General features: G+C 43.7%; 3 protein-coding genes across 7 annotated transcripts; 2 read left to right on the forward strand and 1 right to left on the reverse strand.

The window, feature by feature from the left end:
* The first annotated feature begins 2,983 nt into the window (after positions 1 to 2,983).
* On the forward strand, positions 2,984 to 95,284 carry OXSR1 (oxidative stress responsive kinase 1). Of its 2 annotated transcripts, none has more exons than XM_074830840.1 (18): positions 2,984 to 3,182; positions 22,599 to 22,711; positions 32,931 to 33,039; positions 45,124 to 45,265; positions 60,310 to 60,365; positions 69,317 to 69,426; positions 72,949 to 73,050; positions 75,647 to 75,780; positions 77,894 to 77,942; positions 80,248 to 80,313; positions 80,553 to 80,675; positions 84,847 to 84,882; positions 86,541 to 86,696; positions 89,239 to 89,312; positions 90,272 to 90,324; positions 90,742 to 90,810; positions 91,705 to 91,769; positions 92,637 to 95,284. In XM_074830840.1, exons 1-18 carry the CDS (start codon positions 3,113 to 3,115, stop codon positions 92,709 to 92,711), a joined length of 1,602 nt encoding a protein of 533 aa, XP_074686941.1. In that variant the 5' UTR covers positions 2,984 to 3,112; the 3' UTR covers positions 92,712 to 95,284. The 2 variants fall into 2 exon arrangements, with proteins under 2 accessions (XP_074686941.1, XP_074686949.1); XM_074830848.1 differs by lacking the exon at positions 2,984 to 3,182 and adding an exon at positions 18,215 to 18,301.
* A 2,041-nt stretch (positions 95,285 to 97,325) lies between these two features.
* LOC141933721 (solute carrier family 22 member 13-like) lies at positions 97,326 to 107,683 on the forward strand. Its single transcript, XM_074848677.1, has 11 exons — positions 97,326 to 97,368; positions 99,737 to 100,120; positions 101,153 to 101,256; positions 101,584 to 101,738; positions 102,473 to 102,641; positions 103,013 to 103,133; positions 103,740 to 103,834; positions 104,153 to 104,367; positions 104,857 to 104,965; positions 105,120 to 105,330; positions 105,853 to 107,683. The coding sequence occupies exons 2-11, from the start codon at positions 99,749 to 99,751 to the stop codon at positions 105,946 to 105,948; spliced, it is 1,647 nt and encodes a 548-aa protein (XP_074704778.1). The 5' UTR covers positions 97,326 to 97,368; positions 99,737 to 99,748; the 3' UTR covers positions 105,949 to 107,683.
* Positions 107,684 to 109,330: 1,647 nt separating this feature from the next.
* Positions 109,331 to 116,196, reverse strand: LOC141933726 (solute carrier family 22 member 13-like). Of its 4 annotated transcripts, none has more exons than XM_074848697.1 (10): positions 115,821 to 116,196; positions 114,521 to 114,624; positions 113,581 to 113,735; positions 113,295 to 113,463; positions 112,803 to 112,923; positions 112,099 to 112,193; positions 111,383 to 111,597; positions 110,472 to 110,580; positions 110,108 to 110,317; positions 109,331 to 109,978 (listed from the first exon to the last, which is right to left on the reverse strand). In XM_074848697.1, the coding sequence occupies exons 1-10, from the start codon at positions 116,190 to 116,192 to the stop codon at positions 109,888 to 109,890; spliced, it is 1,641 nt and encodes a 546-aa protein (XP_074704798.1). In that variant the 5' UTR covers positions 116,193 to 116,196; the 3' UTR covers positions 109,331 to 109,887. The 4 variants fall into 4 exon arrangements, with proteins under 4 accessions (XP_074704798.1, XP_074704791.1, XP_074704813.1 ...); XM_074848690.1 differs by having other exon boundaries at positions 109,331 to 109,981; XM_074848712.1 differs by having other exon boundaries at positions 109,331 to 109,981; positions 115,750 to 115,955.
* Between the last annotated feature and the right edge of the window lie 13,421 nt (positions 116,197 to 129,617).

Here is a 129,617-nt window from a genome sequence, read left to right on the forward strand (position 1 = left end):
CGAATGCACGTGTTGTGTGCCAGTTGTGCAAAGGTTCCCAGCCAGTCGCTGGGGAACATGAGTGAAATGCAGGTGTCAGAAGAAAGCCTTGTCTGCAGCAGAATCAATGGGAGGAGGGCACCGCCTGCTCTCATCATCATGGTGTTTTACTGGAAGTCAAAAGATACAGGAAACCTAGCTCTGAGACTTTTTCTGACTGCAGCCTTCCTACCTGAAAGATATCTGGAGTTCTTCCACTTCTCAGTCTCCCCTAAAGCCTGGTCCAGAGCGGAGGTGGCTACACCAGGAAACTACTTTTCCACTTCAGATTTCTACTAAAATTTCTTGTTATTACAACAAACCACTTGATTCAGCAGCACCACTTCACAGGCTCTTTTATAAATAGAGGCATTGCCTCTGCCCTGAAGAGCTTACAACCTGCACGAGACAGACTAAAGCAAATCAGGAAAAATAGGATGAGCAGAATACTAACAATGAAACAGGAGGAGGTGCTGCTTGGAGAGCTGAAATGGCTATGGGTTAAGGTCTTCGTGGAAGCCAGGTCCATATTTTCATCCCTCATCAGACTCAGGTTGAAACAACCCACTGAATAAATGAATGCAAGAGCAATGCCTGACTTTTGAGGTACCCAAAATGCAGAGTTCATTTAAAAAATAATACAAAATGTGTGGGACCCAGACTCTATGTGAATGAGAGATTTTGGTCTAAAAATGCAGAAATGCATTTTTCACTCCAAAGCTGTAAAACTAAAATGCAGCATTCATCTGTGTGTGCTCACGTGGCCACTGGTGGTCTTGTCAGTGCACATTTTAAATTTTAATTTCGATCAAAGTCTGTGCTAATTCTTAAAGAACAAGACTCATTGTGAACCTAATCCTGCCCCACTGACCTAAATCAATAGGGTTTTAGCATTGCCTTCAGGGGAAGGATTTTTGGCCCCAAATAAGAGAATTCAAAATACGGTTCTGACTTTAAAAACATTGTGGTAAAATTAAGCATATATAAGTCTCTTTTTGTTGTTGATGCCTGGCTCAAATCCATTTTTAACATGCTGTTAGCTATCAGAAATACGACACTGGCTACTCGAGTGCATGCTCTGGGGTAAAACCTGTTTTTAATTGCTATATAAACTCCTTTTATAACATGGTTAAAAGATCAGAGACAGTTCTGAACAGTAATTAAAGCATATTTAGCAAATATTAAAAATCGCTCAGCAGAGGAATGTTTAACACAAATAGGAAAAACAAACAGCTTTTAAGTTGGAAGCTCTGCCTTATGACAGAGACCATCATAGTTGAGTGCCTGCACAGCAGGGGACGAGATGGGACTGTGGGCCTCTTGATTCTGCAGTACAAAGAAAGAGTAGAGGGAAGGAGTTAGTGTCCTGTGTTAGGTAGCACAAGTATATACTGGAGTCAGACCATGCATTTGGCAGGATACAGTGGCCCTCTACAAAGCCTGGTTCATCAGAGGCATCTCAGGAATTTGTCCTAATAAGCTAAAAATATGTATAACTGATGGTTCTTTGACTCACAGTAGTGCCTGACATCAAGTTGCAAGAACAGTGACCGGCAAAGAAGAATGAAACCTGATACAGAAATTCCCAACCAGTTCTTCTGAAGGTTACTATCGTGCTTGGTGATAGCAAGAGATGCACTGTTTTATCTATTTTGTGTCAGAAAAATAATAGATCTCCAAACTGCAAACATTTTAAACCTAAATATGTAGACAGCAGCCTTCGTGGTACCAGTTAGTCTCATATTCCTCGCTCTTTTAATCTGATTTTTTTTTCTTTTTCCCCACTGACCAGCAGATGTACTTCTGAATGCATCCAGATCAACAAAGCTCCAGCTCCAGACTTGTGGGACTTGAACCACAGGATATGGGTGTTGGACATATCCATGAATTTTTAAATTGCAGTGTGGAGCAAGCAGAAGCATCCAGCAGCTGGGAAACTGGAAAATTGCTCATCCTTGGAGGCGACGAGGAGAAAACCAGACCTCCTGATCCCTCCATACCCATTGTAACCCTGGGACCTATTTTTAAACGTGGAATGCGGATCCCCGAAGCGCCTGGGCTGGGCTCCACACCTGCTCACCGCACGGCCGCGGCCGGTGGGGAAATGGGAGATGGGAGATAGTGGGTTGGCCCTCTTTGCCTCGGGATTAAAACGTCCCTCCCGGACTAAATCTGGGCAAGGCCACACCATCGCTTTCCACCCTTCCGTCCGGTGGGTTGCAATGTGTCCAGCACACCAGGGAGACACCACAGGGCTGCCGCACCGGCCAGCTCCTACCACGTTTGGGAGGAGGGCTGCTAGCACGCTGCGTCCGGGACCGCCTCCCCCTCGCCGGGCTCTGAATCCCCCTCACGGCACCCCCTGGCACAGCCGCCCCTTCGCGCCGCTCCCCCGCCTTCGCTCCCAGCCCCGACCAGAGGCCCGCAGGCAAGGGGACCCTGGAGCAGGACAAGACGCGACTGACAGCCTCTCCTCCAATAGGAGCTGCCGACTAGGCCGCTAGCAGCCAATAGCAACCCGCGGTGGGTCTTAAACCAGCAGCCCCTCCCGCCTCGTGCTAGAGGGCGGGGACGATGTGGGCAGCCGCCATTTTGTGTGTGGCATCCCCGCCCTTCCCTTTCTCTTCCTTAAGGACTCCCCCCTCCGCCGCCCGCTGTCGGCAGCCCGCCGTCCCGTCCCGTCCAGTCCCCCGAGGCTGTGGTGGTGGCAGCCGAGTAAAGCGTGGTGGAGTGGGGTGGCGGCGGCGGCCGAGGGGCGCCACGCTCAAGATGGCGGCGGGCGGCGCCCCGCTGTGGCGGGCGGGGCGTGCTCGCGGCGGCGTGCTCGGGTGACGTCAGGGCGCTCTGGGCATGGGCAGGTGGAGGGAGCAGGCAAAGTTTGGCCGGTGGTAGCGGCAGGCGGCGGCGGCGGCGGCGGAGGAGGAGGAGGAGGCGGCGGCGGCGGCGGCGGGCTTGGGGGTGCTGCTGCTGCCGCCGGGGGTCGGGGCGGCCGGGCCGCGCGGGGCAGCGCAGCGCCTCTCCGCTCTCTCGCTCCTGCGTGGCGCTCCCCCTCGCGGCGCGGAGGCAGGGGAGGGAGGGCGGGCGCGGTGCGGCCATGGCCGAGGACCCCAGCGCGCTGCCCTGGTCCATCAACAAGGATGACTACGAGCTGCAGGAGGTCATCGGTGAGCGGCGGCGGGATGGGGCGGGGACGCTGGGCCCCCGCCCGGCGTCTGCGCCCACAGCGGAGGGGGTGTGGGGTGTGGGGCGCCCTCTCTCTGAGGGGGGTGTGAGTGTCTCTGCTGAGGGAAGTGGGGGGTGGGTCTGTCCCCCCCTCAGCTGAGGGTGGGTCCTGTCACACACCCCCCGTCAAGGAGTGAGAGTGTGTGCCCCCTCGCCCCAGCGATGTGTGTGTGGGGAGGGTGTGAGGGGAGTTTGCCCCCCCCCCCCCCCCCGCCCCGAGGAGTGTGGGGGTCTGGGAGACCCCTTTACTGAGGGGGGGGGAGGGGGGGTCTGCCCCTTCTCGCGAGGCAGATGTGTGGTGTGAGGGTCTGCCCTCTCGCCCACTCCAAGGAGGTTGTCTGTGGGTCCGGGTCCCCCCTCCGTGGGATGTGTTTGCTCAGGGAAGGGCTGAGTGGGTGCGGGCCTGGAGCTCCACTTCTGCAGCCTCTCCGTGGGCGCGGGGGGGGGCTGCGACCCTTCCTCACGCGTGTGCAGGACCCACAGGGCGGTGTGTGAGTCTGCCCCACTCCCAGCAGAGGCTTGGGGTAGACATGGTGGGGTACCCTCCTGGCAGGGGGGTCATCTCCAGCCTCTGCCTCCCCCTTATGCACGGGGGTGTGTATTCTGGTCTGGGGTGAGCAGGCACAGAGCAGGACGGGGTCCACGCTGTGGAGGCTCTTCCATCTGCCCGTCACCGTGTGAATTTGGATGTGCTGGGCACGAGGTGGTCTGCAGGAACAAGCTCCAGAGCTTATGCGGACTCACTCCTTCTAGGGCACCCCCATTCATTTTGGGGGAACGATTCCTCTCTTAGCAGTTCTGAAGCCCTGTGTTGCTTCAGTCTGTGCAGAGGATGGAGGGTTTTGTAGTGTCACCAAACGAGCCTTTTATCCAGGGTTTTTGCTGCTGCTGTGAGTTTTCATTCATTGTCCTCACAGCTCGAGGCCCTAACCCTTGCTCTTTCCATTAAATGATAATTTTTTTCTTCCTCACTCTCTCTTGACTTTAAATTGCACAGTTACCAAAGGCCTCCTGCTGTACTGATTTATTGGCTGTCTCAACCATTTTGTTGGGAGTGTGTGTTTGAGGAATATATTGCTGTAGGGCGAGTATGTGACACATCTGAGGTGGTGCCACAGGTGACTTTAAGGTCAGTGCCTCTCCTCTCACTCTCCCGAGGCAGGAAATAAAGCAGGAGGTGGCAGGGCAGGCTCCTGGCCAAAGGCTTTTAGGAAGGAGGTTAATTTTTAGAGTAATCTTTGTGGAGTGCTTTTATTTGAAGTTTACAAATGATGTAGTGCTATCATTCCCAGGCCTTCCATCTCTGCTTCACGGGGAGACTTGTTTTCTGTTAAGGAGGGTGGGAGAGTTCGTGAAATGCTGTTTTAAGAGATTAAATTCTTGGCATTGTTTAAAAGTAGGAAGGAACTAAAGCTGTGGAGGGGGGGAAATCCTTCTGGAAATCCCTGTTGCTCTGTGGGATCAGGCTTTGTCCTCTCCCTTTGCTCAGTGGGAGCAGCAGTGCTTTATGAAGGAGACAAACTCCCTGTCAAGACAGGGAAGGCTTAATCTTACAGATCAGCGCTTTAAACCTCCTTTGGAAAATGCGCCCCAGGGAGGATGATGTTCAGCCTCTTTGAGGAGCAAGAGATAAAGGTGTGGGGAGGAAGGGGGAGAACGTGCCACTTATTTCCCAGGGAAGGTGAACTGGATTTGTGTGTGTAGAAAACACTTTTTTTTTCTTTGGGGAGCCTGCAAAGGGGTGCAAAGCAAGGATCTGAGCTTGAGCATCCAACGATAGGAGTGGACAATCTGCCTCTTTGTAGCTGGGGAGCAGGGTGGGATGGGAACAAAAGGGAATGTAAATGCACTTCTCTTAAGAGAACTTGCTGCTGCAGACACACATCCTACAGCCTCAAAGTATCAGGAGCGCAGAGATGTGTCGTCGTCTCGCGTTAACTGACAGAACTTGGGCAGAAATCGGGAAAGAAGTATTTCATTTCTTCCGTATCTTTCCCTGTCCCTCTGTAAACCGAGTTTCAGGATGTCGCCTGCTCACTGAATGGTTGTGCTGTCATTCTGGCCTGTGATGGAGTGTACACTGAAATGTGTATATTGCAAACATATGGTTTCTCTTTTTAACTTTCCCATCCCCCGCCCCCTTTACTCATTTTAAACATTGGTGTGTCTGCCAGCGTCCTGGATGGAGATGTGACGCAAGTTTCCTAGCACGTATATGATTTGTGGGACAAAATGTCACTGTGTTAACTGAGCTGGACTGCCTTGCCTCCTGCTTCATGTAGTCTGTAAGCCTCAAGGGTGGTTTATTGGTTGGGTTTTTTTTTTTTGATCTCCGTCTACTTCTGTAGACCTGTAAAAGTCTTTCAGCAGGGAACAAAGAGATGCCCTGGTGTGGAAAGAGATGAACCTTGTGCTGGTGCTTTTAAAAGATTTAACTTGTTTTCTGGTGAAAAACGTTGCTCTTTAAATTTAGAGTCCAGCATTCAGTAGATTACCAGCTCAGCTATTTTTACACAAGGAAATCCATGTGTAGTCCAACTCCTTAATTTGTGTTGGTTTTGCGTGAAAATAGCCATGTGTGGCTTTCATTTGACATGGATGGCTCCATACCATTTCAGTGCAGGAATTGAAAGACCAAGTTTTCTACCTGCAAAGAGATCCTCTGTAAAACTGCCCTCCTGATTCTGGCTAATGCTAAAAAAACTGATTACTCAGCACTGGGGATGACTCATGCAATTATAAAGGTATGGATTAATGCCTGTGCTTATTATGCCTGGTTAGTGTTGGTAACTGCTGAGTAGTCTCTTTAGGCTTAAATAACTTCTAGTACACTGAATCAAGGAACCTTGCTCAGGAGCAGAACTTGACTTTCATTTCAAAAAAGAATAAAATGGAGGTGGGGTGGAGGAAGCATTTTATAAAGCACTTTTATGAAATGTACACCCAGAGTAGTGATAGTCTTTGCAGGTGAATGTCACCTCTGGAGACATCTAAATCTTCATCAAAAAAGAAAAATGTAGTCTGTGCTGATGGTTGTGAAGATGGTCTTCCAAGCGTGGACTGTGTATAAATTGTGGCAGTCGTCGTCTTGAAGCCTGGAGAAAAAAAAAAAAAAAAATTCGACCTCATGCTGCTTGTGCTGATCAGATACTTGCACACGTGAATTCCTTTGGATTTTGTAATTCCTGTTGGAAATGCTGGTAGTGGTGGTGAAGTTGATTGGAACTGGGTCATTCTCATTTTGCTACTTTTTTGGAAAGATGAGAGCCGTGCTGGCTGTGGCTGTTTGATTTAGGAGCATCCTCTTTGCTGTGAAGTCTGTGCCAGAAACAGAAGATAAATTAGCAGTGGGAGTGTTCCCTTGCTCTATTCCTGTGCCCTTTCTCCCCTGACAGATTCCTTCATAGCGATGAGGACATTGCAGGCTGCATCAACAGATGCAGTGGGAGTTTCTTCTCCCCTCAGAAATCAAGCTTAAATTGAAGTCGCCATTTACTGAATTATTACGTTTTTTTTAATGACTACAGTTCATATAGCTTTTGAGTTGGGCTTTGTCTCTGTTGGTCTTTTGGAGTTGAATATTTAGATTTTTAGCCACATTTTCCCAAGCTCTACGTGTGAGTGAACGTATGCCAGCATGGGAGAAACTTTCTTTTGCAGGTGTAGAGGAACTTCTTCAAATTAAGATTTCTGCTTCCCCAGACTTTATCAAAATGTCTGTGGACACCCATCCTCTGCTTGGTAGTAGTCTCATGTACTGAAAAAGCATGGCCACTGAAAAAGAGCAGCCTGCAGGTACTTACCAGGTATGATCGAAGTCTTGGGACATAAAAACAGGCTGGAATGCAAGGCTGTTGTCCAATGATAACTTTTTAGGTTTATTTTTTGAAATATGGTGTGGATTTTTACCTGTGAGTCTTATGTGCTAGCTGCAGCCAGTTTCATATGCCGAACTATTTAAAACCCATTCAAGAAAAATGTTACACTCTATAAAATATAACTGCTTGAGAACTAAATTGAGCGTTTAGACTTCAGTCTTCGTGCCATATGTTTTGTTTTAGCATTTCCTCACGGATTCCCACTCCTCTCCCCCAGCCTAGCTAAGCAAAATTCATTCCTACAGCGTATTCCCAGTATTCAGGCTGGTTAATTAATTTGAAAACTTTCTTTGTGTGCTCATTTGTAAACTTTTTCCACTTCAAGTTGGTAGAAAAGCCTTTTTGTTGTTTTATATTATGTTGAAGCTTATATAAAATTAACTGTGGGCAAATGTATATCTGTTAAAAATAATGTTAGCGGTCATTCACAGTCTGCTTGAGCACTGAAGTGAGTGATGCTCAGTACTGCAGTTTCTCAGCTGCTTGGACATAGACAAATATATCTTGTGAATTCCTGAGTGGGACTGAATAGCCAGGTTACTCCTGCATCCAGGCTGCCTTTCCTTTGAATACTTGACACATCTCATTTCTTTAAGACCTTTGATACCATTGCTCTACTAGAATAGGGCTATATTGTGTCGATCTTCACCTCTTGGGAAGTGAAAGCAAAAGGTGTTTAGTTGTGCATGTGTCTTTGTTTAGTGTTTCTGTTGTTTGCTTGCTGATAGGAAGGAGGATAAAATGCACAAGGAAGCAGAGTGAAGTTATACAGAGCCAAGTGGTGGTGAAAGAGGCTGGCTGGGAAGAATACATCGTTGTTACCAAAGCGGCGTGGCTGCTTTTCCTGCTGATTTGAGGGGAGGGCAGAGATGGTTCCTGCTGCTTTCAGCTATTCTGGAGTATTAAAATAAAACATACGGGGTGTTTCATGTGGAAGTAGTTCACGCTTTCCTGTGGTTGGTTTCTACGTGGCAGTTGTTTCCAGGACTGCTGGGTTCCCGGACTGATAAATGTTTAACACTCATTTCTCAAGAATACCATTAAAAAAAGTTTCAATTTAGTGCAAATATCTTGGTTAGTGCTGGGAAACTTGGATGTGCTGTGCTCCTGAGCACACCTGAGGGGTGTATATGCTGACTGACAAATGCATGCCTGGGAGGCTTCTTCCTTCTTCAACTGATGAAATCTTGGAGAGAATCAACTCTTCCCCAGAACATTTGTCTATTTAAATTTGGCAGCATCTATTTTTATTTCTGCGTGTTAGCAGCTTGCCCACCAAGTCACTGTCTAGAGATGTAATCTTTTAATAAAAGTTCGAGCTATTTAAAATGATGGGCAATAACACTGGTTCTTATTGCTAATTGCGTTAGTGAGTTGTGCAAAACTGCATTTTGGTCAAATTTTCTTGGAAGACTTCCCCTAAAATGCACGGTATCCATCGTAAATCTAGTAAATTTAGCTGTGGACATGCTAATGGAGTGCTTGTAAACTTGCTGTTATTAAACTTTTTTAATAGGAAGAGACAGACTTGAGAGCTTTGTGGGTGTAGAAGAATAGCTGTTGGAGCAGTGGAATTTGACATTGCAAAATCTTTGAAATATCAGGATCCTGGGACTTTCCAGATGAGTTTAGCCAATTACCCTGCGCTCCCTTTAGAATCAAACAACAGAGATGCAGATACAAAGAACTTGGCTCTCTAAGTTGCTGCAGTTTCCTGTGACTTCACCTAAGGGAGTTCAGCCTTGACATTTCTCAAAAAACATGAAACTCCGTCTCTAGCTTTATGGCAGTCATGCAGGAAAGTCTTGGAGGCAGGCTTAGTTCCCTGGCAGACAGGCGGTCCAGGCTCTTTACCAGAAGGTCATTGCTCCTGGTGTGTGAGAGGTGATGTCGTACCTCTTATGTGCAAAATAATGGATATGCTAACGAAGGGTGCCATACTAAGAATAAAATCAAACTTGTGTGACTTGAGTAAGACAAGATAACTGTAACAAATGGTGTGAAGACAGCTAAATGACAACAGGGATAGAAGTACCTGGCTAGATCCATGATACCGCTTCAGTATTGTGTTCCTCTCATGCACGAGTACAAATGAAGAGATGGATCTTAGTGTGGGATTCTATCAAGTGTAAGTTTTATTCCTTAGGTTATCTGCGTGCATTGTGTGCCGTGAAACCTTGCTCGTGCGTGGAGTTCTCATGTTAATCATCACAGCCTGCATATTCCTTGTTTTTAATCAGATTATGTGGACCTGTCACATAGTACGAGCACGTAGGGATTTGTGGTGATTCAAGTGCAAAAAGGAAAAATCCAGTATTTCTCTCATCCTTATTCAGTAGCTACAACATCCAGCAACTTTTTTTTCCCCAAGTCCTTTCTTTCACCAGTCCCCAAGGTTCTGGAAGATTGTTGTTTCCTGATGTGCATCACTGCATGCAGAATTTTTGCTTAACACAGATTTTCTTGCAATTAAGAGAAATTACACCCTGGGAAAAAAAACCCTAGATATGTGTCAACCTCCACCAAACTAGAATCTTAACACACCTTGCAAGAATTTCTTAGACCTCTTTGGTTTTGCACACTGTGAAATCTGCAGGGGACAGATGTCTTCAAGTCTTCACAAATCCCATCTGTGAATGAAGTAGAGAGTAAATTCAGAGCACTGATTCACTTTCTCACCAAATCGCCAAATTAGCCGAATCTTCCTTCTACCTCCCATCCGTTAAAGTTTTATACAGCTTGTACTTCATGCTTATGAAACAACACTTTCAAACTCATGTAACTCAGTCAAATTAAAATGCACTTTTGAGAGAATACAGAAAAGCTCTTCTGAATGAGGTTTTAATTTTTTGCCAAGATTCAATTTTCTGTTCCATCCATTTTGTCTTGAGAGCTATTGAGTTGGGGGCAGGGGAGAGAAAAAATTCTTGTTTTGTTTCATTTCACTGTTCCATGCTAAACTGACTTTATAGCATTCTCCCAAATGGTTATTTCCTTCAGGCAGGAAACGAGCCTATGTAAATTCATCCTGGAGAGAAAAGGTATGAGCAGCTGTTAAAAGAAGAATAGTGCGAGTTGAAATACTTCAGTGATCATCTCTTACTGTAGTAAATTCTCCTTGAGTTTTGCCAAAATTTTACTGCTTTATAGTCATGAATGGTAATTTAAGCACAAACATTACTCTTTTTGCTGCTAGCACCTTGCTATTAATAAAGCTGTGTGGGAGGATACTCTGTTTCCTTTTCATCCATCCACAGAATTGTTAATTAAGTTAAAACTGCAGACTGAAATTTTGACCTTGAGTACCCCACCTCACTTCTGGTGAGATCTGACTGAGCATGTGGTTTGTCCTGTGTTATCCTCTGCTAGCTTATTGTGGGGAAGAATTTAAGTTGCCCTTTGTCTTAGAGTAGAGTTAATTGACAAATTTTGCAGTTCATTGGGGGGAGGGTGTTGTCAAGTATGAAAATGTTCTAAAAAAATTAGTTGTGAACGTGGAATTGTATTGATGTGCTTGTGGTCAGGGTGTGAGATTATTGAATCTTGTGGCAATTCAACATATGTTTTGTGAAACTGAAGTTTTCCTAAACATTGGATGAAAGCTCTGTACTTACTGTTGGGCAGGTTGTGCATTTTTGATTTTGTCTGTTAGGCTTTTGCTCATTTTTGGTCTTCAGGGGATTTTAAGTCCATTTTCTTGGGTTACAGGGTTTGTTCGAGCTCTTCTGGAAAGGAAGCTTTGAAAACAGTGCAGAGAGTAGTGGAAAATGATGGCATGTGAAAAGTGAGAGAGCAAGTTAATGGCTGTGGGATGAGAGCATTTATAGAATATTTTTCTTAAGAAAATTAGGTGGCTGTGCTCAGGGCTGATACCTGTTGAGGTAAGTGGGGCAGCTGAAACAGCAGTCAGACATTTCAGGCCATCTCCGGCTTCAGGCAGGCAACACAATATTAGGTTATCTTGATGGCTTAAAAACTCATAAATTAAAGATGATGCTTCTTGTCATGGGGTAAGCACCTTTCCTGCAAATTCCCCAGGGATGGATTTCATTATGTCAATTTTAAGAACAAAACTGGAAAGCTACTGTCACTTATTTTGCCGAGACACAGAGCTAGAAAGGACTCCCAGGGTCGTGGAGCTCAATTCCCTGCTATAGCTGGTGCCAAATTGTATAATCCCTATACCAAATTAATGAATGCTTGTGTTTGAAATGGCGCATGGGGGAATTACAGGCACACGTTCTATTAAACACTCAAACCTCCGTGTGACCCTGTCATCGTTGTATGAAACAGCTGCTTAATGGATTCCCTACGACAGTGGGAAGTAACAATGCCTTCTCTTTTATAGCATGTGTCTATAGCTCAGTGTTTTTCTTACACTGCTTGCTTTACATTCAGGCTGTATCTGCAAGGACACTTTCCAGTGAAGGCATGGGAGAGCTTTAACTTGGCATTTATGCTGTCTCCAAACCTTAAGTGCGTTTACTACAAACGTTTCTGATTTGTGATTCCTTAAGATCTGCCAGTGGAAATTAAGTCCTTTGGAAACTTGAGGTGTTATATGTCCTCACCTGTAAGAACTTCACCTCCTAGGCCACTTCTTTGTGAAGCTCTTTCTGTCTCTTACCTTGTGAGGTAGTGCACCAAGCAAGGTGAAAGCTGAGGCTCTAAGTTCCATCCCTTCACTAAAGTAAAAATTGTCATTGAGGATGCTAGATGCTGTCTAATAAGTAACTTGATATTAATAGCTAAGAAATACCTTGGTGTTGACTTCCAGCGGACTGTACTTCACTGGAAAAAGCGTCTTGAGCGTGAACTCTTTTCCTGTTGAACAACTCACCGATGCAAATCTTTGTTTGAACAGCTGAGAGGCTGATGGACTAGCAGCCTGAGCATAGTTATTTGTCCAGATCCTAAGGCTCAGGGTGGTTCTCATTATTCTTGGTTAAAGAATGTAATTTTTAACCAGTTGGCTAATCTTGTGTGCTGAACACGCTAATAGACGCAGAAAAGACTTACTAGATCAAGCTATTCCCTGAAAAGAAAGGATAATAGCCTTCCAGAGAGGGCATATCAGATACTTAAAAGCTTATTTACCTAAAATAACCACTGTACTATCAAACATCTGCACTGTATGCAGACAGATTTTTCTGTTTAGTGGAATGCTGGCCAAATAAAATATCCTCTACAGTTAACAATTGTAGTTGAGACAGAGTTCAGAGATTAAGGTTGAGGGGGAATAAAGGAGAACACTGGCTTGGCTACTGTACCAGGGCTGTCTTTTGAGGCTTGTTAATACCTGATGACAGCCAGCATGATATTTACATTGCTGCATATACCATAAAGACAACTGACAGTGATTAAAAGGGAAGGATAAACCTTCTCCAATAATATTGCTGTGTTTGGAAATGAGATGTTTGAGCCTGCTTTCCATAGTGTAGAATTAACACTGCATAGCTGCAGTGCCCTTTAAATTAGCTAGAGATGTTGGCACAAAATCAAATAAATATAATTGGTTTCAAACTGAAAATCTAATTTAGGCATGCTAATAGCATCTTAAGTAAATGTGGCAGGTCACGCAGGACTTGTGTAACTGGCCCTTGGAGCTTACTGTAGTTACTGCCGTGGGGAAAGTGGTCTCAAAGGTGTTCCCCGAATCACCCAGGCACCTTGTGCAACTGGAGGGTGTTTATATTTTCTGGTGAGATTCTGATCTGTTCCCTGCAGACTGTCAGTGTGTCAGTAGCGTTTCTGTCCTTTTCTTGAGGAGGGCTTCAGGTTAAATCATACCTGCTTAAAAGTATGATGGGGATGGTTGAACTAATTTGGGATATCCAAAGGGCTGCAGCAGGTTAGGCATACAGTCAACAGACAGCAGCACTTTTTGGCACCCTCTCTTCCTTGCTTTGGTGTTTGCAATAGAAAAGTTGGGGAGGATATCGGATGGGCTGATACTTGTCCCTTCTCTCTATTGATACCATCTGTGACCAGTGGCTTTTTCTCTTTTTTTTTTTTTCCCTCGCATCTCTTGTTCTAGCATAGAGGCCGATGGCTGGGCAGCTGCAGCTCTTTGCTGTGTTCAGCACTGCTTGGTGGTAGGGAGGCAGCCAAAACTGGTGACTGTAGGTAAAGCAGTTCATTGGTGACATCAGACAGCAAAGTGACCTGGTGACAGTTTTGTCAGAGATCTTGCTGGCATGCTTTGCGTGGCCAACCCTATCCTTGCCCTCTGTTCCAGCCCTGGCCTGTGTTACATTGTCAGGCTGACTGTTTTCTCCCCAAACCTCACTTCTGTGCTTAGTCTGTAAGGATTCCCAACTTGAATGTTTACTGAAGGTGGGAAAACAGATGACATTTTTCTGTGTTCAGGGCCGAAGAGGTATTGAAAGAGTTTTGAGAGAACAATGCAGCGTGGGGTGGGGTGAAAATTTCCGTAAGACTCCCCTTCCTTTCTGCAGAAACTTTGGCTTTGAGTTATGCAGTTTACAGTAGCTAGATCTATCTATGGCTTAGAAATCGGAGTCACTTATTTATAATGCTGAGTTTAGTGGGGCCATGGGGAAATGGACCCAGCTGAGGCAATTGCCCATCAGTTGCTGATGGCTCCAAAAATGATACTGACTTCTTACAAGTGACTAGATATGGGTTTGCATTCCTCCTTCTCAATTTCGGAACTGAATTAAAGGTCTGGGCAATAGGTCTGCAGCGTCGAGTGTCTCTGTGTTGATGGACCGCTGGAGGGGAAATATGTCTAAACAAGTGCTGGAAGCAGTGTATGGTCTTTACTGGCTTATCATTGCTCTCCACCACACACAGCATTAGGACTCATGAGAAAGACATTGTCTTACATGGGCAGAAACCTCTGAGCTCTGAACACAATGCGTAGTTTTCAGTGGTATTGTCAACAGCAAGAGCTCTCATCAAGATGGTGAATAATTCACTGTCAGCAAGTTTATGTACAGTTCAAATATTCTGTCTGTATTTCTAATTTGATAGTTGAGTTTCAGGAATCTGCTTATTTTCTGAAATTCTTTGAACTGCTGGATTAATGTTGGAGTATTAGTTATATGTTGGACACTGCAGGTACTAACATGAAATGTTTGAGCAAAGATTCTCAGGCTTTGGGGAGAACATGTAATTGAGTCTTAATAATCTGAATCCCTCGTGTGTGAGCACCGTTTGAAATAAATGGCAGAATTGCAACCTACTTGAGTTCTGGCTGTACTAGAATAAATGACCAGAGGTTGTTACAAACAGATACACCTGCAATTTAAATGAAACAGACTCAGGATTTCACAAATAATAACTGTGCTTTTTCCCATTCCTTTTTCCAATTCTTTCATTTAAAAGTCTAGACTGTAGTTATCAGACATGCTGGTGCAAAGTAGCAGTCATTTGTATTAAGTCTTAATTCTGTGCCTGGACATATTACCTCCCAATTATTATTTTTTCTCAATGTGTTGTCCAGAACATGCCCTGTGTCTTAATGTACATGCAGTCACCTTTGGCTTGAACGCAGCTAAGTGTTTGCAGCACTTGCCTGTGGTCAAGGTAAGCCTGAAAGAGGAATGAACGTGCTGCATTCAGTGATGTGAGTTACGCCATATTGAAGGGCGGGGTGACTTTTTGATATTGACCACATGGAAATGCAAAGTTTTAGAATAATTTATTTAAAACAGGGTTGAACTACTCTTTTTTTTTTTTTTTTTTTAAGACTCTTCCTCAGAATTACAAGGGCAGCTACTTCCTTGTAAATGTGAGAGTCCAGCTATTAGGCCTGCCTGGAGGACTGCTGTACACGCGTGGTGCAGGTGTCTTCATGTATAGTGTGTACTATGCATAGCGTATCTACTCTGTAGTGTATGCTGAGATATATAGTCAGTGGGGATTGCTGGTTTTCCTCCACCCTCTCATATAGCATTTCCTCACAACCGTTCAGTTAATCTGCTTTTGCTTTCTGGCTGTGCTTATGAGTCTTTGTTATAATAGATGATTTATTTCTTCACTGTATTAGCAAACATTTCTTTCCATCTTCTCTACTCAGTATCTTTCTGCCTCTGCTGTAGATCAAATGCTGCATGACTGAAGTTGAGAGAGGGTGCACCAAGTTAAACCTGGCCTCTTAATACCTCTACCAGGGATTTAAATAGGGTATTGTCATCTCATGCTGTGGATGTCATCCTTCAGCTTGTAGAGAAATAAATGTGAAGCCCTGGTTCTTCTCTCTATGGGAAATACTATTCATAGTAAATCCATATCGGGAACGAGTGGTGGAAAGGTGTATGGGAGTGAGTGTGGCAGTGCTGGTGCAGCTCTGGGAGCTTCCTGAGGGTAGGTGCATGTCTGCACTCCCTGTATTACTGTAGGAGGGAGCTCCGCTCACTCTTGTGATTTTGTAACTTTTTTGTTGTCTTGGCCATGGATTGCTCTACTGCTGCTTTAGTTTTCCGCAGGTTTTCCAATCAGGCACAGAACAAAATCAACTGAGTTCTCCCTTACAGTTTTGCCGTTGCTTGGTTTTGAACAACAGCATCACAGTCGGGTTGCTGCTTGGATTTGCTCTGAGCAGTGCTAGAAGCACCCAGGTGATCTTCCTGCTGATTCAGGGATGTAACTTCACTTCTGGCATCGTTAACATTTGCAACACTCTTCCTGCAGTACTGGGCTGAGTAGATGATGCTTTCCTGTGAGAGCTTTCTCCTCACTGTGGTTGAGCAGATTTTTTTGTCCCCTCTGTGACAGTACTAGGAATATCTGAGTCCCATTATGAATTCCCTTTGTGCTATTTGTAACTGTCAGCATGGATTGCATCTTCCATTTTGTAGTAGGAATTTGACATGTAGTGGGGAGATGGCTTGAAGAACTATGACTGTATTCAGACTGTATTAAGGTTGTATTACTTCACTCTTTCTGAATTGTGGAGCCTGTGCCAGGAAGACTTTTGACATCCAGTGGTCTCTTCTTACCAAGTTCTGCTTGGGGAAGGGAGTATTCCCACCCCGTACTGAGCTGGCTACAAAATTAAGGGTAGGCTTTTTTGCTAGCTTGTTTTTAGAAGAGGCTCATTCTTTGCAAAAGGACTCTCTTCTCACCAGAAACCTCAAATGAGTTGGGGAAAATAGAGGCATAACTTTGTCTTCATAGCAAATAGACCAAACAATGCAGGATCAGTCTGAGTTTGCAATCTGGTATTTAATTTCTGGTTTAATTAGATCTGCATTTGCCCTGCGCTCTGTAAGAATGCTTAAGAAATTGTATCCCCAGTCTTGTAGCTTCTTGTTTTATTATTGTATTGTCCTTGGAACGAGTCAGCACAGAGCAGGGCTTCCACAGCTCTTCGGCATGAGGCTGTGAAAGCGTTGAAGCATCTGGGGATGGAGGTTGCTGTCCCCATGCCTGCAGTGGCAGGCATGAATATTGAGTCATGTTGTAAAGCATTAAAGGTCTCCTGGGCTTTGGGTGTCCTGTCGGTGTGACCTGGAGTGAGGACTGTTAATGTCACATCCTTGACCAAGAGATCTTAGTATGTGTGTGATTCCACAGCTGGATCTTCTGCTTGTTGTTACAGATGTGTAATCCCGTAAAAAGATGTGAGGTGAAGCAAACTGCCTACTTCTCTCGCTGTTTCTGCAGCTGATCACAACAGGGTGATTTCTTTGGTTGGTGTAACCAGCATGGTGTAAGACAGACCCTTTGAGAGATCATGTCAGAGCCCGCAGGACATGGTTCTGAATTTTTATCTTTTCTTACCTGAAACTGGATACCTGGAGCCTGAAAGCCATTGCTTGGTCCAGAGCAGCCTTGCAGGGAGTTATATGCATTGTTCATAAGAGGAAAACCCAGGGGCACAATTATAAACAGAGCCTGCGTCACGAGCGGCTTGCTGGCACTGCACTCCAGATAGTGGAGGATGGATTCCAGATCTTGCTTAAAAATAGAGAGCTTGTGTGTGTGCTGGGGAATGGTAAAAGGAGAGGGCAGGGTTGTGCAGGGGTGTTCAGCTGAGCATGGTCTAATGCTGAAGGAGGCTTGGGAACATCACTTACAGGGTCAGGCTGGGAGAGGTGGATTTCATTAGCCTTAGAGTGAGCTAAAGGGGGATGTTGTTGGTGTCCTCAGCTATCTAGTGGGAAGTTATGGAAGAGATGAAGCTGGACTCTAGAGAGGTGCATGGTGAAAGGCCATAGTTGTGAGTAGTGTTGGGAAATCTGATTAGATGGGTGAAAAAAAGCTTTACCATGTGGCTGGTTGAACACAGGAACAGCCAAAAAGGTTGTAGAAATACCTATTGTTAAAGATACTCAAAATTAGACTGAATTTCATGCTGAGGAACCAGATCTAACTTGAGATTTGGCCCTGCTTTCAGGGGGGAAGTGGACTAGAGGCCTCCAGAGGTTCCTTCCAACCTAAATTGCTTGTAACGTTCATTTGACCCTGGAAGAGTGTATTTCCTCTAGGAGGGGATTTGATACCACATTAAGGTAAAGACTGATGCTCCAAGATTGTTATGGAAGATGTCCCCTGTTGATTGAAACAGCTTTGTGAGCAACTGAGTTACCTTGAAGGGAAATTTTCACATCTCCCAGGGTACCTAAAAGTCAGTTTCCGGCAGTGGGATGGATTTAAAGCTTGGGCAACACTGTTTTGTGGACACTCTTTCTATGTAACTACTTGAAATTGCCATTGCACATGGTGGGAGGAATACTGTTATAGAGCCAGGATTTGATGTTTGTCTTGTGACCATTTGGCATGACTGTTCCCATTGCTTAAGCAGATATCTCTGCCAAAAGGACCTCTGGCTTCAATTGCGTTCGCCTGGGAGGAGACATCAGTGCAATTCAACCCAGTCTTACTGGGAGAGCTGCGATGTCCTTATGTGGTTGCAAAGATTCACTTATCTTTGGAAACAAAGTGTGTATGAACATGCTGTGTCCTCAGGTCAGTCCCCTGCCTTTCTGCTCCTCCAAATAGCTTTGAAATCATTGGTTTCCATTAACTTTAACAGATATCTCAGAGGGTTTGTTTTTCTTTTTTTTTCTAAAAAAAGCAAGCTTTGTATGTTATGTGACAGCAAGTGACTGCAGAAAAGGCATTCAACCTCCCTTGAAGGTTGTCAGTGGACTTCTGTGGGGAGTTTGTCTCAGTTTAGGGAGAAGTTCAGGCTGGAGCTCTGGATGCTGAAGGTACAGGGAGCTTGGATCCAGGGAATATAGGAGGAGATAACCTGGAAAATCAGTCTTCAGTAACTGAGTGCTTGGGGAGTTTTTGGTTTGGGTTGTTTTCATCCTTTCAGAGGTTGGTTTTATTTCAGAAAGAGCTATTTAATCATAGAAATGTGCAAGCAGCAAGGGTTAGAAAGGGTATGTTTTCCTCCTTAGGCACTGTTTCCTAAAGCAGGTTGTGACCCTCTTATGCAGGAATTTTGCAGCTGCTATCCTGAGGGTTGGAACTGCATCTGAGAGCCTACAGAGGCGAAAGCAGGGGGTATTAAACAGATCCTAATACCCAGTTGGGGTCTCTTTCCTCCCCCCAGTCCTCAACAAAATGATCTCCTGCTTTTCAGGAATAAAGCAGCAAGCCTTTGGCTGTGCCCAGTTTTCATTGTTTTGCTAAGCTGTTATGCTGGAAGAGATTAACTAGGGAGTGAATTTTCTCCGAAAGCTGATTTTGAGGGAGGCGGAGGGAAGAGCCTCAGCACTGACCTTGATCAGAGAGTCTTGAGGTGGGGAGCAAGCATGAACTGAGCACAAGAACATTAACCCAGTACTGCCCACAGCATTGCAGCTGAGCAGCACGTGGGAGTGCAGTTGGCTCTGATAACAGCAGATTTGTGTCTGCTGGGAGAGTTGATTTGTCTAAGTTGTGCTACCCTAGCACAAACTGCCATTGTGTTGTTTTTTTTTCCTTATTGAAGGTGGTTCATAGCAGCCAGGGAAATCACTTTTCTCCCCACCTTTCCCTTGCCTGCTCCTAAACTTTAAAAAAACTTCCTTTCTAGGCTTTTTCTTTTTCTCTCTGTTGGTGTCATCATCTCTATCTATGCCTGTTTTTACTTAGCAACGTGTTTAGTATCCTTGCTCCACTTCTCTCCTTTCCTTCTCTCGCCACCCTGGAATTTCATCAGCTAATTGTATGGCTGCAAAGCCTGAAGTGGCCGTGTTGCTATGTTTCCTGTACTCTTCAAAGAAGCATGGAAACCAGTCTTTGTTTGGTCCCAGAAGCATGGCACACTGCTGCTGCTACCAAAGAGCAGCTTGCTTGTGGCACATCGTGCTGCAGCTTGGCTTAATCCTTGCTTGATACGCTTTTGAGATTTCATTGTTTCTCTATAATTAAGTGCTACAGAGGAGCTGAAAGAAATGACGAATTAGTGGGAGAGGGGGGAGTGGGGAGAGCAGGTGGTAATCGAACTGAAGAGAGCTGCCAGAAAAGTAGGAGCAGCAGGGAATTAAATGGGAGGAGTCTTGAGTTCGGATGATTCCCTGCCATGTGCCCAGAAGGATTTAGTTTGGGATTTTATTAATGTTCAAATAATGCCATACACTCATAACACTTCAGGTCCCTGTAGGCTGGGGCATTGTCCAAACATTTAGTGAAAAGCAGTTTTTGCCCTGAAGTCCTAATGAGCATTGATCAGTCAAGCTCAAGGAGTGGGAAGGAGCTGTAACATGCATGGTCCTGCTTTTAATTAGTATGTTTCTATTGTTTCTGGTAGTAACATCTTAAAAAACATAAAACACAAAGCCATTCTTTGTGTAGTCGCTTCTATAAAACCCTGGACTGTTGTGTGAAAGATTTGGTCTACAGTAGTGGTATCATGTCTCAATTGTAAGAAGTGTCCCTGCCAGTCATGCTTACACCAACTGGGTTTAACTGGCACAGAAATCCCAGTACGTCATGTTGTGGGGGGGAAGCAGGTGTGGGCTGAAGCCATTGAGCGTCCAAGATACCCAAAAAGAGTCTTTGAGCACTGATACTCTTGTGTTGATGAGGACTGTGCCAGTAGCTTTAGAGATGGAAATATGCACTGCAAAACTAACTAAAGAAGGAAGAGCGTTGTGTCTATTACTACGCACCAAGACATCCAAAGAAAGAAATCATAATACTGGTGCTTTGAATGTGTCAGCAGCAGTGTTTCTTCTGGGATCTTACTCTTTCCAAAGGAATGATACAGGCACAAGTGTTTGGGTTGGGTTTTTTTGGTTCTGACTTCCAAAAGGCTATTGCTGTAGGGAGACCAGCAATGCTAGGAAATGCAAACTCACTTCTCCTGCCTTTTGTCACCACTTCTGTACACTCTGCTGTCTTTATCTTGAGTCACTTTGTGTGTTTTGTGTGTTTTCACCTTTTTTTCCCCCCAAAGAAACAGCAGAAAAGTTTAGGGAAGCAGGTGCTGGGTGGAGAGGAGCTGGTCAGTGCAACCCAGGCTTCCCAGTGAGTGGGAATGCGTCTGTGCTGGAGCTGCTGCTTTCGTGTTGGAGTCCTACAACTGCTACCTGCTGGGCAAAGTGACTGCAGAGAGTGTATGTGGAGGATGCCTTTTGGGATGTTTGTCCCTTGCTTACTGTTGCGTATTTCAGCCTTGCTCCTGGCGGTCCAGCCAATCTCAGATGTCAGAACTTCCTCTCCTTGCTTTTTCTGAGTGCTTTTTGTTAAATGTCTGCCTAGACTCTTCCATCCTCTCTATCTTTTGCTCGGGACCCTGCTTATGGCTCCCAAACTTTGTTTTCAGAGTCCCTTGTAAATATTCTTGCCCCTATTGCTATCCTTTTCTTCCACCTAAGCTTCTGGTAACTTTGTTTTGCCTTATGCTATGAATAGTCTCTGAAGAGTACTATGCGTGCAAATAATAAATGGCCTCAGTCTTGAACTTCTTAAAAACTCACTTGCTTCATGAAATAGTACAGCTTTAGCAACTTTGCTGTTTTGTATTCCACACATTGCTGCCTTCTGCTGTTAAAATGTAAACTCTTCAGTGCAGGGAATCAACTGGTAAGCTGATGCTGTTGTCCAGGGTACATTTGCAATGCCATATAAAGTGAAGTGAAACTCCTGTAGGTCCACTGTAGCGGGTACTGGCTGAAGATGAGAGGAGCAGAGTCCCACAGTTTAGGGCTTTGTAACTTATTTCAGTGTGACTTTGGATGGAGCAGTTTTTCCTGTATCTTTCAGGGCTGGATTTCAAGGTCTTTCCCCCACCTGGCACTTTATTCCAGTTGACTGACTTGGCGCAACTTGCTGCAAGAAGGCTCTGGATGGTGGTTGTAGGGAGATTCAGTAGCCTTTGTTTGAAGATGAGATTGAACACTTTTGCCCCCAGTTATCCGAACGTACTAGAAAAAAAAATAGTTTGCAAAAATGTGCTTGACCTGTATTGCAGAATCTGGAAGTCGTTTCTATAGCGTTAAGAATAGGAGAATCTTGTAAAATAGGTGTGTTATTCCTAAATACGGAATAGCTGTTCTCGTCTCCCTCATCAGCCCAAACGGGCTCAAGAGTCATGCCTGGGATAATGAACAAAATAGCTGTGGGTTTATTTTTAATAGCATTTTTTTAGATATTGGCAATAGGAAGTTCTTGAGCTATTTTCCACCTCTCCTACCTCCTTTTTTGTTAGTTGGAATTTATTCCTTTCTAGCAAAGAGTATAAGTGTGGGGAACCAAGATGAAGGTAGAAAGTAAAGTAAAAAGGTGTCCGACTGATGAGATCTGAATGTTGCAACTATTTCTGGAGGCCAACAAACACGAGCTTAACATCAACTAGATTTTAAGTCTCACCGTTGCAAACTCTTTTTGATATCAAAGGATATGATATTGTTGAGCAGTTTAAATCCAGAACTTTTAGCCCTACTTCTAGAAGTTTGAGCAACTGTACATTAAAATGTGATATTTTTTCCCTATTGGAATTTAAACATTCTCTGGCTGTGGTTTTCAACCCAGACACTGAGGAGGTGTGCTACTACATGAGAACTGGAGCTGAACAGGCTTGAATGAAGCCTATGTCGTGTCTTTGCATAAAATGAGGAGAGACAAGAACAGCAATTAGTACGCAAAAATATTTGAAAAATCTCATTAGTGTTGGTAGTAGAGAGTGTGGCTTGTTTTGACACTTTGGGTGAACACATCAGGTTAAAAGTCTCTTTGACCTTGGTGGCCTTTCTTTTAAAAGCACAGGTGAAGAATGACTGCTCTAAGTAAGCTGCAGTCTGGAGGTGGTTTTTTTTGTCTGCAGAGCTGTAATGATCCCTGCAAGGGATCATAAAGATCCACTTGTTTTTGTTCAGTTAGCACAGCACTTCAATGTTGCAGCTGAGCTGACCCACTGAGTTGCACAGGCCTGGAACAGGGAGGGCCTGTGCAGTTGCCTTCACTGGGTTTTCACCTGGCACTGCTGCCTTTACTAACTGGCACTCGTAATTTTGTTGTCTGATGTCCCTTCCTTTCCTGTAAGATGTTGCTAACTATCTTTTTCACCCACAGGGAGCGGAGCGACTGCAGTGGTGCAGGCAGCCTTCTGCGCTCCAAAGAAGGAGAAGGTGGCAATTAAACGGATCAATCTTGAGAAGTGTCAGACGAGCATGGATGAACTCCTGGTATGAATCAAAATTGTCTGGAGCGTTTTATTTCAGTTGGCATAATCTCTGTGTTTAAGTGCCTTAAACAACCTTTCTTGAGGTGGTGAGGGGACTTGACTAATTTCACTAGAGGCAGTTCAGTTGTCCTGGTTGTGGTATGCTACTTAAAATGTTAAAAAGAACAACTGTTGGAGAACTTCAGACTATTTGCTTAGAGATAAGCACTTTGTTCAAAATGAGGGATTATACAGAGTTACTGTGCAAGTGTGAAGCTCAGCTGTACCTATAAGAGCTTTGCAGTTTGAAGGGGATCCAGAACTATGTGCTTCCAGAATCTTTAAAATTTAAGGAAATGGTTTTGCTTTCCTTTCCTCCTTTCCTTTCCTGCAGTTCTTTACCTTTTTTTTGGGGGGGGGGGGTTTGGTTTGTTTTTTTTTCCCCTTCACCTGTAAAGAGAAAAACTGAATGAATTAGCTCTTGTTCCTAATGTCTTTCTGGTACTGATGCCAGCTAAGGGATCACTCTGATGTATTGCAGGCTGCCATATGGAAGCCCCCACTAATTCTGAGTTCAGGACAGGAGGTAGAGTCCGTTGGAGCTGTAGCTCTATAACTTTCATCTGCTGTGTGCCTCTTCTCAAGGTTTTCTCAATGGAAAACAACAGCAGGTAGCTGTGGTAACTAAAACTTCCTTTTTCTCATACGGCTTGTATGTTCATGGGCTTCTTCATTTTCTCCTTTCCGTGTGTGTGAGCTGGTGCTTCTGTAGTGCAGCAGCTGTCACGTTCACCTCACATGTGGAAGGTCCCTGGATTTAAGCCAGACAGAAATAGGCAGTCCTGTGAACACTGAGGTGTCTCCACTAAAGGTGAGAAAGCTCTCTTGGGTAAAACTTTTCCATGGTAAATATTGGCTGGCAGGGTTTGAAGAAAAGTGGGGAGATAAGGCCTTGTACCACCTTTCTTTTTAAAGCAACTCTAGGATTTTTTTAATCCTACCTGTCTGTCTTTCCACTTGCATTTTGACAGCTTCCGTAGTGTTACCTCAGGCACTTGTTTGATTGCAATTAGGAAATAGAACAGAGACAGAATTCAGGAGTCCTGGCTACACTTGTTCAATCTTCAAGTCACTTGGACCACAGTTCCAGTTTCCATCTAGTGACTAACGATATTTTATCATTATAGATATCTACAAATCTGCTCTTGTAAAGAGGAAAGCTCCATCCAAGCTGTCATATTTTAGTGCACCTGTGAAGGGTTTTGTGTAGGTCTCTTAAGATGTCTTGTGTTCAAATCCTCTGTGGCTCATGCTACTGTAGGAGTTTGGGATCTCTTCTGTTTTCACAGTCGGTCTTTTTGTCCTGATACCAATCCTTGGAATTCTTTTAAAGTCTTTTATGTGGCTTGTCCATACTACTCTGCTTCAGTTGTATTCCTAACTGTATTGTCATGATGTAGTAACTGAGATTGTTAGTCTTTGAGTAATTGCCAATTCCAGCTAAAAGGGTTAGGTTCGGAAAGATCTGTTGCAGAGGCTTGGCATGTAATTTTAGATAAGTACTTCTAATTGCATATTTTAAATCTCTGGCAGACCTATTCTTCACAATGATTTTTCTTGTTGTGGGTAGGCCTGCAATGAATTGCTGTTGTCAGCTCTCCTAAGCTTCCAGTTTTGTGACTGAATCTAGTGTGAGTCCATCTGTAGGCTTGCAACTATAGATATTCATTTTAAAATCATGGGGAGGTGAAGGAGGGAAAATGATGGTTCTGAGCTGTAGCAACTTCCTGGGGCAGTGGTCACCCAGGTAGATCTGTTGTGTGAATAAGTGTTTTCCCTGGATTTGTTCTGAATTTGTCAGTTTATCAGATGTTGTTTCCCAGTGTGAGAGCCGAAAGTATGGAAGTTCCTGATTTCCCTGCTCTGTGCCTCTTACCTTCCCTACTTTTTATCTTGTTCTCCATGTTTGCTTCTTCACCAAAGTAAATATTCTCAAGTTTTTCAGTCTTGTAGTCTCCCTTCATGGCAGTTTCCCTGATCAGTTTAATTACCTTTTTTGAGCAACTACTTGTTATTGCATGATTGCTTTGGTTTTTTTTCTTTCAAAAAACATAAATGTAAGTCCTTGCAGCTTACAGTAGTTTTTAGAAGCAAGTGCAAAGACAAATATGATGAGTTCATACTGGGGTATGTTATGCCCCCTCCTTGCTTACTCCTCTCCCCCAATGCAGTTAAAAGCATGAGCTTGGGCTTTTAATAGATCCATTATCCTATTGTGCTGAAGGTGTCTGAGCACAAAAGTCAGCTTATGGTAAACTTTGATGTATCGCCTGGGGTCAGGACAATGCTCTCATGTTACAGCACTGCCCAGTCATCAGGCAGTGGGATAGAAAAGGGAAAATTGTGCTTAAATTATTTTTTCATTTTTTTTTCTACAGTGCTTCAGCCCCATAGACTTCTCTACTGAGGCAAGGTTGTTTATTCCTAGAATCTGCCTACCAAAGAGGGAAAAACCCTGTCATGTTGCTTGGGAAGAGGGTGGGGAGAGAGCAAACAGTTCTGCCATCGATAAGCATGACTTATTTCTTCTAAGGCTCTTTCAGTGTCCATGTCACTTGGTGGCTGGTGCTTCTTCTGTTTCTTGGGATGGAGAAGAGGAAGGTTAGTTTGGAGTGGGGTTAGGAAATGCACAGTAAGTAGCTCTATCACTAGCTGAATGGAGTCTTTAGCTTGCTTTAAGCTTCTATAGCAGCAGGTACCCAGAGGCCAATGAGCCTGGGACCACCTCCTAGCTTGTGGAGATGCCATGCTTAGAGTGATTAAGAGGTATGACTTGGCTTGTTGAAGGTATTGATCTTCATCCTTGTATCTCAACATGCACTTGAGCTGTGTGGGTGATCAGAGATAACCTGCATCCTTTGCAAACACTGCATGACATTCTAGGTTAATGCAATGGATTAATTGCTGCTACAGGGTATGGAAATGTAGGAAGGACCAGTTTTGTTGCATTACAAGCAAACCAAGTCTAGGGCATTCAGCTCTTCAGCAGAAAAGCGAATTGCTGTAAAAAATGTAGACATGCAGGAGTAATGCAGTGCAGAGATGTGGCTTTTTCTAGCCCAGCTACTGAATTATGTGATGTCAGGAATTTATTTCAGTGCTTGATCTTTATCTTTCTCCCTGCACATTTTTGAATGCTCCCAGCTCTTTCCTAGACTGCATGTGGGGTTCAGCTGGAAGGGAAGTACAGTATAGTTTATAATGATTCTTGCTCGCTTGTGTGGCTGGAAGTGGAATATAGGGATAGATCATCAAATACAGAGCTGTCTACAATTGGTCTTGGACTTTTTGATTTGTTACTGAAGTTCCACTCCTTACTTGTCTTGCAACCCACAGTAGTTAACAAACTTATACAGCATTTGGTGTGTGCTTGAAAACAGTCGGCTCATGCGGTGTATTTCACAGCTGGACACTGTTCATTGCCGTGTTTTTGCTCTTACCTCTCCTTTCCTTTGTGGGATGCTGGTTGTGTTGCTGCTGTTGCCAATCCTTGAAACACAGTGGTATAACATCTGCCTCAAAATAACCATGCCTCAAGCTTTTTTCTTGTTTTAAAGAATTACTGTTCTAAAAGGCTTTAAATCTCCCATCTGTCCAGCAAACTCTGCTTCATTTTCATGCAATTAAAGCTGAGTTAGCTTGCTTTCATCCACATGGATTTTCTTCCCTCCATGCTTTGAGTAGCAGTTGGTGTGGGTTGTCTGTTTAGCAGTTAGTAGGAATGTTGAATGACAGAGAGGGGAACATAAGCTATGGGGTGTTTCACATTGGGCTTTTCCAGCTGGAGGGAACTGCTGCTTCTTTAGTTCCTAAGGTGATCCAACAGGAGATGGGCTCAGGAAGGAGTATGGGAGATGTGGTGTTGCTGCTCCTAGGAGACTCCAAACTCTTCCTAGTCTACAGACTGATAGGACTGGGCCTGACAGGTCTACACAATAAAGGAGTGAAATGAAGGTGGTATTCTTCCACTGCTATGGTCAGAGAGCAGTTAAGGAAGCTGAGGGAACAAGTTTGACTGCAATAAAAATAAACGTCCTTTTGAATTTCATGGAATTAACCTGGGGAACTTGCTGCCAATAATATGGAGATCAAACATTGTGTGAGATTAAATAAATCAACCTGTAGTTGAGAAGGTTAAATTAGATAGGATTTAAAAAAAGGATTATGAACTCCCCTGGCCTAAAGCATAAGCCAACTGTTAACTGCCCAGGCTTAGTCAGAAGTCTTCCCTCTGGGCAGATGATTGTTTAACTGCTTGTTACAGGGTTATACACTTTCTTTTGAAGACTTAGACAGGATACTGAACTGACTTTGATCTGACAGAGTAGTTCCTACAAGTGAATTAACCAGACTATAAGGTAGTTGGGAACAAGGCAGCAGACTGCTGTAGAAGTGGTATAGATGTTTCATCCATGCTTGTCACCTATGGGAATTGCCATTATAATTCCATTTTCAGTCCTGAGGATCTTTACACTTGCTCCAGGGGCAAAAGTCCCCAAGTGTCAATCCCAGAGAGTCTGATGTATAATATGTGGCTTCTGCACGGTTATCTGATATGCCATGTTATGTGTTTTGTTGCATGATGGGATTGCAGCTTTGCAGAAGACTTAAACCTAAACTGTGTACAGCTTGGTTGTATTGTTTCTCAAAGCAGCAACAACAGAAATCTTAATTACTGTGCTGGTTGAAGGTGGTGGGGGTGTTTTTTGGTAAAGTTCATAATGAACATCAAGATTAAGGTAGGTGAAATCCTTAGTGTAGAATGTCTTCCTTCACTTGGATTGGATGAGCATGAGAGTGCATGTAAATAATTTTACAGAGTTTGCAACTGACTGTATGAATCACAAATTTAAGGTATTGCCGAACTGTAAACACTGAGTATTGATCTGAACAAGCGTAAAGGTCAGTGATATGTTAGTTAGCAAAGTGGGTAAAGCCGGTTTTGCTTGTATCTGCTAGATGAGTCAGTCACTTGACCATTCACTTTATGGCTGAAACCAATTAAAAATGGGCACATGTGAATTGCTACACCATAAGTTTTAAACGTCTGCTTCCTTCAGTACGTTGTCACTAATACTGCAGACCTTGAAAGAGGGAAAGACCACTGATGGATGCTGAGGAATAACCATTGAAATGGGCAACTGCCGAGAGACTTGGCACGGGGGTGGTTTGTTCCTGTCACCTAAGATTAATTTATGCATGAAAACTTTTTATCCCTTTCAGAGTTGTTTCTTTTCCGCTGTTGCTCTAGATGGGCTAATCTAACCCCTTCTTAATTCTGCCAGTCTATCTCCTGTATCCACATCTTGAGCTAAGGAGTTGAACTGGATAATCTGGACATGGAAGTTGGATCAGAATGGCTGATTGAGCTCTGTGCTCTTCCCCATCTTCAGAAAAAGCCTCAAGTTGGTTGTGGTAGGGGAACATAAGGGTTTTTTTATGCTGATGTTTAAAAAGGGGAATGAATTAATAGTATCAGTTTTACACTCTTTTTGTTAAACTGTTAGAATTCCACTTGGAACAAAATTTGAACAGTTACAGCTGCCTGTAGGACTAGAACTCCTAATTCTGCTTTCAAAGGGTGAGGAGGAGCTAAGCCTTACACCTTGAGATTTCAGCTGAGAGTTAAGTTCTTTGCCAGCCACAGTTGGAGCGTTGGTATATTCAAAGGGGAGATCCCATCTGACCTGCTTTTATTTTCCCCCCAGGGTGTGCTTTCCCTCCCCAGTTCTGTTATGGTTCTGATTGCCTTTTAATAGGGTAGCCAAGTTAACAGCTTTCTGGATTCCTCTGAAGTTGCAGGTAGCCACATAAAAGCAGACTGCTGCTGTGTTGTATCTCTTGAGTTCATGTCAATATGTAGGAAGTAAAACTAAACAAAGCACGGTTTTCATCCTTGTATTTGAGAGCAAGTGTCTTTGAAACATGCCTCAGGGGCAGATAAACTCAGAGTAAAAGGTGATGATGTGAACAGAAAATACCAGTAAGAAAATTCAGCTAGTAGCTGAAATACAAAACAGGTAAGGTTGTATCTCGGCTCCTATTAACTCAACTTCAGTTGTATGTCAGTGGGCAAATAAATGCACTTCCAAAATAGCAGATCTCCAGAAGTGTGTCTGACTTACAGGAGACTAATATGTTTCTTATGATTCTAAATTATACTTCACAGCAGTTTTATTAGCATTTCAGAAGCCTTGAAATGCTTCTTTTATTGCCCACAGAAGTACTGAAAACATTCATCAGAACCCTTAATGGAAGACACGGAGGCCTTTATAGCTAATCTCAGTCTGTTTGCTTTTGGTATTTGACAGTGCAGATATTTTTAATATTTAGCCCAGGGTGAGCATGTAACCATCTCCAAGCCATTGCCTGTGTCTAGACACGTTTTTATCGGTAATTCATTCTCCATAGCTGAGCAGAAGGCAGTGTAATTTATGGATCCTGAAATGGGGACTTGGCAGTAAGGCTTGTAACTGAAGCCATCTACTGTGAGGGGTGTCGGTGCGTAAGCAACTGGATGCAAGAGCTGTCTACCATCCACTGGATCTGCGGATGGTTTGAGGGGTCTGTATCAAGTGACCCATGCCTGTTGGCAGAGTGGGAATAAAGCAACATTTTCAGCTTGAAACTTGCATGTAGCAGCCCAAATAAATTCTGATGTTTAGCACTGACATTGTTACAGAGGTGTAGAAATCACAGAGATTTTTATAAGGAGCCTTCCAATATAGTTTCAATGCTAGCAACAATGAGGGGAGCACAGTTGTAACTCGGTTACTTCTTTGTGTAATTTGGGGACAGCAGTCTTTTTAGGGAGGAGGTAGGGAGAGGAAGTCTTTGCCTGCTATGACTTTGTCGTGTTTGAAGAGTGGCAGACTCTGAAAAACTTTGGAAATAGTATTAAAGCTGTGCTTACTGCACACAGAAGGGCTGTTGCTGCATTTTATCTGCTCCTGCTCCCTTTTTCTCTAAGTATGCTTTTGAGCAGAGCTCCCCAGTGATCCTTGACTGAGATTCCTGCCTTAACTACAGCTCTTCAGCCCTTGTACTTCAGCATTTGTACTGCTGTAGCACAGACTGTTGTATGTATGACAACTGGCTTGGTTTTAATTGTGTGAGGAAGCATTTTAACTGCAAAGCCCACTGTGATTTGCCACAATCAGTTAAAACAGTTGTATGCATTGAGCCTCTAGGATGTTAGTACCTTCTGTGCGGGTGAAGAGGAACACAACTTTGATGTAACCGGTGTGAGATTAGCCTAGAAAACTATTAAAAATGAGGTTGGGGGTCTGTGGGTGAGAGGGAAAGTTTGCCTGACTGTTGTTCTTTCTTACTGGTAATAATGTAAAAACACTGGAAACCATGGGCTGTGATGCAATTAATTATTCAGAGCTGTGCTACACTCTGAGAAATGGTTTAATCTGCCTGTGTTACGCATCCACTAGCTGATGGAGGTGTTTAATTGAATAGATCAGCTTTGTGATTATTTATTTTCCCTCTTTGTGCACCAAAGCATATGACAGACTTGAGCTATTTTGTTTTTTTTTTTTTTTTTTTTTTTTACAATGTGCTTCCCAGCCTGGGGAGCAGACTGTGGTAATGAACAAGAGAGGAAGTTCTTGGAAAATAATAAAATCATAACTAAGTGTCACAGAATGCCTGCAAAATGCTGTAGTACAGAGCTGCTTGAATGGCAAAGATCTGATCCAGGTCTAGGCTCTTAAGTAAACTTCATCCAGGCTTTGTCTCACTGTCTCCTGAATTCCAGTGGGATACACTAATATATATAAAATATGCAATGTTTTGTGTATATTTCTTGTACTCTCTCTTGATCTCCAAGGGAGCTGGTTCAAAATATTTTAAGTGTTCTAGCTAAGAAAAGATAAAAGCAGCTCCTCTAGATCATCTCTGAGACTGGTGGACTTGGGGCAAGTCTGGCTGATGGGATGATTAACCAGTCAGCATCCTGCTTGCTTCTTTCCACCTTTGTTTCCTCTCATGCCACTTCTGCATGTGTGGTTTTTTTAATTGTCAGGGAGAGAAGTTAGGCACCTGTCTTTGCTTGCATGTTTAAAAGAAAAAAAAAATCTTTAAAATTAATTTAAAGCTTTAGGCTGAATGCTAATTTCATGCTCAGGGACCAAGATTGTCAGGTTTATGGATCTCTTAACTAGGGGCTCAGTCCAGTGCTCTGAGGAAGTCTAAAACGATCCTAGGGTAAGCAAATGAGTTCAAAACTCTGAGCTCAACCGGTTTTGGAAAGATTTCATGGATCAGAAGTGTTGCACATAGTTTACAGACAGCAGCTCAGAGCTTTCCAACCAGCTGGGCTTTGTGCAAGGAATATGACAGGGCACAAACTAGTCAGTGAGTCTAACCTGTGTTATCCAGGACCCCAATTCCCATCCGTCCCCTGTAGAAATTTGAGGCAGGGAAGTAAAAAGAACATTTTTGTTGCCAGCTTTGCCTGAGGGGTTTTCCTGCATTGTGAAGAAACCTAACTAGAAGGTATTAAGAAAACTCCAAAGGTTCTGATTTATTTCCTTTTTGAAAAATAGCTTGATACAAGTGAGTGTTTGCAAGGAAGGGAGCTGCAGCTGTCAGAGTAAGCAGAGGATATTGTTTCAGGCTGTATTTATTTTCACAGAGTGGTTTTTAGTCAATGAGTAGGCTATACTGAGATGAATAGCCTACTCCTCACTCTTCAAATATCCTTTCCTGTTTAGAAGGATTCTTTTTTAATCTGTTTATTGGAGCTTCCTGGAAAGTTGGTGCCTCTTCTGGGGAAGCAGAAAGGGAGCCAGTTGTGTTTAATTCCTCAAATGCACCTACTCCCTGAAAAGCAGTATTAAAGTGGATAAATCAACATTAGCATGTTTCTTTGTAGCTCTGATTGCCAACTAAACCCTTGCCAAAGGGGAAGCAGCATGCCTTTACGCTATACTCAGTCACAAGCAGAGCTTTGTACATGAGCAAGAGAAGAACATGCTGCATCCGTGGGGCATCCTAGACACGGGTGAATGCTTCTCAGAGCTTTCTCTTGTACTTTGGTACCAGGGAGGTCTTGTGCTTAGAGGGAGGAGAGGGTCAGGGTGTGAAGAGCCCTTGCTCTCCTCCTTCCTTGTATGTTTGGGATTGTGGTGCTCAGCTGAGTTAGCGTCATGGGGAGGGGGCTGACAGCAAGCAGTAATTAAACATTTGAAAAGTAAGCGGCATCACATGTTCACTGAAGGAAATGTCTTAGCTGAGAGCAGAAGTTGAGTATATTAGGGGATGAGCAGTGTGGATGATGCTGGAGGGTACAACTTGACAGGTGGGGGACTTGTCTGAAGCACAAAGCCCCAGCTGGGTGTAGTGCAGGGTGCCAAGCTTGGCTTAATGGATGGCTTTTGTCTATGGACAGTCAAGAAACTGTGGCCTTCTGTCCAAACTGGTGATTTGTGCTTGCATAATGAAAAATCAGTTGATGTTTTCTGTGTTGGTGTTTCCCCCATAACCTGGAAAACCTCAAGCCTTAACCCATAACCAAATCTAAGAATAAGCACAGCAAAACTAAACCAATTTAATATCTGAGCATATTTCATATTGTATTCCATCTATAGTAGCTAACCACTGTCTGATCTCAAACTGGTTTCCCCCTTCTTCCAGTATGACAAAAGATATAACTGTCCTTTGTGCCTTCAACCTCATTGAGCTAAGCTATCTGCTTTCCTGGTGGGAAGAAATATTAGGAATAAGAGTCCATTTCTTCCACAGAGGCAAATATGTCCCTTTCTCATCCAAATTATAGTCTTCAACTGATTAAGTATCTGTTGTGTAATGTTTCACTGGAAGGAGGTGTCAGCATGAACTTCTTGGGTAACAAACTGGTGTGAATTTTCAGGAATATTCTGTTGTAGCTGCACGCAGGTGTTTTGGTTACAACTGCTGTATTGCCCTTGCCAAGGGGTTTTTGGTTAACTTTTTTCTTTCTTCTAGATAGACGAAGAACACCCTAAAATAACTTTGGGCCCTAGCATGATGCAGGTTGAGTGTTAATATTTCTGGATTTTTCGATGTTTAGCTTCTAGGTATCCTTTTTCTTTGCACCTTCTTTCAACATTGTGTCTTGAGGAATATAACTTCTGTGCCCAAGGAATAATAATCACTGGGTCCAACTGCTAATGCTTTGTTTTTCTCTACAGAAAGAAATTCAAGCCATGAGTCAGTGCCATCACCCCAACATTGTATCTTACTACACATCGTTCGTGGTGAAAGATGAGCTTTGGCTGGTGATGAAGTTACTTAGTGGAGGTGAGCGGGCCAATTTCCTTACCCTAAAAGGCAACATAAAAACTTTCTGTAATACCCTTTCTCTTGTTTACCTCCTAAGCTTCCCACTTGTGAATCGAGATATTTGAATAACAGTATTTAACTGCGATTCATTCAGCTCAGAAATAGCTTCTCGTGTTATGTACATCAGTAGTAACACCTAACTGCATGACTGTGCTACCTTCTTTTCCCTCTCCTATTTTGTATTTTTGACAGTATTTCATAGAGTTATTTTGTATGTGTTTGCTGAATGACTCACTTGAGTATTTGAAAACTGGAGCACATGACTTCAGACATTAACGAAAGACAAAAGTGCAGATGTAGTAGTTGAAACCATCCTAAACTTCTGGGAAAGAAATTTCACTGTCATCTTGTCAAATCATATCATATAGAATGGTTTGGGTTGGAAGGGACCTTAAAGATCACTAGTTCCAACCCCCCTGCCATGGGCAGGGACATCTTCCACTAGACCAGGTTGCACAAAGCCCCGTCCAGCCTGGCCTTGGACGCTTCCAGGAAGGAGGCACCCACAGCTTCTCTGGGCAACCTGTTCCAGTGTTTCATCTCCCTTGTGTTAAAGAGTTTCTTCCTTGTATCTAATCTAAATCTACCCTCTTTCAGTTTAAAACCATTACCACCGTTACCCCTCATCCTATCACTACACTCCCTGATAAAGAGTCCCTCCACATCTTTCCTGTAGCCCCCTTTAAGTACTGGAAGGCCACTATAAGGTCTCCCCGCAGCCTTCTCTTCTCCAGGCTGAACAACCCCAACTCTCTCAGCCTGTCCTCCCAGGGGAGGTGCTCCAGCCCCCTGATCATCTTCGTGGCCTCCTCTGGACCTGCTCGAGCAGGTCCATGTCCTTCTGATGTTGGGGGCCCCAGAGCTGGACGCAGCACTGCAGGTGGGGTCTCAGGAGAGCGGAGTAGAGGGGGAGAATCACCTCCCTCAACCTGCTGGCCACACTTCTATTGAGGCAGCCCAGGACATGGTTGGCTTTCTCAGCTGCGAGTGCACACTGCTGGCTCAGTCAGGTTTCCATCCACTAGCCCCCAAGTCCTCCTCCGCAGGGCTGCTCTCAGTGCACTCTTTGTCCAGCCAGTATTTTTGCATGGGATTGCCTCAACCCATATGCAAGACATTGCACTTGGCCTTGCTGAATTTCATGAGGTTCGTACCGGCCCACCTCTCAAGCCTGTCCAGGTGCCTCTGGATGGCCCATCCCTTCCCTCCAATGTGTCGATTGCACCACACAGCTTGGTGTTCATCGGCAGACTTGCAGAGGGTGCAGCAAGATGATGGATCTGAAAAGATGCTTCTCAGGTCATGTTAACAAATGTTTCTTCATCTTGTTCTGTAATCCTAGGATAAGCTTTGAGCTAGAGAAGTCCCCTGAGCCCAATCATTTCCACTAGCTTTGTCGTGAGAATTGCAACTTCACTCTCAAGTCTGGTTCCTTGACCTTTTTCTCACTTGCAGCTTGGAGGCCTTCGTGGTGCTGATGGCTTGTTGGTAACCAGCCAATCTATTGATATTTTAACTTATTTACATGTTGGCTGCACTTGTGAGAAACTTTAAATCACTTCTATTTTGGACAGAGCTACTCCTATAATGTCCGTGTACGGCTTCGAAAAGGGAAGAGTGGGTGCAGCTTGATTTGTACAGTGTCATTGCTCAGAGCTGAATTACATTACTCACTTGTTCTAGTTGACAAAATAACTGGGAATATTCAGAGCGCTTTCAAATTACCGCATAGTTAACACAGAGCCAGGCAAACTTTCCTATTTCTGGATTTATTCTCTCAGACACTGGAGAAACAGCTTTTCTTTTGGTTTTTTTTTTTTTGGAGAGACAGTTTGAAAACTTCTTATCACTAATGCTTAATTTGATGTCATAATATTTTCCAGGATCCCTGTTTAAATTAGTTGAGACAGGAAAGAGAATCAAGTTCTGGATGATAACACAGAGGACTGTTGCTACATCTTAGGCCTGTCTTTAGGAAGACTTGATTTTCCTGGCACCCTAATGAAAAGGAATTCAAAGCCGAAAAAAACCCAAGTGTTTTCTTGCTTTTTAAAAAAAATTTTGGCTTCTCTGTTCTTGGCTTAATACCAAGGACTGTAAAATGCCAGAAGATGATGTGGAAAAATCTGGCTAAAACTGTTGCTTTTTCCACAAGAGCTTGACAATGACCATAAAACATGTGTCTTTGAAGATCTTCTTTAGCGAATTGTAGTAGTTCTCTTGGGGGCAATCAAATTTCATGCCAACTCAAGTCTGTCTTAAAGGGTTTTAATGGCTCATGTGCTCATGTGTCACTAAGCAATACCCTTTGTTTTCTTGAAGGGACACATAACAGGTCATTAAAGATATGATGGCTGTTTGTGTGTAGAAAAGAATCCCCTGCCAGCTTAGTGGAAGTAGTTTCACTTTGTATCTATGGGAAGGTTTCCACAGCATGAGGAAATGGCATTTCAGGGGTGCAGGAGAGGCAGCAGCAATGCTCTTGGCCTTTTTCAGGAGAGTATACAGCTGCCTTAACTAGTATTTTCACAGAGGTTTTCCGTCAGAACCAAGTCAGGATTAGGCTCATCCTTGAACTTCCAAATGTTGTTTCTGTTTATCCTCATTTTTGTGTGGATTTTTTTTTGTGTGTAAAGCTGGAAAAAAACGTCAGATTCTTTATGGACCATCTTTTCGTTATCAAGGCACCATAAATGTAAAGACCACACTGGAACATTTCTGGAAAAATAATCATTGCTTTAGAACCAGCCTCTTGGTGGTGTGAATAATGACTTGTTTGTCATTTAATATTCCCTTTGAATAGCTTCGACGTTCTGCTGGCTGATAATTGACCCTTGTGCAGCTCTGGCATTAAGTGGGGTACTTTCAGTAAAGTAGTGCTGTGAAATCTCACTGCTTCTTACTTTGTGGCATATGTTGAAGATGAGGGTTGTACTATAAAAGATGGACTAGTAGCAGTGTAACACCTGTCCCCCAACATTTCAGTGAGCCAGTGTTAAATTTTCTCACTTAAAATGAATCCTTTGGGGGTTGGGGGAGTTGTTTAAATATATGGAAAGACTTTGAGAATGACCCGTCACTACTTACTATGCAGGAGGGTACCTTGAGAGGTATTTTTCAGCTGTTTTGATTTTGTACTTTTTTTCATGATGTACTTCAGAAATCTCATTTTAGATCTCCTAGGGAAATTCTACAGGACGATCTTGAGGATGGGCGAAGAAACTTGTGTATCAGAGCTTTCTGACTGAAGAGCTTTTTCATTCATTTTTAGTGAGACTATTTCCAGTTGTTTTTAGGCTGATTTATGTAACAAGGCACAGTTTTAAAACTGCTTCTCATTTCTTTCAGCCTACTTCTTATCAGTAATAAAATGGCTAGTTTTGTGGTCATCGGTCATCCAGTGGGAAAAATAATGATCTGAGTTTCTCAACAGGAAAAACCTTTGAGCTGTTTTTATAAACCAGAAAGGGGAAAAAAAACCCACCAGGGTGCAGCCTATTTCATTCCATGTAACTATTCAGAGAGCATGGGCTGAGATTTGTATATCCCAGTAAGCACATATAAAATTTGTTTTGATGTCCATTCTGTATCTTCATTATGGCTTTTGTACTTGAGAATTTCTTTTGGCTACAAGTTCAGAATCTTATTGCTTCTCTTCCATCGGTTTCAGTCTATGCTGGCATGGGTTTTCAGGCTGAAACCAGTTTTAATTTCAGCCTACTTACACTGACTTTACACTGATAAACAGCCCACAAGACAGACCAGTCTGTAATGCAAGCCTTTTTTTTTGTTGTTGTAAGTGCAATTTAATTTATTTTCTAGCTGCAGTCATTTTGTTGAAATCTTAACCTAGTCATATATGCAAGTATTTTAGAAATGTCTCTAAGGGAAAATACTCTAAATCCATGAAGCGTTATTGTTTGGTAACAGTGCCTTGCTCCTCTGAGCAGCCAGCCAGTGTACTCAAAGGTAGCTTAATTGCCTGACTGGCATTGTCGCTGAAACTCAACTAGATGTCTCTGCTTTTCAAGTATTGTGATGGTGGAAGATACAGTTTTCCATCTTTTAAAAGTTGTCAGCAGTGAGGAAGTAACGTACTGGTGAGCTCTTAGGAAGTAACATGTAAAACTGCTAATCTGCATCGGAGCCAAGTCACACAGGCTGGCTGAAGTTACTGCTGAAAGCAGTTTGAACTGGCAGATCTGACACCAAAGCAGATGTAGAGCATAGTTGTTGCTGATGGCAGAAATGTGGCTGTGATGATATCCAGCTGGTAGTGACAAGAGGTGCTGGTGTGTCCAGTTACTCTGACACCCTCTCAGATCTGTTGATGTGTGCCTGAGTCAGGTTAGTGAAGTATCTGCTGTTTTGGTTCCCTTCAGTAGAAATTTCAGACCCTTTACTCCAGTGATGAAGCTGTTCTGTAGGCATCTAAGCTTAGCAGTGTCAGCTTGGCACCCTGGCCTTTTGGTCCAATGTTACTCCAAACTAAACTCCAATGGCTATTTCTAGACAACTGCTGACCTGCTCTTTGCCTCACTGGCATTCCCCTGCTGTGAATTCTACTCATGCCTTTTTAAAGCCATCTGAAGCCCAGTCCTGCTCTTTAACTCCTGCGGCTTTTCAGTAGGAAGAGAAGCAGCTGTCCTTTTGTTCTTGTGCTTTTTCTGATTGTGACCTGTTTGCTCCTCTAAATTCTTGCTGGTTTTAACAACAGCTCTCATTTCACAGGTGACCCAAGGCCATGGCTAACTCTACAAAACAGTTGCTCGTTTGCAACAGCCATCTGTGGTGGCTTGCTACATCACACAACAATTTTTACTGTCTTAACCTACAGCAGATGAGACCTCTAAAATATTTTTAAACGGTAAATGCTTTAAATATTGAAACATTTCCAGATAGGACTCTCGGATCTTCTTCCTTCTTGAAGGCTCCTAATTAAATCTGCTATAAATCTGCTAAGGAGATTACTGTATTGAAATAGTTAAACTTTTTATTTTCCAAAAGTTTTTAAGATTCAACATCTTCAACTTTTGATCTTGATTTGTGTGATGAAGTGCTTGGCCAGCAGTTCAGCAAGCCAGACCAAAAGGGAAATATGGCAAGTCTTAGGTCTCCGCCAGGGAGATAAAACATCTTGTTCTACTTCTGCTGTGTTAATCTCTGATCTGGCCACTCCTAATTCCAGCAGTGAGTTATGATCAAAGTGTAAGCCACAGGTTCTTAGAAACTCTCATGTTTATGTTGAATTACTTTGTTAGGAGAGCGCTATGCTTTTTGAGTCCTGAAGTTTTTAACTTTATTTGTAGACACACAATTTCAAACAATTAAGGATGGGGTAAGTCAGAAGCAGAAGATGGTAGGGTCTGTACACGATTGCAGAATGCAGTGTGTAGATACATTGCCACTCCTAGCTATAATAGGAAAAGCATGAAAAAAGTTTGTCTTCAGATTTTCTCCTATAAATGTCTGTGTCAACTGCAATAGGCTGTTTTGCCCCCTTTATTATATTATCTTGGATCTTGCCTTAATCTTGTATTTCTTACACATCCATGCAAGTGCTCGAGAGGGAAGAAGTGGAAATTTCCTTAACTCTCCCTCTGTGCTGAGGTGGTTTCACCTGGGTTAAGAAGAAACTTCAAAACCAGAAACCCCAGCAATCTACTTAGATGTCTTTTCCTTTGTTTTGTATAACTTGTTCTTTCCTTTTACTTTTTTGCTGTATCTGTATTCCTCAGTCCCAGAAGTAATAAATCCAGGCAGCTGTTCCTTCTTTTGCGTTTTCTGCTTCCGTTTGTCAGAGACTGACAAGATGCAGATTTAATTCTTGGCTCTGATGACAATCAGGCTCACCGAAACCGCTGGCTTCTGCTGAGATGTCTTAAAAGAAGCAGCAATGAATCCTGCCAACTCCCACTTCTCAAAGATGAAGCATGTTCAGCATCAGTGTCCATCAGGTTTGGGGCAGATCTTGGTTCTCACAAAACTGTGTAGTGATCCCCAGCACTGTTTTCCAGCCTAATTATGCCAGGCCTCTAAATGGCAAATCAATGCAGGTACTGTAACCTGCTTTTTGTTGTTGTTGTTGTTGTTGTTGTAAATTAAGTTAGTGTTAAATTTTCTTGTTCTGCTTGCCAGACAAATTTAAAGGGGGAGTTTTCTTTTCATTTACCTCATCCTGTATCTTGGTCCTGTCACTTAAGTTATAGTATAACATGCAAGATGTGGTTCCCACAGCAACTAGCTCTGCTGTACATTTCTTTTGCCTCTGGGGGCATGTAAAATTCCAGTTGTAATACTCGTGCATGTATCTGTAATCTTGTTCTAAACAAGCTTTCCTTTCTGCTCAGGTTTTTGTACCCCATGTGCTGAAGCACTAAGCAGCATGGCTGATGACTGTCACTTAAATACTTTCTTCCTCTCCTGAGGAAGAACATCAGAAGTATCTGCCTAAGTGCCATTACATGTGCTTACTGATGTAGGTGAGGTCAAAGAAATGCGCTCTGGGTTTGGAACCGGAAGCCTTGATGTTTGCGGTGGCTTGCTGTTGAAGGTGAATCAGTGGAACAATTTGGGCTTCTTGCCCCGAGGGTGCAATTACACAAAAGTTTTCTCCAGCAGGGAAGCTGGTTTAAGAAGTTCCTGACTGCTTGGTCTCCACCCTGCCTGGAAAACTGGATTAGCAATTATTGCAGTGATCTCATTTACAGTATGGCTTCATAAGCATTGGCACAACAGGGAGGTGGTGAACCGTGGAACTCTTTAATCTCATTTTGCTGAAGGAAACACCAAGGAGCACATGGTACAGGGTGTTGAAGGAGACAGTTTTACTGGGTACATGCATGGGGTGCAAGACAAGACTGCATTTACAAGGTTTCAAGACAGTCCATCGCCAATGCTCTGCCTGATGTTAATGCGCAAAACCTGAAGATCCCTCTCTTACCAATTCAGGATATTGGTCTGCTCATGGGTTCTTGTGTCTTCATTCCTCAGATACCACTGTCATGGGTGGAAATCAACCCCTTGCTTCTGGAAACTTGGAACTGGCTTCTGTGGATTGAGTCAGGCCTAATTAGATAGTCTCCAGCCATGCCAAAATGGGAAAGCTGACCTGTGGGGCTTCCTGCTCTTCACTCCTGGAGGGCAGTAGAGGGTGCAATGGGGTATCTGTTCCATTTGTGCAGCTGGACAGACATTAGTCTGCTGCAGAACTGGTGTGACCAGGAAAAGTTGCTCGCTGCATGTTTGTCTTTGACCCACAGTGGTTACAGGTTGGATTTTATCAGGTGAGGGTAGGCCTATGTACAGCTAGCTCCTGCTGACTTCTGCTGTTGGTAGGAGCTATTGCATTAGCAGATTTCAGAGCTTGTGAGTTTGAGCAGAAAACCACTTAACTTTCAATTGCTGTACAGTTTGCACTGAGAGATCGTGCTTTACTAAGGAGATGTAATACGGTTTGTGATTAGCGTCAGAATATACTGAGACAGTTTAAGGATGAGTGATAAATAATGCAGAATGCTTTATCAGATTGCACAGTATCTTGTAGGCATCCTGTTGGTGTGCTGCACAGTGTATATTTGATGGACAGGAATTTGTTTATAGCTGCATTTTTTCCACATCAATCTCTAAATGTTCTCTCCTTTCTTTTGTCTTCTGTTGGGCTTTGAGATCAGTTGCTCATTACCAGACTTCTTTAAACATCCGTATTAATGACAGCATTATTTATATTTACTTTTAGGATCCAGTTCTGGCTCTTCTTTGTCTTGTTTTGTCTTTTCCTGATGTGCTTTCCAGTTAGCCTCAGCCAAACTTAATTTCTTTTTCTCTCCACTGAAGGCTGACCCTCCTGTTCTGTGAATCTGTAGCTTCTACTTGTGCGTTTCTAATGAGAAAAATCAGGAGGTAACTTGTAACCAAATCTAGTACCATGTATAATACACACCAGAGTACTTCACTTATCTAAAAGAGAAGTCAAATAGGGAGGAGTCAAAGGTTTTTATTTTCTTTTAAAAAGATTTTTTTCCACTTCAAGATCTTGTAAGTGTTCTCTGATACAGAGTTGGGTGCCTTACTTCCTGTGTGAACCTCATCTTCTGGCCGCTAGATTATGGGAGACTTTTGTCTTGCGCAGTGAGATTGAACAATTTGCACATGGAGTACAAATCCATACTGAAACTGCATTTAAGCAGAGGTCCAAGCAGAGATGTTCAGGTGTACTCTCGCTTCCCCAGTTACTCTTAAACTGGTTTGGAAGGTGGCTCAGGAACTGGCAGTATCTGGAATCATGGTGGTATTTTGAAACAATTTGATTGATTTGTAAAGCACGTGCTTTTGTGTAGATCGGATCTTGGTTCCAGTTCAGCTGAATTAGTTTCCAGTTAATTTCTAGCAGTCAATGTATTGCTGGACCAGGAACAGGCCGCTCTGTGCGAAGCAGTTGTTTTTCCCCTTAGGCTAAGGACAGGGCTCTGAGCTACTAATCTGTTGTTTGAGTGTAATGTAGTTGATGTAAGTGAGAAAATTTGTCTATATCCTAAGGCAGTGGATACCCTAGTAAGTGTGTCACATGCTTAACTGAGATCCTGGGGAGCAACTTTGCATTGAATTGATCAGGCTGACGCTGAAATCCAATCTCTCTCTTCTAGCAGAAAGCATTTTCCTCAATACTGAAATTCCCATGACTTCTGCTTTTGAAGTAGCTTTGTGCTTAGCTATGGGTTTCTGTTTGGGGATCTGGGTTTTTTGTTGCTCCACATAAGGCTTCCTGAGCCAGAATGCCAGAAAATTTGAAATGTGGCACAAAGCAGTGCATGGAAATGCAGCTTGGCTTCGTTCTTTGTGTTCCTGTGGTGCTGTGCCTTATGAAGTTGCAATGGAGTTGGGAGTCAGTACCAACTCCCAAATTTACTGATCTGAGGTGGAAAAATCACAACTTTATTGTGTTGTGCCAGTAGCAAAGCTTCCCCCCCCCCCCCCCCCCCCCTCCGTGCAAACAAAGTGGGGGTGATCAAGTAACACTTTCTTCAACAGGAAAGTGGCTCTTGGGTCGCTTTTCTGCTGTTTCCTGAACTAAGCGTTTTGCTGATAGCCTTTTTGCTGGTCTCCTTTCTGTAGAAAACTGGCAAATTCCTCCACTACTTTGAACATCTCAATGTGAAAGTGGTTTTTAAAAAATGTGCTTAAAAAGTGGCAGGCTGGACTGGGAGCAGATACAGCATGGGTGTGAATCAGCCCTTTCACAACGAAGTCTGGCTCTGTGCGTGCCCTCTTGTCTGTCTAACCCCCACCCCCTTTGCTGGGCTAAATACAACTTCTAACTTGGCTAAATACAGGATTTTTTGACCAAATGAATTTGAGCACCATATGATCTGCCTCCTCATGTTCCCTGAGCCCTTTGCAGGAGAAGGGAAATGTTTATGAACAAAGTCTGCTAACAGGGTTGTGGGTGGAAAGAGGACAAAACGAGTTCGTGAAGAACCACATATTTTCACTGGACTTCTAAAACAAGTGACAGTTTGTTCTCCAGATAATGGCACATTTGAGAGGAAAAACCTGAACTGTGAAAGTCGAGGGTTTTTTTGGTGGGTTTTTTCTTAGGTGTCACAAAAATTCTTGTCCAAAATAAGAAGCATTGCAGCTTGTAAGCATGTATTTTTTAGATATGAAAATGTGACAGGCTGAATCCCAGGTGAGTCCTCATAACACAACTGAGGATCTTTTTCTCAGACACCAGAACCTAAAGGTGAGATTTTTGGTGAAGGGGAGGATGCTCTGACATCTGGGGTTTTACAGTTTCCTTTGGTAGCGATAATCTTTCTCCCATGCAGGAAATCCAATGTATGTCAAAACAACCTGAGTTACGGTTGGGTGAAACCTTTGGCTAAGACCCATGTCAAAGCTCACTAAAGATGAGCATGTTTCTGTGCTCGGATAGGGTAAAGAAAGGCTGAACACTGCTAGGAGTATTCTTGCATAAAATGTTGGGGGGATGTTATGCAACTTCATTGCTATACTTTTTCATTTTCCTTGTTATTTTCTGTTTTGTTAGTGTCTGATGTGTTAAGATCGTGTCTTCTGCAAATACCTTGAACCAAGCAAAGGTTTTGTGGAAAGAGAAAGCTGGAGGTGCCATTCAGGGCAGCCAGGGAGCTGGTCTAATTGCTTGCTGCTGACAAAAGGGGTTTCCTCCCGCATTCACAAATGTGTTGTCCCTCCTGCTTACCCTGCTGCTTCTCTTCATTGGCTGTGAAACTCATCTGTTCAGAGGTTATGCTCACTACCAACTTTCCCCCTCCCCCTGTTTATTTTTTGGTGGATTTGGTGTGGTGGCTTGGTGTACAGCGTGAGGACTGGTGCTGGTGGGCCAGAGAAGATAAAAGTGCGCAGCTTGGCAGAGTGGGGAATAGTGGCTTTTCTGACTGCAGCAAGCTGTTAGATGAACTCCGCACGTACCGTTGCCCACAAACTAAGGGACAGCATGCACCCATGTAATTGTTTCCTGTGCAGTTTGAATTGTGCAAAACAAGCTTTTCCTCATGGTGTTCAACCTTGCAGCCTTTTTGCTTTCATGTGAGAATCCAAAAGTAAAATATGCAAAAATCTATCTGCATGATTGTTTTAACCTAGAAATTCAAATAGGATAGTTAATAAAATAAGTTTTAAAGGGAGAAGGGGTTTTTGTCTACCTGAACCTGAAGGATGAAAAGAAAAAAAAAAAAAAACAAAAAAAAAAACCAAAATCTCTATTGTATTTTTCTGCTTTCTTCAAGAATTTACAAGGTGGAACTTGTACTTTCCCCACTGACTAAATTAATGAGAGTAAGTTTCTCAGCTTTTGCTGTTCTTCAGATAGAAAAAATGTTTTCTCTTATGATTTTTTTGATTGCACGTTAGGAAGAATGAACTCTTCTAAACTTTTCTAAAACTTTTAACTTAGCTTTTCTAAACTAGCTGAGTTAATACTGAGATGTTATTTTCCTATAAACTTACTGTTCAGAGACAAAGCTGGGATTTGTGCTTCGCAGTGGTGTCTGCTTTTCTCATTCTTTAGGAACTTCCCAGTATTGTTGACATTGCTTTGTGCCCATAGCTGTAAAAATCCTACTAGCTGACTATCCAGTCATTAAACCATAGAAACCCAAGTTTGAAGGGGCTAAATAGTAGAGGCCTGGAAAACAGGCTTAGATGTCCCACACTGGAGCAATAAAAACATAGTTCTGAGAAGACTGTCTTCGGTCCAGATGCAAATACAAAGAATACAGTACCCAATATATCATGAAAACAGGACCTTGTACAAGAGGCATGTTACTAGTTGTTGATTCTGTTTATTCCTGGGTGCAATTCAAAGAGGTGCTTTGCTCTATAAAGCATGGTTTGTCATGCAAGATGATGTAATTCACACCATGGTTGGGAGAAAGACTAAGCATGATGTTTCTAGGGAAGGATCCAAGTTATTCCAGTTTAGTACACAGTGAAAAAGTGGCTTATTGTCCAAATCCAGCCTCATTTGCTCTCTATTTAATTATTTCCACTTTTTTTCTGTTAGGCCAGTGTCATCCCTTCAAGGATTATATCTTTCCTGCTATTCCTCTGCATAGAGCTTGTAAGAGCTGAAAAAGAGAGTCTAATTTTATCAAGCTTGTTGCCTTCGGCTTGTGAGTCCTGGCAGCACCCTGCTTTTTCCATTTCCCCCTCCTGCTTCTCCAGTACTCAATACTATAACAGCTGTAGCATTGGTATCAACTTAAAAAACTTCCAAGAATCCTTTGTATATACACTTTACATTTTGGCTTCTTCAAATAACTTCAGTTACTTGTGATCACAGGAATTTTACAGCCCACCTTGAAGATCTGCACCCCTGTAAGGCTCATTGTGCCTCTGCTTTCCTGCAGCAAAGGCTTCAGTTACTGGATTTGATCCTGCCCATCACCGCTTCCCCTCCCAATGAATTCCTTCAACTTGTATATTAAGTGATTATAAAGTATGTTTAGCTGTGAATCAGTTCTTCTAGTTTAAATTCATGTGTTTAACTCTTTTCTCTAGGCTCTGTTTTGGACATTATAAAGCACATTGTGGCCAAAGGAGAACACAAGACTGGTGTCCTGGATGAACCCTGTATAGCCACAATCCTTAAGGAGGTGCTGGAGGGGCTGGACTACCTGCATAAAAATGGACAAATTCACAGGTATCTTTCATTTTTCTCATCTTTGTCCTGAAATGCGTGTCACTGAAACAGAGTAGCTGAGCATGTGCAGTCTCATCCCACAACGGGCTATGAGAGCATGGAAAGAGGAAAGTAAAGGTGGGAGCTTAATCAAAACTCAAAATTCAAATGTCTGTATAGCTTCTGCTGCTTTAGGAAATGCTATGACTAGGCCAAGTTTGGGTAAACTTCGGGGTATTGAAAGTTCTGATATAGAGAATCTCTTTCCAAATTTTAACTACCTTCTGTAAAATGTAGTTGTTGGAGCTTAAGAACTTCATCTGGTTTTGTTTCTTGCAGAGCTGCAAATCACCAAGAACACTGTTTAAGAAGTGTTGAGCAATTTAATAAGCCCTTCAAGCCCTGTTCTTTTTTTTTTTTTAGGGCTAGCTGCAAGATCAACATAATAAAATTTCAATTTGGGTCATTTCATTAAAAAAAAAGGCGGAAACAAAATTAGTGGAAAAACTTCTTCTGTTTAACTAATGGCCTGTGGTTTGATGGATCACTGAAATGCGTGGGTTTCTGTGCCGCTCTATCATTTGGGAGATATTTTTAAATCATGTTTTCTTCTCCGCTGGTGTCAAGGTGTGGTGTATCCTTCAGGAAGAGAGGATACTATGTTCTGCCACGTAAAAAGAATGAGATTTGCAATCCTAAATATATGCTGAAAATAGGATATACTGCTTGTGGGTAATATACATCATCCCAGCCACAGACTGCTGCTGGGAACAACAGCCTCTTCTTTCTTGGGAATTTTGTGAGCTTGGCTGTCTTCTGGTACAATGCCATTGTAAGCATTGCTGCTGCTGTGCTGGAGTAAGTTTCTGTCGTCTTATGATGGCTACACAAGAGGAGGTACCTTTTTGCCAAAATGTTATTTTAATTAGAAAATCCGAGAAATACTTGTTTCATATTTTTAGTCAAACCAACTGGCTTTTGTATGTTGTTTTAGGTTAAAAAGAAATGGTTGGAAACAGTTCTCGTGGAATTCTTTTCCCTGAAAGAAATCTCAAATTTCGGTTTCCAGTCTCCATTAAAATTATCATTTAACAAGAATGTTTGTCTTCACTGAAGACAGTTTTGATTTTGTATCTGGTTGCTTAACTTTATTTTTTAGAGATAAGACTTGAGGCAGCTCTGGAAATTTAGAGTGAAGTAATAGACCACCTTACTTGCTGAGTACATGGTAATTTTTCACCCTTGCCATAAGTAATTGACAAAACCATGTTCATCTGTGATTTGCAGTTGACTGACTTGACTGATTTAATTCATCTTCTGGTCTAATGAAATTGAACTGTATATGTTAAAGCAGCAGTAACCTGTTAAATTTTTTTCTGAAGATGTCACATAGTGATTTCTGCATTGAAAGAGGAGTGGTTCTCCATTTGACTTGCTGTAGTGAAACAGAAAAACTAGTAATTGTGGTAAAGATTATAGAGGATAGATTCATTTGTGTGGTTTGTATTTTTTTTTTTTACTGCACTCAGCAGAAATATGTTCACAGAAAGTTCCAACTGCTTGGTCTGAAGAAAGTGTGATTCATATTGAATCATTCGGAAGTGGACTGAACCAAACCTGCTGTGACCATTCTCATCCTGCTTGTTGAAGCATTTTGCCCATATTTAGGGAACTTCAGCACAGAAATCAAAGTTGTGTCCTTGCAGCAGCTTACGCTTGTGGTTGTGCATCAGCTACTTTGCATGTGTTGCATTCCTATATTTTGGAGCTGCTCCAACAATTGCATAATGTTTTATCAGAAAAAAACATTTGGATAACCTCATTGTACTGGAGCATGGCAGTTTTGGAAATTTGGAGAAGTGGTAATAGTCATGATACAGAAGGAAAGTTGTGTAGTTTCCTACCTGTGATGCAAAGGATGGATTTTTAACTGTTGCCAGAAAGCAAGCTTAGATGCCTTTGAGGGGTGAAACATGTTTCCTTAATGGAGTTAATCATGATGTCTTGCATTTTATCCAGATGTGTATACACTGCTGAGAAAAACATAGTTTAAAGTTGTAGTGAAGATGGGAGCTTTCCTCATACATAGGAATATCTGTATGGTTTTCCCATTTTACTTTACGCTAGGGGTCATAATATTGGTCATGCCTGATGGGAAAGGCAGGTGGAAATCTTGCAGTTGTGCCAGAGATGCTCTGAGAGGAAGTGTTTAAAATAACTAAACTTTGGTCCCCTGGGTCAGCTTAAAGTATCTGACTCTAAAGGAAACTGCATCAGCTGATGACTGAACTGTTGAATATAGTGTCCGCAATGTTGTTGGGGTGAACTTGAGGCCAAAGCAAGGTCAGCTGTGAAGGGTTTAAATTGAAGGGCTTTGGTTAGACCTGGAACAACCAACCCAAAACAAGCAGCCACCCAGCAGAGCAAAGTGTTCAGCTGGTTACACTAAAATATCCCAACTCTATTGCATGAGGAGAAAACTACTTGATAAAGTTAGAGACACAGTATGGGTGAAATGAATGTAATTAGCACATCTGAAGTTGGAGAACCAGGCTGGTGACAAAGCCTGAAGGATGACTCTCTGGACCTAAAGGTAATTTTGTGGGCACTGTTGACCTGAAGCGGGGGAGAGCTTGTTACTGCTGTAAATCATCAGTGAGATCAGAGAATATATGTCTGACAGTGGAGCTGCTCGATACTTTTCAATTATGCATAATCTTAAATGGGTAAATTAAGTTAACACATGGAAGACTGGCTTAATGAAATTCAGCTGCTGGTGAATCTTACTCTGCATAAGCCTGCCTTGAACTTAATGCCACTTCCAATTAAGGTTTGGGGAGCTGGCTTCATGTGGAAGTGTAAATCCCTGCTTTGGACAGGAGAGTCGTTTGACAGTATTCTCAAGAGGAGATTAGAAAGCCAAATATCTAGTGAAGGCTTAAATTATATTTTTTTTTTGTTTACTTTCCTAATTAGCAAGGCTGAGACTTAAATAGATGCCATTGTTCAGCAACAAATGCTTGAGTCTCCCACATTGTCCAAAGTGATATTTTTTTTGCATTTATCTTGCAAAGGCTGTTGGGAACAGTCTGAGGCCTTCTGGAAAAGATAAAGGAGCAGGCAGAATCAGTTTTATTTTCATGAAACACTCTATACCAAGGTAACAGTTACAAATGATTCCTGTCTTTCTCCAGAATCACCACTGCCTTCTGTATCTTGGGGTTGGCAGCGCTGTGCCTTCATTGCCATGTGCCTGTCCCTGGCCGTGCCTCCAGCCAGCTGCTGCCGTCCTTGTTGCATTTTTCTGTGTAGCACGGTGATCCCAATGACAATTTGAAATCCCAGTGATCCGGCTCATGTTAAATGAGTTAAATACCTGGGCAGCAGCCAGCATGTTGAGGGTGGAGGGCCAAACTCAGAAACCTTCGGGTGAAGCTGTCCTGCAGGCATCTGCTTGGACACATTTTTTTATGGAAGACAAGCCAGACCGACATGCTGTGAGGGTTGCTCCCAGGCTAATGTTGTCTGGGTGACACAGAGGGTATGCTTGCACCTCTTCCCCATTTAGACTCTGATTCCTCTGTGTATTTGGGGATTAGTAGGAGTTTGATGAATGACTTGGAAATAAAACTAAAGCAAACCCAACCCAAGAGGTTTTATTGCTTAAAAAGACTTGTTGGATGGAAGTTCAAGTCTTTTCAGGTGGTGCTCTTTATGGCAGTCTGACAAATGAATCATGCTGATTAACTGTTACAAGGTCTCTCTGTCTTTCTCCCTATTTTTATCTCTGAGCTTATCTTCTGTTCATGATTAGCTGTTGTGTAACTGAATATTTCAGTTAGTCCAGGTGAAATGATATGCTGCTCAAATATAATCAGATTCTCCTATTGCAGCATAATAAATGTGATACATGCTTTTTTGTACAAACAAAAAAGCGTAGGAAGTGGTTTAGGGTTGCATGCATGGCATGGCAGTAATCCAGCTATTACTTTGCTGCTCTACTTCTTAGGGGGTTAGAGGTGCAATAGCACACTTGATATGCTGAGTTAGATCAGCTTGTGCCCCCAAACAGAATGTTTTGGGGTTTTTTGATGTCTCTTCAAAATCAGTTTTCTGAGTGTGGGGCAGCTGTTTAAATGTTGCTTTGAAGAGACCCTGGAACCAATATTCTTGCTGTGTTTTTATGCCAAATATATTAGATTATTTTTAGGACCTTAGGATGGTTTTGCTACAGGATAAAAGTTTAATTGTTTGCCTCTTCTACCTATATTAAGAGAAAATAATTTCTGCAAAAAAGGGTGTCTGTATATGAGCACATACACATCACCAACACTGGTGTGTGGGTTTTGTCGGAGCGCTCCTCCAGTAGCAGGTTTTGGATCTAAGATGAAGGAGCTGATGGATATATTTTGGCAGAACTCAGCTGTCCTACAGGATTCAAGCATAATTCACATGTAGATGATTAATGCATTGATAGCTGTGCTGGCAGGTATTGTGGTTAAACTGGATTCCAGTATGCCTCTGATTATTTTGATGACGGAAATACTGTAATTTTTTGTTTCTGTAGCAATACTGTAGGAGAACTTCACAGCCCTACTCTCCACAGTGCTATAATCTTGTTTTGGGGAGTGTGTATTGGAACTGAAGTTTGGTAGGGGAGGACTGAGGAATGGATAACGGGATGTGGAGCATTTCACCTCTAATTGCCAGTTTGATTTTTAAGTCAGGACACTAGTAATTTGAAAGCTAGCTATTGCTCAGCTGTGGGAAGTGGAATTTTATATTTAGTGTACTTTGGTCTCCTTTATAGTAAGGGATGGGCAGAAATAACCTTTAGAGGTAGTTGTTAATATAAATTTTAAAGCTTTAATTTGTAAACAGTTCGGTAGCCAGAACAATTGAAATGTTACTCTTGGGTGTCTTGATTGTACTGGGTGATTTGTTCCCCCAAATAAACACTTTGCTGTGCAGCGTCAAGAACACAAGGACCACCGAATGTCCACTCTCTGTACACGGCAGTCATACTGTCACGTATTGTGGTGGTTTGGCAAACCAGCATGTTCTCCTAGTGGCTGTTTCTTCCACTGCATCATCCAGAAATTCATTGTTTTTTTAAAAAAATAGTTTCCCTGTGGTTGCAGAGAGAAAATACAAACCAGATGTAAATCCCAAATCTGCAGACAGCCAGAAACAATAGCTCCTGTGGAGACAGTTTTCCTCGAAGTGGATAAAGACAGTCTCTGCTCTGAAGCCTAAAAGCCTGGCAATTAAAACTCTGATGGTAAATATCACTGTTGATGAAAGCACAAGAGTGCTGGGGGCCCTGCAGTGACTCCAGGCTAATGTCAGTGCCCCAACCTTCAGGGGCCCTGCGTGTTACGAGGGTCCATGTAGCGGCTTGCAGGATGATGCCTAAAGCTGAGTGCTTGCTGTATGACTGTTGTGTTCAGGTGTCTGTCCCCGCATCATTCCCCTCAGACCCAGATGCTGCCTCTGGACTGTGACACAGGGTGTCCTGCAGTTACAGTAACTTGGATTTAGTCCAAGGGAAAAACAGCTTCTTGGTACAACTACTATGCACTGCATTAAAAGGGAGGTGAGTTTTTAGGTTTTTCTCCCCTCTTTGTTACATGGGGATGAGATGCAGGAAATATATCAGAAAAGAGCAGGAGAATAGAGGTCGGGGTGATCTCCAAAAGGTTCAACAGCAGTTGACAGGTTTTGGTCAGTGATCCATGACTGAGTTGCACACTCAACTAATACGGTTTCTAGCAACTCCGGAGTTGTCAGGAGTATTTGGATTTGATGTGTTTCCAGGGGGAGTAATCTTCATTCACTGTCTGCAGCATTAATTTTAACAGTTGAAAACGTAACAGACTCTCTTACCTTTCGACTTTGAAGAAACCAAGTGCCATTCACACGTACGTACAACCACTCTGTTTGTGACATCCTTCTCATGTCACTGCTTTTATCTGGTATAGATTACTGGAACTAGATCACCCAGTATATAGGCTCTTGCCACATCTCTCCAGCAGTAATTGTTTAAAATCACTGTGTTCATCCTGTTCATTGTTTCTACTGTGATGCATGCAGTGAATAACCCCCTTCAAAAAAGATGGTTTTGAATATTGTCCCCTGTTGTAATGCAGCAGATTTTCTGGCCTTCATAGGTCCTAAGAGCTGCATATGTGGAGATGCTTTAAACATTTATTCAGGCCACTGCAGTCTCTTCATTCATGTCTTATGCTAAAGCATGAGAAAAAGGTCACTTGCTAAATTTGTGTGGTAACATATTAAGCACACTTGAAAATTTTGTGAGGCTGCATCAGAAATTACTTTTGCATGTTTATTAAATCAAATTATATCCTGTCTTGCAGAGTTCTTACAAAACTTTAACATTAAAAAGTAAATCTTAATAGTTTCAAGAACAAAAGTGAGACAAAACCCACGTGCGTTTAGGACAACAAATAGGGAACTACCACAGAGAAATCTATCATTTCATGGCGGCCTGGAAAGCATCACCAAGTTAGGCTGGGTATGCCAGGAGGACTGTTTCCACTGTCCAGATACCCAATTTTATAACTGCTTTCTCCATTTTTATAGGAATAGCTGGATGAAATAAGGAGATCTTCTCTCTTCTTCCTATGCTGGCCATGCTTAAAACTGTCGTCTTCTAGATTTTGGAGAAGGAAGTCGAGCTGGCAAGTCTCTTATGAGCCCTGGTTGTCTTGAATTTCTCCTTCTGTATCATGTTGCAAACATTGCTGAGCAAGAGCTGTGGGTGGCTTTGTAGATATGGCCAGCTCTTGCCTTGGAATGGGGAATGCCTTGGACCTTGTGTGTGTATAGATATACATACTGCTTCTTCAGAACAGGGGTGCTTGAGCCTTTTGGAAATTAAGACCTTTTTGAGCTCTCCTATATCAAAATTTTTGGTCCTTATTTAATCCAAGTTGATTATGTGTTTACTGGAATGAATTTTCATCTCTCCATCATAGCAGGGTCAAGGCAAGGAGGTGTGTGAATCACTGGCTTTCCTGTTTCTTTTGCTACCTGATCCATCTTGTACTCAAACTGGGATGATCTGCATGTGGTAGTTTTGGGGAAATTCCTATTTCTGAGCACAATAGGAACATGTGTTAGCATGCAGGAGATAACTGTAGCACGGTGGCGTGCTTCACTAGTATTGCCACATGAAGCATGCCGACCTCCTTGCATGTTAAATAATTTGACATGAAAGATTGAAATAAGGCCATGTTATAACTTGACTATTTTCCTCTGTTACCAATGACTAAGGCAGGGCCTCCCAAAAATATCTGGGCCTCCAGGGGTAGGAGGCAGACCTTGTGACTCCCCAACTTGCTGTGTGTGTTGCTTTTCATGCAGCAGCTGTTAAAGGAGCTTTGTGCCTTGTCCCCACTGCAGTCCTTAGGAAGTAGGATCAGGAAATGGAAGGGCTGAATAGATGAATTTGTGGAAGAAATCATGATGCATTTTTAGCTGCTGTTCAATGGTACAAAAACTTGATTTTAAAGCCTGCTGGGCTCCATCCTTTACGGAGGATACAAGAAGAAACTGAAGTTCTGACTGAATAGGGGAAACTTTAAGAAGTGGTGTATAAAGTCGGAGACGTAGCTTCTCTCCTGCATTGACTGCTGAATGGCTGAAGCTTGTCAGAAGCCTTAGCTGCTTGGCAAATCCTCCTTGCCATAGGCTGAAATTACAACAGTGATGAGCATTGGGGTGAATCTGTGAAGCAACAACCTGTTTTATAGGAGGAAGAAGTGGGGCTGTGAGGGTTGGTACGATTAGACCGTCTTCATATTGGGAGATAGGGCTAGGTCTAATATTCGTAGCACTTTATTATCTGGCTGAAGGAGCTCAACTGTCTGAAAACTGGTTTTTAAGGTTTTGGCTTTAGCTGGAGCAACTTCCTGCACACTGATACGCAGTTGAGGTTTACTTGAGCACTGATACTGGTCTGGAGGCGTGGTGATGAATGAGATGTAAAGTGCAAGGCAGACAGGATCTGTCACTGAATTGCACCTCCCTTTAACCATTGTCAGGCTTGTAAACACTTGGGAAGAGAAGGAATTAATGAGAGTGCAAAACCATCAAAGATGAAGTTGGCAGAGGAACAAAAAGCATAAGCTGGACACAATTTGCAGAGATAAAGGAAAGTTGCAGGTGCTGTGGTAACAGTGACTCTGTGACAGGAACGCAGTAAGTGATGTGACACACCGCTTGCTGTCTTGCACTGAGTTAGCCCGAGGTCTGCAACTCTTTCTTCACTGCCTCAGCATCTTACCAGCCCCTGGAGCTATTCGGATAACTAAGATGACTGAATTTCAGGAGGATCTCCTGCAGCTTTCTTTAGTGAACCCTCCGCTGTCTGAGCTGACATACTGACTTATTCTAAAATGAATCAGATTTGGACCCCAAACCCTGTACTTAAAGCAGCAGTCCACTTCTGCAGCATTGGAGGGCAAAAAATCAGGAAGAATTGTACCTAGTAAGTGCATCGTGGATACTCTGAAAGGTGTTTAATGCTTTAGCTAAAATAAAGTACAATGGGAGATTCATTTGTCACGGAGCCCTTACTCAGGTTTCTGTTTACCTGTGCCAGGAGAGTGGATGCAGTTATCTCTCCCAAGAGGTCTCTTCACTGCACTGAGTGTGATCTGCCTGGATGTTAAGGGTAGCGCACAGGGAAAACAAGTGCTCGATGTACTTGTATAGCTCGTCTTGTTGGAAGCTGACAATCCTTTCCAGTAGACTTTGTCTACACACCCCTCTGCAAAATCAGTCTTGTCAGTCACTTCTTCCTTTCAAAGCTTTGCTTTACACTGCTTAAAAGAACCAAAAAGAACTTTTTAAAATTCCTGATATCACTGGCTTATTTATTTAACTTTCTTCAGACATTAAAATAATAAGCCTTTAAAGATTTCTACCTACCTACCCATGAAATTGGGGCTTTAAAAATGCCTCTGCCATTTACGAGGTTTGGAGTAAATCATGAGTTGCCTTGTGCTGCTGGCATTTAGCCCCTTCATTGAGGCCCTGATCTTTCACCATGGCCCAGCAGCTGGCAGAGCAGCTCAGAGGAGAGGGTAGAAGCAGTCGCTGTGCTTCCCTGATCCTGAGGAATAAAGCGTGTCACTGGGCTGGTCCCCCACTGTAATTTATAGCAGCCTGGCTGCTGCCGCTGGTCCTGGCTGCCAGTGGCTGCAAGGGCCTGCTGAGAGGGCTGTGGATGAGCAGGGATGAAACAAGCTGTGGACTTGGCCATCTCTTCCCCTGCTTATGCCTGCCTCAGCAGGGAGTCTGGAAAGAGGAGTATAGAAGCTGCTTTGCCAGCTCTCTGCTGCTGGAAGACCTTCAAGCTTTGGGAGATGTTCCCGAGTCCAGCTCTGCAGAGTTAAGTACAGCACTGTAACAGACAGTAATTGCATCTTGCCCAAGAGTTTGGGACTTCAGGCTCAACCCTGTGGCATGAAAATGTTAGTACACACAGCTCTTCTGATCAGGAACAGGGAGCATGCTAATGTACAGCACTTCTAATACAGTTGTCTTGGATGCCTTCTCCCACATTAGTGCTGAATGTGCTGACATTTGAGGGTGTAAAAATACTGCTCTGCTTGCACTCTCCAGCCTAGTTTCTGTTTTGCAGCTCTATCTCAAATGGTAAAGCTCTTGCCTATAGTAAGCTTTTTATACCTTGGTTTATAAGGCAAAGGGAAGAGGTGACATAGGTAACAGCATATCATTGATGGGAGAATAATGTTTGATAGTAGAGAATGAACGGTGCTCATTTGGTATATAATGTCACAAATTGCTTCACACTTAACTGTATGTAGAGACATTGTCCTGGAAATATTTTGAAAATTATTCAGAACAATTGTTAACTCCAGCAATTGGTTGCATTCAGTATAAATATTTTGAATTACTCATTACCATTAACAGAAAATAGGAATTCTTGTAGCTTGCACGCTCTCTTTTTTTTAAATGAAACTTGGCAGGACCAACCACTCCTTCATGCCAAATTATGCACTATAGAGTTCAGTCCATGAAAACTTATTGTTACAGTTAATGTAAATTCCATCTAATGGGCAGATGACTCATGGCTGTGCTGACAGCCAGCATTGCATCCTAAAGGCACATGTGAGCAGGTTGGAAGCAAAGGCATAATAAACAGGGCTTATCTCCATTTCCCCCTTCATGTGACCGTTTTCTCAGTGCTAGGCTACAGAAGTCCTGGGATGCCACTCTTTGCTCAGGTCACTTGTATCGCGGTTGAAGTGGCCTTAACAAATTGTCCTAGCTATTGCTCCCGATGTAGACTTCTGAACACAAGCCAAGTGAATTCTTTCTGATTTCCAAACAATATTAAGAGACTTGTTTAAAAATCAAGAACTTAACATGCTTCATTGCTTTTCTTGCAAACGACAGTTCTTTTAAGTCTGCAATATGAAGTTTTATTGCATATGCCAGGATAGCAGAGGTGTAGCCTAGTTATTGATAACGCTGCTCTCCATTATGGACCAGCAAGTCTTACTTTTTCCCTTAATGTTGTCACTGCAACAACCACTACTATATGGTGGTGCTAAGGATTGAGGGCTGTGGGTGAGGGCAGATCTGATAATTTAGCAGGATTTTAAGGACTTGTGCAGGCTTTTTACAGTGGGAACAAGCTATTAGGATACAGTTCCTGTAGTTCCCCCCTGCCCTGTTGAAAAATTATGCGGTGTGTGGGAACACTACACTTGAAACTGGGGAGCATCCATCTCATTGCCTGCCTGTGCTCCCAAGTCTCCTGTAGCTGGGTGCTTGGTTGTAATTTTGTTGTATTGGAGATCAGTTTTGGTTATGTAGCATCTAATGCCTATGGCCCAGCCCTAACCTGGAGGCATTAATGTGATGTAACTGGTACGTTAGCTTCCCAGGGCAACAAAACGCTAAACCAGTTTGGAATGCAGAAGAGGAGGGACTTCTGCCCTGCTGCAAAACATTTCAAGGCTGATGTTGAGAATCCAGCTTTGCACTGGAGTGAGTCCAAACCCTCTTCCCACTCTGTTTGTGAAGTATGAGGTAAATAAAAACATAATCGATATTTTGCGGAAGGGGACTTGGAGGCTTTAGAGAAGAAGATGACAGTTACAGAGTGGGAACGTCCAAACTATGGTAGCATTTGTTAAGCTACAGTCACGAAAGAGTTTACTCCAGCCTTCTGTAACTTCATTTAAAATGCGATATAATTACTGTTTATGCTACAGCCTAAAGCTGCTTCCTATTTCCAGTATAGTAATTATGCCAGAGGCACACCATATATTCCAAGTGTATCAGCCTAGGATATGGTCATTACCACATTTAATAGGAAGTACCTTCAAATTGTTATACTTGGCAATAACTGTATCCTGGAGTAACCAACTTCTCGCCATTCAGCTTGCAAATTTATAAGCATCTCCTTATGAGAATAAACAGGAAAGCACTGTTACTCTCTCCCCCACCCCATTGCTTTAAATGCAATTATTTAATCTTAAAGATGGTTTTAAAGGAGGCCTTAGTTTTGAAGATACTGCTGGTGACAGCAGTATATGCTAAAGAAAGGCATCTGTTCACCCAGTGTTACTGCTGCTTGATGTTCACTCGTTGCTGTTGCAGTGGGTGATGCGATGCCAGTACACTGGGGTGAGGAATGGGAAAGCTGGAAGTTGCCTATATGGTACAGTAACTCCAAAAAGGAGTTGGTGTCCCCAGACAGCTTGCTGCCAATCTGTTTTGCTGCTCCAGGGTGGATTATACCATGCTGGGGTGAGTAATGGCCTTTTCTGCAGGTTGGTTACCAGGAGGAAATGCCATATCAAGTGGCGATTTAATTCTGCAGCTTGACTTGGATATTTGGCAGTGGCTGTTGTTGGCCTCCTGGATTTCTGATTGTCAACTTGTTTTAATTTCTTGAACCAACTTGAAGCACCATATTTACTGACTTTTGTTTCTAATGAGAAAATATGTAAATTTTAATTAATCCAAGCTGAAGCTAAAACAAGCCTCTGCATTGGAGGGTGTTAAGGGACTGGCGTCCTTTGGCTCTTTTCTTCCCCGTGGGATTCACTCTGAGTGCTTGTTTCACTACTCTTTGCTCTCCAAGCCTGTCCAGCTTGCTCTCTTACAGTAGGATCGTCTGGTGGTATTGAATATGTGCTGCTTTTTGGCTGCTGTTGCTATGTCAGTGCAACCTGCCTGGATTTTTTTGGACTCTGAAGCGCACAATGGTTGATACTTCATCTTTAGTTCTGCTTAAAAACTTCTCTGGCGCTTCTTTGATTGCTGAGTGTGGTCTGCTTCAGGGGCTTGGTGAGCTGCTCATGCTGTCGTGACGGCAGGGGAATTTTGGAAAGGCTGTACAATACCGCATGGCCCAGCTTACTAGGCAAATGTTCCAGCATCCTGGGCTGCCATGGAGTACAGATGGAAGAGGAAGTTACTGTTACTTGTGCCCATCTTCAGTAAGAGGAACAATAACTTCAACAGGCAACCTCAGTGCATGCTATTCCTTTCCCCATAACCTGGACCTGGCAGGCAACTTTGAAAGGGCGTCATGCATCCTGGCTGTCACAGGAGAAGTGACTGTCTGGATAAACATTTCCAGTAGGATTGGAGAGTTTCCTGAACACCCTCTGTTCCCTCTGAATTAGTGCTGGTGTGAGGGGAGATTCCTGGAGATGGCTGCGCCAGTGCCAAGCATATTTCATGCCATATGAGCCAACTCCTTTCGTAGGAAGCAGCAGACTTGGACACTGTGCTCTCATGGCTCCATGTGCTCGTGGGGTTGGATCCCAAAGACATCTTCTACCTAAATATTGGCAAGGAGCTTTTCTATTCCCTCACTGCTACGACCATGAACCCTTTGTGGGAGTGTAGACGTTAGTCAGGTTTTATATCTCTCATGGCAGTTAACTCTCTACAACTCCAATTGTATTGGATTTGGCCAATGGATGCTAAGGGCCGGTAGCACAGCTACACACTTAATGTATTTAATCCCTTCAGGTCCCTTTTGTCTGCTTAAGAGTCTCCATACAGGGCAGTGCTTATGCTTTCTTGTCTGCAATGGCTGCAGCTGTTAATTGCAGGAATAAAACAAAATAATGATTCTTGGAGGGAAAGCTGACTCAGCCCTAAACAGAAGTTCACAGATTTGGACAATTTAAAATGTGCAGGACTGGAGCTGACTGGCATTGATTGTTTTACATTTGTCATTTGTCACTGTCACAGCTTCTTACTGCTTTGAAACCCATTCTGCTATTAAGTCAGCTTCTCAAGGCTGTCTTGCCATACAGCTTCAGTGTTTCCATGTAGATCTATCCAAGTGTTCTAGATCATTAAAGCAAATAAGTATTTTCCTGTACTTGCTTTTAACGCTTGTTCTTCAAACAGGGATTAGTCTCCAAGATGGTCACTGCTAGCAAGAGGTGTACATTTGGCAGGACTTGAAATACTTGTTTGAAGGCTAAAGGCTGCTGTCAGATGCGATTTGCTGATAAAGTAATCTTTAGTGGGACTGTCTTATGGACAGTCTTTGTTTATTTTTGTTCTGCTGCATGCTGGGGGAAAGCCTTGCCATGCCAGTGTCTTAGACTGGTACTGGGAACAATCTAACAAATGTTAATGCTGGAGAGGATGTGTTTAAAATTATCCTGGCCTGGAACTGGCAACGGCCCAGGCTGTTCTTCAGAAGAGCAAAGGCCGGAAGGAAGAGACTTCCAGGGCCTGACTGGGGCTCTTTGGCCAGGCCATCATGCCAGTTCTGTTCTCATGATGCATGAGGGAGGAGAGGAAAAAAAAATAGCTTTTGACTTTTTTGTGTGTGTGTGAAAGGATTTGGAGCATTTGCAGAAGGCAGTCAAGGGAGAATCTGCTTGTTTTGGGTTTGGGTGTTTTCTTCCTTTTTTTTGTTTCTCTTCCATGCAGGTGGTTGTCATTAAGGTGAGGAGTGTTGTGAATTGCTATCTGTTCACTGGCATCCACTCCCCAGACAGTTGCTTTGCTTGCAGCCTTTTTTGAACCAGCACCTGCATGTGCTCTGGGTCTGCATAGTTTCCAAGCCAGTGCAAGCTTAGCAGCCATGCTGGTGAACATGGGTATCAGCTATAAAGGTGCTTCTCTTGGCTTTGTGTGGGGAGCAGCGTGAGAAAATAAGCTGTAAAACTTTAAAGCATATTTGGTGTGGAAGTAGCATTCCCTCAAGGATGGAGAAGTACTGCTGTTAACCTAACAAACCAGAGGTTGTTTTGGGGTAGAAAGGGGATAGTATAATAACTTCCATAGCACATGCTTGGATGTTCTTGTGCATTCATTGACTTTGGTTGAAAAAAAAAAAAAATTAATCAGGGAGACTTTTTCACTAAAGTTGAGACTTCACAGGATAGTGGAGTGGCCCTGCTTTCCCACTCTCACTGTCTCTGTTGTACCAGCTCTGCTCACCTGACCCTTAGTAATGTGACTCAGTTCATTAAGCCATGAGCAAACAACATTTTTCTTCTGTCTGCTTTTTCACCAATGTATGGGGCTAAACTGATTTCCTGAGGAAGCACGTGAACTCCTCCAGGGTTGGAGAGCAGAGAGACTTGGGGCTGAGAAAGAATAGGGTGCATTCAGTGGTAGTGAGACTAGAGCAACTCACTGTCTCTTGAAGCCTTCCCCCCTAAAAGGGTACATGAGCATCAGACCAGTGCTAGGTTCTGTTTTCACATTTTTAGCTAACTTAAGAACCTGGAACAAACCACGTTCCTTGTGGTTTTGCAGGTACCTTCCAAGAAGTTTTCAACTCTTTTTTTTCTGTGCATAGTACTTAAAATACTACTAGCTATAAATCATACAAATACCACTTAGTGTCTGTCTACTGAAGTTACAATTGGTGTTAAGTCCCTACTGTTTCTGCATGATTGGAAGCAGGAAGTGCTAATGCAAGAAAAAAAATGTAAGAAGTAATAACCTTTTAATATATTTTTGTTGATTGAAGGAAAGATGTAATGACTTCCACTTATTATTGCTTTATTTTTCTGCAGGGATGTGAAAGCAGGAAATATTCTTCTTGGAGAAGATGGCTCAGTGCAAATCGCAGGTAACTTTCCTGGTAGCTTTGCATAAACTTTAAGCGCAACTGTGTATCCAAAGAGATGGTTTAATGATCAACAAGAAACATACATAAAATGTTAGCTTCAAGAAGTCCCACACTTCTTAAAACAAATGAACAATGCCAACACCACCAAAAAACCTGACAATAAACAAACCACAAACCAAACCAACAAACCCCCCCCCCCAGAGCTTATTATGTCTTGTTATCTTAAAATACTGTTCTTCGGAATAATGGCAGTCAGCATGAATAAATCCTTTGACTGTTAAATCCTCAGAATCAATAGATTAGATAAAATTCTTGGCATAAGCTAGTCAGATTTTTAAAACAGCAAGTTCATAGGCTTGGAAGTGGACTGCACAGACCACTGATTTGTCATCAGTGTGTAAGGTGGTTTTCAAAAGGACTGTGGTGAACAGTGGATAGATTCATCAGAAGGAAATTGGTATGTCTGATTGTAAAAGTCACTTGCAACTTTGCCTTAATGAAAGATCTGCTGGTCAAACTGCTCATGTGGAACCTCCCTAGTCCACTTCAGCTGAAGCAAGTGGCAGAGTGCATGTTTAACCGACTGCCCGAACCCAGCCCAGACTGGGGTGAACTGAAAATCTTGGGAACAGTCATGCAAGCTGAGGGATAGGGTAGGGAAAACTGTTAAGGCAGTTGCTGTAGCTAATACAAATGTGCCTGGAGGAGATGTCTGTTGTAGTCACTGCTGTCATGAACTGCATCAACATGGGTATGTTGGAAACAGTCCTTGGTGTGGATGGATTGTGTCTGTGGAAAAAGGGTGGTGTGTGGTGTGTTTTTGTTTTGAGTTTGGTTTTCTCCCCCAGTGCTGCGATTCTGGTCTTTTATTTCATACCTGTTCCTACAGACTTCACTCTTCAGAAATCAAGAATTATTACTATTGTAGACTATTAAGACAAAATTTTCAGAGAGTATATTTAGAACCTGTGAGACTTGTTTTTCCTCTTCTTTCCAGGTTCTGTTTTCTTCTCCCGAGTACGATCCCTCTCCAACTGTCCTTTCCCTCAGGACTGTGCTCTTCCCATGAATCTTGTGGTGCTTTTCCAGTCTTTGTGGCATCTCTAGCTGGAGGGCAGAGCTCGCATCTGGTTCTGCTATCTCAGCAAACATCCTTGTACATGTTAAACTTTCTCAGTCCCGTATTTAACTGGAAAAAGCAATATCTGTTTGTGGTAAGGTCTCTTTTTTTCTTAGGGCCCTGTCCTGCTGGTGGAGGCACAGTGTCAAGCAGAAGTGCGTGTTGCATTGTGTAGTGCTGAGAGGTGCACGCTATGTGTATCTATGCCTGTATTTGCATCTTGGAATGAAAGGTGTAGATTTTCCACCAGGAGGCAGGACACATTGCAATGCACAGTTTTGGTTTTTATACAGGTTGCTTTTCTCCCTCTGCGGAAGGCAGTACACCCTTTTACAGGACATAACACATAAAATACAGGACTTCTGTTTAAAACTTGAAGTTGTTTTGTTTTCCCTTTTAATTCTCCCAGTACTCTTAATGCCTGCCGTTTTATTTTTAATGGGTGTAAATAATTCATCCTGTGTGGCAGCTGATGAAAGGTAGGGAGTGGCTTCTAAAACGCTCAAAGGAGCAAACTTTATACAGTGAAATCCTACATTTTTTTCCATAATGGGGCCAAGATGTAACATTTTGGATTTATAATTGTATGAAGCTTTAGATTATTTTCTGGGAGAGGCTGCAGATAGCTGTTGCATTAGAGCAATGCCCTGTTATTCCAAGTGTTTCTGCCAGCCTAGCAGAAAGCTGCTTGTGTTTCTCTTACACAAGGGTGCCAGGGCTTGGCTTTTTTTTATTAAGGCTCACTGGTAATAGGTACCAGTTCATGGTTTTTTTGTTGCTGAACAATTTCGAGTTGATAAGTAGTTTTAAGGTTAACTAGTCTTGTGTGAATTTCAGAGGATTTATTTTGTCTGTAATCTGTCCATGTTCCCCTGGACTGAACTGTCTACTAGTTGTTTATATGTGCAACACTTAAATGATGAAATCCATTTCTCTGCGTATCCTGCGAAAGCAACATTGCGAGATGTGCAGAGTTCCCTCTTCACAAATTCTTTCATTGAACATGCAAAAGGATTAATGCTGTAACCTTTCATGAGACACAGCAGAGGGACTAAACTCAACTGAGGTCAGCAAGTTCCCCACAGTGGCAGGAATCACTTTTTTTTTCTGTGAGGGCAGCTGTTGACTTGAAAGAAACAAAAATAAATAAATGACTGAATACTAGAGAAGAGCCGGACCTGGTCATAACATGAGATTTTGTTTCTGTGGGAATTTCTGACACTTAAGCTTCCTTTCCTTCTGACCCAGGATGAAATAGCAAAATTTCTCGTGGATTTTTTGAGGAGGAAAAAACACTGGAAGCAAACCAATCCTAATAAAGTGAGTTTGGTTTCAGCAAGATCAAAGCACTTGCCTTTGACAATAATATTAATGCATGTTATGAATAATTCTGTTGATGGTTGAGTGCTTCAGTTATCAGCTGGATGACATCACTGCGTTCCCATGAAACAAATATGTTTAAGTTTCGCTGGAAAATTACACCACAAGGGAAGGGGAAAAAAAAAAAAGATTTATCAGCTGTGGAATGAAGCCTGAGGGTTAGAGTGAATGAGCCACCTCCCTTGAAGGGGCTGGTTTGGTCTACATAAAAAATGCAAATAATGTAGCAGTAAAGAATGATTTCAGTTCTTTTATAACGACTCCTTTCCCTTTTGCCATCCCTCTATCAAAACTACATGTGAACAGTTGTTAAGAAGGTCTTATTCAATGTTTGGCCTTTGCAACCTTGTGTTTCTGTGTGTTTCCTACTGCTTGACACAATTTATGTTACTTGTCTCAGAAGAAATGTAAATCTTAAATGTAAATATAAGAAGTGTAAATCTGAAACTGGAAATCCTTTGAGGAAAAAAATGAAGCTGCCTTCAAGGTTTAGAAAAAAATGTTCAACCGTACAGTGGAGGAAATCCCACTGCCGGGCTATACATCCATGATATGTGAGTGAATTTAATTACTTGGGAAACATTCACTGTATAGAATTCATGGCAGTAATTTTTCTGCAGCATTATACAGTTCTAACCAGTGAAAGCTAAAGCCCCTTTTGTTAATTCGGGCTGTGCAATTCTGTTAAGCTGAACAGAAAAAGCAACTTGATGGTGTGTCCAACATTTCTCAGGCTCTGATGTAACTCTGAACTGGTGGCTGTGCATAGGACGTGAAAGCTGCTGTGGGAGACCTGTGAGCTGAGGTGGACACAGGTAAAGCAGGAGGAGAAATCTGTGAGCTTGGGGGTATTAGTTGGAAGTAGGAATTCTAAAAATTCTCCTAATGGCCTGTACAAACACCCAGCTTCAAACTCCTCCCCAAGTCCTGGGACTTGGTATTTTTATTCATGACTCTATTTTTAACTATGTAGCTCCTTTTGCTTTCAAAATGTGCATCCACTGAACCAAAGCATAAAACTGCCTTTAACAGATCCAGCTGACCAGTGAGACCTAAACTGAGGCTGTTTGGTTCTATCTTAATATTTTTTTTTTTTTTTTTCCAAGGGCACTGTCTTGGGCTTGTGGCTTGGCACCAGCTTTATGGAGCCTGTTACAATTCAGAGAGTATTGCTTTCTCAGAGTTTGAAGCATTTTCCTACACATTGAATTAATCTATCTTCTGGAGAGAGCAGGACTGTTTCCCAGATACCATTGTTCTGGACAGTGCTGATGGTGGTTGCAATGTAAATTGAGATAGCCATGTTCTTTTGTGTTTCAGTCTCTCCATGGCAATTATTTTTGTTGGTGTGTTGTTGTTGGTTTTTTTTAAGTTAGATCATAAAACCTTTTTGCCCTGGCATGCATTGATTCTCTGGAGTCTAAAAGCGGCATGGGTAAAACCACTCTTTGTCAACATAAACTGCATCGGCACCACGATTGCTGCATAAACCAAGAGATCTCTCACAGTAAGAAAAGCTTAATATTCTTCAGTTTATTTAACTGTGCAGGCCCTATAAATTATTGTGAAATGAAATGAGAGTCTTGATAGACTTGGAAGGGATGGAAGAGGTTGAGGGAAGCTCTCATTTTATCCGCTGAGATATTAAATAATGCTGTCACCCACCCCTCTGTGATTGAATGTGAAGAAGCAAGGGTCTACTGAAGGCTGAAGGGCACACATCCCTCCATCTGTGTGGGATTTTTCTGTTGTGAGGACAATAGCACGATATCTTCAGGTCTTAAAACCAGTCAGGATTATTAACGTGTACTCCAAGAGGTGCTCAGTGTGCCTGCCGTGTCCCGGGCAGGCTGTGTTGCCAAGCAGTTGAAGTAGATTGAGATTTCATGAAGTTGTTCAGGACTTGCTAATTGATACTGGGCAAATTGCCTAACCCCTCTCGCGTTATCTATTTATAAAATGGGGATAGTTAAGGCCAGGCAAAACTTGTGTAACTGAATTTGTGTAACTTTCCACAAATCCATGCCAGCTTGTCACCGGTTCACTGTGTTCCTGACTGCTCTTAATTCATTGTACTAAAATAGCGCTCTACATAAACACCAAGCTATGATGCAGGCAGTGTCGTTCCCCCACTTTCCCTTAGGAAACTCTAACTCTAGGAGATGAAATTGCTTTAACAAGGGACAGGGCACAAATCAGCTTGGGGGGAGAAGTGCCAGTTGCAGGGCTGACTCGAGCAGCTGGTGATGTATCATGGACACCTCTGAGCCTCTTCTCCTTTTCGAAAAAGGGACAAAAATATTTTTTTTTCTGTGGTTGGTGGAGAGTTTTAGTGTTCCCCTGTAGCAGCATGATGTGAAGTAACTTTTTCTTTGTGTCATTTGTAATATCTCTGTTTCCTCAAGAGGTGTTGTGGTATTTTGTTGTTGAAACCCCTTGTGAACTTCTCCAAGGGCGGTGTATTCACCCAGCCTGGACTTTGTCATCCTTAAGTTAGTTTGTGCAGTATTATGTGTATCTTTATTTTGGGGCTTGGTCTCAGATGTGATTTTTACGTTTACTTGGCAAAGGGATTTCATACATCTTTTATGTGCCTTGACATTATTGCAAAAAGGCTAAACTTCTGATGCAATAAAGCTGCTGTTCTGCATGTGAATTGATTAGAAATATATGAGACTATAGAGATCTAGCTTTGCAGATGAGAATTTGGGAGAACAAGTGTGTATTTATAGATTAAATGCCACTGTATAACCACATAGTCTTTAAGAGGAAAGAAGTTTTTGATTCTTGTTCTTCACTAATCTTCCTTTTCTCTGGTGTCTTATGACCTGCTGCGTTCTCAGCACAAAATTGCCTTACTTCTCTTCCTGCCAGGCTTTATTCATCTTCAGTACTCTAAAAGCTGTAAGGTTTGCAGAAAAACACTTAAGTACAGCTGCAGATATTTTCTGATGGTGAGCAACTGAATGAGAAGGAAGGTGACCAGTGAAAAAAATAATTAGTGCTGTCTTTGAAATACTTTATTTTTGCTTGAGGAGGAATAATATCTCAGCTACCCAAGTTTAAAAACAACTCCAAGTGGTTTGAAGACAAGATTGGTTTATTCTGTTGTTCTGCCCCCACGGAAATTTGGAACAAACCCACCCATCTCTGTAGGAGCCTTTCTGATGTCAGTAGGCTTTGGTCCTGGCTCCTAGTTAATGCACAGTTGTCTTTCCCTTGTATCTACCTACAGTAGCAGGGACTTAGGCTTTTTAGAATTAAGATAATACTACAATATGAGATGGCAAAGGAGAGGTGATTCTTAATGGCTGACCTCTAGATTTAGATCAAACCATCTAACTTACAATACTGTAGAAATGTATCTTCCTGAGGTATACAGCAGAAATGGTGACTGTTGTGATGCGGTTCTGCCACAGCATTCTTGCGTTACTGAGTTGTTTAGATTGGGTCTTTGTTTCTGCAACACAGAATCGTAAGAGTAGATTTTCCTTTCAGTTTTTGCATTTCCTGAGTGGCCAAAGTAGTCTTCAGGTTTGACAGCTTGGATACCTTAATAGCAGGAATTGTTGCCTAATACCATGCTTTTGCAAACACTAGCCTGCAACTTCATTGCCACTGTAGAGTGTTTTGTAGGGTATGTGGTTTTAAACACATGATGTTTCTATTGAATAAGACAAAATTACCCATATTTTCTGCAGAGCCTGCATCAGCAGAATTGTCATGTCCATTCTGGATTGGTTTTGCTGTGATAAGAGAGTCTGGAGATACATATATATGGGGGTTTTTTTTAAGAAGTCTTTGGTTTATATCACCGAAACAGGTCCAGGAGATGAATCTTTTCTACATTGCTTCAGAAAAATTATTAAAAAAAATAATGATCCTACCACTTGCATCCAGACATCCTGGAGACTATTATTTGCTAGCAGACTGCTGGAAGTCTGCAATTTTTGGGCTCCTTTAGAATATCTGACAGTCGTTGGATTCCCAGCAGTGGTGGTTACTGGTATTGCAAGCAAGGTCCTAACATTTCCAATTCCTCCCTGGTGATGCAGTCCTTTACAGTGATCACTGTAGTGACCCAATATAAAGTACAAGCTACCAAAGGAGTACAAATGTAAACACTTCTGAGCTATCATACTTCTTGAATTTCATGATGTTCCCTATTTTCTAGAGTTAAATTCATTTGGAATAACCTAGCTCTGTTTTAGTCTTTCTGAGTGTAGTTAACAGCAGTAGAGAGAATGAGATGCAGATCATACCAACTGCTCAGAAGTAAGAATTGGACCCTAACTTGTGGTTGGGATTTTATTTTATTGCTTTACAAATATTTCTTGAGAGCAGGCACATTCTTATCTTAATAGCTGGGACTTGGATAAAGTTAGTAAGATGGCATTTGAGAAGATGGTTTCAAAGGCATTCCTTACAGCAGAGTAGCACAGACTGGTTGTGCTTGTTTTAGCCCACTGGAAATGAGGGAAATTGATCGGGAAAACATTGAACAAATCAACCATGTAACAGAATGCAATTTAATTCTGTTTAAGCTTTCTGCTGACCTCAGATGGCAGATGTAGGGGTAGAATTTCCAACTGGAATTTATAAACCCATGTTTGATGTGAAATGTAGTGCATGCTGTGTGCACTGTGTAAAGGACTTGTGTTTTTACTGCTGGAATGCTTTTGCTTTGAATGGCATTTCCTTTACCCTCAAAATGACTGCATGGAAACTTGAGGTAAGATAATATACACAAGTTCAAATACAGCACATCACAATAATATGCTGATGGCACTTGGACAAGTTTCTATTATTATTATCTTATTTAAAAGAACTTCTAATTTCTCTTGTGTTTAGAACAATAGATCTTATGAGACTTCTCATAATGAATAGTAAAGTGCAAGTAACTGAACTTTTCAGGAACCTCATTCAGTTTTCTGAGAAAAGCAAAGATGGTGGACACACACATGGAAGATCTCAAAGCAAAATCAGTGTTGCAAAAAGTGGGTTTACAGAAAAAACAGATTACAGTGCTGACAGGGATAGCGATCCATCTAGACATGCTAAAACTTCAAAGTTAGCAGGAAGGCATGGTGACTCCAGGAATGGGGAAGAGAACAGGACAGCACATCTGGAAGAAGCTGAACCCTAATGATAGGCATTTGCTAGTGCTTGTTTTAGCCCTGTGACTTCTATGCAACTTTCTTTAATGTCAACTTTCAGTTATCCATGTCTAGTATTTTAGTGAGCACTAAGTTCCTGTCCTTGGAAGCCTCCCACCTAAGTGAGTTGGAAGCTTTCAGCATCTTATTCTTCTGAGTGATAATTTCAGTGGTGTTTCTCAAATATTGAAAGACTGGTGAGAAGGGGCTCATTGCACTGCTGGAGTGATGCAGGAGGAGGCTTGGGACTGTCCTCACGTGAATGCTGTTGCTTGCAAATTGTAAAGAGGGATCTTCTGTTGCAGTTGATTCCTCAGTTAGGATAACATCCTTAAGCCATGGAGTAAACCCGTTTACAGTTAACTATGTCAGCTATGTTCTCTGAACAAACGTACTGTATTCCATTGCTGTTCCTGCACATTACTGCTGCTGTTCACAGATCCTGTTTTCCATGTCATTCTTAATTGCATAAAACATCAGTGTTATCTTTGAAAGCATAGTTTTCATGTAAAAGAGTGATTTACTTTAATACAGTTACAGGTGAGTGCACAGGGCATCCTTGAGCATCCTTCAGCTTGTGAAAGATGTTTCAAGTGGGGATAATGCTGTTCAGGGTGTGAATATCTGTCTGCAAGGCTGCTTCTGGGATGGTTGGGCTGGGTAGTGTCACATGCTGCCCTATTTGATAACCCTATTGTATCATCAAGAACTAGTGCAAGTTCCTGTTAAAGCACTGAGCATCTCCACAATGGAAGATTACCAAGCAAAGCATATTCTGGTAATAAAACATCCAGAATAAGGGCTGAAACCTCCAGTCTGTGGGATGCAGTTAAGACAGTTAAATGTTATAAAGTTTAGTAACTTTTTATGAACTTGACTTGATTGCTGCAAATATTAATAGGATGCTAATTGAAGTTCAGTTGTTTTGTATGTATACAAATGTAAATAAAGCACTGGTTGTCAGAGACAGGTTTGTACAGTAGCAGGACTGCTGGGAGAGCACGGGCGTGCTGTAATGTGACCAGTGGGCTGTAATGGAAAGTGGAATTTTCCTCTCTGCTGGCCAGCGCTGAAAGCTCTGCTGTCTCCAGTAATTGAATGGTGGACTACAGACTGTTCATGTACCAGCATTCTTAGCTAACTGTTGATCATTCTTCGTTTATTAGGAAACTCCTCATGTGTAATTGGTCGAGTACTTAATAGATGGCTGGGAACATGAGGTTGGAAAGAGGGGACAAACCTTCAGTTTGCTGGGGATGTGTTCTTAATAAAATCTGTTTTTGTTTTCTTTTCAGACTTTGGCGTTAGCGCGTTTCTGGCCACTGGTGGTGACATTACCAGAAATAAAGTCAGGAAAACCTTTGTGGGCACACCTTGCTGGATGGCACCAGAAGTTATGGAGCAGGTGATTTGTTTTTCCTAGTGCCCTCTGAGCTGATCTGCACCTGGAATTCCCTATTGTCAGCAATGGCTGTATTTACTTCAAGCACAAATGATAATTTGGCATCCTGTAAGGCTTTCTTAAAACCGCAGGATTTTCTTCAATTTACCTGTTGCAGCCAGGCTTGTACTGGGGAATATTAAGAGTTCAGTAGATTTTTGTCCTGTTGCTTTTCTTCAGACTTCTACCTAAGGTGAGGATGAGACAGGGCAGCTGTTGCATAAAGATTAACCTGCCCCTCCCCTCTTGCATAAATGTGAGGTAAAATATCAATACTTCCACACATGGTAAATATGCACATATACAGCTTGGTTATGTGCTCTTCTGCATTTGCAAACATGAGAATTTGGGGTAGCTAATTGCAACGTGTCAGAGTGGGGAGTTACAGTAAAATAACATGCAGCTGATTTTATTCAGGTTTTTAATTTTTCTTGGCTTGTGAGTATCCAGACTGTAAATGCTGGGGAATGCTTGCCTCTCCCCCTTCTACCTCTGCTCTTTTGACTAGCTAAAAGATGTCATACTTCTTCCCCTTCCCGTTGGGTGGAGATATGTCACTTTTTATCCCTCACTAGTTCTAGACTAAACTATAGAACCTTTGTCTGCGTGACTTCTGATAAAGGCCACCTGGAAATTTTGTTTAATGTAAAATAGCCATGCCCATTTCTGAGCAAGATCCACAAACAAAATTATGCCACAGTCCTGACAGGGCATTCGCAGTAGCTGTCCATTGCACTGATGTTCAGTGCCATAAGCATTCTGAAAATTATCCCTCATCCCCTTAAAAACAGTTTGACAAAGAGGGCTGGACTTGTGGCTTGATTTGTGACAGGTGTGCTAAGCAGAAATATAACTGACTATAAATGTTTTTCCATTCTTCCTTTTTTCCTTCTAAAAATCTTTTAAACAAAAATATTTTTGGAAAACATTGTTTTATTAAAGTAAACCCACCTTGTTAATTTTCTCCTTGTTGTACACAATAAAATATTTTGAAGCTTAGGAGGAACCTGGAATAAGACCCCGTATATATGTACATGTATTTCATTATATATATATATATATAAAATGAAATGCAGCTAAACCAGTGGTAGAATGTTAATGCATTTTTTCTATATCTAAAATTTCTTGAGGGATTGAGATAATTTTGGAGTAGCTTAAGTATACTATTGTTGAAAGGCTTTTTCAATGTTTGGCCTTTTTAGTGGCTCCCCATGGTGGCATTGAGGGGCTAATGTGTTACAGCACTCTTGCAATTCCTCAGAGTACAAGTTTAACACTGTAGAGTACAAGACACACTCCCCAAGTCAGGAGTCATCTTTGCGAACTTGCTTCTGAACTGCTTCACTGTCATATACTTCTGGGTTTTTTTATGTTAATTTGAAAATAAATAAAAATAGAGTATTTGGTATTTCCAAAACCAGATCAGAGTTGTTCCTTGCTTTTCTGTCCTTTGTGTCCTGTCCTGGTGCACAGAGCACAGCAGGCTGGCCAGGACCTAACGGCGCTGCTCCAGGCTCATTGCAGTTAGGGTGGCTGCAATCTGCAGGACAACAGGGAAGAAAACATCTTAAGGATAAGGGTGCTAAAAAGGGGAAATGAAGGTTTTAGTGACAAAGCAGGGGTTCTCGATACAACAGATAGGTTTCCAATGGAGGCAGATTTTCTAGGGAGTCCAGTACTTCCATGAAGGCTGTGCACATCTATGTCGTTGCAAATATTAGATGGTAAGGCAGTATTTTGGATGCTGATGTGCAATCCTTCAATGTCCATTTATATTATCTTGCTGTCTTCCAGCAGGTGTCACTCTGAGCCGCTATATCCAACCCAGGAAAAAGGACAAAGGGGTAGCTGTAGGTTAGCCTTCAATATGTAGATATTATCGACCCAATTCCATCTGGTTTACTTCAGCATTGCTAAGTTCCTTTAGCAAGCTAATACATGATAGCCTGGCATTGTCTTTTAATGTATGTTCACTTGACAGGTTTATGGCCAAAAAAAAGTTGATGAGAAAAATAAATGTTGTTGGTATAAACGAACTGCAGGGTGGTGACTAATGTGTATTGGACAGATGTCAAGATGTACTGCTGTAGACAGCTTTGAACTTAATAGCTTTCATTTGCAACCAGGATTATATAATATAATTTAAAAAAACCCCACACTAAACAACTAAAATCCTGGCTGGGGAATGGGAGTTGTACAGTATGTAGATGGGCTGCAAGACTGACTGAAAGATAAAGCTAAGAAATATCCCAAAGTTGTTCTCAAAACCTAAAAAGAGTGTGATTGGAAAAAAAACCCCACCCTTAAGGTATATTTCTTCCTGCACTGCCATCTTTTTAAATTATACTAGATATCTGTGCTTGTTTAGTTATATGACTTGAAATCTGTTCATAATCATAGCATCCATAAACTGAGGCACTTCGAGAAATCTTTCAGACCTTTAAGGCTTAGGAAAATGATGCCTACAGAGTTGAAGAAATTAGTACAAGATATAAACCCCTGTTGCTATAATACATTGCAGTTCCACTATAGATTATATGAAAAACAGTGCAAGAGTGTTTTCTGTTGTTTGCCAGGATTCAAGATCATCTTAAAGGTAGTTTTTGGCTTCATCACAGTAAGTGCCTTACTAAAGGTTGTTAGGTTAGCTGAACACAATATCCCTACTAGCTTTGCTCTGATTCAATATTCATTTTTTTCATAGTCTAGAGAGAAGAAATACAAACCATTCTAAGCAGCCAAAATGCTTTAATTTTTGTAGCTGCTCTTGAAGTTAGTACACAATGTCTCTCCCCTGTAGCAGAGGAAGCAAGTGCCAAAATATTACCTAATGATAATGAGGAAGTAACCACTTTGGCATATGAAATATTTTTTCCTGTGCATGAGGGGAAGTAAATGCTATAAATTTTCCTGAGCAATTCTGTATTTAATGTCAAGTGCAGAAGCTACTATTAATTAGTGGAGGGAAATATTAGTCTGCAGACAGGAATGAGGGGCTTTTTACTGAGCTGGTATGTACTGAAGTTTCAGGATCGAGCATGTTTGCAGTCACATTGATTAAGCGGTTGACTAAAAGTGTAGTGAGGCATATGTCCCAAGGGGATAACAGTCCATCTATTAACGATGAGTTTCGTTGTACTGTTTAATGACTCTCTGTGTCTTTGTGTAGCAGTTGTAGCCTGGGTTAACCCAGTGCCTCTTCATGTTCTACACATGGAGAGGTTTATGGCAGAGCAGTCTTAGTTGCACAGTCCACACTAATTTTTATCAGACCATGACTTCTAAAACACCTCCTCAAAGGTATAAGGAGCTGGGGGGAGAGGAGGGAGAAAGTGTTATTTCTATCTCTTTAACACTACAGTGCTGGTCTTTCCAAATTTGAGGGGAAAGGAAGGAAAGGGTGAAAGGCTGTGTAATAGGCTAAAGAAAGGGATTGTAATGTAGGATAGCAAGAGGCACGTGCTAACATCCTCTAATGTTTTTCAGGTCAGAGGATACGATTTCAAGGCAGACATCTGGAGCTTTGGGATCACTGCTATTGAGCTGGCTACAGGGGCAGCTCCTTACCATAAATATCCGCCAATGAAGGTGAGCAGGTCTTCAGATACTTGTGCAAGATAAAGGATCAGTGTGTTCTGTGGGTGTTTCCAAAAATTTGGTCAGCATACTTTGTTGAAGGGTTTGTCCTCTCAACCTGCTCCTGTGGATCACGATGTTCTTGGGTTTATCTGAAGTCAGCTTTTAAAAATACGCTACTTAATCAGCATTGTCTGAAACGGCACAGTTCTTATTTAGATCCTGAGTCTCGCCGGAGTCACCATTCTTAAGGAAAGTGCTGTGCATTTTAATCCTGAAGCTTCTGAAGGCAGCAGATGTATTTAGGGCTATAAATAATAATTCAGAACATGTTATCTGGCATCCAGTGACACTGGGATAGCGAGCCATTCTTTCTCACACACTGATAATCCTTCTTGTTACCTCTCAGAAATCCTGTTACCAGTTATCCAAAAGAATGTCTTACTTTGTTTAACACCAATACAGTCTTGTCAGTCACCGAACCAGTGGAAAGTACCACATCGGTATAAAATTATGTGTTATCAGCAACATTAATATTTTATTGATGTTGAGGTAGAGGAAGTGTTCTTGTTTAAACACTGACACTTCAAAAATCTTATTTAAATGTCTCGAACTTTTGATCGCCTTATAGTTTGGCTATAGTTTGGCTAACTTTCTCTATTTCCTGACTCTTGAAGCGGGAGCTACTTCCAATGTGCTACTCTTTCAGGGAATCTACATCATAAAGTTAACAGAATTGACCCTCTCAGCTGAGCTCTACTGAGCTTTGAGATCATTTTCCTTAGCTCTGTTGTGAGATCTGATGGGCCCCTGTCTCAGTCATGAAAATTTGAGCCCCTTTGGCCCACCCTCTTGAAGGCTGCTCTGCTTCTACTCCTGGGATGCATTCTCCCTCAGATCAAACAGGAGGGGGTGGAGAGCCCTTTCAGTAACCCCATAGCTTATGGTTAGACTAATCACCTGGCATATGAGGCCTATGGGTACCAAGTCCCTCAATTTTAGGCATGCCATGGGGCAAGCTTTCCTTTTCTGAGTCTTAACTGTTACAGTGCTATGCAAGTTGGGTGTCACCTCTTTAGGACCTGGGTGCATCCCCTCCCATCCCACAGTTACAGTAGCATTTGGGAATGCAGTAGGTCCTAACTCATTAGAACAGGCACATCCATGTATTGCTTTAAATGCCAGGACTTTGCACTTGTTTAACTTTGTAGAACAGAATTAATTTTAAGATTTGTGTCATCTCTGTGCAGGAACTGGTGAGTAGCTGAGTGGTTTAGAAATGCCATACCAGTGACTGTGGCAGGCAGTGAGGAGTTCAGGGAAATGTTTCTGCTTTAGCTGTTGCTGTTTTCATTGATACTTCCTTCTGTGCTGTGATTATTGGTAGCATTTTGGTGTAGCTTCTGCAAGCTGTACTTCTGTTTATTGTAGTTGAATGCACGGCTTGTAGTTTTGAATACAAAGATTGCCTATTTAGTATCGTGTGTTGTCATATGGTAGATAGAATTGAGTCTCCCAATTCTATTAGGTATGGATGTCAGTTGTGCAACCTGCAAGAGTACTTCTGTGTTTTATTTATTGAATGTAATTGTATTTCACCGCAGATTAATTTTGTTACACAGCATAATGACCCATGCATTAAGTGATCCTCCAAGGAAAGGGGAAAAAAGCAGGGAATTCTGCCAGGGACTGTATTTCAGCTAGATTGATGGGTTCTTGCTGCCCTGAGCAATGTAGTTGTTGAAAGCTATTTAAATGTGCTATGTGCTCCTTCCTTTTCTAAAAATAGATATTCATCTGTATGTAGGTGACAAGTGAAAATGGAAATGAGTAATTTTCTTCCTTTCCTTCAGAATATCTGAGTGATGTGAAAGAAATAATCAGTTTGGCTTGTTGGGTGCTTGTGTGAGAAACGTCTTCACCTGCTGTTGCATTGGTACATGGAAGTGAACCTTTGTATTTTCTTCTGCTTTTACATTACTTTGATTTGTAACTGAGAAATACCTGCAGGGAGATCTAAACAGAGCCTTTGAATCAAATGCCTTGCACAACTGTTCATCTCAAATGAGGAAGGCTAGTAGAAGTTCTGCTATACTTACACTTTTAATCACACCAAACAGAACTGAAAGCACATCCCAACCTTGTGTTTGGCCTGCAGACTGCACTGTGGGCCAGGAGTTGTGATGGAAAACAGTAGCATAAATTATTGGGTATAAATTAGCCTGGCTTCCCAAGGAAAGGAGGTGGAGGTAACTCTCTCTAGATCCTTTTGTATGAGTCTCGAACCTCTTGTCTGACAGTCAGAATTTGAAAATAATTGTTTCTATGAAGTTAGTGGATGTGGGAAGCAGAGGGAAGAGGAGAGACTCTGTAATTGCCTTGAGGAAAAGTTAGGTGAGTGTTTGCTGTCTCGTGAATGTGAGGAGACAGTCTAAATTGTAAGAAACTTCACTCTGAGCCCAGGCTACCCTCAGAGAGCCATTGTAATGAAACAGTCCTCGTTGGCTCAGATGCTTGATGAAAATGCTTGTCTAAAATAGTGTTCCCAAGATCTGTCTTTAACAAAGGCCAAGAAAAATCTCATTGCCAATAGACATAATTCTTTCAGGTTTTAATGCTGACACTACAAAACGATCCCCCATCTTTGGAAACTGGTGTGCAAGATAAGGAGATGCTGAAGAAGTATGGGAAATCATTTAGGAAGATGATTTCATCGTGCCTACAAAAAGACCCTGAAAAAAGGTAAGAACAGGTAACGCCAAAATAGATTTAAAAAAAAATGCCTAAACAAACCCACAAAACTCATTGTATTCCATATTTTTTAAAGCTGGTACGCTCTCTGCTCCTCTAGACTTTCAGTCACAATCTTGCCGTGTGACAGCAAATTCTCTTGGCTGTCCTTATTTTTAAGGATAGATGTCTGGCATCATGCCTGGCCAGGGCCCACGTCTTCCATTTGGGTTAATGAGAGGGCATCCCAGTCCACTGTGTGGGTAGTGCCATTCTCCCCCTTGCCACCTCCAGCAGGTGACTGCAGTTCATGTTTTGTTCCCAGTCAAAACTGCTCTGTGTTTATAGATCAGTAATTACATATTAGGCAATGCATGTTTACTTGTGAAGCTTCATAAATAAACTTTTTAAAATTTGCCAGTGCAAAGAAGGCTTTCAGTGTAGTTTTGACTTGCTTAATTATAACTAATATTTGGTTTGAGGGGGAAAACCAGGAAAAACACTGGCAAATTTTACCAACATGTTTTCATCAGTACAGATTACTTAAGTGACCTGATGACACTTTCAGTCTTCCTTGTAACAGTAGCTTGACTACTCAGACATGGTAGAAATATTACCAAGGGAGTGGTGCATATGTTGGGGTTCCCAGGATAGCACTGTATCGTTATGTTACTGCATCGTTCAAAGCTGCACAAGGGTCTGGTTGCCTACGACACTTTTTATAACTCATAACCTGTCACCTAGGATCATTCAGATGTATTTCTGTGGAGGACAGTCATAGTGTTTGCCAGTCTGTGATGCTGTTTAAAGGAGTGTGGATCCTGCATTAAAAGCAGTGTTCCTTAAAATGCAAAGGTAAAGAAACAAGCATTCCCACAGATCAGTTTTTATACCTCTTAGTTTTCCTTTTTTCCTCAGTAAGCTAACTAATTCTGGAAAGGAAAAAGTCCCTTTATAAAATAATAATAATGAAGACACTTTTTAGTTCCCTCTTGTGACAGATCCAGGAGCAAAGGCTTCTCATGCATCGTGAGATGGGATCTCTCTCTTCTAACAAGCTTTACACTTGAAGTGCTTAATGAATCCAGTGGAGCGCTTGATAAATGCTGATAGCAAGGGTCTTTTCCCAGCATGATGTTTTTTCTCCCTTTTAAAGCATATCTTATCCCTGCAGGTTAGAATGTGTGCTGATCAGAATTAAACATAATCACTTTGAATCGTGGCATGCCCCTTCTTTCTTCTCAAGCACCACTAACAGCCACTGTCATCATCCTGACGATGGGAGCAGGAGGTCTGCCCATAAAGAGCAACTAGCAGAATCAGATACACTTACGCATATTGTATGGGTTCTCAAAGAGGAGAATTTAGTGCAATTGCTTTTTAATTATTTTTGGGGCTCCCTTGCTATAAGGTGGATGATTTTTGTTAGAGTAGTCTGAGGTGTAGTAAACCCTGTGATGAATGGCCTTTGCAAGTCACTAATTAAACTCTGTTACTATTTAAGCACCGTTTGCAGTGTTGGAAATGCTGTAAGCTGTTACTTTCTCATGTAGGCCTGAGCCTTTAGAAAACTTCTAAACTAAGTAATGTCTCTTACTTTCCAGTATTTATCCTAAAATCTAACTTAAGGGGGAAAATAGTTTGTACTTGTTCCTTTTCTATTAGACAAAGGTTGATCATCCCACCTGTGTTTAATAGAACTAATTAGACACATATAATCAAGTATCTCTGAAATAACTCTGTTACTTGCACATGGTGAGTACTGCACTCCTGCTGTAGGTGATCTTTCGTTTCAATTTTGAGCAAATTGTTTCTGTGTTCCTATCAGACTGGTGCTAAGAGACTCAAGCTCAGCATTGAAATGGGAGCAACTTCTCCCCTACATCCTCAGGTTATTCACTGCTTTTGAACAGAATAGGCTTTGATCAGAATACACTGAGTGTTTAAAAGTCTGCTGGTGTAAAATTTACTTGGAATACATTGACTGATTTTTAGGGGAATTGTGCAGGAGAAGCCGATGCCCTTATGAGATGCCACGTTACAACAAACTGCAACAACCTGGAAGACCGTTGTGTTGAAAGGAAGCATTTGTAATTGTCTTTTCTACATCTGTTTTTATTGACAGACCAACAGCAGCAGAACTCTTAAGACACAAATTTTTCACGAAAGCAAAGGTAAGGAAATACTTCCTAAACTGATCTGTGTAGAGCCTGTGGAGAGGACTGTTCAGAAGTATGATAGGTATGGTGACAGCTTTATTGGCATGAATGTGGGCTGTTACACTTAGGGCCAGCATAGCTGAGTGAGTTGAATGGGTCATTGTGAATGAACAGAATGAAGCCCCTCTTCTGTACCTCCTTATGTATGCTGTTATTAAGAGAAATTACCTAGAAATTCTCGAGCATTTAAATGTCTTTCAGTGGCTTTTGGGGTTTTTTCTTCTCTTGTAATGGTGCCATTTTGGCTGCCTGTCCAACTATAAAAGTCTCCGTGGCAGTACATGTAACTTATATTTTAGTAAACTGTATAATCAGTCTGTATGCAAAGCAGTGAATGAGGCCTACTGTGTGGAGGGGTATCTAAACCTATTTCACCCTGTGTTGCTTTAGGGAAAGTGAAGATCCCATGATACAAAATAGTGGGAAACTCCCATTTCTGGCCTTGAAGTGAACTACCAGTGAGCATTTATGTAATTACTGCCTGGAGATTAGTACATATGCAGTGTGCAAGGTCTTACTGAGGGAGAGAGACAGAAATAATACAAGGGAGAATTTATATTTCCGTGGGAACGAGGAAATGTTTTCTGTTTGTTTACTTTTACTGTGGCATGTTTGTGATTAAAATACATGGGTTTTATAGCAGAACACAGATTAAACTGTCAAAAAGATACTTGATACCTGGGATAGCACAGCAGCATCACCAATTAATCAAAGTAATTTTCAGCTCCCAGATTAAGATGCTTAAATGGAAGTGGCCACATCTAGGTATCTGTACAGGAGCTGGATGTTCTATTAAAGTTGACAGAAATTTAACAAGTGCAACCAAGGAAGTCTAGCGAGTGATCCAGTTTATGAAATGTAGGAGTTTGCTTTAGGGCAAGTTTAATTGATGTCTGGGCTCTTGACAGTATTAACTAGGTTTTCATTGTCCATGATGAGATATTAGGCAACTGAATAGTCTGCATCTGTATACTGGATACACACTTGATGTCCAAAGTGACAAGATGGTTTACACATTGCTGACCTTTCTCCATTTGGTTATGCGAGTTCTGATTCGTGTTATACTTCATTGTGTGTAAAATCTCCTTCATGCTTTCATTAAGCTGCTGCAGAGTAACATATTAGCATATGTGGTGATAGAAAATTAACATTATTGTAAATGAGACGATACTTAAACCGGCATTTGAAGTGAAAATGTATGCTGGTTAACACTCAGTGTTAAATTACTTTCATACATCAGCCACTGCCAAACTGACAGCTGTAACTTGAGGACAGAAGAGTCCAACTTCTGTATGTCGATATTGAACCATATATTTAAATACAGTCTATGTTATGTAAAAGTATGTTTTGAGAATGCTGAGAGCCACTTCTCAGGAAGTGACAGTGTGTGTCTTGAGGCTCTCCATCCTGCGTGCAAGAAACCATCACGGGGGAGTTCTGGGAGCACTTCATGGGCAGAGACGGCAGGGCTATCCAACCTCACCTGTGTGGTGTCAAATACACAGGCAGATCCCAGTGCTAATACCAGGGTGCTTGCCTGGCCTGCTTCTCCTGCAGCCAGCAGGTTGGCTCTGCAGGCTGGAAAATTGTATGCTCAGGAGCCCACATGTTAGCCAGTCCAGAGTATCTTGCTTGAAGAGGAAATTTAATACAGTAAAGCATCACAGCAGTTTCCCAATATTTAATCTGTTGTGATCACTGCATTTACTTCCTCTCTAAACATCATATGTGCTGTACGTTTTTTCAGCTACTTTAAATTCTGCTGCCCCAGTTCATTGATTCTTGTTACTCCAGCATGAAGGGGTTCCTGCATCCCAGCTTGTCTGACATCTGAGGTTTGCCTTTGGCAATTGGACAGGCATAAATTTAGGAGTAAGATAAAGCAAAGGGGCTAGATCCGGGTGGTGTAGTCTCTGCGAATGGAAGAATGCCAAATGTTTCAGCAGGGTATCAGGTGCTGCAGTATAATAAGTACGTTTCCCAGTAAATCAGACAGAATAGTATACAACTCTTCGATTGTTAATTCCATATCACTTTGCATAGGGAAAGTGCCACTGCTAACCGAAAAGGTATTTACGCTGAAACGTCATATACTGTAGTCCAAAAGAAGAAAGTGGTTAATATCTTTGGGGAAATGGGAGTGACACATGTAGAACACTTTCTGCTAGAAATAGCTTAACCGTTTCTTTATCAGAGACACAGAAGAAATCAAAGGGCATTTTCAGCAATGCAAGTGTTTGGTATTTTTTTTCTTTTGCAGAATAAAGAATTTTTGCAAGAGAAGATGTTGCAGAGAGCACCAACAATCACTGAAAGATCCAAGAAGGTACTGAAGACCTCCTGGGCCCTTGCTGTTACAGTCATACCAGTGTTTTATGCTTGTGTTCACGTTTTGAATGATGATTGCTGTAGTACAGCATTTTCTAGATACAGAGCTAGACATTTCAATAAAATACTCAAGCACCCTGACAGGTGATGGAACCTGAAGATGCTCTTGTGTTTCTCCTAAAAGATCAAGTGTAGAAACTGCTTGACATATCGGTTCTCTGTCTTTGTGCTGAGCAGGTCCGGAGAGTCCCAGGTTCCAGTGGACGTCTTCATAAGACTGAAGATGGTGGCTGGGAATGGAGTGATGATGAACTAGATGAAGAAAGTGAGGAAGGCAGAGCAGCAATTTCACAGCTCAGGGTGGGTCCTCAACCTCCAATAGCTCTACTGTCTCTGTTTTGTTTTCTAACTGTGGTATGTCTAAATATCCCTGGGAAGCATGTGGCCTTGTTTTAAGTGTGATACACAGTAAGTTATAATTCCTTCCCTTGAGTTTGTAGCTGAACCAGAGAAAGCAGACTGAAGGTTGAAGAAATTGTATTGATCTTTTCTGTCATCATTCCGGGGCACAGCTAACCTCATTAAGGAATGTTGGGCGTAATTGGGAACATGAATTCAGATGGTCTGCTCCCAGCTCAGCATACAAATTCACTTGAGCTAGGATAATATCTCTTTGTTTTTAAGGATGCTGACTGTTTGAAATACTTTCTTCTGGAAGTGTCAGGAGACGTTTTGTCCTACTGCCCTCTCCAGGATGGAGCTGAAATCAGTAGGGCCTGTGCTTTTAGCTGATATCTGAAACTCACAGGGCATAGTTCTATCCCCTCAATTACACTGAAATCCATTAGTCCTAGTAGAAAATTTTATGGCATCCCTGAAGTTACAAGCAGTGATTGGTCTAGCGCTTGAAAAAACAATACGTCCCCTTCTCCCAACATATACACAGAAAACCCCAAACCCAGACTAACCTCCAGAAATGCAGAGGAGTAATGCATAATGATCAACTAAAAGATTACAAAAATTTCCAGATTGTCTTCCCCCAGTAGCCAGCAGTGTGGATTTTGACTATAATGGCTTGCCCGTTCGCTTCTCACAACAGCGAGTAGCTTGAAGCAGACTATGCGTTTTAATCATTCTGTAATTGAGCTAGTGAGACAGTGAAGGATTTTGAGAGGAAGCTTTTCAATATGAAAGAGGAAAAAAAAGTGGTATTTGGTTGAAGCATTTATCCCTTTACAACTTCTCTCATTTCTTTTTCATTGGTCTTCCTTCCACTGGTGTTCTGTATAGACACTTAAATATTAAATGCAAGATTTTGCACCTTTTTAGCATCCTTTGAAATGCTTGGGTTTTCAAAGGTCACTATTGATATAGTAATTCCATACTTTGTGGCAACAACTATTCTGACTTTTTAAAGAGCTTACTATATCCAGCTTCGTATTACATGGTCAGGGAGGATCTCTTGGTACCAGGTGGCCACTACTGAAATTCTTGATGCTTTATGAGCTGAAATCTTACAAATTCCTTTTGTAGGTTAAAATATAATTAAATTTTAGGAGGCAATATTGTAAAAGACCCTAACTATTTCAGAGATTACTTAGAACTTGTTCTATCTTGTCTCTAAGCTCAGTGTGCTATGACTTAACACTGTTTACTGTGTTTTAAACAGTACGTACTTGTTTCATTCCTCTTATGCAGAAAAAAAGCAGATTGACACACGTGTTTGCAATCTCCTTTTCAAGCCAGTTTTTCTTTTTTTCTTGGAGTTTTGGCATATTTCCTTGTACTGCTGTCTGTTCTGATCGCTCTAATTTGGGCTTTGCTTGACCTTTGCTTCTAGGTCTCCTGTTGAAGAAACCTTTAGGATGGGTGTTGGAGCAGTCGATCTCAATTCAGTTACCTAAATGTAGATGTATATTGCCATTTTGGAGGCACCCTGTGTAGATATAACACAGAACTTTAGGAGACCTGTACCTTTCTGGGGGTCAGGAAGGGCACCGTGGCATCTTAGACCTCATTACACATCTGTCTAGGTACTTGAATCCTGCCCTGGGTGTCTTTCCTCTACACCACTTCTGAGTCATTTTCTTCTACCTGAAGATGAAAGGATAGGAATGCCTGTGAATCTCTTGCATTTGATCCCTTTTCAAGCAGTCTTAAGACTTGTATCCAAACTGCCAGTGTTTAGCACAAATACAGTGGTGGTGTTAAGGTCTACTGTTTATCCTGTGGTTTTGGCCATATTTCGCGCACAGGGTGTAAATTCCACCTGTCTGTAATCCCTCTGCAATTTCAACTAAGTTATAGGATAGAATAACTTATGTTAACTAGGTGTCACTTTTTTTCTGTCCATTGCTGTGGCAGTGGAGTAGATGACCTTTAAAGGTCCTTTCCAACCCAAACCATTCTGTGATTCTCTGATTCCATCTGTACATGCATTTTACTGCTGTCAGCCTTAAAGTAAAAGGATGCCTTGCAGATTGACTTAATTTGCTAAAATAGTTAAGTGTTAACCTTCATAAAAGCATCTACATAAATGAAAAATGTTTGTATTTTTTGCTTGTCTCCACTTTACAGAAAAAACAGAATGAATTTGATATGTACAAATGTGTATTTTACAAGTCTCTTGCTAAGACTGCACCTGAAAGCAGACAAACAGAGCCAGAAATATCTGCTCAATTCATTTAATAAAGTGACTTGCTGACTCAATGTTACCTTTTGGCTATAAAGACTTACTGAACTTCTTTCCTCTCTGCATCTCTGCATTTAAACCCTTGAATTCAAATTAAAGCAATTGTGCTATGTGGGCTCTCAAATCATTCATCTTCCATTAATAAATCTGTGCAGTGGCACACCATGTGGTCACATCTTACTGGTTACTCACATCATCTCTGATTACACAAGCAAAAATAAGTTAGAATATATTTCAACACATCCTCAGAATCATCCTATGTGTACCTTAATTAGGTAAATGTCTTTTAAAGTTTGTCCTGTTTCCGTTTGTTCATGTTTTTCCTTAGTTTACTTCTGTTTGTTGCTTATCTGGGTTAGTTGTTAGCTGTGGGGCAGGGCCAGTGTTTCCATACTTGTATGTACAGTGTCTAGCACACTGTGATCTTTCAGACAAGCTCCTTTTGAGTTATTCCTTGAGGCTTACGGGTATTCTTGGATATGAGCTTTGTCCCTGAAAGAACAGCGCTGCAGCTGTGGCCAGCAGATGTGGAGCATGGCTGTTTATCTCTGGGAACAATGCCACGTTCTTCATCTTGCCTGGTAACTGTCAAGCATATTGAGATGATGCTCAGCATATTGAGATGGATTTCAGGCTTTACCTTTCCAGCTGCATGACTTTCTTCCTGGCACTGTCTGCGCATAGTCATCGTGAAGGAACTGTTCCTTCTCCTCCTGTCCAGAGGGCTTTTTGCAACTTGCTGTTCTGAGAATAAGAGCTTTTACTTTCTCTCGTGAGAGGCCTCTGGGTCATATGTTAGAAGCTGCTCTGATCTGCATTGGTTAAGTTAGTGGCATTGGATAGTGCATAAACTGGCTCAAGTTAAGATAGTGGCATGATGAGACTTAGGTTCTTCTGTCAAACTTGTGCTGTCTTAATCAGAACCTGTCTTTTAGACCATTGTATGGAGAAGGAACATCTATTTTATTAGTCCTAGCATGGACCAAGCCGTCCTGCCAGTGTATCTCCATGCACATGGTAACTGGACCTTTTAGAAGTCAAAGCTGCAGGCTCTCTTAGTTGCAGGGCTTTCTGGGAGTACTTGACAATTCCTTCCTGCTCATGTGAAATAGCTAATGCATGTTATCTTTGTTTTACTGATAAGCAAAGATTGGTTGCATTGCTTTGACTGCACTTTCGCCTCCCCACTGATCTCTTTGTTTCACTGCTGGACTTGTGTACAGCTGTCAGGTTTCTGCATTCTGTCATGGAGAGCATAGCATAATGCAGAGTCCAAAGGCAAGGAGAGCAGGTGAGAGATTTCCTTCTATAAAGCAGCACAAATAAGGCTGATTTTCCCTCCCTGCCCCTCCACTTTATATGATTTAAGCAAGTTGGTTTGCAAACTGGTTCCCTAAGTATATGGAGGGGATTTGTTTCCTAGCAGAATTCTGCAAGGCCAATTGTGTGGCTTGTGTGGCTTATCTTTTCTGCAAGACTTGGGTAGCTTAAAATGGATTTTGCCATCTTGGTGCACAAGTAACTTGGTATAATCTGAGTGATCTTCAATACTACTGGATTTTGCTGATGGTTAACAATGATAGCAGCTTAGGGTGTTGTATGTCACTGTGTAAGTATCAACTGCAAGTTCTAAAACATGGCTGTATATTTCTGGGTAGTATGCTATGATTAGGTTGCCAACGAACTGTGTGGTATCCCTTTTATTGTGCATCTTAATACATATATGTAATTTGAAAGCAATTACGTAATTTCATATGTTCAGTATTGTTCTGACAAGTCCTTCTAGTCAAGAAGTTTCACTTTTGACTGGGCAATGACAGCTTTTTCTCTGTTTTTCAGTCTCCCAGAGTGAAAGAACCTGTACAGAATTCTGACGTAAGTTATAATTGCAAATGGCTTTCCAAAATGATGGCTCCTAGTTATTGCTGTTGTTTCAAGGAACGTGTTTTTATTAGCCTTTGAAAACAATATTGTGTGAAGTAGAAGCTACTATCTAGCTGAGCTCTGCTTAAAAACCTCCCTATAAAGGGAATCATTGGCTGTGTAATGCCAAGAGATCTTCCAGAGGTAAGTTTTTGTGTGTATCTTCTCAACTTTACTTGCTCCAGGAAAACTCTGTATGTTGTAAGATAATGAATTGGTCACAAGAATAAGCAGAAGAACGGTGTTCCAATTTCCTTTTTTAAAAAAACCCCAACAAAACACAACTTCAAAATGTCTGTTTTGCATAGTGTAATCCACTGGTTTGGAACCTATGCCCAGAACTGTGAAATAAATCTGTAGTAGTATTTGATAGCAGACAAAACTTCAGTTGCAATTTATAATCTGCCTTCAGTTTTGTCCTGTGTTTCTTACATTAGGAATATTAGTATATCTTATCTTTCAGTGGTAGAAACTACTTATCTTCTAGAGTCTGTGCTATGTCTTTCTTTTCCCTACCTGTGTGGAAAGATAAACAGAGCTGTCTCCTAGAAACTGGTCTTGGGTTAGGCTGTCCTGTTCTTCCTTCATATGTTTGCAAGGATTGATTATAAAGGGATATCTTAAGAAAGACTACAGTTCTGGCACAGTAATTTGACATAAACTCTAAATTCAAAGGAAAAGCTGAAAACCAGAATCCCTTTGGGATGAATTTCCCCACTGTGATACATCCTTTAATAAATATTGGGATTTGGAGGTCTGCTGCCCAGGTTTTCAGTATTCAATGTGATTTATATTTCCTACAACTTAGTGGAGTAAGTTGGAGGGCACACTGAAGAAGTGACATCAAGCTTACAGTTCTTTGTCTACCATGACAAAATCAGTTTCTCTGTTCTGAATAATGCAAGAGGTAAAAAGGTTAAGCTTTCATTTAGCTCTTTTCCCCCACCCTCAAATTAATTGCCTTTGATTTTTTTTTTTTTGCAAGGGACTAACTTTAAGTCCAATCCTAAACAGTCTTGTCTTGTGTGTTTTGAAGAACTTAAGCTCTGAATTCACTTTTCAGTTGAATATCCAGATTGGTCTGACTGACATTTGTTTTACTAATGGATAAATTGTCAATAGTTACCTTAATGCTTTGCTAGACTGTGTTCCCTGAAAGGAACTACAAGTCAAAGCAGCATTGCTCTGCTGTGACTGCATGGCTACTGGGAAATATAAGTAGGACTCAGATTCCAAGAAGAGGAGAAGCTAAAGGATAGGGTGCTCTTGTCCAGGATAGGATGTGATCTGTGTTCATCCAGTCTTGCTAACTGCAGAGTGTAATTTTTTGTCCAAGATCCACAGTCATGCTGCTGTGTCGGTTTCTTATCCTTCTTTACTGGTGAGTAAAACTTGCAAATGCCAGGGCAGAAGGGGTCCCTGGGCATAAGGACACATTAAACCCGTTGAACACCAGCTTGGGATCAGTGTTAGTGTCCTGGAGGCCTGGGAACGCCCATGGCATTGAATTTCTCTGATTTATGTGGCAAACAAGCATTTTTTGGAAAGCTGGTGCTTGACTCAGAAGTCTTAAGTTCCTTTTCTCATTAAAATGCCTCTTTTGCTTGCAGCTATTCCCATCAGCTGAGCCTCCAGGTCCTTCACTCAATGCTCCAGCACAGGCACCTACTCAACTACCTCATGCTGCAGGGCAAGTACCTGCACAACCTCAAACTGCTGTACCTCCGCCTAGTCAGGCTCCTCCAGCAGCCCCAGCAGCAGCCCAGGTAAGATCAGAAGCCCTTCATACCAGCTTTCAGCTTTGCACTTAAACATTCTGTTCCAGACGTGCTAAAATGATCTGAAGCCGTGAAAGTTGCTTGTCTAGAGTTGATTTAGTGCTGCTGTTTATGCAGAAGTGACAGCTGGCCTTATGGCTTGCAAAAGGAATACAGTCAGTGTGGGTGCGGCAGTTTTTCATTCTTACTCTGTGGGTGAGCAGTGACTTTTTATGCTGTTTAGGGAGTGGACTCTGTCTTGAGGCAAGGTTAAAGGTAAGAAAAAAGGAGAGTCTCATTTCAGTGTCAGTTGCTTGTTCCTGGTATTTAAGGTGCAGCACAAACAGGCTCTGATTGTGTGTCTGAGCATCATTGGCATCTATGGGATCAGAGGGGAGAGAAAAGTGAGAGGAAGAAACTAGAATGTGCAAGTTCCCCAGACTTCAGAAGAGAGACAGGAGGCGTAGGGCTAAAACTGTCCTTGTAGCTGTCAAAAATTGAGAAGAAACTCCCATCTTTGTGAAGCTTTGAACCTTGTGGTGCTTTGAAACACTTCCGTTTCAAGCAGAGGGGAGAGAATGGACCTTTGAGGGGCAGTAGAGAGAATGTTAAAGCTTGACAAGTTTGTGTCTAATTCTTAGCTACATCACCCCAAAGTGTAGGATATAGGTCAGATAGGCAGGCATAGCAAAGTCAGGAAAGAGCTCTGACTTGTGTTAAAGAGAGAAAAATGGCCAACCCAAATAATTACCGAGACATTTGGAACATGTCTTGTGGTTTTCTGGACTAAAGCACTGCAGAGTTTGCCAGACTTCTGGATGATGGCACCTCTTTTATAAAAGACACTAATGTTCATATTTGTTGGTGGGGAGAGACTGTCACTGTTGGAGGGGGCCATGCTACCATCACCCTTTGGCAGACTCAAGGGGAGGAAACTTGGCAGTGTTGGTCAGAAAAATAACTTAGACTTACTCCTTCCTAGAAATGTTTCATTGTTTTTATTTTAAAGAATGTAGGAAGATATGTATATAGCTTCACTGCAGTCAGCTCATGTTTCTGTTTACAAAACTGTTAAAGACAGTGCATTAGTCATTAAACAAAAATAGTGGAGTTGGGGTCTGACATATTCTTGGCTACATTAAAAGTTGCTTTAATACTTAAATCAAACCCCTTCAAATCTCTTGGAAAAGGGCCAGTGTTTAATCCCTGAATTTTATGCAGCAGTTGAAACAGCAGCAGCGGTGAAGACCAGGACTCTGATAAAATGAAGTAGCATTGTTGGTCTCAGTTGAAGTGTTTTGATTTGTACTAGTAGAGTATCTTGCTCCCTGCCACTAGTGCCCAATAGCTTATTTGTTGGTAGCTTGTCCTAAGGTGAACTTCATACCTTTGTGTCAGTATGTTCTTCTTTATAGCTCTTTGTGTCAGTATGTTCTTTATAGCTCTTTTTGGTCAATATATTCTTCTTTACAGCTCTTTGTATCAGTGTGTTATTCTTTATAGCTCTCCTCTGGTTCTTGTAGCTCATTGGTTACTGTTTTGCAGACCTCTGGGCTTCTCTATGAACCCTTGTTTGTTTTCACTGACCTGGTAAAGCTTTCAGCTTCAACAGAAACAAGATAGTGATCAGAAGCTCTGAGCTGCATTGCTGGCACGAGAGCACCAACAGATGGAGTAAAATACTAGTCTTAAACAAAGGGGTTTGTTTTTTTCTCTAGATGAGAAGACTTTGTCAGGACTTCTAGGCTTAAATTATCAGCCTAGCGTTGTGTCTGTCTTGTTACTGCAGGTTTAAAATCCCTGTCTCAGCATGTGCAGTACAGATGACTTGCGCAGTGAAAGAGTTGACTGACCCTTCTGTTTTGTTTGGGTTTTTTTGGTGGAGATTGATTAACAATTAGCCCTTTACTGGAAGTATCCAAAGTGCTACAAAAATGGACAGCACCTGGATCTGTCCTACTGGAAATCTGCTGCTTACCAATATAAAATGCTTTGGTTACAGGTTTCAATAATTACTCAGAAGTAATTTAGAAGTGAAAATAGACAGCTATGAAATTGCAGCTAAATGCTTCTAAACCCTTTGATTTCACAAAAAAGTAACTGAGAGTATATGCTAATCTGCCAATTAAATTATTTCCTAGATACTCTTCATAATTGTATCGGGTTTGTAAATCACATGTTTGGGGCAGGGATTAAAACACAGGAGATCTTGAAGCGGTCATGAATGCCCCAAACCCATAAGTTTTGATGCAAAGCAAGCAGTCTTTTTACATTTAGCACTTCTTCTGAAGTCCTCTGCCATTTTGACATTTCTCAAAGTTGTGTAGCTTTTACTCTTTTCAAAACAATTGCAGAGAGAACTTTCTAGGCTACTATTTAAGCATGAAGTTCTCCTGTTTCATTAGTCTATTGTCTTTTACACTGTACTGTCATGAGTCCAATGATGAGTTAAACTTTTATTTGTGTTGGTAGTTGATCAAGGTTATCTCTAGTTTTAACACCAGAGAAAGGAAGTTTTAATCTGCTTTAAAATGATGTAATCCTATTGCAGGCCCCACCTGCCCCTGCTACAGCTCCGGTACAGGAAGATACGAAAGTCCCCATCAGCCTTGTACTAAGGTTAAGGTAAGGACACGAAACCGACCTGTTCTGTCAAAGTGAGCCTTTGTAGAGAGGGACACTGGAAGACTTCTCTAGTGCATCTTGCCATCTAGCTCTTAATTAAAAGGATGGTTGTTACATGTTCTTTATCAGCTTGGATTTCATCCACTCTCCTGAAACTGGGAGCCAGAAAAGCAGTTCATCTCATCCACTACTTCAGTTTGGAAAAATCTGTAGGTTGAAAGAGGTTTTGATATTTGTATAAATATTCCTAAACTCTCAACGGGTGGGAAGGAAGGAATTAGCTGGGGTTCTCTAAAGGGGATCAGGGATCCAGGGGTTCTGGCCTTGTGCTAGACCATCTGACTGTTCAGGCACAACTTCAGACTTCAACCAATTCTGAGAGTAAAGAGCTTTTACTCAATTCAAGGCGTGGATTCTGGTCTGTGTCCCTAGAAATAGGCAGAAAAAGGATTGTAAACACATTCTACTGTCATTACACATACTGATGTTTCTCATTTAAGGAACCTGCCTCTCATCTCTGTAGGCATCTTGGTTATTGATAGGCACTGGACTGGGACTTCTGAGTATCACCTCCCCGTCAGTCCTGGACAGTTGCATAATGTGTGTGCATCTGCAGTCAGTGAGTGTGTCCTTCCTCCGAAGGATGTGCTCCAAGGATCTACCTGCTGACAGATGTGAGTTGATGAGACAGTGGCACAAGGTGGCCTTATACCAGAGAGGTGGCACTTGCTTATCCTGGTCTTCAGCCCAGTCAGGCTCTGTCAGGTTGAGAGGCAGACTGTGCCAAGAGCCCTGCTTCCAGATGCACGCCCAAGTGATTAGTTTTCCCTTTGAGGGGGAAGGGTGCAATGACTTCACTTCTCTCCACAGACTAATTATTCAATGACAGCACTTTCTTTTGGGCACCTATCGGTGCAATGAAATAGTCTCTTCTACATAAAATTCTCTTCTTTCCACAGGAACTCAAAAAAAGAGCTCAATGATATTCGATTTGAATTTACCCCAGGGAGAGGTGAGCTGGTGGGAAATTCTAGTGTGTGAAGGTGGTTTTGGTGAAGGAGAAGTTTTGTGTTCGGTGTTGTCCAGTTAGTGCGTATGGAAACCCTGTATGAGTGTGTGTGTCCACAGTGCCTTCTGAAAGGGCTTGCCTTACGGTTGGTCTTGGAGCACTGCTGTGGAGAAGACCTCCTTGTAAAACTGTTCATGAATATGACCAAAGTGCAGCCCTTCAATAAATTCCAACTCTGAGTTTGACAGCAGAGCACAGAGCTGTCTTACTGCACCTGGTGTATACCCTGATATCTGCCTTGTGTAAACAATGCTTTTGCTGTTTGCTTTGCACAAGCTCCTTTAAGTTCCTGTGTGATGTCTTCATCAGTTGTACAATTTCTGTTATGTGGTGACTGGCTCTTGGGTTTCTCCCCAACAGATACTGCTGATGGTGTGTCTCAAGAACTCATTTCAGCAGGTCTTGTTGATGGCAGAGATCTAGTAATAGGTAACTACGTATTACTTTTTCTGCTCTAACCTTTTCAGTCATCTTTTGCATGTTTAAAATGACCTGATTAGTGGTACTAGGAGAGTTTGCTGTGGCCTTGGTTCTCTACCCCAGTGGCTCTACAAAACTGCTGTTAATTCTGGTGACAGCTCTGTGCCAGTACATTTAGGCAACCCCCAGTCCACAAGAATATGATCTAGTTGAAAACATTATGAAGCAAAAGTTCCTTGTAATGCAAAATGAAAGCTAATCAATGTGTTAGCTAAATGATTATCATCTGACATATATGCATTGCCAAATTGCTGCACAGGCCTGTACCACTCACAGGTCCTGCGCAAGAGAGGTCTGGGACTGGAATCAGACAGGCTTTTTTGTTTTAAATAGGCCTAGGGAAGGAAGTGTAAAGTGCACATGCACTAAGGCAGCAGGACGTGTTGTATGGGGATGAACAGCTAAGGGAACAGCTACCTCTAGCAACAGTGCTAAATAAATGTGTCCTTCTGTGCAGCAGGTGAGACTTAAAACTGTCAGAGCTGCCGATATATTTTGACTACAGTAAACCAAACTGTTCCTTATACACAGGCTGCAACATCTGGAAAGTCTGCTAGTGCAAAATTAACTGGATTTTCAGGTGCAGTTCGACAGTTTATTACTATTAATCCCACCACATCCAAGGAAAAACAACTACCTCTGAAAAAGAAGCATAGTAACAAATGATAGCATTTTCACAGTTTAAAGCTTTAGATTTAAGTAGATTGAGTCTAACTGAGACCTAAACTTGTTTGTTATTTTAAAAAGTGAAGTTTGCTGACTAATAGAGAGGCCTAATGAGTTTGGGATGTTTTTCTCTAGCCTGTCCTAATATTTGCGCATTTTCTTTGTGTGTGATTTCAGTTGCAGCTAATTTGCAGAAAATTGTGGAAGAGCCCCAAGCAAACAGATCCGTCACTTTCAAACTGGTATTTTTTCCTGTTCCCTAATTGAACAAGTTGTCACTTGCAAAGGGAGGGCATTGCATATAGATGCCTGTGATGTCTACTGTAGGTGTCTGATATATGCACTCTAAATCCTCCCCTCTTTCCCAAAGCTTCCTATTGGTTGCCTAACCGTAGGCAATGCAGGCTTCCTGCTTGTGTCCTCTGAGCAGCACCTGGGTTAAATAAGTGTGAGATGATGTGCTAATACAAACATTCCCTTATCCTGGCTAACAAGCATATCAGAATGTTACAAAAGGGTGTGGGGTCCCGTTCCATCCCCTCCGTACACTTTCCCAGAAAGGGCAGAAATACTTCAGGGCAGGTAAGTGGGCTAAGAAATGCCACTAACTCCTTTCTTGGAGGAGTAAAATGGGGAGACTCCAGATACATTGTCTCTGAGGAAGAGATAAAGGCCAGGGGAGGGGAGAGCGGGGTGCAGAAGAAAAAGTCAAAACTAGAGAAGATAGGCTAGGGGAGGAGAAAGAATAGCAGATGAATCCTTCAGAGGTGGTGAAATTCAGAGGTAGTTATAGTGGCAAAGCAAAGGTGTAACCAGTTTGTTGGTAGTGAAGCAGTAAGTGCTGCTATTTTTGACTCTTTCTGGAAAGAGTTTTCACTTGTTTTGCCCCAGTTAGTGCAGTTAGGCCTAGTCAGAGCAGACATTGGCGAAACTTCAGTTCCAACCCTTCCTAGCTTTGGAAAAACACCGGGGGAAAAAAAAAAAAGCCTGCCCTGTGACTGCTACCTCCCCAGACTGCATCTGATACACCTTGTGATTTGTAGCATGGTGTGTAATGGAGGGCAGAGCACGCGTGTTGCTATTTGGATCTCTCTTCCTTTGTATTTCAGGCGTCTGGTGTTGAAGGCTCAGATATTCCTGATGATGGCAAACTTATAGGATTTGCACAGCTCAGCATCAGCTAAACAATGGTCCCAGGAGATGTTTTCCAACTGAGAACCCACATGTGCATATTCGTAATGCTTCTGTTAGCCTAAAAAAAACCACTACTGCCAAAGAATTGAACTACAGCCCCCTTCCTAGAAGCTTTAACATTTTTCCTTAATAGGATCACAGACCTTCCTGAAATTACCGATGGCGTTTACACCTTTTGTAAACAACTCTCATGTTTTTGTATCTGTCATCTCAAACATGCAGATCCAACATGTCATTGCCTGCATGTTCATTTTATTATTGCCTTACTTTAAAGAAAAATACTACTGAGTACGAAGCAGGGGGTTCCACTGCTCTGATGATCTTGCCTAAATGTTTGCTTACATGTGGTTTTTTTTTCACTTGCTATTTTTGCACAAGTTTTAATACAGAACGGATCTTTTTTTGTTCTTTACCTGCTTCTCCTTCTATCTGAAACACCAATGTACATGATGTTTGGGTCACCTGGAGTGCTGAGAAACCTGCTTCTCTTCAGCTGTGTTTTTTAAAACTGCTGGTTTGAATGCTTGCACCTGAGAAAGCAAGCCAAGTCTTAACCCACGGGAGGGAGAGCCGCCTTCCCTTGTGTTTGTGTTTTTGAGAAGTTCCTTGACTTTGAGGTGTTAGAAGTGAGCTTCCCTTTGTAAACTGCCTTAATTTTTTTTTTTTACAGTTTTGGTTCTCTCCACATGAGTGCCAGGCATGGCATGAGGGCTGAACCTTTTAATTTACATTAAGCAGTCCTTCCTCAAAACATCTTTCATTCTGCATCTTAGATGTAGTCTGTTCTTAAAGCAGACCATTGAGGCATTGCTATCTGGAAACTGGTCTTTCAGATCAACACAATATTTGTGGTCAGGGAGAGAGATGATCTGTGTCACTCTGTGTTTGGAAAAGATGCACTTCAAACTGTTCCTGAAACCCAGTCAGTTATGCCTAGCTGCACGAGTCCTCCCAATGTGTTTCCCAGTCCTTTGCAAACTGGTACCCGTGGAACCATCCCTGTTGTGTTTTACAGCAATAAAGAATCGCCAGTAGAGTGGTAGTACTGGGCAAGCGAGCGCCGGGCTGTGTCCCTCCTGCACTAATCGCTTGGGTCATCGGCTTTCTCATTGGTCCAAGCCTCAATGTTTGACCAGGATGTCACTGAAACCCTGTCACACATGTATTTAGCTTTTATTTCCATGTGGTGTTGAATTTGACTTTCTACATGAATAATATAAATTATACTCTGAGTTTGATAAGAGACACTTGTAATGCAATATGTGAATAATAAATGGTGTTGGTTTTTTTTTTCCTACTGTTTCACAGTTGGCCTTTGTAACTGCTATTGGCTCTGGAGTGTTTTCTACACAGAAATTGTAAGCCTGTAATTTAACACACAGATGGAGACGTGTTTGGTTTCCATCAGCCACAAACAATGCAGAAACAGAGCGGAATGAGTGGGTTATATTAGGACTTTTTTTTTTTCCAAGTCTTCAGATGAACAATCTGTATTTATATATTGTTCTCTATGAGCGGCTGTGGAAGCTTCCTGAATTGTGCATGTTCTTTTTATACCGCCCTTGTTGCTTTTAGCCTCTAGGTGGATATTGGGTATGTCCCTGTGGGCTGTTAGCAGCCCCATGACTGATGAGTGTGAAGGGGAGGGAGGGGAGGAAAAGGGCTTGGGGGCAAGAGCATCCCAGGGTGCTGAGCAGATGCTCTCAAGAGCCCAGGAAGCGGGTGCCCGATACCAGGGAGTTGGTGGTGGCTGAGTTTGGCCAAGTGTGTGCGTGCACGTGTGTGTGGCACCTCTGGCACTTTCTCCTGTTGTCTGACACAAAGCACTCCCTATGGCTGTCCCCATCGAGCTTCTTGGCTTGGGAAGAGCAGGCTGGCATCGCAATTTTCATGTCGCCCTGTGGTTGCTATGGATGTATTGGAAACCCTTAGGATACGGAGATAAGGTAGTCTTGGTACAGTATTATTTTCCCTTCTGCCTGCATGCCATAGGGACCTCCTTGTTCATTTGTGTACTGGTGCTGAGAAAGGTAGGACTCAAACTGCTCAAATGGAACAATGCAGCATCTATTTATTAAGTTATTCTCCACCTCCCCCAAGCCAGGACTTAGAGAGCTTGAGCTCACACTAACCCAAGGCTCTTTAGTTCTTTAATGGAGAAAATAAGTAAAGAAGAAACTGATGTTTTTTGTTCTGTAGAGCTCCAGATGTTTTGGGTAGGGATCCAAAATACTTACTTGGGCTATTACAGTTCTAGAGAACTGTTTTTTCTGATGTTGTTCCAGTAAGTGCCAATGCTGTTCATAATTGTTTTCCAGTGTCATTAAGAATTTGGTTTTTGTGCAAATTTCTGATCTGAACCTGGAAGCAGGTGGTAATTTTAAGTTAGTTCCTACTTTTAAGGACAATGCTCTGTTAATGAAAATGGATCCTCTTCACAACTTTGGTGTATTGTAGATTATAATGAAAGATGTAAAATATTCAGGCTTTTTTCCTTTTTTGGACTTTGTATTTTACTGCATGTCTCTAATTTTTAATCAATAAAGAAGAAATTGTCCATTGCCATGTGTTTATGGTTTATGTGTCATTGGCTTGGATGGTGTGTCTTGGGGAAGGTGTTTGTCCCAGCGGTGTCTGCAACCCCTGGGGCACTTCTCCTTGGGGGCGGTGGGAGGTTTGAGAGCCCCTGGGAAGACTCAGTGGGGAGGGGGTGGAGATGCTGTGCAGGAGTTGCGTGCACAAATGGAGCCAGGATGGCGCTCAGGACTTGTACCCTGATGGCTTGTCTCCAGTTGTAAGGTTTGCTCCAAGCTCTGCATGCCCTGTGCAGCTGGGGATGAGCTCCCCCTGGCCAGGAACACCTCAGGGTGACAGAGGCTGGCATTAATGGGGGATGACTTATATCCTGAGAATAACGTTTGGAACGTGAACTGCACTCCCTCCTCTACACCTCCACAATACTTGTTCCTTCTGAATTTGAAGCTTCAGGGCAGATCTGATCCAGAGGTGCCTCTGAGGTCTCTCCCTTATGTTTGTAGTGGAGCCGGGACTTCCAAGAAAATGCACTGATGGTGAGAGGTAGAGCTCAGGCCTGGCCCCAGTTCTTGTCATCCTGACAGCTCTTAGCTCCAGCTGCGCTGTTCCCCTCCGTAAGCATCAGTATCCCTTGCTGCAGCACTCCTGTGCCAGTGGCCATGCTTCGGGCTGGGGGAGCAAGGAGGTGCCTGAAGTGAAAAGTCTTGTCCAAGCGTGCAGGTGGCAGGGCTGTTGGCAGACTGTCAGTAAATCTCTTGCCACGGGATTGGAAACACTTCCGTGACCTGGCACTGAGCCCTTGCCATGGTTGTGGCACTAGATTTGTCACAGTGAATGCTGCAGTTCCATGTCAGTTAAACTGAGCGGGTGGTCGTCTGGACAGCTTTCCCCAGTTGTGGTCATCCTATAACTGCAACCTGGGCCACAGCCTTTTAGTGTCACCTAATGCCATGCAAAAGAGAAGTGCCTGGTTCCAAACAGACACTGCTTGACTCTTGGAAAGCCAACTCTGAAGACTGCACTGAAAGAAACTTTAGAGTTTTCCTCACATCCTTTTAATTTCTTTCCCATCTTCTGTGAAGGAAGCAAAGTTTCAGAACTGTAGGGAAATGTTAACCTGAGAAGTAAAAAACCCTAGTATTTCTCACTGGAGTCCCTTGGAAACTTTTCCCTAATGTATGACTTCTGTTCCTAAGGTGCTCTGGTCATTCAAACTCTATCAGCTGTGTTGACATAAGTTACCCAGAGCTTAGTGGGGTGTTGTTTGAGTGAGGTCATGGTGTCTCCATTAACAGAACATGAAGGGGTCTTCCTGCTCAGGGTGTGGGAATGGAGAAGTTTTTCTAAAGCTTCAGGGACTGTCAAGGGCAAGGAGTGTGTCTTTTGGGAGGAGATAGTGATGGTCCAGTTTTAGCCATGTTTTCCAGGCCTTTTGGCTGGGATGCACCCAGCTGTGTTTGCTTAAAAATAAACAACCCTACCACCACCAAAAAAAAAAAAATTATAAATGTGGTGGTCTTAAATGATGACACTGCCTAAGCTGCTGCTTCTTTCTCAGGCTCTTGGGCTTAGTTTGATGGTTTTGGGCTCTTTATTTCTCTTAAGGTGTTCCTCTTTACTCGCAAGCCCAGAAAACTTTACCTTGGGTGAATGTAACTTCCAAGTTTAAGACATGGGATGGTAAGGAATGTTATGGGTTACTGAATCTTATCTCCTACATCTAAACCAACTTCGTTGTAGTCTTTCCAGTATTTGGCCAAACCTGGCTTTAAAAGCCCCAGTTTAGTCTCCCATCCCTGTCTGTGCAGGAAATTCCTTTATGGACAGTTCTAAAGCCTTTCCATGCTGCCTTTGTCCAGGTGCCTCATAGTCCTCATGTGACTGAATAGTCCACCCCAGTTACCTTCATCCTTGGATGTTTCCCTTTGAGGGGCTCACTGTGAGGACTCTCATACTGCCCATGCCTGTGGGCTTCCCTGCTCATCTTACCACATCCCAATCACCTTCTCGAAGTCCCTCCTCCCCAACTGATGAGTTTCCAAATAGAAAGTAACTTCCCCTGGATGGTGTGCACCTCCTGAAACCTCTGTTTCACTCTAATGGGAATGCAGTGTGAGTACAACCAGAGTGTTGCTTTTTCTTCAGATTTGCATACTCCTGACTGCCTACAGCTGCAGGGCTTATTTTGGGCTCAAGTACCAGTTCCAGCCCTGGAGAAACCTGTCTCAGCAGATACTGCTGCCAATGTCAGGCATCAGGGAAATCTGGAAAGTGGTTGGTGATTTTGGGCCATTTCAGAAATGCCTGGTGCTGCTCACCTTGTTTCAGTGTGGCTTTCCTCCAGTTTTGCCAACCTTTTATGGTTCCACATGTGCCACATCACTGTGACACCAGCTGGCTTTGTGCTGTTGGCCCCAACCTGACAGAGGAAGAGCAGCTGAACCTCACCCTGCCCCGGGACGCAGATGGGGTGTACGAGCAGTGCTCTATGTACTCACCAGTGGAGTGGGACCAGGACCTGGGCTCTATCATGGCATATGGCCTGAATGCCATGGAGGAGAGTGGCTGGGTGTACCCCTGAGACCATGAGGTGACGCGGGTCACTGGGGTTTGTAGCATCCTTTCGTTTCTGATTGCTTTGTGCTATGGTAAATGGTGTTTTGAAGGTTGAGGTGTGTCAAGCTGAAGCAAGGCATCCCTGGAGGCAATGTTTTTTCTGTGCTTTGGTGCACAAGATCTTCCTGAATCGCAGCAGATCAGTTCCTTCTGACCTTTACCAAAAGCCATGGAAAGGTGTGTCATGGACACATGCCCTGGTCAAGTCCTGATGAGGCCATCTCAGCCCACAGATGTGATTGAGCTCCAATCAACCATTGCTGCTTTCTCACCTGTTGTTGGAAACCTCCAGCAATGGGGTTCCCACTTCTTCCTTTGGTCCTTGGTCCAGGGCCTCAGTGTCCTCCAGCCTCCTTTAAACATGATGCCCAGCTCAGGCTCTCCAATGCCGGTCAGAGCAGAACAGACCCCATTGTGTCTCAATTTCTGGCAGAGTTTTGTGTCAGTCCTCTGCCTCCTGCTTCTCTAGATCCATGAAACCCATGACTGGTGTCTGACTGACCCTACTGGGCTTCCCCATTTAAACCCTGACAGAAGAGAGTGGATGAGGCTGCTTTGTGCCCTGGACTCCTTCTAACATGGAGCCAGATGACAGCCAGGGGAGATGGCAGGATCAGGCCTGGGAGAGGCTCCTGAGCTTGTGGACATGCATGGTTCTTTTTTTAGCAAGGTTTGGCCTGTACCATCTCCTGCTGATGAAACAGAGCCCAAGGTGAACAGAGGCACCTTGATTTCATCCTCCATCTGAGTTTCCTGGTTGAACAGACACAATTTTTGTCACTTAGCACCTCTGCCTGTTTCAATTTCTGCCTGCTTTTCTCCATCTTTGGTGCTCCCTGCTTGTGGCTGCTGAGCTGGGCTTATCCCAAGGGCAGCATCTCTGCTATAGCTGCCTGTGGAGCTGGTGTACATCCAAGTTTGACCCATGTGAGTGTCCTGGTCAACCCAAACGGGGCAGCCATGGTCTGTTTTCTATCATGCTTATACATTGCACTTCCCATAGATCTGTGGGCAAGAGAAGGAGCATCCAAGTTGCTTTTGGACACTTCTGGAGTCTTTGCCTCATGGACATCCCAAAGGGGCCCCAGGCAAATGCTGTTCCTACCTCAGGAATGGGCTGAACAGAGTTGGTTTCATGTTCTCAGTGATCATTTTAAGGCATAAAGGCATTTGAGCTGAGATTTGCCAAACCTGCCTCAAGTGGCATTGGCCTGTGTCAGATTTCTCCCGTCCCCGTATTCCTTCCCCAATCCTTCCCTTCATATAGCCCCCACCAGCCTGTGGGGTGGCCAAGAACTGGTGGGACGGGTGGATGTCCTGTGTGTGTCTTGCTTGCGGTTGCACAGGGAAGATGCAAAAGATGAAACAAATGGAGTCTCCTGTCGCCTGGGACCACAGCCAGCTGGCCACCCTTCCTCATCTCTGGCTCTGCCCATCTATTAACATCACTCCCTTTATGCCCCTGGACATTTCCCAACTCTGCGTCACGCTGGGCTGTCTTGGCCCCTCTGACCGCTTGCCCAAGTGGAACCACTGGAAGCTGTCTCAGTGGTTCAGCAAATGCAGCTCCTGCAGTTGCTTTGGAGAAGAGTCTTTTCCCCTGTCAGTGCCACCTGGCCCTGACAGAGGGGTTGACCTCAGTTGCCTGAAACAGGGGTCCTTCTGCTCCAGCCAGCACTGTATGTTTGTGAGTGGCACAGACATGATTAATATATTACATGGTGTACTTAGGTAAAACATCAGGGATTAATCTATCCTGACTTTACATACTTGTGGTGGCTGCCTATGACTGCAGAGCTTATTTAAGGTTTAAACATTAATTCCAGCCCTCTGGAAAATCTGTCCCAACACTGTCCTGTTTCAGACGCAGCTGCCAATGTCAGGCGTCAGGGAAATTTGGAAGGCGGTTGGTGACTTTGGGCCATTTCAGAAATGCCTGGTGCTGCTCACCTTGTTTCCCTGCCTCAGTGTGGCTTTCCACCAGTTTTGCCAACTTTTTATGGTTCCACATGTGCCACATCACTGTGACACCAGCTGGATCCGTGCCATCGGCCCCAACCTGACAGAGGAAGAGCAGCTGAACCTCACCCTGCCCCGGGACGTGGATGGGGTGTACGAGCAGTGCTCCATGTACTCACCGGTGGACTGGGACCTGGACTCTATCGTGGCGTATGGCCTGAATGCTACAGAGAAGTGCAGCAGTGGCTGGGTGTACCCCTCAGCACAACAACCATCCCTGCTTACCGAGGTCTGTAAGTGCCTTTTGACGTGCTGGGGACATGGAAGGGAAGGGACACCCAAAAGCTCACCCTGTCCTGCAGTTCAGTCAGAGTTGGTGCCAGCCATGCTGCAGCTGGGCTGGGCTGAGATTTGCTTCAGGTATATTTTGGGGACCTTGGTTCCACCACCCAGCCCCCAGGTGTGGTCCTGGAGGTGTTGGTTGCAAGCAGGCTGCAATATAGATGCCAGCAGGGCAGAGCCAGTGGAAAGATTAATGACTCCTGGTGGGACCTTTTGTGTCTCCCTGCCCCAGCTGCCCTTATGTAGACAGGGAGTAACCTTCCGACTTGTCCCTGTGCACAGCTTTGTGCTTCAGACACCCTGGCCAAGTGAAGGAGGCAGAGCTCAGCACTTGGTTTTTGCTCCTATGCATGCTGGCGAACTGTCAGGGTGAGCAGCTGTGCGGTGTCTGCCTCGGGGTCTCAGTGTTGAGAGCCGTTCCAAACAGCCTGAGTTCCTTATCACTCCTTGCTCTGTGCAGAGGTCCCAGGTTTGACAAGAAGAGGAAAGCTTGCAAAGCCACACATCTAAAGGTCAATGGGATCTTTAGCAGCACCAACAGTGCTCCACTGAGCACTGAAAGCAGTGCTTTCTGATCTCTCAGTCTTTCCTATACATGATCTTCCCTATGTGACTCGATAGATGCCCTCTGGACACTGGCAGTTGCAGAACATCTCTTTCACAGAAACTGCTCTGTCCAGGAATTAGTGTTGCCCTCATCCTTTTTCCTCTGGGCAGTCTAGGAGGATGCAAGTTGCTGAGACTTCTGTCCCAAGTCCCACTTCAAGCAAAATTTGCCAATCAGGAGTCTCCCCTGGGGGTGTCTGGCTGGGGGGAAGTCCTGCAGGTCCCAGTACTCAGAAGCAGGCCACCACTGGGCTTGTCGCACCTCTGGATTGTTTGCTATATGCATACCATGGAGACTCACATCCTTAGAGGTGGGATAAGAAAGCATCTGAAACCTGTTGAGATCAAAACCATCTGTGTTTCCTTCCTCCAGTTTGACCTGGTGTGTGACAGGAAGTACTTGAATGACATCTCCCAGTCCATCTACATGCTGGGGCTGTTCCTGGGATCCATGATCTTTGGGCCACTAAGTGACAGGTGAGGAGACACAACCACTCATCCAAGGTCTGTGCAAAGCTGGTGGTGCACAGAGTGACACACTGCTCCCAGCCTGGCTGGTGACTGCACCCTGTGCATTTTGTCACTGATTCTCACTAACAGGGATCCTGACCAAAGTCCTCAGGTCCCATGAGGACATGGCCACAGAGGGGGTGGAAGGGAGAAGGGCACAGCACTTGCACAGGTTGCCTCAAATGTCAACTCAGTCTAGTCAGTGTTTCATCAACCTCAAGAGAGGGTGATACAATCACTGTGTGACCTGCCGGGCTCTTCCACACCGACTGTGTCTTCCCTCTTCCTCCCCAGGATCGGCCGCCGGCCAGTCATTCTGATCTCCATCTTCCTCCAGGGCTTGTTTGGCATAGGAATTGCTTTTGTGCCCCATTTCTATGTGTACATGGCCTTCAGATGTGTCGTGGGGGCTTCGGTGTCAGGGATCACAATGACGATACTGGCTTTAGGTGAGTAGGATGCCCATGACCTGAGGCAGACAGATGTGGTCTCTCAAGATGCAATAGGAAATGTCTGTAAAGAAATAAAAATCAACATGTATGACTTGAAAAACACTGCGGTGAGGACAGGTCTTGCTCTGTACTGTCTTCTGGCACTTTGGTGTCTCCTCAACCCTGAGTGAGAGCCATGGGGAGCATCTGTCCCATGCCAGTGCTCAGAGCAGGGCAAGGAGATAGTCTCCCAGCTCAGGACATCAGTGCAGGGAGAGAGCCCAGTAGCTCTGCAACATGATCAATCTGGGCCCCAGCTCTGCCCTATTGAGGGGATCTGTGGATGCTGAGAGCAAAGAGGTGACATACCTGAGCTTCATGTCCTCTTGCAGAGGATCAGGACACCCTGATGATAAGTAGAGGTGATGCATCTCATGAAGCACTGGTGACTTGCATGTGTGACTGATGTCAGAGGTCTGACTGCTGGTCTCCTCTCCTCACCTCACCTCACCTCACCTCACCTCACCTCACCTCACCTCACCTCACCTCACCTCACCTCACCTCACCTCACCTCACCTCACCTCACCTCCCCTCCCCTCCTCACCTCACCTCACCTCACCTCACCTCACCTCACCTCACCTCACCTCACCTCACCTCACCTCCAGGAGAGCTCTTCTCCAGGGGAAACACCGTGTCTGCATCAGGAGAAACCATTTGCATGAATGACTCTGAACCTTCAATCTTCTTTTCAGCTACAGAATGGGCTGGTGTCTCCTCCCGGCCAAAGGCAGTGCTTATTTCTCACTGCTTTTTTGCCATCGGACAGATGATTTTGGCTGGCTTGAGTTACGGTATTCGCAACTGGAGGCTGCTGGAGATTGCAGGATCTGCTCCAGTGTTTGCCCTTTTCTTCTACATCTGGTAAGTGGGACATGCACAGAGCTCCTTGCAGACATGACAAAAGTGGGTGTGAGGGGTGGCAGTGAGAAGGCAGCAGCTCAGGAGCAGGCTGGGTCTTTCCTATCAGAGTGCAGATGCTGGAGCGGCTTCTGCAGAGCTCAGCACATCTCCTTGGGGCACTGGACCCCTGAGAGCAGCAGCTGCTTTGCTTCAGGTCCTCAGAGGTGGTCTCTGGGGCCTAAATCTAGGCCTGGAAAAACTGACCTGAGGAGGTATTTAGACCTCTCCACCACATGTGAGGCCCATTGCTTGCTGGACGTGGTTGCAGGGAGATGGGCCATGGAGAAACTCAGCAGGTCACAACAGCATCTCCTATTTCATCTCCTCGGCAGGGTGCTACCAGAATCGGCTCGGTGGCTGGTGACAAAAGGCAGAATAGAAGAAGCTAAGAAGGTCCTTCAGAAGGCAGCATCCATCAACAAGCGCACCATCCCACCAGGACTCCTTGAGCAGGTACCTGTGATGACATGGGGAACGGCTTGTCTTCAGAGACTTCCCTCTGCACTTGGGTTTGTAGCAGCCATTGGAGCTGAGGTCATCCGATAAACATCTTCCCATGCCCACTGGGGATGATTTGGGGATGGACTGTGCGTAACTTCAGCTTCAGCTGCACTGTACAGAGACAAGGTCAGGGAAGAGGCACAGCTTCTGCTGAGGCTCAGCCTGGAGCTTTCTGGAGTCTACCCTGGGATATGGAAAGGATTCAAAAGCTTCCCTGTCTTTTTTTCTGTGAGGGTTGCAGGAGTGTTGAGGATACGCATGAGGTCTCTGTTTGGTCTGTGGTTTTCCATGCACAAATGCCTGAAGGGGAGTTACGTCCTTGCCCACTCCAAAGTCCCTACGCTGGGGAAATATTCTTCCTGAGGAACCTCTTAGTCACCAAACTCCTGTGCTAGGCACCCAGAGCACAGATGCAGGACCCCGGCCCCACAGGGCTGCCCTCCCTCACAGAGCAGTTTGGGGTCACAGCTGAGGCTTTCCTTTGAGTGTAGATGGAAAGGGAGCTAGCCATGGGTTTCCTTTGCCTGGTTTGACTCTTTGGCTTTCTGCATTTTGAAGTTGAAGCCTGAGACACAGAGCAAGTCTGGAAGTACTCTGGATCTCTTTCGGAAGAAGCACCTCCGGAAGGTGACTTTAATCATGTTGTGCACCTGGTAAGACATCCCCTGGTCCCCTCTTTCCAAACTTCTAGGTGAAGAAAAGAAGGGATTGATGGTTAGTCAGCTGTAAATTCACATCATGTGGGTTTTAGGTGTTACTGATGGGTGTTTCTGTTTCTGGCTCTTCAAGATGTTACGCAGTTTGTGCAAAAGGTTCGAGCCATTCCAGCTTTGGCAGATCCTGTGGTATTCATTTGGTTTTATGTCCCCTTGGAAATGCTGTGTCTTGGTCAAAATGTCATCATTGGAGATCAATATTGTGCTTGCTTAAGGCCAATAGGTATGTTCAGTGCCACCCTGCATGGATTTCAGGTTTGTGAACAGCCTTGTCTACTATGGGCTGAGTCTGAATGTGACGAATTTTGGTCTGGACATCTACCTGACACAGCTTGCGTTTGGAGCCGTGGAAATCCCAGCCCGTGTTTCTTGTATCTTCATGCTGCAGTGGTTTGGGAGGAAGAAAAGCCAGGCTCTTCTCCTGCTGCTGAGTGGCCTTGTGTGTCTGATCATCACTGGCATCCCTGAAGGTGAATGACCTCTTCGCATCCTGAGGGGACAATCTCTGGGACAGGGAGGCACAGAGTCCCAACCTTTCCTTTGCTGGTGCAGGTCCTGTCCTCCCAAAGAGGCTGGCTCACATCTCTCAGGGCTTGAGCTGACCCTGGAGCCATGGCCACAAGGAACTTGGTTAATACCCCAAGGCCCATTCTGATCAGCAGACTTGTGCTTTCCAATTGCAATAGGAGAGGGTAGAGCTGAACCCAGTAAGCCACCTTATTAGCAGAGTTGTCCTCTGGGAAAATTAATACATGGGAAGGTGAGATGATGAATACAAAGTGTGTTGAAGGTGGCTCTCTAAGGCCAGAGCTGCTCCTTGGTCCACGTTCAGGCACTGTTCAGAGGGGATGGCTCCTTACAAGCAACACAGTTGTTGTTGTTGTGCAACCCCAGCCTCCATCCTTGAGTGGTGCTGGGCCCTCCCTCCTCCTACAGCCGTAGTCTCTCCTCCTCCTCAGACCAGCCTGTAGCGACCACCATCCTGGCCATCATTGGCAAATTTACAGCCTCAGCCTCCTTCTCCACCTCCTACGTCTACTCTGCAGAGCTCTTCCCCACCGTCATCAGGTGAGGTCTCCACACACATCAGAGGGTCCCTCCACCATGGCTGGTGGCAGTGGTGGGGCAAGAGCCTGGCTGTCCCCATGGCTGCAGTCAGTCCCACGGTGGTCCAGGGATGCTGAGCCCTGCCCACACCTCCCGCCACCCCTTGCTCCCCCAGGCAGACCGGCGTGGGGCTGTGCTCGATGTCTGCACGGGTGGCAGGGATCATGGCCCCGCTGATCCGCCTCCTGGTCCAGTACCACCGGGCCATCCCCATGGCCATCTTCGGGAGTGCACCCGTGGTGGGGGGGCTGCTCTGCTTTCTGCTGCCTGAGACCCGTGGCACTGACCTGGTGGACGACACAGGGGATGGCTGCCCCCCAGCTGAGGTGGGTACCACCCAGCAGTGCCCATGTTGCCTCTTCGGCTGGGACATGTGGTGTCAGTCCTTTGGGAGGCCATCAGCATGGCATGGGCTGGGGCTGGGGGTTTGAGGGCTTACAGTGGTGGAGGGCAGGGAGCGGGGCAGGTCCACTGTGAAGGGAGGGGAGGAGGCCCCATAACCCTGCCCATGGTGGTCATCCCTTCATTCCTGTCCATGCAATGGAAGGACTCCAGAAATGGCTGGTATTTTGCTCGCATCCCCCTGTCCTCCCCATGGAAGGGCCAGTCCCTCGTAGCCATGTCCTCTGGCTTTTGGTCTCTTGTAGCTCCCAGCCCCCGTTCCCCGTGGGACTAGGTGGGATTGCACCCCAAGACTTTTGTTGTCCTGCTGGGAGAAAGGTGTCCACAGGGTGCAGAGAGTGGGTGAATGGGAAACCAGGTTGCTAAAGGCTGCATGTCTAGGAGAAGGCTGCCATCAGCTCATAATGGGTCTGTCTTTGTTTTTAAACTTGTTTCCCTTTCATTAGGTCTGTGAAAATACCCACAACAGCTCTGAAAATGGACACGTGAAAGAAAAAGATGGTGGCCAAGACAATGAGTACACAAAGACCACTCACTTCTAGCTGGACCTGCAAGTGGCTGTAGCTAAAGGCAACCTAGTGCTGTGCCAGCTTTGAGAACTGACAGGGTCTTCATTTGCAGGACCCCACCACCTCCCAAGCAGTTGTTGCCAATTCTTGTTTTCCTCTTCTTTTTTACCTTCCTGTATCTCCCTCTGTAGCTTGTCTTCAAGCACTGCATGCTGTCTCTGGTGTTGCTGTAGAAAATGTGATGCTTTTCATTTAAGGGAAAAAAAGAAAGAAATCCAAAACCAAGATGAAGGCAACATTTTCTCTTCCTTTTTCCTGTCCCATCTCCAGGAATGTGAGACTGTAAACCTTGTCAAACTGAGACACCTGCAAGAGCATTGAATAGGCTTGCAAGAGAGTACTGTGCTCACTAAAGAGAAAGCCAGAGCAGATGCAGCACTGAAAACAATCTCACACTTGGAAGAAGGAGTGATTTCTCTTGACTGTCTAGCATGGTCTTCTCACCCTCTCTTAAAAACACTCCTTTTTTTAAAAAAACAAATTGAGACACTAGCTGAAGAAAAAAAAAAAAAAAGATGCAGTGGAAGAAACTAAGCAGCAAGCAAGGATGTCTAACAGGCAGCAGAATTTTCACATTAGTGCTGGTGGCTTTGAATTAATGCATGTCATGATTCTTTGTGCACAGAAAATTGTGCTACGAGGCTGTGGTGTAGGACCACATTAATTTGCCTGTTCCAGGAAACTGAGAGGCTGTTGGTCTCTCAGAAGAAAGTGCAAATCTTTCTGGGAACTATCAGGTCTGTTCTACTCTGTTTTAGTCTATTCCTTCTTGCTGTATCCATTTCTGTCTTTAAACGGTTTAGGACCATTTTTGTCTTACACTACGAAGAAAAAAGATGTGTTTTTCCTGTGCTTCCCCTCCTCTTACCTTATGTCCCTCAAGATGACTTTCCTTTACCAGTAGCTTGGTACAAATGAAGCCCAGAAGTTATACAGTGGTGGTGTTCCAGCTTTGTCTGTATGCAGCTCAAAGGCTATTTTCTGGTAGTGTGAAGAAGCTTTTAAAGTAGACTTTATTTCTTCTCCCTGTTTTCATGCCTGCATGTTTTTCATGGATCAAAGTACTCCACAAATATGTAATTTGATGAAGATAGAGTTTTGGAGAAAACCAGTGACATGTGACAACGCCCCACCAGGAGGGGCTGCCTGTGGTGCCATTTTCTCTCTGGCACTGCTTTTCAAAGGATTTGCTGTGGTGCTCCTGTTCAGTGGCCCTGAGTACAGAGGAGTTCGGTTCTTTGTTTGAGGGCACTCTTCCCTTGGCAAAGGGGCTGCTTCCTTTAGGCTTTTAGGAAAATATGATGTTGAGGGTAAAGGCTGAGGGAAGAGCTTGGAGCAAAATGCACAGTTACCGAGTGAACCACAACTCCTTTTGGGAATTCTGCTCTGACACTTTGTTTCAGCTCACTTCATAAATAAAGGTGTCCAAGCACATCTGATGTACCCAAGCGCATCTGATGTACTTCTGCTTCCATCTCATTCACATCTCCAGTAGGCTGAAGATCCATCTCATCTACTCTTCTCTGGACCACTGCACCTGGTTAGTTTGAAGGTCACTGAACAGTGCACTTCTGGCTGAAGAGCACCTGAATAGCTTGGCTCATGATGTTTTGCCCAGCTCAGCAGAAATGAGAGGATGTCCAATGGTTGTTGCTTCTACCTGGTCCACACATGGTCTTGCACTGTAATAAATAGAGCTTACAGTATAGAGTTGAGCTAGGTGTGGTGGAATAGCATGTGAGAATGCAAGCACACATTTGCATGCATAAAGTGGGATGTTATGGGCTCTCATTATGATGAGGCTATGGGCAAAGGGTAAAAAGTGCCCCAGGTGACCTGAAGGGGTAACTAAGGAAAAGATGATGACCCCATAGCCAAGGGGAGTGAGCCAAAAGGCTGAAGAGAATGTGAGGACAAAGTGGGGTAGTAAGGTTTAGCTGGGAAGAGCAGATTCAAGACCTTAACAGAGTGGCTTACCAAGCCATGACTGGAGAGCCAGTTGTGGCAAGGTGCTAGAGGTGACAGTGGTGAGCAAACGCCAGGGACACTGTGAAGGATTTGCTAAGGCATATTGATTAACGTCTAAGCCTTCTTCAGGCCCTCCTGTATCAGACATGGGAGTGAGGTCCTGCTCCTGTGCTTACACCCTCATTTACTCCTGCCTGTGTTCAGGTCAGAACCTCTCGACCTCCATTTCTTCTTTGAAGGAGACTCAGGTTCATGTATCAGACCCTCTCCACTGCTGAGGAAGCTGCTCAGGCGGGGCCAGGGGTATCTAAGGTGTGGAGGGACAGCAGAGCCTCGAGGTGAGGAGCTATGGGACAAAGCAAGTCCTGTTGCCAGAAGACCCCCACAGGGACTGCTGGAACAATCAGCTCATCCTCAGTGTCAGTGACACCAACAAACTATGCTGCAACCCCGACTCCTGACTGTGGGGCAGAGGTGTCAGGATCCCAGACTTTGCCCTTTGACTAGAGGACATTGTCCTCTCCTTCCTTATGAGCCCATGCTGGGGAGACCCCAGGTCCATGACCAGAGCAAAGCTTGCAGAAAGGGACCCAACAGAGAATGGGTGAGGAGAAGCAGCATTAGTGCTGCTCTCATGACTCTGTGCAATGAGTCAGTGCCAAAGCCCAGGTCCTGCAAATGACCTGCCCCATCTCCAGCCATGGTTGGGTCCCGTGTGACACTAGGGAGATTTTGTGCACCAAAGACAAAGCACAAAATAAATATCACTTCCAGTCATGTCTGGCCTGGACTTGGAACACCCCAGCCTTCAAAACACCGTTTACTACAGCACAAAGCAATCAGAAACAAAAGGATGCTACAAACCCGAGTGACCTGCCTTCTTCTTTGACCAAGAGTAGTGCTGTGGTTTGAGGAGATACCTTCATGAAAGCACATCAAAGCATTCTCTGCTTGAAAACAAGTAGCGTAGGAGAGGAGGCCACCATTCTCTTTCTTTTGCGTGACACTAGTGGCACTAAAATGCTATGACTGAGCTAACAGCAGCCAAACAAGGTCACTGTTAAAGGCTGACCATGACTGGGGAAAGCTGTCCAGATGCCCACTCAGTTTAACTGACATTGAATTGCAGTTTCCACCACTCAATTCAGGAAACTTCCACAGCTGCTAGTAGAGAAAATAAGCATAGATTGTTCATCGGAAGACTTGGGAAAAAAAAGTCCTAATATAACCCACTCATTCTGCTTTAACACTCTGTTTCTGCATTGTTTGTGGCTGATGGAAACCAAACACGTCTCCATCTGTGTGTTAAATTACAGGCTTACAATTTCTGTGTAGAAAACACTCCAGAGCCAATAGCAGTTACAAAGGCCAACTGTGAAACAGTAGGAAAAAAAAAAAAACACAACACCATTTATTATTCACATATTGCATTACAAGTGTCTCTTATCAAACTCAGAGTATAATTTATATTATTCATGTAGAAAGTCAAATTCAACACCACATGGAAATAAAAGCTAAATACATGTGTGACAGGGTTTCAGTGACATCCTGGTCAAACATTGAGGCTTGGACCGATGAGAAAGCCGATGACCCAAGCGATTAGTGCAGGAGGGACACAGCCCGGCGCTCGCTTGCCCAGTACTACCACTCTACTGGCGATTCTTTATTGCTGTAAAACACAACAGGGATGGTTCCACGGGTACCAGTTTGCAAAGGACTGGGAAACACATTGGGAGGACTCGTGCAGCTAGGCATAACTGACTGGGTTTCAGGAACAGTTTGAAGTGCATCTTTTCCAAACACAGAGTGACACAGATCATCTCTCTCCCTGACCACAAATATTGTGTTGATCTGAAAGACCAGTTTCCAGATAGCAATGCCTCAATGGTCTGCTTTAAGAAGGATTGGATCAGACTAAACATTTAGTATATGCCTGTCCATTCATCACTTGCTCTCTGAGCACCTGTAGGTGTCCTCCTCCAAGTCTACTCCATCCTCTCTGGTGTCTCTTTTGCACAAAGTTTCCTGTCTCCTGCTGCTGAAAACAAGACAGAAAGAGGAAGAGTTGATACTGTTTCCAACCTGGTTTCTGACATATTTATCTTTGCCTTAAATTTTCACCTTTGGATTTTTTTTCCTTAAATTCAGAGCTCTAGGTACCCACCTCAGCTGCGGGGTGGCCACCCCTATGTCGTCCACCAGGTCAGTGCCACGGGTCTCAGGCAGCAGAAAGCAGAGCAGCCCCCCCACCACGGGTGCACTCCCGAAGATGGCCATGGGGATGGCCCGGTGGTACTGGACCAGGAGGCGGATCAGCGGGGCCATGATCCCTGCCACCCGTGCAGACATCGAGCACAGCCCCACGCCGGTCTGCCTGGGGGAGCAAGGGGTGGCGGGAGGTGTGGGCAGGGCTCAGCATCCCTGGACCACCGTGGGACTGACTGCAGCCATGGGGACAGCCAGGCTCTTGCCCCACCACTGCCACCAGCCATGGTGGAGGGAACCTCTGATGTGTGTGGAGACCTCACCTGATGACGGTGGGGAAGAGCTCTGCGGTGTAGACGTAGGAGGTGGAGAAGGAGGCTGTGGCTGTAAACTTGCCGATGATGGCCAGGACAGTGGTTGCCACGGGCTGGTCTGAGGGGAGGAGGAGAGACCACCACTGTGACCTCCTTGGAGAAGGTTCAGTTGGGACCAAAAGTCTCTGCAGTGGGATTTCTTGGGACAACCGTTTCTAATGGACTCACCAAGCAAATCTACCACCTACCCCATTGGAAATCATTCCTAGTGCTCCCTTTCTTGGAAAATACCCTCTGGACAACTAGCAAAGAGAACCCAGATATCTCCTGAGGACTTGGACATTTCCTAAATCTGCAACTAGAGTGAGGCACTGAGCCACCACAGGTCTCCGGGGAGTGCTCAGTTGGAAATATCATGTCCATGAGCTTGAAAGCATTGTGCAGACCCTCTCTTTCAGCCTTACTCATAGCACTAACACAGCAACAGGGGTGACGGTACAGACTGCGACAATGCTCAGGTAGAAACAGATAAGGGGGGGGGGGCATTTGCTTTTACTGTTCATCTAAAGAAGTGAGACAAGGTGGCTTTTAAAACACCTCTTCTGCTACACCTTTCTGAGAAGAGGTGGTCGTGGAAGTGATGGTGTCTAGTGAGTGATGGTGTGTAATGGACACTGCCTGCCAAGGCCCAGGAGCTGTGGAAGGACCAGGCACAGCTCTGAAGAAGAAAAAAGTCACGCAGAGAGGAAGCCACCACTTTGGGAGTGCAGCCCCTTGGCTATGGCACATGAGACAGCTCAGCCTCTGGGAGCGGGTGTGGGTCTACAGCCAGCTGGGCTGGGATGATGGGTCTGAACCAGGAATATTGCTATCTGGGGCTCTGCCTGGTTGTGCTCTTGAGTTAGGAAGAGGTTACTCACCTTCAGGGATGCAAATGATGATGAGACACATCAGGCCAGACAGCAGCAGGACAACAGCCTGGGTTTTCTTTCTGCCAAACCACTGCAGCAAGAAAATGCAGCTATATCGAGCTGCTAACTCCACTACCCCAAAGGCAAGCTGCGTCAGGTAGATGTCCAGACCAAAACTTGTCACGTTAAGGCTCAGTCCGTAGTAGACAAGGCTGCCTGTGAACCTGAAATTCAAGTAAAGTGGAATAGAATATGTAACCGGATGGGTTTTTCAGGGGTTTATCCTCAAAAATTAGGGTGGTTAGACGACATACAACTTACTTAAACTCCCAGCAATCTCTGTTTTGTTTCTAGTCACAACCTGTGACAATTCTGTGGGACGTAGGTACGTGAGACAAAGCAGTATAGATCCCCATATGGTCAGCAACTTTTAGACCGCACCCAGAACTTCTAGGAGTGCACAAAACTACCCCAAGGTCCAGAGACTGCCAAAAGGTGGAATTACTCCAGCTTTTCTCACAAAACCCACAGCATCTCAAATACTCATATTGTCCCCATGCCCAGACAAGTTAGATCTGGTCCGTTATGGGGAGACAGAAAGATAGCAGATGAACACATAGACATAAACATGAACCCAAAACCCACATGATGTGAATTTACTAACCATCAATCCCTTCTTTTCTTCACCTAGAAGTTTGGAAAGAGGGGACCAGGGGATGTCTTACCAGGTGCACAACATGATTAAAGTCACCTTCCGGAGGTGCTTCTTCCGAAAGAGATCCAGAGTACTTCCAGACTTGCTCTGTGTCTCAGGCTTCAACTTCAAAATGCAGAAAGCCAAAGAGTCAAACCAGGCAAAGGAAACCCATGGCTAGCTCCCTTTCCATCTACACTCAAAGGAAAGCCTCAGCTGTGACCCCAAACTGCTCTGTGAGGGAGGGCAGCCCTGTGGGGCTGGGCTCCTGCGTCTGTGCTCTGGGTGCCTAGCACAGGAGTTTGGTGACTAAGAGGTTCCTCAGGAAGAATATTTCCCCAGCGTAGGGACTTTGGAGTGGGCAAGGATGTAACTCCCCTTCAGGCATTTGTGCATGGAAAACCACAGACCAAACAGAGACCTCATGCTCATCCTCAACACTCCTGCAACCCTCACAGAAAAAAAGACAGGGAAGCTTTTGAATCCTTTCCATATCCCAGGGTGGACTCCAGAAAGCTCCAGGCTGAGCCTCAGCAGAAGCTGTGCCTCTTCCCTGACCTTGTCTCTGTACAGTGCAGCTGAAGCTGAAGTTACGCACAGTCCATCCCCAAATCATCCCCAGTGGGCATGGGAAGATGTTTATCGGATGACCTCAGCTCCAATGGCTGCTACAAACCCAAGTGCAGAGGGAAGTCTCTGAAGACAACAAGCCGTTCCCCATGTCATCACAGGTACCTGCTCAAGGAGTCCTGGTGGGATGGTGCGCTTGTTGATGGATGCTGCCTTCTGAAGGACCTTCTTAGCTTCTTCTATTCTGCCTTTTGTCACCAGCCACCGAGCCGATTCTGGTAGCACCCTGCCGAGGAGATGAAATAGGAGATGCTGTTGTGACCTGCTGAGTTTCTCCATGGCCCATCTCCCTGCAACCACATCCAGCAAGCAATGGGCCTCACATGTGGTGGAGAGGTCTAAATACCTCCTCAGGTCAGTTTTTCCAGGCCTAGATTTAGGCCCCAGAGACCACCTCTGAGGACCTGAAGCAAAGCAGCTGCTGCTCTCAGGGGTCCAGTGCCCCAGGGAGATGTGCTGAGCTCTGCAGAAGCCGCTCCAGCATCTGCACTCTGATAGGAAAGACCCAGCCTGCTCCTGAGCTGCTGCCTTCTCACTGCCACCCCTCACACCCACTTTTGTCATGTCTGCAAGGAGCTCTGTGCATGTCCCACTTACCAGATGTAGAAGAAAAGGGCAAACACTGGAGCAGATCCTGCAATCTCCAGCAGCCTCCAGTTGCGAATACCGTAACTCAAGCCAGCCAAAATCATCTGTCCGATGGCAAAAAAGCAGTGAGAAATAAGCACTGCCTTTGGCCGGGAGGAGACACCAGCCCATTCTGTAGCTGAGAAGAAGAATGAAGGTTCAGGATCACTCTTTTCAAAACATGCAGGACTATGTTTTTTTATTGCATCTTGTGTGACCACATTTGTCTGCCTTAGGGCAAGGGCATCCTACTCACCCAAGGCCAAGGCAGTAATCAAAATTCCTGACACCGAAGCCCCCACGACACATCTGAAGGCCATGTACACATAGAAATGAGGTACAAAGGCGACTCCTACACCAAACAAACCTTGGAGGAGGATGGAGATCAGAAAGATTGGCCGACGGCCTACTCTGTGGAGGAAGAGGGAAGACACAGTTGGTTATCTGGAGAAACCCCATGAGGATGGGGAAGAGCCCATGTGGAATACAAAGTGATCTGAGAACCCTTCACACCAGAGGAGATTTGACACCCATGTGAACAAAACTCCTCTATACATCCCAGGAAGTAACCATTAGGAAAAGCAACATCTCCACTTTTAACCCATCACAGTGCTAGCAAAGGAAAAAGGAGATGCTGCTAAAGCAACCAGCCCTTGAAGGGCCCCCGTGTCCCCTCTCTTGAGAGCAGTGAGGATCAGACTGAAATGGACTGTAGTGCTGGTTCCCCTGTGAAGCACCCTGTACACATGCTGTGCCCTTCTCCTTTCCATTTCCCCTGTGTGGCCATGTCCTCTAGGGAGCTGAGGACTTTGGTCCTGGACACCATGAGTTGAGAAGAGCCTCAGGGAGAAGGGACACATGATCTGGTTAACACAGCTGAAGGTGAGTCCAACTCTGTGCCCAAATGTAGGTATCTGGAATTCCTGGAGACACCCTTGGGTAGCTGAGACACCAGTTTTGGCTAGAGTTGTGATTCCTGAAGAACCCCCCACATAAGGCTGTGTCTGCCTCCTGCTCTTTTTAACCCTCAGACATCTACAGACTTGTCAGGTGGCCCCAGATGCCCTCATTCAGGCAAGAGTTTTGAGTTCTGCAGAGAGAGTATTTCTTGCTCAGTGCATGGATATCCTGAATCTCAGCTGGGCTGTCCCTGGGTGCTGAACAATAACTCTGTGAATGTGACTGTGTTTTCTCACCTGTCACTTAGTGGCCCAAAGATCATGGCTCCTAGGAGAAGCCCCAGCATGTAGATGGACTGGGAGATGTCATTCAGGTCCTTCCTGTCACACACCAGGTCAAACTGGAGGAAGGAAACACAGATGCTTTTTCTCTCAACAGACCCCAGCTGCTTTTTGAGGGTGGGCAACCCTTCTGGTCCATGGTGGACTCAGGAGATGGGTGCCTGAACTCTCACTCCAGCCCCTGGGAGCAGAAAACCCACCCCCAAGGACATGAGCCTCCCTGGTGCACACATAGGACACAAGTCAGAGGTGGGACAGGTGTACAGGGTGCTCAGCTTGCCCCTTCATCATGGCGCACATCTCCCAAGTGCTGGAACCCACAGGACTGCCCTCCAGCTCAGACATCCCTGAGGGACCCTCCAGGTTGGCAAGTTTTGCTTAAAGTGGGACCCTGGGATAAGAGTCCTAGCAGCTTGCTTCTCTGGCTGCAAAGGCAGGACAGGGTGGAAGGAGGGGAAGAACAGGAGAGTAACGTTTTCTCTGGTAAAGGAGGATTGGCGTATGAGTGGGAAGGCATGCAGCAGATGTTGAGGAGCCTTTAGAGAAGCTGGCTGTGGAATGGATGCAGTCCTCCAGGAACCCCAAGGAACCTTTGCAAATGCCAGAGGCTGGACTCTCTCCTCTGGTTTCAGCTCAGAGGAAGGTACTCATAAGAAAGTACTGGAGCTGGGAGTGAGGAAAGGAGAGAGGGAGGGAGGAGGAAGGGAGGAATGAGGGAAGGTTAGAGAGGAACAGAGGTCCAGAGAGAGGATGCTGACAGACAGAGCCTTTGCTCAACTGTATGGCCCATGGAATGTCTTGTTGCAGCCCTGAAGGTCTCTGGAGACCCCAGAAATATCAATGACAAGCCCTTGGAGGGTAAATGTCTTTCACAGAGAAAGTGATGCGAGGAGAACCAGGCTGAAGAATAAGGGAAATTGTGGCAGTGAGACCCAAAAGGTCCCTCCAGGCAAGATACATCATGAGTTCAAGGGCCTGGATACTGGAAAGGGGAGGAATGGTGGGCAGAGCATGTGCTGGACTCACACCCCCACCGTCTCTATGTGTGCCCTCCCTGGACATCATGGTCTTCCTGCAACAACCTCCCAAGGATTACAGCTGCAATCTGTGTGATGAAACACTAAAGTCCCCCAGTGCCTGATGTAAACTTCAGCCTGAATGCTCAACGGCTGGCATTGGCTTACCAAATTACAGAACAGGATATGCCCATCCTTTCCCTTCCATGTCCCTGGCATGTCAAAAGGCGATTACAGACCTCAGTCAGCAGGGACGGTGGTTGTGCTGAGGGGTACACCCAGCCATTGCTGCATTTCTCCGTAGCGTTCAGACCATACGTCATGATGGAGCCAAGATCCCAGTCCACTGGCGAGTACATGTAGCACTGTTCGTATGCCCCGTCAGCATCTCGGGGCAGAGTGAGGTTCAGCTGCTCTTCCTCTGTCAGGTTGGGGCCGATGGCAAGGATCCAGCTGGTGTCACAGTGGTGAGGCACATCCACAACCATGAACACTTGGCCAATCATTTGGAAAGGATTAAGAAGTAGTGGGAGGGAGAGGAACAGTACCAGCAGTTTCTGATATAGTCCAAATTCCCCCAGAGCACTTATAAAATCTCCAAACTCAACCATGGTGACTACCACTATGGCCAGGCTGCACTAGGGCACATTGCTTAAATAAGCAAATATTAATATTTAAACTATATGAGTACTAAACCCCTAATCAGGTGTGATAAAATGAGCAGTTGTAACAGCATGTTTGTCCATTATGATGATATACTGCAGTCCTCCAGGGTGTACTTTGTCACCAGTCATTCCCTCCCTGTTCTTGGGGCCAGAACAAAGGTGACAGAGCATTGCCACTCTTGGGGACAGCACAGGGAGAAATTGTCTTCTCCCAGCATGGAGTGTCCCCCAAGGTCTCCTGAAGGCAACTGTGCTGCGGTGCAATGTTTGTCTCAGACATGAAATTGTGACTCTGCAAATGATGGCTAATTTTCCTTAGCGTGGTGAAGCAGAGTAAATTTGTGGCTCTCATTAATGGCTTAATGGATATATAGCCCACCCTGGAGACAATAAGAAAAAGAAGCAGAAAAGCACTTCTTCTCTGGACTAGGAAATATCGCTGGTAGTCAAGTAGACTTGGTCTTGACAGCTGTGTCCCAAGCTGTCGGTTTTCATTTGCCCCATAAGGAAACCCTGGTTAGCCACAAAACTAGATCCAAACTACAATGTCTTGGGGAGAATCCGAAAATAGATTTGGCTTAGAGAGTACCCTCAAGAAAAACATAGCACGTTATGCACACAGATGTACAGAGCACACAGAATTTGGGGATAAGAAACAACACCAGCTTGGCTTTTCCCGAGGTTCTGATGTCACTTGAAAAGCAGATTGACCTGATTTCTGCTGCACATTTGATCTGCTTCCTGGACAGAATCCCTGAGTGGTTTGTATCTTTATTCCTGGAAACTGGAAAGACGAATTGCCCTCAGTGTATGAAATGCAGTGTGTAGTTTGGCAAAGGTCTCCTGGCTGCTTTTACCAGAGCAATAATGACAGGTCACTAGACACTGACCTGCTCCCTTCATGTTGCCTCTCAAATCCTTTGTCCTTCACTCTCAACCCAGATAGTATGTCTGAGCCTCCAGCAAAGTTACTGAAGGATCACACAAGTCTGGGTTGGTGTTTCATGAGTGGATATGGCGGTGGTGTGCTTATGGATGTGAGAAGAGAGGTAGAAGATAGGATCTTAAAACATCATGCCCTAAGCTGGGGTGGGAGAGAGAAGTCATGCTGGTTAACGCTGTTGGGACTAAAGGAAGAGAGGAGTAAATGTTACTTAGAGTTGTGTGAATTTGCACCAGCAATGTGCACGTACCATGTGCACGTACAACGTGCACATACAACACAGCCAAACATATCACCGGGCTCTGGATCCACATCCTTGGATGAGAGGACTCTCTATTTTTCAGAGACATGCCTTGAACAGGATGTTGGGCTAATCAACCTCCAGAGGTTTCTTTTACCCTAAATCCATCTCTGGCCATTTTGTGTGATGACTTGGCCAAGGAGGTCCGCTGTGACTGCAGCATTTTGACCCTGTTCTGCTGAACAGAGAGTAGCTGCCTTTTTCATCAGCATGCAACAAGCTGAAGTCTTCAAGCTTATCCTGTTGTGTGTGGACCATGGTCTTCCATCCTGCTCCTCAGCCACCACCATCTCCTGTGGCAAAGATGTCAGATTTTGACTATAAAAACTCCTTGGGGGTGACTCAGACATGACTACAGTCTCATGCACTAACGCAGATGTGACTTATTGAGGCTGTTCTTCCTAACGTCACCAGACAGGCTCTTCTGAAGCCTTGTGAAAGCTTCAGTCCCTTGTAAAGTCTGTCACCCTAAGATGGCATTTCTCATAGAAAGACAGTGTTCTTATGACTGTCTTCATCATCTGAGCGGGTCAATCCTGCATAGTGGAGATCTGTCAGGGACAAAGACTGGGTCAGCCCTGCAAACCTGTTTCCTGGAGCCCCGCTATTAGAGTTTATGTGCTTATTTCTCTATGTCCGACAGTTTTGCCCAGGTGAATTACTAATGCTTGCAAAGCCTCTTGAAAATGGAAAAGCCTCTATCAGAGGGAATGAGAAATCAGCAGGTCTCAGGGAGGACCTGGGATGGACAGCTGGAAAGCCTGTGCATCCATGTACAAATGTTAAAGACTAGGGGAAAGGAGATGGAGCGTCCAAGAGAGTCGTTCAGAAAGAGACACCATTGCTTAAAGAGGAAGGCTGGTGTGAACAGTATTTGGACACCTGTATGTTGGGGTGAATTGTGTCCAGAACAGATTTGCACCCACCACCTGCTGTGCTCCTGAATTTTCCTTCTTTCTCTTAGTGCTGGCAGGGAGAGGTCAGGTTTATGGCTGTCATGTGCTAGTGACAAGTTGGTCTGGGGTGTCACTTAAGAATGTCTTTGGCACAGGTAACAGGCCATCCCCTTCACACTGCTTCAGTGAAAGGTGCTTGCTCCCTGCAAGCCTTTACACCTCATTTCTCCATCTCTAAACACAGCTTGACCAGGTTTCAGGCAGAACTGTGAGATGGCAGCACCTCTGTCCCAAATCTTTTACCCCATTGCAAGGTGAAACTGACTTCAGCATCTAATGAGTCATGTAACTTTCAAGGAATCTCTCTTTTCCCTGATTCATGTTGATTGAACAGTCTCCCTGCACAGAGCACTGACACACTGCTTTGCAGCAGATGCACTCATTAAGCAGATTTATTCCTCCAGCAGATCTGACAGAGCAAGGGTTATTTTGGCAGTGGTGAGGAAGGGAGGTTGCTTGAGTTTTTTTATTTTAAAAATTAATTATTTTAACATCATCCTTTTTTTTTTTTTTTTTTTTTTTAGAAAACTGATTAAAACAGGTGAAGTGATATGCTCCATGATCCTTTTCATAATACATGTGTTCTTGCTTTGACCCTCTGAGGTTTCCGGTGAGATTGTTTATCATTGGTATAATTGTTAACTGCTATAACATTTATGTTATGGCAGCAAAGGGCAGTCAGGGAGGGTCAGAGCGCAAATGCACAGAGAGAGTGGATGTAGCAATAGCCCCACGCCCCAAGACTTCAAGAGACCTGGTCCCCTTTCCTCCTCTACCCTTCTGTCCTGATGACCTTGGTAAGGTCATTTCACTTATCTTTACTCATCATCGTACAATGAGTCTAAAGATGGCAACCTCCTATGTGAAGCAATTTTGCAGTCTACTGAAAGAAAAATATAATGAGGGGAGTGAGATATCATTATTACTAAGTGTAGGCAAGACATATGGTGAAAAGGTGGGAGATGTTTTGGGTTGGATTCACTTCTGGATGTCTAAATGTAGTTGTCTGTGTGTGAAATAGATACCTAATTAATGGAGATGGATTGACACAATTAATAGAGTCCAGAGAGCAGGATGCTGGCTGGTCTATCCTTGGAGGTTCCTCACAATGAAGCCAGTTCTTGAAATGTTCTTTTTTGGGAGCTGAGCACTTACCTACTATGACCAAGATAGAGATCTTAAATTTAGCTTCTTAAGCCATTAATAAATCAGCCTATGCACAACTGAATTTGTCTTGTGCCAGAGGAGTGAAGGATTTCTAAACTGATTTCATGAATCAATTTTTGTCCCATATCAGCTGACTTGTGCTGCAGGGGTGGCTGCTTTTTTTAATCTTCTTTTTTTCAACTATATAAAGAACTCCTGGTCCGAAAGGCCATCATTTAACGCATCCAGGTCTGCAGAAGAGAGACTTTCATAATCTTCTTCAACTCCTGATGCTTTTCTGTTCCTGTTCATTTTCTCAGGATCTTCCTGGCCCATTTTAGTTGAATCAGCATTGAAAGGATCAAAGACACTCTGATTAAAGGTTTCAGAAGAATGGCTAGTGAACATGTACACAGGGGAAAAAATGTCTTCCTTTGTAGAGAGATGCTTGTTTGTTGAGCCTTCAGCACTGAGACCCAATCCAAATGTATCTTCTGCAGTCTTTGGAGCCTGGCACTGTGGATCCAACTGCTGCAGCATTACACGGCTCTGAATCCTTTGTGGGTCTCTAATATTAATCTCATCGTGTCCAGAAAGACGCGAGAGGCTGGAGGTGTCACAGGGGATTTCTTGGCATAATTCTGAAGGATTTGGATCAGAGCAAGATGGAGTTTCTGTCTCTGAATTTTGCAAGTCTGAATTTGGGGTTTTACTTGCTACGCTGGGAAAATCTTGTCCTCCAGAAAAGAACAAGTTATTGTCCTCCAGAAAATCCACATTGGCTAACTGAAGCTCAGCTTCCTTGGGTAACTTTTCTGAATTGCCTGGTGAAAAAAATATCCCATCCTCCATCACTGTGTCCTGGATATTCAAACTCCATAGGTTCTGAATTTCTAGTAGATGAGCATCATGATGATTTCCTTCCCTGATGAAATCTTTGCTGTTATCAGCTGCAGACATAAGCTCTGGAGGAGGACGTAGAGAGTTTGTTCTACCTTCTGAGGTTACTGCAGCTTCTTTTTGATTTTCTTGTGCTGACATGAGAGACAGCCAACAGCTGTCCCCTTGTTGCTGAACCTGACTATTTAAAGCCAGTTGGTCATGAACGTCAAGTTCAGTTCTCTCATGTTTATCATTGTATGAAATGCTTGTGCCAGGGGCTAACTGGATGCCGGTCTCCCTGCCCTCAGTAGAGTCTGAGAAGCCTCCAGAGTTGTCCTGGATATGTTTAGAGAAGATCTCCATCTTTTCTGGCTGTGGCAGCTGATCACTATTGGAAGCCTTCTGTTCTGCTTGGCTGGAGGAGCTGGGGAGGACCTGGGGCGTTTCTGGCTTGTTATCAATATTTATTCGTTCTAAGGATCTTTCAGGTTTTTCTTGTTGACTCTGTTTCTTCTCTGAAGAGTAACCAAACAAAGTGACAAGGGCTGACTGGGGCTTAATGGGTTTCCTTTGGGTTGTTGTTTCCTTCTTGGGAGTGCTGTCTTTGTCTTCAGAACCAAAAAGTGTAGTGAAGGGGTTTTTCCCAAGCCTGAAACCTTTACCTAACATCTCTCTGCAGGCTTGATTGCTTCTGGTCTCTTTGCTCTGGGCACCAGGCCTTGATGTATGCACAATGTTTTCCCCTGGGAGTTTCAGATCCAGTTTTTGTTCATCCACTGGATGACCTCTGGATTTGTCCAAGGATATATTTGGTTTGGAAGAATCTAATGTCTTGGCTGGTTGTTCAGAAGTGTGAAAGATGTTTCCACTAGTAACTTCCCTGGGATTTTTTGACTTGGAGTTGGTGAATTCATCATATGAGGGCCAAGTGGCACAGGTTTCTTTCAGAGGTGTCTCTGCTGATACTGGAAAATCCTTGCCAGGTGATTTCATATTGTGCCTCAAAATATCCTCATGAGGGTTAGATATCAGTGGGTCACATGTGCCCTGAGGTTCTGTTTCTTGTAGACAGAACACACTGTGTTCATCTATCTTATATGGCAAACCAGGTGAAGAGACTCTGCTCTTTTCTACTTTGTTTTTCTGAGACGTATGCTGAGGACCAGGTTCTTCCAGAAACCCTGACGTACTTACTGGTTTCACTTCTTTTGTCTTCTGAAATTCTGCCCCTTTGCTTTCAATTCCAGGCAAATGACTTATGATGGATGGCTGTGTATTTTCCCCCAAAGTTACTGGTATCTGTTTCCCAGGGAACTCATCAGTGTTTGTCTTTGATTTCTCATTCACCAGCTCAGTGATCTCAGGTGATACACTCAGTCTTTCTGGCTCCAGGGAACCAGAAGATACATAAGGGGTCCTTGACACACCAGAGAGGCAATGGGCTTCTTCAGCTTCATTTTCAGGGGGATCGACACCCTCAGCTCCATATTTTATCTCTATCCTTGTGGTGTTTCTGATTTTGGGCTCTTCTGGCACACAGATGGGCTGTGGGTTGTTCATTCTCTCTCCAAGTTGATGTTTGTCTCCTGCAGTAACTGGGGTGGCTATGGTCAGTTCAGGCTTGTCATCTGTCATTGCAGACATTGTACCTCCTTCATTGGGTGTGCTTAGAGACCCACAGACCTCATTTTCCTTCACTGGGAGCTCTGCAGCAGAGAGGATGAAGCTCCCTGTGCCACCCAGGTACATCCAGTTTGTGGGTTTAGTGCTTTGACGTGTGGCATGGTGGACAACAAGTGAGTCCAGAGGCTGGGATTTCACAGGCTTCAGGACTAGAGGGGACGAGGTGGAGGCAGGTCCTCTCTTCAACGGGGCTTTGCCCTGCTGGATTGCAGCCACTCGCTGGGACACCTTGCCCCCTTGCTTCCCTTTGGGCATGTTCCCATTCCCAATCTTTTCACTGTCTCTCTGTTCTCTGGTCTTGGGCCAGGAACATGCTCGCTCTCTTTCCTTGGTATAGGTGACACCAGGGAAGAGGCTTCCCTTCTCCACTGCTGCCTCCACTGCTGATTTTCCCTTCTGACCCCCGAGCATCATCCCGCCTGCCCTGCTATCTGCAGCTTGGTAGGTTTGCAGGCTCAGTGTGGGCTTTTTCCAGGAACATGCTCCCTTTCCAGTTTTTCCATCTACATCTAACAAGGCTGTTTCTGAAGGTGGCCAGCCCATTCTGAGCTTGTTCCCTAAGAGGACAGACCTGCTGCTCAGCTCTTGCCTGTGTTCAGCGAGCCGCAAGCTACACTGTGCATTGAAGGATGTGGGTTTCTCTCTCATTTCAGTCTTCTTTTTGGCCCTGTTATACCAGTCCTGGGGCTGTGGTCCTCTGCCTGCCGTTGCCACTTGCTGAACCTGATTGTCTCCTAACTGGTGCTCCAGCCTTTCCATCTCACTTCTGCTTTTAGCTCCAGCCATCTGGTTGTAGTGGACTTGGCAGTAAAACACCCCATGGAGGGCAGCATAGTTTTTCAAGCTGGAAAACACACATTGGCATAGCTGTTAGCGGCTGTGTGGGAGGGAAGGATTAACAGTAGCGCTGATAGATCGGTTTTCAGCAAAATTGTTTTTCAGTGGAAACTCTTGGGGAAGGGAGGGAGTTTGAAGAATGAAACCTTTCAAAAATAGTGTTGGTTTTCTGAGGATATGTTTAATTTTTCTTTCAAAACCCAAAACACATGAAAAATTAAACATTTCCTTGCAATACCTCTGAGAGCTGTAGTCCAGGTTATGTGCAATCCCTTTCTCATTTACAGACCAGGCTTCATACCAGCACTTCATCTCTTCCCCTGTATGCACAGCATGGACCATATGGGTAAAACTGCACAGGGTTCCCATGATAAAACAACTGCATGATGGGAGAAAGTGTCTGTACAGCTGGGGGGCCAAGAAGATGACAAGCAGCCTTACAGAAAAGAACCAGGGTGTCTCAGTGACTGACAAGCTGAAAACAAGATAGAAGTATGCCCTTGTGACAAAGAAACCAACTACATTCTAGGCTACATTAGCAAGAGCACAGCTAGCTGGTCAAGAGAAGTGACCATCCCTCTGCATTTGGTACTTGTAGGACTGCATGTGGAGTAGTTTGTCCAGTTTTGGGGTCCTCAGTGCAAGAAAGCCATTGACATACTGTAAGGAGTCCATCAAAGGGACACCAAGGTTGTCAGGGGCCTGGAACATGTGTCATCTGAGGAGAGGCTGAGAGCTGGGTTAGCTAGCTTGTAAGGAGGTTACATTGCTGTGTGTGTCTATTTTACAGGAGGTTATAGAGAAGACAGGGCTGAAGTGCTCTTGGAAGTGGACAGTAACAGGATGAGAGGCAATGGGAACAACTTGTAACATGTGAAACTGTGATGAGATATAAGAAAAAACTTTTTCACTAGTGGTCAAATCTTGAAAAAGGGGCCCCAACTGAGAGGCTGTGGAATCTCCAGTCTTGGAGCCATTCACCCCTCTCCTGGACCTGTTCCTGAGCTACCTGTCCTCCTTGGACCCACAGAAGGCTGGGTGAAGACTTGCAGAAGTACCTTCCAACCTACCTGAGTCCATGAACATATGAGGCACCCAAACGACTCCCTCAATTAAATTCCATATTGGCATTCCCAAACTGTAAATGTTTCTTGCATTTTCAGCTCATCGTTGTACCACCATGAAGATTCCTCATCCACAGGTGTCTGCAAGCTTGAGGCGAGCAGTTTTCAGGCTCTATTGATGGAGAGGCTGATTGTATCAGGGAGACTGTATGCCCTTTCTAATTTCCTAAAGCCTGCCCTGTTGGAATTACTCTTGGACTATTGTGATGGAAACTACTTGAACATCCCTTAAAAATAAATGTACCTTGGTCCTACCACTCACCTCAGCTTCCTCCCGCAGACCTGGCAGCAGAAACATGAGCGATGCACATGGACTTTGTCAGTGACCACACACTCCATTGAGTAGACAGGCTGCAAACATGAGGCACACACTTCTTTCAACATGGGCTGAAGAAGAAGGAGAAACTGAAGTTAAATAACTCTGAATCATGACCACTTGGAAGTGTATCTGCTAGCTAAATTGCTACATCTTCTGCTTGTGTTGAATTTTCTTGTTGATGTTCTTTTGCAGATCTGTTAGAGAGTTCAGATTCCTGGCTGACTCAATTTACTTGTCATCTTGAATAGGTCAGCATTGATTTTCAGTCAGGACAAAAAGACAAGACACCCTTGAATCCCTGATGAAAGAAATTGTTCATTTGATCGAGAATAAATGATTCACTCAGTTGAATCATTTAAAAGCCTTGAGTGAAGTAAGAAACATTATTCAGAGGATCTGACTCAAAAACTGCCTGGGCAACTCCTGAAATCATTGATATCATATGGCTGCTCGCACAGACCACGTAGTCCAAACCTTAAAAATGCAACGCAACTCAGCGTTAAAGCTTTCATAGCTCCATAACCCTGGTGGTTTACTCCGGTATGTTTGTGGACTGTTTTTTATGCCATGACTTATAGCGTGGCCAGCAGGGACAGGGAAGTGATCTTACCCCTGTACTCGGCACTGGTGAGGCTGCACCTCGATTACTGTGTTCAGTTTTGGGCCCCTCACTACAAAAAGGACATTGAATTACTCGAGTGTGTCCAGAAAAGGGCAACGAAGCTGGTGAAGGGTCTGGAGCACATGTCGTACGAGGAGCGGCTGAGGGAACTGGGGTTGTTTAGTCTTGAGAAGAGGAGGCTGAGGGGAGACCTCATCGCCCTCTACAACTACCTGGGATGAGTCTCTTTAACCAAGTAACAAGCGATAGGACAAGAAGTAATGGCCTCAAGTTGCATCAGGGAAGGTTTAGACTGGATATTAGGAAGCATTTCTTTACAGAACAGGTTGTTAGATGTTGGAATGGGCTGCCCAGGGAGGTGGTGGAGTCCCCATCCCTGGAGGTGTTTAAGAGTGGGGTTGACATAGCGCTTAGGGATATGGTGTAGTTCGGAACTGTTAATGTTGGGCTGATGGTTGGACTGGATGATCTTCAAGGTCTTTTCCAACCTAGACGATTCTGTGATTCTGTGTGACTTGATTCCTCAAACACAACTTTATATGAAGAGCCCAGGGAATCTCTCCAGAAAGCATTACCAACACCAGCTACTTTATTAGTGGTAAGAGAAAGGGAATAAAGAAGCTTGGACATCAGCCTAGCTGCAGAAGTAACTCCAGGTTGTCTGCCTGGTCAAGTAATTCAGAGGATGCTGGTGGCAATGTGGATAACTCCATGTATTCCTTTACACTGTGGTGTGAAGCAGAGGCTCGGCTTACCTGGTGAGTCCATCTGCAAATTAAGTCTGTTCAAAACCCCAGAAGGACCGCAGCTGAACCTAACCTAACTCTCACTGATCAGGTCAGTGCTCTGAGTACTGATGCTCCCTCACAAGAGGGCATCTCTGCCTCTTTGTTGGAGGGTAATTTGCCACAGATTGATTTGATAGAGTTTTGCTGGTGCTCTCTGATCCTTCCTGCTTTTTGTTCAATATGTGCTCACTTGGTTTGCAGTGTTGTCAGCTCAGAGAAAAAGCAAGTTTATTTTCTGCTCTAATGTGGAGTGGGCTGATGACCAGAACTTAGCTTTGACCAGAGGAAACATGTTGTCTAGAGAAGTTGTGGCTGCCCCCTCCCTGTCAGTGTTCAAGGCCAGGTTAGACGGGGCTTTGAGCAACCTGGTCTAGTGGAAGGTGTCCCTGCCCATAGCAAGAGGGTTGGAACTGGATGATCTTTATGGTCCTTCCAATCCAAACCAGTCTATGATTCTATGAAACATGAAAGGTGTTTCTGTATCTCAAGAGATGAGTTGATGAGGGAATAAGAACCCTGCCTTTTATTTGCAATGGACACCTGGGGGACCAATTTTTTTAAATTACCTTCATTTTGGCTGAACATACCACTAAGGTCAAGTCATCTTTGTTTTCCTATGACAATGCTTTCAAGAAGAATTTAATGTCTGGTTTTCTTCCCTCTCTCTAGAGGGAAGTATACAAGCAAAATCCCTGTCTTTTCTTCAGTCTGCAATGATCTCAGCATACCTCTGCTATTCCAGTCCCTCTACACAGAGGAGACCATAGTTCTGTAAGTGTCTACATATGTAATGAGTGTCTAAACTCCCAGTATACTCAGTGGAGGTCCAGTTAAGGGAATCTAGAAAGTGATACATCTACTCTAAAACAGGCCATGTAGTTGGACCAAATCAGTCAGTTAGGCAAGATGAATTTCACCAATGTGACTACAGAACTGTGCTGATGCCAATGGGAGGACAGTGATAGTGAAGGTTAAGCAGAAATATGTTTTCGTGCAAAGATAAGATAGATCCTTCAAGTGGAAAATGGTAGCAGAGACCAGATGTTAGTGAGTCTCTCCAAGAGAAACTGAAGCTCTGCACCTTTGGCATGGATGTCATTTCATTGGAAGAAATGAGCAGGCTATTTGGCAAAGAATAGTGAGTGGTGATGGGCAGCTGCATAAATGCAGCATCATCTGTGACAATGGAGCAAAGTGCCAGTCCTGGCATTAATAAATCAGCCAATGGATCAACTTTGCTGTATTTGGTAGTGCAGATCACAGTTACACCTAGGCACTCTGGGAGGCATTTCTTCTGACAGTCACAAGTTCTCATACAGCACGAAGGTGTGTGTCCTGCCAGAGAATAGAGTAACTGTTGACGTGTCTTGGTTTTATAAGATAAAAATGCTTTCCTGTAATCATGACCAAGGAAGGAAACAGAGATATTTAGCAAAAATCCAGGATCTCTCTACTCTTAGCTGGGAATGAATGTATGTACTCCTGGAGTGTGTTTCCAAGGTGGGATAATCTTTTACAGGGGATGCAGGTCTCTTTCACGAGGGGATTTATTATTTTAAGTGCTCATTGTCTGATACTCTTGCTCTTCAGAGTTATTTTTATCAGTCCCAGGAATAAGTCTTCCTAATGGTTTGGAAGATAGGTGGTTAGCATCAATTGAATGGCACTGTGGGCAAAGAGATTATCTTAAAACTTCTGTGAAAAGCAGTTACAGACTGTTCCTGGAAGGCTCTTCTACCACATTGCTGATTACTGCCATGCTGAAAGTTGCAGCTGGCTTATGGCTTATCAGTTGTCGCCTTTTTTTTCCCTAGGTGAATTAAAATCTTTATAGTAGGAGGGGTCAGCCTGAAAATGCCTGTGTTATTGATAGTTGGAGATGATGGTGAGCACAAAGCTTTCTGACCTGAGTATCCTCAGGTAGACCAGTGGCTGAAATGGAGCTGGGAAGGGTAATACTGGATGTAGACACTTCAAATGTGGCATATTTCATGTCTACTGCTGCAACAGAACCAGTTCTGTAGCTGAATTTGTCCTTTGATCACTCATGGAGGTACAGTTAAGATAAGGCCATCTGTCCTCTGTCTACTGGCACAGGTAATTCTCTCAGCCATTTTGCTCTTGAAAATATCTACCTGGCACTGTGTGAGAATGTGGTGGCCCACTAGGGCAAAGAATGGTGAACAATGTCATGTCTTGTATCCAAAGATCACAGAAAAACTATGACAACTCATTTGGGATTTGAAAGTTTGTATGTGCTTTGCAGGTTTATTATTGTAAGGTCTGAGAATATGAGCTGATCCTTCATCTTGTATTTAAGTTTCAAATTTTTACGTTTTTACATTTAGTTCAGCTCTTCCAGTGCTTCAAGGAGCCATGTATGGTCCTGAAATAATGCAGCATCTGTCCCCTCATAATATTTCAGTTCCTGGCTGATGGAAATACCATGAAAGAAACACATCTCAAAGATCTTAGCCTCATAAATGGCTCATTGAGACATTTAGAAATCCTGTAAAACCAGAAACGCAAACAATAAGATCAGTATTTTTAAGCACTGGCCATGCAGGATATCTGGGTTTATTTGAGCTTCTGTGGAATCATTTTCATTGCCGAAGCAACCTGTTTGCAGCTTACTAAAACTTCTTTGCAGCTATCTTTAAAAAGAAATGAAACAAACAAATACGGGTATCCTGAAACAAGTTAAGATGAGAAGCAAACAAGGATAAGAAAGCAGTGTTGGAAAAATTTTGCAGAGCAGCTCCAAATTACTAATTCTTCTGTTTCTACAAGTGGTCCTACTAAAACAATTTGGAAGGTCTAAGTAGTTCTTTTTTTGATTCCCTGAATCCGGATATGCTCAGTTTATGATGATCTGCTCTTCTACCTCAACCTTCAGTGTGTTCTTTGGTGGAACTGAAAATGATATTCTTTTGGCATATCTCACTTTCAAATTTATGGGATCCTAAAGGCAAACCAAAGAGCTCTGGGTATATGCCTGCTTTTCTGGGGGATGAAACAGAACTTCTACTTGGCCTGCAACACCTTGAACAAGGTATTGCATGATGTGAGATGTTATTTACTATTTAAAAACCTAGCTATGGACTCAGGCATGTAAAGTGGTAGATGCTGAAGCAGTCCCTTCCTCCCCAGTGTCCTGCTATTCAGTTGTCAATGCAAGCTCTTTTCCCTCAGAGGAAAAAAGAAAATATTAACCACAACATTATACTGAAACATGGTAGTTTTTTGAATGAGGTTACTGTTGTCTTCTGCAGAAAGGTAAACTGATGCACTTAGAGATGAGGTGGATTGCCATAGACCAGCCAGAATTTCTACAGTCAGACCCAGGGGTCAGTAGCCTCAGTCTGAGTCAGGCGATGGGACACAGCTCCTTGAGAAACCATCCAGTCACTCTGTAGGCTCCTCACCTTCTCCCACACCTGGATGACACCTTGCTTCGTTCCCAAACTGAGGCTAACCTGTGGTGTGAATTGAAGCACAGCACTGAGCAATGGCTGGTTCATCAACTGCCCCTCCTTGTAAGGCTTATGGAAGAAACAGGTACAGGCAAGTGTTCAGACCTTTCTTGGTGTATACATCCTACCCAGTCTCCACAGGGAGACACAGGGTCCTGGATTGCATGATGTATATTACCCTGGGCTCAACAGTTTTCACACAAGAGTATGAATGCTGCTTGCCACAGGGCTGTTAATCCACCTGCATTGTAAAGAAGATGTAAACTAAATCTCTCCAGTGATTTAGAGTGCTCTCAG

This window comes from Strix aluco, chromosome 1 (genome assembly GCF_031877795.1).
Source record: "Strix aluco isolate bStrAlu1 chromosome 1, bStrAlu1.hap1, whole genome shotgun sequence".
Lineage (NCBI taxonomy): Eukaryota > Metazoa > Chordata > Aves > Strigiformes > Strigidae > Strix > Strix aluco.

Bases quoted from the DNA above. Each gene is read 5' to 3' on its own strand.
- OXSR1 (XM_074830840.1), top strand. From the start codon at position 3,113: ATGGCCGAGGACCCCAGCGCGCTGCCCTGGTCCATCAACAAGGATGAC. The intron at 86,697-89,238 runs GTAAGATCAGAA...ATCCTATTGCAG, and splicing joins CAGCCCCAGCAGCAGCCCAG to GCCCCACCTGCCCCTGCTAC. The intron at 90,811-91,704 runs GTAACTACGTAT...GTGTGATTTCAG, and splicing joins TGGCAGAGATCTAGTAATAG to TTGCAGCTAATTTGCAGAAA.
- LOC141933721 (XM_074848677.1), top strand. From the start codon at position 99,749: ATGTCAGGCGTCAGGGAAATTTGGAAGGCGGTTGGTGACTTTGGGCCA. The intron at 104,368-104,856 runs GTGAATGACCTC...CCTCCTCCTCAG, and splicing joins CATCACTGGCATCCCTGAAG to ACCAGCCTGTAGCGACCACC. The intron at 105,331-105,852 runs GTGGGTACCACC...CCCTTTCATTAG, and splicing joins ATGGCTGCCCCCCAGCTGAG to GTCTGTGAAAATACCCACAA.
- LOC141933726 (XM_074848690.1), bottom strand. From the start codon at position 116,192: ATGGTTGAGTTTGGAGATTTTATAAGTGCTCTGGGGGAATTTGGACTA. The intron at 113,464-113,580 runs GTGAGTAGGATG...TCTTCTTCTCAG, and splicing joins GATTACTGCCTTGGCCTTGG to CTACAGAATGGGCTGGTGTC. The intron at 112,194-112,802 runs GTACCTGTGATG...TGCATTTTGAAG, and splicing joins CACCAGGACTCCTTGAGCAG to TTGAAGCCTGAGACACAGAG.